This window comes from Carettochelys insculpta, chromosome 12 (genome assembly GCF_033958435.1).
Source record: "Carettochelys insculpta isolate YL-2023 chromosome 12, ASM3395843v1, whole genome shotgun sequence".
Lineage (NCBI taxonomy): Eukaryota > Metazoa > Chordata > Testudines > Carettochelyidae > Carettochelys > Carettochelys insculpta.
The window spans coordinates 22,440,517-22,553,297 of NC_134148.1; the positions used below are offsets into that span (position 1 = coordinate 22,440,517).

At 43.2% G+C, this 112,781-nt stretch overlaps 2 protein-coding genes across 5 annotated transcripts; both read right to left on the minus strand.

Annotated features, from left to right (window-relative positions):
* Positions 1–7,032: 7,032 nt before the first annotated feature.
* LEO1 (LEO1 homolog, Paf1/RNA polymerase II complex component) lies at positions 7,033–36,076 on the minus strand. 2 transcript variants are annotated; one of them, XM_075006518.1, is made up of 12 exons: positions 35,948–36,076; positions 28,495–29,235; positions 27,603–27,707; positions 26,706–26,800; positions 24,897–25,042; positions 22,606–22,690; positions 22,123–22,217; positions 21,703–21,837; positions 20,449–20,584; positions 14,108–14,294; positions 13,680–13,777; positions 7,033–9,374 (listed from the first exon to the last, which is right to left on the minus strand). In XM_075006518.1, exons 1-12 carry the CDS (start codon positions 36,003–36,005, stop codon positions 9,306–9,308), a joined length of 1,950 nt encoding a protein of 649 aa, XP_074862619.1. In that variant the 5' UTR covers positions 36,006–36,076; the 3' UTR covers positions 7,033–9,305. The 2 variants fall into 2 exon arrangements, with proteins under 2 accessions (XP_074862619.1, XP_074862618.1); XM_075006517.1 differs by having other exon boundaries at positions 7,034–9,378.
* A 7,421-nt stretch (positions 36,077–43,497) lies between these two features.
* Positions 43,498–110,428, minus strand: LOC142019588 (tropomodulin-3-like). 3 transcript variants are annotated; one of them, XR_012647112.1, is made up of 11 exons: positions 110,346–110,428; positions 88,200–88,396; positions 86,045–86,201; positions 65,312–65,434; positions 64,367–64,456; positions 62,316–62,446; positions 54,651–54,758; positions 53,015–53,158; positions 50,721–50,865; positions 48,500–48,638; positions 43,498–47,245 (listed from the first exon to the last, which is right to left on the minus strand). XR_012647112.1 is itself a non-coding variant. In XM_075006690.1 (11 exons), exons 2-10 carry the CDS (start codon positions 88,323–88,325, stop codon positions 48,583–48,585), a joined length of 1,080 nt encoding a protein of 359 aa, XP_074862791.1. In that variant the 5' UTR covers positions 88,326–88,396; positions 110,346–110,428; the 3' UTR covers positions 43,498–47,245; positions 48,569–48,582. The 3 variants fall into 3 exon arrangements, 2 of the variants coding, with proteins under 2 accessions (XP_074862791.1, XP_074862792.1); XM_075006690.1 differs by having other exon boundaries at positions 48,569–48,638; XM_075006691.1 differs by lacking the exon at positions 48,500–48,638.
* Between the last annotated feature and the right edge of the window lie 2,353 nt (positions 110,429–112,781).

A 112,781-nucleotide genomic window follows, 5' to 3' on the forward strand; every position in this document is an offset into this window, starting at 1 on the left:
GGCAAGGAATAAGGAAGGTCAAAGGGGGAAACACTCTTGTTGACCTTCCCCTGTTACGACAGACAAGTTAGCTGAGCGTAGGTACATGGATTTTAGCTATACAATTGGCATAGCTAAAATTGCGTATCTGTGGTTGACCTCCATATCTAGTACAGACATAACCTCATAAACCTAAGCCATTAAAATGCGTCCTTACTGTAAGATTTTCAGACAAATTTTAATATGTCGGGACTGGAAAAAAGCTAATGGTATTTTCTTAAACCTGTAATCTCAAAATCTAGATTTTCTATGCCCAATGAAACTGTAAATATAGTTTGCAGGATGCCCAAAGTTTGATCTAAGTTATTTTAAAAATAAAGACATATCCTCCCCACTAATATTTGCTTATTTAGGTACATGTATAAGAAAAAGTTTGAGTCTGTGTTTGTGCTAGAAACGCACTCAGTTTGTCAAACATTTAGGCCAAGATTTCTAGTTCCACACACAACTAGAATATCATATGTTCATAACATCAGTGTTCCACCAGCTATTCAGAGAAATGTTTAATTTCCAAGAAGAGTGAACCAATGCCAACTATAGCCAAATGTTTGTTCACAGAATCCCTAGGAAGAACGAGAGATGGAAATTCGCATACTGATTGAAACTATTCAACTGGTTTTATCATTGCTCATTCAGAATCTAATTTCACCTTCCACACTACTGAACATGTGCAAAAGCAGTATTTTAATATTATCCATAATAACCCCAAACAAAAAGCTGACATTATTCTGTACAAATTCTTCCTTCCATCCAAACAGAAAAAAATCCTGCCTGTTTCCCTACCCCATCCAAAAGAGTCACTATCGGCAAAGACTCAAGCATGGAAAATAACAGTCCAAGATGTATATTTCATAAATTTATAAGCACATGAAAATGGAGTATAATGGAAGGTTTATTTGGGCACTATGCTAATTATATATATAATCTAAAAAAAAAAAAAAAAAAAAGGCCTTCTTCAAGAAAACTGCACAGAATTGATCTTCCTTTAAACAACAGCAAGTGTGTGTGCGTCAGTGGGGTGGATGGGGGGAGTAAAATCATGTCCCTTAAGCTAATAAGGTTTGGCTTGTTTGTGAGAAAGCAAAGAATTTCTCGAGCATTACCAAATATGAATAATGGAATGTGCTACAAAGAACTGCCCAGGATCAGTTTTCAGTTACACAACTTCATTTTTGGCATTTGTATTTGTATTTTTTTTCCAGGCAATCTTGTGAAAAAATGTTGGAGCCCTGCCCTTTTGGCTTGGTCCCTCATTTTCTTTTCTGAAGGCACACCTCCCTTCACATAAAGCGTAACATGACCCACATAGCACGTCGTTATAACCTAAAAACAGGCAAGGGAGATGGCAAGTTCACACAACCTAAACGAGATCAACACCTCAGGCACCTTTTGTTTAAACAAAAAAACCCCCAAGCTGTTGGCCGTGTAAGTGATGAAAAACAGGTACTTGTGTTCAGAATGCACTAGCTACAGAAGGATTCTTGATATCAGACATGCAACTCCTTTGGAACCAACAACAGGGATTTCCATGCACTAACACATTAAACATTTACACGTCCAAGCTTTAGCGTTTGGGTGACAAAAGCTTTAATGCTAAATTCTTATACTTACTGAAAATAAAGGCATGCATTCCCCATCCACCAGCAATTTTCTCTGATGCTCCAAATAGGCTGAATCTGCAAACGAGCATTTCTGTTATAGAAGTGAGCCTTTGGTAGGACAGTATTTTCCTTGTCTCTTGAATATATGCACAAAAATATAAACGGACAAAAAATAAAAATAAACCCAAACACATAAGAACTAGTCCACTTTGTCAGGATGATGTTAATGGCTTGTTCCAACTACAATAGAACACAAATTCTAAAATGAAATATTGACAGAGGAACAGAAAAAGTGTGAAACTAAATATAATTTATATTTAATCTGATTTAGTGAACAAAACATAGAGTATTTTGCTAGCTAAAAAAACATGCACCCGTAGCCTTAAATAACAAGATCTGCTATATATTTTAGAAATGTGCATCTATAGGAACATAAGAACAGCCATACTGGGTCAGACCAAAGGTCCGTCAAGCCCAGTATCCTGTCTTCTGCCAGTGACCAATGCCAGCAGCCCCAGAGGGAATGAACAGAACAGGTAATCATCAAATGATCAATTCCCTGTTGCCCATTTCCAGCCTCTGGGAAACAGACAAGGAACACCCGCCATGCCCATCCTGGCTAATAGCAATTGATGGACCTAACCCCCATGGATTTATCTAGTTCTTTTTTAAACTCTACTACAGTCTTGGCCTTCACAACATTCTCCAGCAAGGAGTTCCACAGGTTAACTGTGCGCTGCGTGAAAAAATATTTCCTATTGTTTTTTAAAACCTGCTGCCTATTAATTTCATTTGGTGACCTCTAGTACTTGTGTTGTGAGAAGGAGTAAATAACATTTCCTTATTTACTTTCTCCACACCAGCCATGATTTTATATTCTTCTATCATACCCCCTCGTCTTTTTTTTCCCAAACAAAGTCACAGTCTTATTAATCTCGCCTCATATGGCAGATGTCCATGCTCTTAATCATTTTTGTTGCCCTGTTCTGAACCTTTTCCAATTCCAGTACATCTCTTTTGAGATGGGGCGACCACATTTGCACACAGTATTCCAGATATTGACGTAGCATGGATTTATTCTGAGGTAATATGACATTTTCTGGAGGTATAAGTTGTCCTCATATCGGACATAATTGTGGGTGAGAACAAAGTTACAGAGGTCAGACACCGGATTAGCTGTGGCAACCTCTGTAACTTTGTTCTCACCCACAGTTATTTCCAATCTGGGGACAACCTATACCTCCACATTATTCGCACTGCTATGGCCACCGACACGGCCCCACAATATGCTAATATATTTATGGCTGACTTAGTAAAACAATTCCTCCTTTACTTATGATACATCGATCACATCTTTGTCATTTGAACCCATGGTAAAGAGACTCTAGAAGAATTCCACAGAGACTTTAACAATCTGCACCCCACCATCAACTTATGCCTTGAACACTCCGCAGGAGAGATACATTTCCTGAATACTGCAGTACAAATCTCTGATGGCCTGACCAATACCACTCTCTACCGGAAACCCACTGAGCGCTACACTTACCCACATGCTTCTAGCTTCCACCCTGAACACACAACATGATCCATCGTTTACTGTCAAGCCCTTAGGCACAATTGCATTTGCTCTGATCATACTGACAGAGACCAAAAACTACAAGATCTTTACCAAATATTCATAAACCTGAATTACCCATTAGGAGAAATAAAAAAAAAACAAATCAACAGGGCCAGATGAATACCCAGAGACCAACTATTCCAAGATAGGCCCAAAAAAGCCAACAGAACAGAACACTACTGGTCATTACCTACAGTCCCCAACTCAAACCACTGCAATGCATTATTAAAGACCAATAACCTATCCTTAATCAGGATGCCACACTACAGAAGGCCCTAGGTGAAAGGCTTGTCTGTAGGAGAGAACAGCCTCCCAACCTTATGAGGATTCTCACTAGCAACCACAGTCTATACCACAGCAACACCAGTCCTGGAACTTTTCCTTGCAACAAAGCCCGTTGCCAACTTTGTCCACATATCTATTCTGGAGATACCATCACTGGACATAGCCAGGTTATTCACAGAATCACAGGCACATTCTCATGTTCCTCAGCTAACATCATATATGCCATCATGTGTCAACAATGCCCAGATGCTTTGGACATTGGACAGACTTCAAACTCTCTTAGACAAAGAATTAATGGGCATAAAACAGACACAAAAACACTCCTGATCCACAAACCAGTCAGCCACCACTTTAATGGAGTGGGCCACTCTGTTAATGACCTGAAAGTTTGTGTCTTACTGAAGAGGAATTTTCACAACACCTTGGAAGGAGAGGCTGCTGAACTCTTTTTTATATTCCAATTCGACACATTAACATGCGGTTTGAACCAGGAGGGGAATTTTTTAGGTCATTGTAGGGGCTCTTTTGCAAACTTGGCTTAATCTAATTCTTGACTCTCCCCACCTTCTGCCTTTCTACTCTCTGATTTGCTCACCTCGATAATATTTTTCTGATTTGTCCACCTTGATTACTGTTTTTGGTTCTCTGTGCCTTAAATATTGAGTCTGTTCTGGTATGGCTATGGTCTGAAGAACTGGGCCTGTCCCACAAACGCTCACCTAATAAATTATTTTGTTAGTCTACTGTTAGCTACTGGACTGCTTTTTTGTTTTCAAAGGAGAGTAATGTTACTAATAAAAATCAACATATTTTATTGATGTATCAAGTTAGTTTGATGTGATCTCCTCTTGGATGAGATTACAAATGTGGTTGATAAACTTAACAGTGTTTATGGAATATACTTAGGCAACTATACAGCTTTTGACTTGGTACCATAGAACATTTTGATTAAAAAAAACAAGAATGATATAAAATTAACATAACGCATTCAATGAACTAAAACAGATAACCCTCAAGAACGCATTGTAAACAAGACAAAAAGTGGATGTGTTTCAAGTGGGATGCCACAGGGCCCCCTGGAGCAGCCATGGGACAGGGCTGGTAGCACAGCAGCCCACCCCACCTACACCCCCACCCAGGCAGTACAGCCCTTGGGGAAGAGCCACCAGGGGGGTCAAACAGTACAGGCCCTGCTGCTGTAGCTCTCCCAGACTCCAGCCGGAAAGTGCTGCGCTGTCAGACTCAGGGCTGGCCTGAGCACCTCCCTCCCCAAACCTGCCTAAACCTCATGAATGGCCCTTTACTCCAGCACTCTCTACCCTCACAAGGACCCCAACAATCCAGGTACATATGCTAGTACTTTATACTCACCTTGCCAGTTATAAAATGAAGTAATCATGTATTCTAACAGCCCTAATAGCAACACTAATGCTCTCTCATCCTGGAATTTTGACCCATAGCCAGGAGACATGGAAAGAAGCTACCTTTATTGATAAAGTACCCCTCTAAATTTCCATCTCTACACTTAAACACTAATTTATAATGGAAGAAAAGCATAAGCATCTACTTTTCATGGCATTTTTGTCCCTGTATGAGCCTACTAGTTTGAAAGAGAGGTTTGCTGCAAAATATCAGTCCCATCAGTTTTTTTGTTTAAATTTTATTTCTGAAGGCAAGTTAAAACCTATAACTTTCTGATAGAGATTTCACTAATGAACTCATTTTGCATTGTTTGCTTAATTACTTGGCTTACATAATTGTCCACAATACCCAAGAATTTTAAAGCAATTAAGACTTAGGTTAATGACCAGAATTGGTCTGCAGCTTTTCTATAAGCCTTTCAAGTCTGAACAAGTATTAAAAAGTGTCTCAAGTCACGGGACATCACTGGGCAACATTAGGTATTAGAGTCACATGGTCCTAGCACACTCTTCTTAGCAAATATCGGAACATTTCCTTTATGAAGATGAGAATATTTTTCTCATGATTATTCCAATGTAGAATTCTAGCAACTGAACAACAAAGCTTGAAGACTAGAGTTTAGGCTGTGTGATGGTATGAAGCTAATGGGAGAAAGGAAGGTATGGGACTAAGACAGGACTCCTGTATCCTGTTTTCAGCTCTACCATGAAGTCACCTCTTCCTAACTCAGCATATCCCTCAGTAGAATGAGCACGACAAAGGAGACAGGCTTGAAAATTGACGTGAGTAACAAGGTTGTGTTGCCCAGCGTCAGTATGAATGGATGCAGAATAACTTTTAACATAAGAATGGCCATATTGGGTCAGCGTAAAGGGCCATCTAGCCTAGTCTCTTATCTTCTGACAGCAGCCAATGCCAGATACCCCAGAGGGAGTGAACAGAATAGGTAATCACTGAGTGATCCTTCTCCTGTCATCCATTCCCAGCCTGACAGAGGCTAAAGACACCATTTCTACCTATCTTGGCTAACAGCCACTCATCATCATCATCAACCATGGGCTCAGCGCCTGTTGGTGTCTGATGCCTCTCTCACTATTTCCTTCCATCTTTCCCTGTCCAGTGCGGAGTGGCTTAGTTTCTGTAGACTAGCTCCGCACCAATCTACTATACCATCTACCCATTCTCTGTGGGGTCTGCCTCTCCTATTCGAACCGTCCATTATGTCGAATACTGGGGTTTTGATTTTTCGTTCGACGTTCATTCTGCAAATACACCTGCATAGCTGTAACTTCCATTGTATAACCTTCTGCAGTTGGTTCTCTTTCAGCTGTATCTTCCAATATAATTCCTCGTTGGTGACCACCTGGATCCATCCTATTCTCAGGATCTTTCTGTAAGAACGCCTCTCTAAATGCCAATATCCTTCTCTTTGAATCTTTCGTTATCACCCTTGTCTCTCATTTGTACATCATGCTGCTGAATACACACATTTTCAAGAGACTCAGCTTCATTCCTAAGCTAATCACTTTGCTTTTCCAGATCTCATCCATCAACCTTCAAATTCGCTCTTGCTTTCGCTATTCTAGTCGCTATTTCCTTCTTGCAGTCTAGATCATACCTTATGTTGCTCCCTAGATATGTGAGCTTCTCTACATAGCACCAGGCAGTCAAGAGAAGTTATCAATCATCATTTTAAATGTTACACTCCATCCACACTGTCTGATGCTCACCAAAAAAAGCCTAATGTAGCTTAAAATATCCTTTTTAAGAACTAATCATAACGTCGACAAAATCTTAGTTTGAATACGTTGCTGTAAGCATACTGAATAGGTAGCACAGACTTGACATAGCTCAACTGAAACTCTCTCTCCTGGAAAACATCTCTAAGTTTGAGAGAGAAGCAGAATATTCATATACTTGAAAGTAGATGACAGGCATGGAAAAAGATTGTATCCTTGTAAGTGAAAGGAAGACTTAGAACTAATTGACACTCTGGACAAGACTAACAACACTGAAGTGCCTTAATTACACGAGGGTATTAAAACAAAATCTAAACAAAATAAAGACAATGAAGCTTTACTCAGTTGATAAAGGAGAAATTTATGAAAAATAGAGAATAGGGTTTTTGAGATTTATTTTAATAAATGTAGGGATTTTAATTACAATAAACCATAGGAAAGATCATTTTTGGAATCTGAAGTGGACCACATTACAACTAAAAGCCTTGCCAGCATTTAATCTAAGACCGTGATTAAATTTAAAAGTTTATACTTTTAAAGAGTAAAGATAAAAATATCCATCACAGATACACATTAAACAGGTATTAAGGCAAAACTACATCAGCAAAATTGCACTTAACTGAGAAATTGAGAAGTTTTTATGACAGAATAGGAGTACCATATGTTACATCTACATTATGTAATTACATTACTGCTTCTTTACAGCTGGCTTCCATTCTGAGAAAGGAACAAGTGAAAACAAGGTAACCTGGTAGAGAAACTCAATCTCTCTACTGAGGTCACACAGCTAAGAGGATTACCAAGTTAAAATTACAGTGGATGTAAAGAAGTGTTATTTTAAAAAATCCTAAAGGAAGATATCAAGTCTTAGATAGCACTACAATTATAAAAGAAAAGTCATCACAACAGTTTGTGTGTAAAGCAGCAGTTTGATCTTTTGTTTTTTCAGTCAGAAAGCAAAAGCAAAGAGTAGGGGAAGTCTTTCAGAGTAGTATCTTTAAGTTTGTATTTGGAAAATCCTGCACAACTTCAAGAAGCACAATGCTCCTTAGACATATCCTCTTCCTTCTATTACTTTACACTAAGACAGGATCTCAAGGAGTAGACTGATCACCAACTGAATCTTTTCGCTTGCTTTACTAGGTGGATTTATCTCACAAAAAGATTACCTGCTGCTGTAAGATATTTACTATTTAACAGATTTTGGTTACGAAAGGTTTTACACAAGTCCTTTGCCCCTGAGTTCTCTGTTCCAAAATCACATCCAACCTTTAACAGACTGCATGAAAAGTCAGTTAAGAAAGAGCAACACACACAGAAAACCACCACCATTTCACACACTAGGAAATCATGTACTGTACAAACAGCTACACTGGATATCAGGCAGATGTTCTGAAGTACCAACGATAAAACTCAAGTGAGAAAACTTCTAGATGGTCCTGATGTTTGTATTCGTTTGTGCCACCACAAGTGGTATTGTGTCATGAAAAAAGAAAAGATAAGGCATTTAGAGCTCATGATTAAAACCTATGGCCTTTAAGTACTTCATCCCAGGCATTCACTCTTTTGTTTCTTAGCTAAGTGTAGCTCTTGCTCTAAAAACCAGGCATGAGCAATAATCATTTGTTTTCCTGAAGATGAGCTAACAGAACAAATCTACTATTTTGTTCAATATAAATTCTTATACTTTCACTCTTGGACTGTCTAACCTTTAGTTGCATCTAAAATTTGGAAAACCTTAACCTCTAACTATCTACACATAAACATGTAAGAAGTCTTTAAAAATGGCATCTCTCCTCTGATATCTCTTCAATGTACAGAATGAATAGATTTTTTGTTCTCAAGCAGAAAATTTTTACTATCTCCATTAATTCACAAAATCTCAATCTTTCCGTTTATAGACTTAAGTTCATGGATAAATCCTGCTTATAATCACAGTATCTTAATAGGTTACTAAAATTGGCTTAAAATAAATTCATCAAAACATGCCCACATACTTATCTACTGTCCATAGTCCTGTAAACAATATTTAGAAAAGCCAGATTTCAACTTAATACTCACAAATTCTGCCAAATTTTAATTAAAAAATAAACCTTGAAAAGCTAAAACACCAGTATCAGAAACTTACCAAACAAACAGTTGCAACATATAAGCACCTTGAAGGCTATACCCAGACACTCCTCCCGATACCAATAATAAATGAAAATAGATCTATTACCAAAGTGTCTCCCTAGAAGCTCAAGACATAGACCACACTGTGCCAACATGAACAGTGTAACTGAGGAGTTGGTTACCATAATACTCTAAAAACTGAAATGTACTATACCAGATGAATAAAAGAATTTATCATGCACCCTAGTGTAATGAGCATAAGAGCAAATAAATATACCCATAAAATTGAAATATCTTTTTAAAAGTCAATTCAGAAAAATTTATTCACACTTGACTTACAGATCTCAGTGGAAGTTTCCTTTATCAAAATAACCTCATTATGTTTACTTACATCTTTGCTGTAAAAGAACTGTACAACATATAAATACAAAAAGTCATCAGCTTTCATCTTTCCCCAGTTTTAATCATCATCTTCCTCTTCATCGCTGATCACGTATTTTTTGTGCTTTTTACTTGCTTTGTCATCATCCTCTGCTTTCCTCTTTCCAGAAGGTTCACCTTCCTGAGGGCAAAATACAACATATTTAAAGCTAAAATGAAAAATTCACTGAGTTTATTTCTTGAAGAAAAACAAAACTGCTGCTAGTTTTTAGTCCTTTTTATCATATTGAGACTTAAGATTTATTTTTGTATGGTTAGGAGTACCCAGAGTACTATCACTCCCAACCCCCATCACACTCTCTGACCTTACAGGATAATACTGAAGATACAACTGCCCCATTTTTGAGTAATTACACTTCTTCCTGGTCCACGTCTGGGCCTGGCATGAAAGCAGTCAAGCATAACATGGACTTCTAGGCTACGTCTACACGTGCCCCAAACTTCGAAATGGCCATTTCGAAGTTTACTAATGAAGCGCTGACATGCATATTCAGCGCTTCATTAGCATGCGGGCGGCAGCGGCGCTTCGAAATTGACGAGCCTTGCCGCCGCGCGGCGCGTCCAGACGGGGCTCCTTTTCGAAAGCACGCCACCTACTTCGAAGTCCCCTTATTCCCATGAGCTCACGGGAATAAGGGGACTTCGAAGAAGGTGGCGTCCTTTCGAAAAGGAGCCCCGTCTGGACGCGCCGCGCGGCGGCAAGGCTCGTCAATTTCGAAGCGCCGCTGCCGCCCGCATGCTAATGAAGCGCTGAATATGCATGTCAGCGCTTCATTAGTAAACTTCGAAATGGCCATTTGCATGGCCATTTCGAAGTTTGGGGCACGTGTAGACACAGCCCTAGTGTGCTAAATTTCATTACCCACAGTTAAGAATTAAGCACACATGTTCCAAAGCAACATCTAGGGTAACAACATGTGGGTATTTTAAGATGCCCACCAAAAAGCAATTTTCCGCAGAAACTGCTAATGCCGCTAATGCTAAAACAAATGACTCTAGGCCTGCTATCCAAGAAGCAAGTCACAGAACCTTGTTACATGACTACAAAAGCGAATGATGATTCTTGGGAGGAAAGTCCTTTTCTTCTGTGGGTGTAGAATGAACTGCTTCTCATTAGCAGAGTCTGCCATTAACACACCACAATGCTTCAGACAGCAGCAGAAAACAGCAAAACATTTAAGTATGTCCAGTGAGTCGCTCCCACAACCATCTTGATATAGCAAAAGTATGTGTCATCCGTCTGCCTACCTCACACTCTAGGGCAGGGGCCGGCAACCTGCAGCTCTAAAATTGGCTTAAAATAATTTAATTCATCAAAACATGCCAGAATACTTACTGCCCATAGTCCTGTAAAAAAAGAATATTTAGAAAAGCCAGTTTTCAACTTGACAGTCACAAGTTCTGCCAAATTTTGATTATAAAATAAAGCTTGTGACATTTTAAGAAGTCAGTTGCGTCTCTGGGTGCTGCCACCGCTGACTCCTCTGCGGCTCCCTACTTTGCTGCTGCTGAAACAATGGAACTACATTTAATTGGTTTAATGGCCAGCAGGGCAGCGGGAGGGATTCTGCCGTTAAACCAATTGCATTTAATTCAATTACTTCAGTGGCAGCAGGGCAGGGAGCCACCTGCACAGCAGGTGGGGGAAGCGCCAAGCCTGCAGGAGAGCTGGGGGGAAGACAGCAAAGTCCGCCCCTGCTGGAGCCATGCAAGCTCTCTGAGGAGGTGGCAGCCACAGAGGAGCAGCGGCAGGGTGTGATGCTGGAGAGCCTGGTTAATCCTGGAGACGGGTGGGTGGGTTTGGGGTTGAGGGAGAGAGCGCCTGTGGATGGGAGGGGAAGGGGGCGTGCATGGAGGGCTGAGGCAAATATTGCTCATTGCTGCTTAAGAGCCTACCCCAAGTTCAGCATTTTCTTTGTCCTCATTTGCTCTCCAACACTGGGGTGAAAGCAACAAAATTTCTAACTGGTACAAATCATTGTATGCGCGCTGTTCTTAAAATAGGGGGTTACAAAAAGTATGGTTTGAGGTTATTTATTAAGGACTGTCTCGTAGTCACACACATTGTGGCTCTTGAAGTATTGATTTTGTAACTGAATTTGAAAAAAAAAGACACTTCTCTCTATTTTGGTTGCAGACACCTGGGATAGGGGAAACACTGAAAGGTATGATCTTCTCTAGGTGAAAGTTCTAGTCTTGCAATTAGATGGAAAGAGCCATTTCAGCTAGGCATTTGTAACTAGCAGCCTTAATATAGCTGGGGAAGTTATACACTAATAGCTGACAGGCTGTTTTCTCTCCAGCCAATTCGTCTGCCAATAAAGAGCAAGAACCATCATGTTTGAAATTATAACTTAACAATTATACAGACAGTGAAACTAACATCTTCCTACTGCTTTAATTCACTGGTCAAAGTTAACCTATTCATCAACAGCAAGAGTGTTTTTCAAGCTTTGGTGAAGTCAAAAGCCATGTTCACTAATGAAAAGACCTTTAGCAGTCTACAATGAAATACGGAAGAGTGGCTAATCAGAATAATACAAAGATTCACAATCTTGACCATTGATTGTATTGTTATGCAGTATGCTGACATAGTCTTTATCCTTTTTGCTTTTAACTACTGGGTTGCAATAGTTAAGTTGCTAAGCAATACAATTTTAAAAAATGATTTGTAGTGGAGTTGAGTCATAGCATACCAAAATTAGGGCTACTGTGTACTAATGCCTATACTTAAGATGCAATGCTTTTTTACAAATCAATGCCTAAAAAGTAGTGAAGAATAACACGGGATTTAAGAATTTTCTTAAGACTCATTTCTGCTCAATTTTAATTCAACATGATAAACTGATGTAATCATAACCTAGAAACTCAATGGCAGTTCCTGTCATCTCTGGGCATCTGAAAAGGCATCTATTTAGTACAGGTATTCTGAAAAAGCTCATTTCACTGTGTAACAGAATTTCTCTAAATTATACTAATTGGAAAACTACTTCCCCCTTAAAAATATGCAGAATTACTTCATAATGTGATGTTTTGAGGCCGGACAAAGCACTTCAGCATTAAAAATACTTTTTGTTTGTGTATTTGACTAGATAACCAACAGCACGGTGCAAATTAGTAAGCTATTACTATATTTGAGAACACAGTATAGTATATATGGAGATAAATCTCTCACATTGAACTGGAAGGGACCCCTAGAGGTCATCAAGTCCAGTTCCCTGACCCCTCAGAAGTACCAAGCAACATCCCTGGCAGATTTTTTTAAATCTATTTTTTTAAATCTTGAATGGCCTCCTTAAGGACTGAACTCACAACCCTGGGTTTACAATGCCACACTCAAATCACTGATCTGAGTGTAGCACTTTGTGTATAAATACATTTATCAGTAAACGTCTCCCAATCTGTTTACAAACATTCAGCATACACCCTGCTATTCACCACAGCCACATATTTTTTGGTGCTTGAGCACCCCTCTGTGGCAATGTTATGAAGTTCAATTTGAAAATCTAATTGTTCTGAAATGGAACAGCTCACCTCTGAGGAACCAGAATCAAAGCCTAACTCAGAGCCTAAATGAAAATGAGTTTGGGGTTCACATACCACAAAAGAACAGCTAACATTAGCTTAAGGGAAAAAAGGGGCTGGAATTTCAGTACAAGTGTAAAGGCATTAGCATAATTAAATGGGGTTATTTGCATATATGGGCCTACCCAGATGATGTTTGACTAAGGGCAATGCTTTTACAGTGCCTCGCTTTCCAGAACACTAAATTCACTCAAACTCAAAACCCACCACCACTGCTGGAATACTTTTAAAAGAACAAAGCTTTCAGTGCTTTGCTTTCACTTATTTCACAACACCCCAGTGCCTTTTAAGTTCCTTCATACAAACACCACTCTGCTAAGGCTGTTGTGGAAATCATCTCAGCCACATCAGCACACAATGGAATCCTACCCAACAGTCTAGTTTTAGCCGTTGGATTTGGCCAAGATCGGGAAACAAATATTCCTGACGTAGGTTTTACTGGTCAAGGCTATACACCAGCGATGGGCAACCTAAGCTAGTGAATGGTCCGCATGAGTGGACCTCCTTCATCTCAGTGAGCAACAAGACTGTTGTAAGTAAGATGGTCTCCTAGGATAGAGTGGTGTTGCTAACTGCACTTGCATACCTAGAATTTGTGGGGTGGGCCAACTGAACCTAGCCTTCATACATAACCTCATTATAATGGGAGGTGTGTCAAATTTAGCTGTTCCTCAATACTCAGGTCCATAAAATCTTGAAAAAATATCTTATCTTACAAGAACTTGGCTGGATATATATTCTGTATCCAGTCATTCAAGCACAGAGAGGAGTAGTCATTTTTCACAGTAACAGTCAAAATTATAAAATGTTCACCATAAAATAAAATGCTTCTCTCACCTCATCACTGGTTAGTTTCTTTGCCTTGAGTAGTCTCTGTGTTCTTTCTTCATCTGATCCTTCATCACTGTCTGAAGAATAGATTCTAGCACGTTCCTCTGAAAAGAGAAATTAATCCTGGTAAAGACTGGTCAGCAAATGCCTTTCCCTTTCAAAGCACCATGAACTGTACCATCACACACTATTCTGCCTTACATTTCTCTAAACAATGTGCCAAGCTCGTACCATCTTAGTGACACACTATAAACGAATAGACAAAATATAATTAAACAGGTGGAACTTTCCTCGTAGTTTCCTTGCTCATTAAGTGCTGCTGTGAGAAATCAGTGATTTCATGAGGACTATCCAGTGAAATGAGTCAGTTTGAGTGAGACCGACTGCAATCATCAGGTACTAACAAAAAAGTTACATTCAGATTTCACTAGTACCTCTTATACCACCTTTATAGCGGTTTTTAATCGCCGCCAGACTGATTGCTTCTTCTCCCTCATCCTCTTCATCGTAACGATCAGGTTCTAAATAATTTGCACTGAGGCCCCGCTGGTGCTGCTTCTCCCGCATTCGCCGCTGCTGGGATTCTCTACGAATAGAAGCTCTCAAACGCTCCTCTTCTTTCTGGCCAGGAAAAAGCAGCATCATGTAAGGACCCATGAGGAGTTACACCCAAAGGGCATCTTTCTCCAGCGCTGTGCACCTTGTGTAGTCACAGCTGTGCGAAGTAAAACATCAAGCACTACCGAATCAGAATAGTACAGCTTGGTGTTCACTTTGAACAGGTGTAAATGATTAATACACTACAGCTGTGCTGTGCAAGACACGGTCCGTTTGCCACATGTGGCAAACTGGACAACGCGATGTCGCTCAGTGGCTTGTTAGAACCACGCACATGGGAGCACCCTCCACCCCACCAAGTGGTGGGACAAGCATGGTGAAAGCGGCGGAGGCGGCTCCTCCCCTGGCTCACTTGGGCTACAGGACAGCTCACAGAGGGCACCTCAGGGTCTGGGCAGTGCAGGAGGCTCAGGAGGCTGACGCTGCATGAGCAGATCAGGCAGCTGGCGCAGAGCTGAGACGGCTTGCACGGCATGGGCAGCTCTCAGGAGGTAGAGCACAGCTTGGGGTCGGGTGGCTTCAGTGAGTCACCAGCAGTTTGCGAGGTGGGTGGGGGGAGTGGGGTGCCTGGCTGGGGCAGGGCACATGTGGCAATCCATTCAATTGCCTTTGGACACCACTGCACTACAGGGCTATGGAGGAGTCAGTCAGGAAAGTATTTTTCTGTTTGACATTTCTCTTGGTTGAAACATTTACAGCTTTTATGTTCCCTATTTAATTTCTAATTTAAGGCAGATCAGAGTCAAAGGTCTCGTTTCCAAGATTACAAAACCAGGTTCATGAATGTTATAAGAATTTAAACAGTTCAAAAATAGAAGCAACAAAAAGTGTACTCATGGTTAAGCAAATTCTTTACAATCACATAATACACAAGGCAAAATGGTAACAAAATTAACCATTACTTGTTTCTGGATTGCTGCGTGTGTTTCATCTTTGCTATAGAGAATATATGTGACAAACACAGATCTGTGCAACCCAGTGTCAGAAATGCCATTTTCAATTAGCACTACTTTGCCTTTTCACTATTTTTCCTAGCACATGTGCAATGACTAGTGCTGATGACGACTAGACCGATCACTACCTTATTTGATCCAGAATGGTGATTAGGACTGTCACCAGATGGAGAAGTCAGAGGAAACTGATCCGAAGAAAGACTGATGTACAAGACTTGAAGGACCCCATCAGATGAAGTGACTACCAGATAGTGCTCTAAAGGAAGCTGCTGACAGTACACCCTGAAGATGTGGAAGTACACTGGTGTCAACTGAACATTGCCATCACTGGAGCTTGTGGAGAAACTGTTGGCTACCAGTCCAGGAAGCGTCAGGACCGGTTTGATGGAGAACAATGGGGAAACTGAACGCCTGATTGAGGCAACAAGGAAAGCCTTTCGGGCCTGGCAGAGCAATAGCAACCACACAAAGAAGAGAGAAGCACGTGCCCAGATCAAGACAGAAGTCCAACATAAAACAAGGACTCTGAAAAACCAGTGGTAGACTGGAAAGGCACAAGAACTCCAACATCCTGAAGACATCAACCATACAAAAGGTTTCTTCAATGCTACCTGTAGTAAGATAAAGGTCTAAGCCCATACAGCACAGGCCTTGTATGAGACTTAAGGCATAGCAACAATGGACAAAACTTGGCTAAAAGCAAAGATAACTGCAAGAGGCAGGCCTTTGCTAACAGAACTTGGCTCAGACAGGGCTAAGAGTGCAAAACACTAATTAGTAATTGGGCCAGGTGTAGAACAGTAATTGGTACAGTTCATAAGCTGAAATCACAAGGTACCACCACCAATTTAAAAAAGACCTTGGTATCCACGCGGCATAGCTATAGACCCAGGTTCAGGAAAGGGTCTAAAATGACAGCATGATAGATAAGAGATGATCTAACTAAACCATGACATACAGGGTGATGGGTGGTATCTAAGCATCAGAGGGTGGCAATCTGATACATCAGCAGTGAGGTGTGCTTTCTTTGTACCTGTATGTAATGTGATGTCGGGGGGCGGGGGGAGAGACCACCTTTGTGTGACCTAGGGGGGCAGTGGACTTCCCATTGGCTTTGTCAGTCCACGGCAACCCCCCCCCCCCCACACACACACAGAGACAGAGACAGAGACAGAGACAGAGACAGAGACAGAGTGTATCAGTACAATATATTATACCTAACAACCGTTATTTGTACCTTGCTTGACTATAAATCCTGGCTGGGTGCCTTCAGTCCTTATCTGGTCTGTTGTCTTTGGGGAACCTTGTGGGGTCTGCTGTGGTTACTGGGCCCATATCATTGAACACACATACAAACAACCTTCTGATTATCATCAATGGAGCCAGACCCATGAGGATGCAATGGCAGTAAGTCCGCAGGACTACGCTACCAACGCTGTTTATGGACCGAGAAACCATGGAATCAATCCCCTAAGAACAAAGGATGGTGCCCAACTCCTGAAAGGCAACCGGATTAGATGGAATCCCTGCCGAAGCCTTCAAAGAAGATGGGTCAGAGTTCCACAAACAACTCCACCTCCTGATTCTCATGATCAGGGACAGGAAGCAGATGCCACGAGATTTCAGAGACACACTGATCATCAGTCTCTTCAAGAAGGGTGACAAGTCAGACTGTGGAAACTGTCACGGAATCTCCCTCCTGGAAGCGTCAGGGAAAAAATATAGCTTGAATCCTTGCAAACCGTCTCCTGCCGCCCTCAGAAGAAATTCTCCCAGAATCTCAGCGTGGCTTCTGACCATTCCGAGGAACAGCGGACATAAGCTTCACCAACCTTCCTTTGCAAGAAAAATGTTTCAAACACAACCAAGCCTTATACATGAGTTTCATTGACTGGACCAAAACTTTTGACTCAGTCAATCATAGCACCATGTGGACATCCTCTCAAAAACTGTCTGTCCCAAAAATGTCATTAGCATCTTGAGGCTGCTTCACATCATCATGACTGCCACAGTATGGAGCAACAACAGACCCCAAAGTGATCCCTTTAAGGTCAAAACGGGAGTCCATTAAGGCTGTGTCATTGTCCCACCGTTCTGCATCTTCATCATCATGATCCTTCACCTCATTGATAGCAAGGTTCCATATGGTGTGAAGATTATCTATAAAATGAATGGGAAGCTTTTCAATCTCAGGAGACTGAAGGCTAAATGCAAGACCTCCATGAACCCGATCATGGAGCTCCAGTACGCGGATGACAACACGGTTGCTGCTCTTTCTACTGCAGTCCTTCAGACGAGCTTGCATGCCTTCACTGGAGAATACAAAAATCTCAGCCTCACAGCGAACATCAGAGACCAATGTGCTCCACCAACCCTACATGACAAGACAATCTCATGTATCTTCTATTGAAGTCAATGGAGAACTGGTGGAAAATGTGAAACACTTCCCATACCTTGGAAGTCATCTTTGTGCTAAAAGTTGACATTGATTCAGAAATCCAGCATAGTCTGAGCTGTGTATGTTCTGCTTTTGTCTGCTTGAGATGAAGGGTCTTTGAGAACAGGGGCATCTATTCCAAGACATAGTTCCTTGTATACTGTGTAGTGGTTGTTCCAACGCTACTGTACATACGTGAAACCTGGACAACATACAAGCATTATTTGAAGGCACTTGAACAATATCAATGCTGCTTCAGGAGAATCCTAAATCTCTCTTGGAAGGATAGGTGCACGGATAGTAGCGTCCTGGAAGAGCTGAACATGACCAGCATTGAAGCCATTGTCATCCATCAACAACTTTGTTGGACTGGTCATGTGGTTCCAATGTCTGATCAGTGCCTCCCAAAACAGATCCCGTTTTCCGAGTTGGAGGAAGGTCAGAGGAGCACTGGGGGCCAGCAGAAGTGAAATAAGGACAGGCTGAAGACACTTGTGAAAAAGTGCAGCATCAGCGTCAACACTTGGGAGAACCTTCCCCAAGACTGTCCCCAGTGGAGAATGGTAATCCATGATGGAGTGGCGCAATTTGAGAGGTCCTGCCACAGTGCAGACGAGGAGAGGCAGAGAAGAAGAAGAGGGGAAAAAAAAAAAAAAAAAAAAAAAAAAGAAGTGTGTCAAAAACTGCCCTGTGCCCCTCCAACAGCTACGAACACCTGCCCCTTCTGTGATGATAAATGAAGCTCCAGAAGCAGGCTGATCAGCCATCAATGGACTCTCAAACAGCAGGGTGACATGAAGACGTCCTACTATTATCAAGTGACCACCATGAGAGAGAGACCTCTTCTGGAGCACTGTATTGTTATTTTCAGCAAATATAATATTTTGAAAAACTAATATGTACATCTGCTGCATCAAGCTTAAATTAATGTGTGAATAAATTTGTCCGATCTCTAGATTTCTGATTTCTTATTAAAATTCAGAATTATAACATTTACAGTGGTAACATCAAATCAGTATTACAAATGCCAGAAGCAACCAGGAGACCATGGTTTGTAGCAAATACCATCAATTTCTCTCCCTGCTACTGAAGAGCTGGAAAAACTTCTCTTTTTTTCTGGGGGGGGGAGCATCTTGGGGGGAGAGAAACGAGGTAACAGGGCCTAGAATCTCCTACAGGATGTCCTTGGGAGCACCTCAGAACTTCTGAGGGTTGTTTTTATAGGTAACGGAAAACACTCCATTCACCAGTTTATTTTATGACAGCTACACCTTGATACAATTGTAATCTTTGCTGGCACTAGTGACAAATAACCAATTGGTATACAATCAAGCTTTTAATACATGTTTGCTCTGGGATGAAATCTTTTGCAGTCTCCTTATATATTCGTCCGCCAGCACAAGAGAGGTCTAGCAGCAGTATAAAAAGATAACTTTTGAGTGTGTAAGTTACTTTTGTTAAAAGACAAAAATTTCTTAGAAAGAAGCTTGGCTTATTTGCATCCTAGGACCCCACAGCCATCTCTTAGCTCCCCTGCTTTAAGCATAGTAATTTTCAGGCTAAAAGATTATTTGGAATATTGAAAAGAACTGAAAGGTAAATAAAAGGGGCTAGACTAGAATGGCGCTAGTTTTTTTAATAATGAAATTGCAACTGGCTCTAGAATGCTGTGTAGGAAGTACAGCAGTTCACATGGAAGGTTGTCTGTGCCAGCCCTTTGCTGATCTGTTTTCTCTAAATAGAAAAATTACTCCCCTTGGTGAGCCAGTCCAAGAATGGCAGATTTAGGAATTAATTCTACCACAAAACAGAAGCATATATTACTGAGATAATTATACAACTGGCTGCTATGCTAGCATATACATTAAAAATGCCTTTGAGTCTCCGAGCATTTATCAGAAAAAGACAAAATCATCTTCTTGTAAGTGGCACTGTCTGTAGAGTGAGGCTCTTAGAAAATTGTTATAGCTTAAACACTTCTTGCAAGGGCATCTCTGTTTTCTAAATATTACTGTCAAGCTATAGAAATCTGTTGGCCTTCTCAGCAAAGGGGTGGAGAACAGCAACACTTCTGTTTACCAAGAAAGGAAAGCAACATAGAAAATTGACAAATTCTTCCTATTTATGTATATGGCAAATTCCCATAGAAGTCAACGGGTAAAAGCTTCCACTGGCAAATACACAATAACTTCCATAGTGCAGTAAAGGACCATCTAGGCATCACAGTCAGGATTGGGGCCCCACTGTGCTGGACCCTGTAAGATCTAGGGAATAGCTGCTGCTGCTGCCACTGATGAATTTGGGCTACAATTCTGAATGTGCAGATGAAGTGCGTGAAGGCCAGATAACTAAGAAGCAGAACAAATGGACTATTTAGCAACTGCTGGAAAAAAAACACATCATAAAATGAATGTTTATTTCACCTTTAAAACAAAGTCTTTCTAAATTTTTACTTCTCAGTGCTTCATATTTGTTTTTAAGTTTTGTTATTTCTCGTTAACAATTTCTCCTCTTAATTTATAAGGCAATCACTGTACCGGGGCCATAAACACCAATCATAAAAATGGGCTTTATAGTGATAGAATACCTCTGTAGAATACATTGCTGTGATTTATGTGCCACCACCAGAGGATACATCTTAATTTATTTTTCCAACAGCTAGTAAATACTTTGTCTGCATATTCTTGGGTATTTGCAATTTGAGATGAACAAAGTTAGTTCTAAATTTAGGCCAAAAGACCATAAAATTCCTTATCATAGTTACTACCTTAATCATTTCTGTGCGTTGAGACTCTGGATCACGACCAGCCATTGGCAGGATACGAATTTTTTGGGTCTTTGAACATCTATCTGCAAGAGATAAAGTCATCTTCCTGTGGGTGGCGCTGTCTGTAGAGTGAGGCCTATTAGAAAAATTATTATAGGTTAAACACATTTTATCACAACACCTCTGCTTTCCAGCAATAATCACAGACATGTCACAAACACAACTGGGAAAATGAAAGATTAATTATTTTGCTTTTGCACAAATGAAACAGAATAGGTAATAAGTACAATACACAAGAATTATCCAGTAGATTAAAAATATTTAGCAAAATCACCCTTCCCTTAAGATGATCTCCACATCCTCTTACACAACTACAATATTCCTCCTCCTTCTCCACAGGTATACTTCTGATCACTGTTGCCATTTCCACAGCAGTGAAGTACTGATATTCTTTGGAAAAAAAGATCTCCACAATATCCCTCCAAACGCACACCAAAATGTATCATTTACAATTTTAAATTAAATATTAAGTTTACAGATAAATATACAGGCAGTCTAGACAGTGCAATAAATAGCATATTGGCCTTTGGAAATTTGGTCTCAGACCCAGCTCCCTTTAAGTCTACTTTGAAAATATTGAAAAATGGCTTCTTCTTATTGGACAGCTCAGTTCTTTTCTTATTCAGTCGAAGTGAAACAGTATTTGCATTTATGCTATGGGAGAGGAGGGGGTGCTGGCCTGTATTCTGGCTCACATGTCAATGTATCAATTTTTAACCCAGTCTCAATTGCAGGACCAAATTCTGATCTCATTTATATTTGTACAAAGATAAAGACACATGGCTGTCACAAGATGCCACATTACAGTTACTCTTTAGAAAAATGTATTTTAGATTTCAAGTTTAGCTAGCATTCTAGTCTTGGTCTTCTCCGAGAGTACAAACAAACAAAATAGCAGTCACTGTAAAACTGATATTCAGATCCCAACATGACTGGTCAGTACTGAAGTCAAAGCGATGTCTATAAAACTCGTGACTGAGCCATCGTTAAGTATATGTAGTGATGCTAACTTTACTATTCAAGAGGTAAAAACTTTATTTTTTAAAAAAAGTCCTCTTCCATACAAAGCATAGTGCAGGAAAAACCTCATGATCCGTTATTTCACCAATTCATCTCCTCGTTTTAATACCTAAATATTTCATACCAAAATGCCATACTATGACTACAAGCTCTATTAACAAACTGTAATATTACCTGAAGGTTAACTTTGTCTTGAACACAGCTTGGCCCTGTAGACCAGTTCCTTGTCTGATAAACAGATGGTTGTGATCTCCTTGTAATGGTGCCTTGTATACATCAAATACTTCATTGCCCAAATGCAGTGACATGCTTTAAAAAAAAAACAACAAACTGTATATCAGTTATTTTCATTTTTAGCGATTCATTCTGCTTTTACTCCATATATAAATGGAGGAAGCCTTCTCATTCCCTTTTTCTTATGCATAATTTGGATTGAAATGTTCTTAGTTAAGTAGTACAGCATACACTTAAAGATGACAAAAAAAGAGTTATCAATTGTTCAAGAACATCAAACTTCACCCATCCCTTACTTTCACATGCAAAAACATCCGACAACTGTGTTTTCCTAGTCTAGAAAACAAAGCCTAAGCTAACCTTCCATCTGACCACTTGACTATCCGTGCATTGCTTTCTCGAATTTCATTTCCTTCTTCATCTCTTCGCATTCGCCAACGTATAGTGTTTTCCACCTGTTGGCACAGAAAACCTGTGACTATGTTTACAAAATAAAATGTGAACTAGTTTTAGGGAATATTGTAAAAGAGGGATTCTTGGGAAGTAAAGAATCAAGTGCCAGTAGTTCAATAATCAGGGCTGCTTGCACGGTAAAGGAAAACCTTTTGCAGAATAGTTACAAATCTTCACTGTATCTAAAGAAAAATGTAGATACAGAAAGCAACTGAGTAATTTGTGAGTGCTGAACTTGCTTATGTCTAGGCAAAACAAGAAGCAAGCGTTAGCTATGAAAAGTGTGACTCAAACCTTTCACCCACCCAGGTTTTTCATTTTATATACAGTAAGTCTGAAAGAACCTAATTGGACAGAGGTGAGAAGCAGAAAAAAAATTTACAGAAATACCTTTAATTTTAATCTTGTTCTACCTTCTTCATCAAGCATCTCCTCATCTTCAAATTCATCCTCATAATACTGAGGATCAAAAGGCCTGTAATAAATTAGACAATGTATTCTTTACTCACCCAAACATGTTATTCTAAGATTGCTAAAGTAAACTTGTGATTCGGTTAAATTATATTAACATATAACAGTAGACACCGCTCTGTGTGTGTGGTTTTTTACTTCTGCAGCCATGTAGTAAGCTAGCAAGATGTCAAACTGCACAATACCAAAAGTCTCCCAATAATATCAGCTGCAAATACGTCTAACATTTTAAATCTTTCAACAACATTTTGTAAACAAAAAGTCTCAAACGTGATGTCCTCTTCTGGTGTCCACTGTGGTAAAGAGGTCAGGCCTGATGCGAGAACAGGGATGGGGAACCTGCAGCCTGTCAGGGTTAGCCACTGGCAGGCTGCCAAATGGTTTGTTTACCTAAGTATCCACAAGTATGGAGCCCCATAGCTCCCAGTGGTGCTGGTTTGCCATTCCCAGCACACAGGAGATGGAGGAAGGTGGCCTGGCCCATGCCCCAGCTCCCATTGGCTGGGAATGGCAAACCATGGCCACAGGTGGTTCTGTGAACCTATCCACTGACTCTCAGGGCAGGGGATTATATAAACCAAGGGCCAAGCCCCCCCATCAGTGGACGAAGCGTCTACACTGAAGTGCTACAGTAATGCTGCTGTGCCCTCGTAGTGTTTCAAGTGTCAACAAACCATTAGTCTCCATTTATGGATACTGACCCTATAATAGGTCCAGTATCTGCTCCTGCTATTGATTATGGCTGCAAAGAGTTGGGAGGAGAAGCAGTGAAAGCGATCAGAGTCGTCAGTTGCATTTTTCTACTATTTGAAAAATCTATCAACTGCTTTAAAGCACTGCTGCAGCGTGCCTGCAGACTCTCAAAGTCTGTACATCCTAACTCACAACATTTCACATTTGGAACATTATTTTCTCTATCACAAAGGCATAAACTACACAATAGTGCTTTGGGATAGTGATGGTCCATATGAAGAGTTCTCATTCAAAGTGGTCTGCAGCAGGAGAATTGAAGAACCACCAAAGAAGAGGAACAACCCCAGGGAAATGGACACATTTTAAAAGGTCCAATAATATAAAGACTACATCAGTGTGAGGTTTAGAAAAGGCAAAATGCAAAACTGTTTGTATCCGGCTGATGTGCAGTTTCAAGCACTCAGGGCAGCAGTATTAGGGGCTACGCAATTTGTTTCAATAAATTTTCGATAAATTATATGATCTTTGATATACAAATAATGTGTGTTATACAACCTTAATGATCATAACACAGTTTCTTCTTGGTTTAATGGATAAAAAAAAATTGTCATTTAGCAAAAAGATGAGGTCAAGCTTACTTTAAAATCCAGTAGAGTACTTCCATTATTCCACAGTACATTTTTATTTCTTTTACATTTGTCTAGATTAAATGGCTTACAATACTGCCTATAGGTCAGCCCACTTAGACCTATTTCATTTTGTTTTGTATCTTGTTTTTGACAGTACATCACAACTAAGAGACTTGAAGTCTCTCTTGCTCACTTTTTATATAATGTTAAGTAAATGATTTTCAGATTTGCAGAACAAGATTGCGTACTGAGAAAAGCCACGTATATAAAATCAGTAACATCAAAAACATGTCTTGTATTGAGACAATATTCAGGTTCCCAGGAATTGCCTGTAAACTCTGAATTAAATCTCAGAGAAAGATCATTGGTTTTACAACATTCAGGATGAAAAGTATCAACATTTAGCAAAAACTAAAGCAGTGCTGAAGAAAGGCAAGAGAGCTATAAATTTAGGAGAATGGTGCAATGCAGCGCACAGATAACTAAAATTATTACAAAGGACAGAGTTACTCATTTGAGTTGTACGCCAAGACTACAAACAATAACTAGTTCTTTTACTGATTTAGACAAAGTTGAGATGAATTTTAGAAGGAAGACCATTTAAAAATGTCTAATGTCACAGAGTTAAATTAGTACAAAAGATAAGGAGCTATTAAAAACTATGAAATGCATTGTATGTATTTATCAGACTGAACCTACATAATTAGTTTACAAAAAGAGTAAAATGAAAAGTGAGTTGAGTGGCTGATTGACTATGCAGCCCAGTGCTAATAATATTTAATGTCCACAGAAATTTCATTGGACTGCTAGAATGAAAGCAATACAGGGAAACACCAAGTGCACGTATAAATTATTAACACCTTAATATAGAGTCAAATGTATTATTACCTGGGCTCCACACTGAGGAAGTTGGGCAGCTTCACGAAATATAAATCATTTCCTAAGTCAGTGTTTACTTTAGGTATTTCTACTTCTATTCGTGTTTCTGGAATAAGTTCTTCTTCCTGCTGTTCCTGATTCAGTCCATTCTCATCCTAATGAACAGAGTAGCAAAACCACAACATGATTTAGTTGAAAAAGAAGAGTGTTCAGGTTGTTCCACTGACCTCTTAATTTCTGCTCTGAAATATATGGAAAAGCTCCCAACTGCCTCACTCTGCTCCAGCCACCCATCCATGTACTTGTATTGTGCAAAGCACTGTACTCAAGAGTGCCATCCACAGTGATTCCAGTTGTGAATATTAGCTCAGGATACGAAGAGAGAGTAAAAACAAAAACACACAGGACTAATCCAAATAATTAGTCTCCGATAGGAGGCTAGAAGATGGTTATGACTTCACCTAGACAAAAAGCTGGCCTTTGGATGTAAATGGTTGAAACCCTTACTATCCATTGCTAAAAGAAAAACACTTGCAACAGGACTACTACCAGTATCAAGAACAGTTATAGTAATATATTGTACTCACTGACATAATCAGAAACTACTCAAAAATATGTACCCATAATTACAACAGCAGAAACACAAGTGACCCTATCTTGCATTGCTTATGTACAGTAAAACCCCAAGTTATGCTTAAAACCCCACGTAACTCAAATTTCATTTAAGTCAGGGGAGGGGACCCCTCCCTCCTTCTCTGGGCCCCTGGGAACCTGGAGCCAGGCACAGAAGCGCCTGGTCACTTTCTAGGCTCCCACTGAGCCCTGAGGAGCTGAGAGCCAGGCGCAGCAGTGCCTGGTCAGCTTCCCAGCTTCTCACTGCTTGCAGGAGCCAGGAAATTGACTAGGTACTCCTACCATGGCTCCCAGGGGGCTGAAGGGCTTGCCTGCCCTGCCTCCCTCCTTTCCACTCCCAGGAGACACATGCCGCTGCACCTGGCTCCCAGCTCTCCAAGGCTGATGGGCTTCCCCCCCCACACACACACCTCCTCTGAGCCCCCAGCAGCCAGGCACAGCAGTGCCTGGTCAGTTTCCCAGCTCTCTGCTTGGGAGCTGAGAAACTGATCAGGAGCTCCTGCACCTGGCTCCCAGCTCCCCAGGGGCTCAGAGGAGGAAGAGCAGGACTGGGAAGCCTGTCAGCCCCAGGGAGCCGGGAGCCAGAAACAGCAGCACCAGGTCAGTTTCTTGGTTCCCCACTGCTTGCAGGAGCCAGGAAACTGACCAGGCACTGCTGCAACTGGCTCCCAGCTCCCTGGGGCTGTGGAGCTTCCCCCTCCCCACACCAACAGCCATCCCAGTAGTAACATCCTCCTGGCTTCCCCCAGGGGGAAGCCACATGACTACTCCCTTCAGCGCTGCACAACTGGCTCCCAGCGCTGAAGCCAGCAGCAGAGTGGTAAGAGGAGCAGCCCTGCAGCTTCTCCCAGGCTTCCCCCTGCTGGGGGAAGCCATGCCCCTCCAGGCTCCAGCCACCCACTTCCCCCCAGCTGGGAGAAGCGGGCAGCTGAAGCCTGGGATTTGACATTTATGTTAATATGATGAATTCATAGGGCAACATCGCATAAAGCGGGGTTTACTGTATAAGAGATGAACTATACATAGTGATTCTTTCTGCTTGAGCAATACTATTTAAGAATTCTCATTAAACTGTCAGTCTTTCAGTAAAATGTGCTAAAATGAAGTCTAAGATTTAAACCTCTGAGCTAAACTGCAGAGACACGTGTAAGAAGCACAACAGGAAATTATTTTCAAAGGACTTACAATAGGTTGCCCCGGAGTTGGTGGTTTGTCTTCTCCATCACTCCCTGAAGAAATGTCATCTGCACCTCCAAACAGATCTATTGCATCCCTATGACCTTGAGTAGAAAAAATGTATGTATCTTATAAAAGTGGGGGTGGGGTGGGGGAGAGAGAAATTCTTACATTCTACAACCGGAAATAATCTACAAAATCATTAAAAGTGACCTGTAGAGGAAAGGAAAAAGTATTTCCTACAGGTTGCATTTCTCTAGGAGGTTCAAAAACGACTTGAAAAGTTGATTTGTCTCTTCTCGCACAAAAAAAAAAAAAAAAGTGTTTTAAACATTAACATTTGGTCTCATCTGCATTGGAAGGACTCCGTAACGACAGGAATATTACTGAATCAATGACATTACAAGGGCCAAGAGTGAAAACTGAGCTATTGAGAGGGACAGATTTTGAATGAAATTATTTAAATTTCTGTTAATCCTTGATGATTAATAGGTATTAACATATTGGACAAAGGAAGACCTGACACTCCATCCATTCAGATGAGGTATGGTGTCACAATATGTATCTTCAAAGTCTCCCAAACCAAACAACAGATTCTTGCTGAAAGACCCTGGAAATTAGCGAAATTATAATATACTGTCACCAGATTTTTTCATAAAATTCAAACTGGTGCCCAGGAAAGTGAAGACTGATAGGACTGGGTACACGGGGTTTAGAATTCCCCACATCATTTTATTGCTACACCTTAGTTATTATACTTTGCAGCTCACTGGATAGTTCAATACTAGTTTTCACCGCAGCTAATACTACCAATAATGTGGAATTGTAACATGGTTTTGTGACACATGCTTCACGTCAGATAAAATAGAAAGAATTTGAGAAAAAAGAAAAAAAACAGCTAGTTACCTTTTTGTCCTTCTGCATCACTGTCCATTTCTGAATCTGATGCAATTGTTTTTTTACGTTTCATTCGCAAAATTTCGTCTTCACTGTCACTGCCTCTTGCAGACTCTATCAAAGAGTATACCCTCACATTAACACTTTCATTCTGCATCTTTTTATACCTCACATTTTCCATAGCTTGTATTTATAAGTATACAAATACGAACAATGAAAAAATAATTCAAGTGATCTGAATCCATCTCTATTAAAAACACTAGAGATTGAACCCCTCTAGTCCAGCACTCTCAGGACCTGGCTGGCACTAAATGAATTCGCTGAACCACAAGAGGCCAATATTTTCTAGCAGCACTACCAACACAATTGTTTACTAGGCTCTTAGAAGACATTTAGGGATAAATTAGAGATATATAAGAGCACAGAACACAGAGCCAGGACTGGTGCCTGTAAAAAAAAAAAAAAACAAAAAACTTCATGGGACCATGGGAAACCATGCTACCCCCCAGTGACAAGTGGATACCCAGGTAACTACAATCATGCCAGATCACAGATGGTGCTGGACCTGTATTACCATTTAAAGTCAAGTGTAATTGATAAATAACTTTATAACCAAATCTGAATCATATCAAGCCAGGACAAGAGAAGTGATATCGGTCAACACATGACTTCAGATCTTCATTGAAATGGTAACGCTTCAACCTGTTCAGCATTAAAAGGTGAAATAAAGATTTAATTTGGTTTTGTTCATGAAAAGACACTACAATTTTTGAGGTCACCCAACATTAGGGCTAATTATCTCAATTGTGAGACCACTACAAGAACCAAGTGAAGGTTAACAATGATGATATTTTCATTTGTCTATTTATAGTTAAATCATTAACACTGTACTTAATCCTACCAGATTTATGCTCCTGTTCCTCTTCATCATCTGAGTGTCTGTGATCTTCATCAGAATGCTGAGCCCTTTCATCATCATCAGAGTTCTGCATCTTCTCCTCATCAGAATGTTGGGCCCTTTCATCATCCGAGTTCTGCATCTTTTCCTCATCGGAAACATGTGGCCTCTCTTCATCATCTGAGTTCTGCATTTTCTCCTCATCAGAGTTTTGTAATCTTTCCTCATCATCAGAAACCTGAGGTCTTTCATCATCAGAGTTCTGCACCTTATCTTCTTCATCAGAGTTTTGTGGCCTTTCCTCGTCATCAGAATTCTGAAGCTTCTCATCATCATCTGACTGATCACTTTTGTCCTCCTTACCCCATTTTTCATCCTCTGAATGTGCTTTTTCAGATCCATCAGCATCTGAGTGATGGCTACCTTCATCTGATCCCTGTCCTCTGTCGTCATCATCATCATCAGCAGCTTCTGAACCACTATGCTGATCTATATCTGACTGGTCATTATCTTCATGTTCAGAATGTCCTGAAGCTTCAGAGTGATTGTATGATCTTTCAGACTGGACGTCACTCCCAGTATGGTGGGATGCTCCCTCATCCTCACTATCATCTCCAAATAACTCTTTATTGCTGGGTTTTACTGCCTCTCTGTCATCATCTCTGTCACTCTCACTTCCAGAACCATTACTGCCAGAGCCAGCATTCTCTTGATCAGAGTCAGAGTCAGATCCAGAATCAGAATCTGCAAAATAAATATTATCCACTTAAAAGTAACAAAGGGGACAGACTGTCAGTGAGGAGATAATAGGGGACATGAGAGACACTCCTAAATAATGAAAGTGAACCAGCAGCTCGTCTTTAAGTAAGTATAAAAGAAGAGCTAACAAAGCTGTGGCATTAACAGGAAATTTTTTGTCTCTTCCTCTCTTTTTTTAAAAGAGCAGATAACTAATCTGTCATCCTGTCACAATGCATCATTTACACCAGGAGTTTATTTGGAGTTAAGGAAAAATGAGACATTTTTATGGGTAGCCAAGACAACAAAGATATATTTAAAGGAATAAAAAGTGTTTTTTAAACTAAAATTTTATTCTGTTTATAGCATCCTGGGAATTCAAAACTGAAATTGTTTTCAAATCCACATCCATGTACAGATTTGTTAAAGCAGAACCTCTCAGGAGTACTCAGTTTGTGGTACTAATTTTTATCGAAGAACAAACAGCATTTGTTTTGAAGAGTAAATTACACAAAATGACAGGGACTTTGCAAAAAGAACAAAGGCTCAAATTTTGGAAAAGCTAATCTGAACAATATCTATTAAAAATATTTTATCATTTTTCCTTGGATTGGTGACAACTGTGAGAGTTAAGGAACTGTGACCATTAAAATATATAAAAAGAGCAAGTTATTGAAATAGTAACACATTCATTTTCCAGATGAAAAGGAATGAAAGGACAACATGGAATACAAACATGACTAAACATGCAAATAGTCAAACAACAGGCTGACTTATAAAATTTATCATTAAAAACTAATTTTGCAGCTATTTCACAGAAGTAAACTAATACACCCTGATCTGCACACTCACTAAAACATGTACAGTACACTTTCATATCCAACAGCCCCGGGACTGGAAGGTTGCCAGATATTTAAATATTCTAAATAATAGAGAGTATTATCTAACAATGCATAATACGAAACAAAAGCAAGATTAGATATTAAGAAACAAAAATGTATGCAGAGTACTTTATCTACCAACAACAGTAGTATTGTACCCTTAAAACTTATACTGTATTCGCTGTATTTACTTTCACTATACGTATTTGTGGAAAATGTAACTAAAATTTACATATGGTTAAAATGCTGGTTATCTGAGGGTTCCAAATGATAGAACGCCGGATATGAAAGAGTTTACTATACTTTCCATTTTAGATGTATTTTATCTGGAACTGATATACTGAGAAAGAAATGGAAATGAAAATTTGTGTAACTAACAAAATAAGAAAAAGAGTTCTATACAGTAAACCCCAGAAATATGTGGCTTCAAGTTGTGCACAACTCGCTTTAACGCCCTAGTGGGCTGTTCAGTTTCCCAAGTCCTGCAAGCTGAAGGGAGCCAGGAACCAAGCAGCAGCCTAGCTCCCAGCCCTCCTCCGCTTGCAGAGTGGGAAAACAGACCAGGGCAGCAGCCCTGGACAGTTTCCTGGCTCCAAAGAGGGGAGGGGAACCAGGAGCTAGGCTGCCCCTGGTTCCCCTCTCCTCTCCACTCCTTGGAGACAGGAAACTGACCAAGGCTCCTGCCTGGTCAGTTTCCCAGCTCTGCAAGGGGAGGAGAGCCAGGAGCCAGGCTGCTGCCTGGTTTCCAGTTCTCCTCTGCTTGTGGGACCCAGGAAACTGAGCAACTCAAGGCTGGTCAGTTTCTCAGGTCCCCCAGGGAGTGAGGAGCTGGGAATCAAACAGAAGCCTGATTCCTAGCTGCCCTGCGCTGGCGGGAACTGGGAAACTGAGCAGCCAAGAGTCAACTTCCAGGGTCCCACAAGCAGCAGAGAGTTAGGAACTAGGTTGCCACTCAGTTCCCAGGTCCCGCAAGCCCAGGGTAGACAGGAACCAGGCTGCCCCCTGGTTCCTGTCTCCCTGCCTGTTTCGTAGGCTGGGCAGTCTCCCGGCTCCTGCAAGCCCAGGGGAGCTGGGAACCATTCTGCAGCCTGGTTCTCATCTCCCCACTGACTTGCGCAAAAAATCTGAGTTACGCAGGGATTGCAGGAATTCTACCCCCACGTAACTCGAGGGTTTACTGTATTAAATCAGAAAAAGAAAAGACTTCCAAAAGACAGGTGATGAAAAGCGTACCCTTCTCTCCTCTCCTTACCCAGAAAAAAAATGCACTGCCAAGGCAATCCAAAACAATACAAGATAATGAACTAAACCAGTCCCAGAATGAATCCCTGTGGAACTTTACCTGTTATGCCCTACCAGCATGATTGCAAATCATTGATAACCACTCTCTGGGAATGTTTATTCAACCAGTTATGCACCCATCTTGTAGTAGCTCTGTCTAGGTTGTATTTCTATCATTTATTTATAAGAAGGTCATGTGAGACTGTATCAAATGTTTTATTCTTGGCCATTTTGAAGATTTGTGCCAGTGTAGATGTAGCCTTAAAGCTTACTCTCTCATATTTGCATCAGACAGAGAAAACAAACCAATAATTAAGCAGTTGTGGAAGAACTACAATGTCAAGATGGTTATAGAAAATCTCACAAGTGCCTGGAATAAAATTACTCCAAGCATCCTGAACGGTGTTTGGAAAAATCCACTGTCAAAATATGTTCATGATTCCGTGGATTTGAGGGTGAAGTGAAATTGGCAACTGAAGCAGGATTCAGTGAGGTAAGCACAGCGGTTTGAGCACTGGCCTGCTAAACCCAGGGTTGTCAGTTCAATTCTCGCGGAGGCCATTTAGGAGTCTGGAGCAAACAGAATTAAAAAAACAACAAAACTGTCAAGGACAGTGCTTGGTCCTGCCAAGAGGCAGGGGACTAGACTTGATGACCTCCCAGGGTCCCTTCCAGCTCTGTAATGTGTGTGTATCTCTAAGACCTGAAATTGTCACATGGTGAAGAACTGATTAAAGAAGAATTAATTTGCCTGGATGCACAACAGTTGTCAGAAGAGGAGGAGGAAGAATTAGATGAACCACAAAAAAAGCTGGACACTAAAGTACTCTCAAAATTCTTCAGTGCACTGGAGGTAGTTACACAAATTTCTCAATGACAACAACCCAAACTAAGAACAGAGTTCAGCATGCAAGCAACAAATTCATGAAGCTGTTCAATGCTATCAGGAAAGAGAGGGCTGCAGTACAAACATCAGTTCCATCACTTTTTCAACCTCATCACCTCTGCCTGCCCTAAACCCTCAATACTGGCAGATGATTTTCAGCCCTCAACCTCAAAAGCTGAAGATAAAACCCCAATTAATGAGCCTGAAATCACTACAGAGCTGTCTTCTGAAAACAATGCAGAGGACCCCATGGAATTCTCATCACCACCACCTTCTTCGCTACTATCTAAGAAATGACTAGTGGTAATAAATGTCATAAAGTAATGTTGTTCTTATTTTTATGACTGTATAGTATTGTAAACACATGGGAAAAATATTGGGTGATTTTCCTGAGAGTCAGGAACCAGTCAGAATTTTTCACATTAAAATTGATGGGAACTTCATTTTTGATTTATGAATTTTCACCTTATAAAACAGTTTTCATAGAATGAATACAGTACATCCGTAAATCAAGGGATAGTTACATGTTGCTCATTTTAGAGCACATTCACAGCAGATTTGACAAAACACAAAGAAGTTATCAATAGGTATCTAAAAGGGTGTCATAAGGCAGAGGGAGGGAACTTGTTCTTCCTTGCCTCTGAGGATAGAACAAGAGGCAATGGACTGAAATTGCAGCAGGGGAGGTTTGGGTTGGACATTAGGAAAAAGTTTCTAACCATCAGGGTGATCAAACACTGGAACGAACTGCCAAGGGAGGTGGTAGAATCTCCATCACTGGAGATATTTAAGAAGAGGTTAGATAGATGGCTTTCAGCAATGGTCTAGAAAGTGCTTGGTCCTGCCATGAGGGCAGGGGGCTGGACTCGATGGCCTCTCGAGGTCCCTTCCAGTCCTACTCTTCTATGATTCTATGAATGTGAGATTTCTAAAAATAGCTACAGCTGTCGACCTAAGGTTTGAAAACCCAAAGAGCCTTCCAAAATCTGAGAGGGATAAGGTGTGGCACATGCTTTCAAAAGTCTTAAAAGAGCCACACTTGGCTATGAAAACTGCAGAATCTGAACTACCAGAAAAGATAATGAATTTTCCATCAATGGCATCTAAATCACATGATGAAAATGGACATGTATCTGTCTAAACTGCTTTAGATTGGGGTGGGGAATCCCTGGCCCATGGCTTGACTGGACCCACCCCCACAAAGTCTCAGGGCTCCCCTCCCCAGCATCTGTCCCGCAGTGGGATGTGGAACCTCAAGCCTCATACGCTAGCGTGAGGCAAGCTGGGGCTGGATACGGCCCATGGACCCTGCCTGTGGGAGGAGAAAGCAGCTCCACACGCCACTGCCCCAGGTGGGGGAACAGCCACACAGTGCTGGTTGGGGAGGCTTTTCCCCTACTCCTCTGCTTTGCTGCAATTCCAACCAATTAGAATGAGGGAGGGATGCCTGGGAGCAACAGGGGACTGTGCCAGGTAAGCACACCTCCATCACACAGACCTTCCCACCACCAGCCTACTCCTGCACCTGCCCTCCTGTCCAGACCCCCCCACCTCCAACCCACTCCCTCCAGCCCAGATTCCCCCCCACAAACCCCCATACCTGCTCTCTGGCAGCTACCTCTCACACATGGAACCTCAGCTCCTGCACTTTTAGTCCCACCCTGGGCCCCCAACAAAATTAATCTGACCCTGAACCTCAGCTCCCCACTTCCCCATCCTCTGCCCATGGGGCTGAAGCATGAGCGAAGTGAGGTGTCTCAGTCAAGAACCACATAAGGGAGGGTTTTGTGCCCCCCCCTTTTTTTTTTTGTTTCTCACTTTTGTGACTTCTGACTGACCTGTCTGTTGGTCAGTCACCCGTCTCCCCATCCCCACTCCAAAAAAAAAAAAAAAAAAAAAAAGGTTCCCCACCTGTTCTTTAAATTGCTATAAGCCAAGGGTCAGCAACCTCTTGGCTTGGGTGCCAAGAGCAGCACATGAGCTGAAATTCATCCACAAGAGAGGCAGGACCTCAGCCTCACCCTTCCCCAGCCAGGAGCTTGCTCAAAGCCTGTGAAGTAACAAAAGACCAGACAACGCTACCAATCACCACCTAAATAGTAAAGCTCTGCATCTTTATTTATTTATTAATGAAGCTGTTGTAAGTAGGACTATTAGTGACTTTAAAAAGTATCGTCTGCACTCAGATCAAGAGGTCAAAAGGTCAAATTTCAGCACACTGCCTCGGAAAGGTTGCTGACCTCTTATGAGCAGAACTAATCAGAACTGAAGCATGTCCTCAGGAATGGTGGTCCAAGGATGAAGTGGCACATAAATGTTTAGCATATCTGACATGTAAATACCTTGCAATGCCAGCTATAACAGTGCCATGTGAACGCCTGTTCTCATTTTCAGTTGACACTGTAAACAAGAAGCAGGCAGCATTATTTCCTGCAAACTGGGAAACAGTAGTAAGGGATATTGGTGCACAGGATGATAATTAACAACTTGAGGTTTGTGGATGATATAGTTATCATCAAGGAACATGAAGAGAAGCTACCAAGAATGGTGCAGGTGCTAAACGAGGAAGGGAAGCAGTATGGACGTATTATGAACACTGATAAAACGATAACAATGGTATTTGGATATAAGGAAATACGTTGCATGAAGAAGATCACCAATGAGGAATTCTATAGGAAGATATAGTGGAAAGAGAACCTACTGCAGAAGCTTATACAACACAAGTTACAGCTCTATGCTCATACCAGCACAATGAACGAAAAGTCAAGACCCTGGTATTCGGCATAATGGATGGTCCGAATAGGAGCCGCAGACCTCACAGAGAATGGGTAGATGATATAATAGATTGGTGCGGAGCTAGTCTACAGAAACTAAGCCACTCTACACTGGATAGGGAAAGATGTAAGGGAATAGTGAAGGAGGCACCGGACACCGAACAGGCACTGAGCCCATGGTTGTTGATGATGATGATGAATTGTAATCAAACGTTTCTGAGTGACTGGCCGAACAAAATGTACAACTGAGTGGACTTGTAAGTTCTGAAGATTTATATTGTTTTGTTTTTAACACACATTTTTTGAACAAATATAAGTTCTATTTCACAATAAAAGATTGCAATAACGTACTTGCATAGCAAGAACAGACAATACATTTTCCCTTACTGCGCTAATATTCATAATCAAAAGAAAATGACCATTGTACATTTTGTATTGTAACTGAAACCCACATGTCTAAAAACGTGGAAATCATCCAAAATATTTAAATAAGCGGTGCTCGATTACTGTTTAATCATACCATCAATCGCTTTCTTAAGTCACCCGACACCCTAATTACCGGTAATAAAACCAAGGACCTTCCGAGGGCTGCACTCACCACGGAAGGCAAAAAGCCAAACACGAAGCCCATCCGCTCGGCAAACACTGGGCACTAAGGGGGCAAGGCCCGGATGGAGCCCCCGCGCCGGGAACCAGCCGCCTGAAAGGACAGCGGGAAAGAAGCCTCGGGCGCTGGGGGGATGAGGGGCGGGGGGACGGACCAGCCATTCAGGGCAGAGACCCCCGCGGAAGACGGCGGGAGACGGCGAACGCGACGGAGAGGGCGGAATCCAGGAGGCGGGTGAGTGGGAGAATCGGCCCCGCCTCTTTCCCCTCCGGGGACCCCGCGTCGGTACCTTTCTGCTCGGGCTCGGAATCGGCGTCGCTCCCGAACAGGTCCTCCATGTCCGCCATGGCGCTGGCTGGGCGAGCACAGCGCTGCCGCAAAGCGCCCCGGCCTCGCCTGCTTTCCGGCGCTGCCTCACCACGAGACCCGGAAAACGGGCGCGCCGCCGGTGACGTGAGTGTGGAGCGACGGGTGCAGCCGGGAGGGGAGGGGCCGCCTGGCTGACCCGACCCAGGCGGCGGGAGAGGGTGAGCGGGAGCCGGAAAAGGGCAGCCAGCAACACCCGCCCAGGAGGCACGGAGCAGGGGGGCGGTGAGCCCCTCCCCGGCCCAGCTCTGGGGCCCGTGTGATGGCGCGATCCGGGGTAGACAATAAGCCGAAGGCGGATCCCCGGGGTTTCGCCATGGAGCGACCCGGTGCTTACCACCACTGGCGATCCCGGCCGGGGGGAACTGCAGCGGCCATGCCTGCAGGCACCGCAGTCCCTGGGGGGAGCCGGGGCACCCCGCGGCCGCAGTGCATCCGTCATCTCGCCCTATGCCCTCCCACACCATAGATCCCTCTCCGCACCCACGCCAGCCCCTGACCCTCTTCCGGCTAGGCTGGCTGGGGATTTCCTGGGACAGGGGCAGCAGCAGGGATTCACCTCCCCTTGGGTCCCTCCCTGCACTCACTACGCGGCGTGGCCCCTGGAAGCCCAGGGCCTGTGGCGGCTGCCCACCCTTGTCCTATGGACAAGACAGCTCTACCTGCAGATGAGCAGGTAAGTGAAGTGGTAGCTGGGTCCAAAAGGGCTTAAACAACTTCAAACAGGGATGAGGGGTGTTGTTAAGGTCCTGGTGGATTGGGAAGGTGTTTGTTTACCACAATCCTTAGGAATTCCCAAAAGCATAGTGATGTGGGGCAGTATCTTTGTCCTACACAGTAAGGTTTTGTGCTTTCTTCATACTGCATGTTCTGCAATCCATCTCTGCTATGGAGTTACTAAATACAAGTAGATCAGCTAAGTATTTTCAGGCAATTCTCACCAAACTCTGTCCCATATTTTTCATAATTGTCCTTAACTTGACAGAGGGTAGGACTGAGCATCCTAGCTCCAGCAAACCAGCTGATGGAGCATTCCTTGTTCTGAAGAACCAAACTGAAATGCGGCAGAATTGAATACTCCACCCCCTGAGGCCAAACAGTGGAGAATTGTGTATGTGGATTCAACTCACTTAAGCTATGCCTAGTCTGCAGGCTTCTGGTGACAAAACTTCTGTCTGAAGTTTTGTTGACAGAGCGCGTGTCTAGACTGTAGCTCTCTCAGAAGAGGTCTGCCAGTCGGGAACATTCTGTCAACATCCCTCTACTGCTTGTTCCATGAGGAAGAAGGGATGTTTCAACAGAAGGGACTTTTTCCAACATTTGGCCTGGTGTGGCTAGGCCAAACGTCTGAAAAGCCTCTCCCACCAGAACTGTCAGCAAAAGATATGCAAATGCATTGCACAATTTGCATATCTTTTGCTGACAGTTCTCAACAATGTAGACATAGTTTGGGTTAGGAGTCCTTAAAGCAGTTAAATCTCTGAAGATGCCTGCTATGGTAGGCCAGATAAGGAAACAGGATACGTTGCCTGCTGGAAAGAGGATAAATAATACCAAAATTAGAAGTTTGGAGGAAGAGAGGGTAATTTAAATTTGCCAGATAGTGCTGCAAATTGACTACCATGTGGCCAGAGTTTATACTACCATCAGAGAACAGGGTTGCAAACTCTTAACCAGACAGACCAGATGCCATTTGTGGCAATGGCATCCTGTTGGCAACCCTATCAGTAGGGTGTGGGGGCAGAAGAATTGTGGACTCCAAAATAAGAGAATTCTCTGCAACAATTATTTGTAATGCAAGGGCCACTTGAAAAGTTAAATAATTGGGGTTTTTAAATGCTTACAGTTAGACTGCAAATATGTACTTTTGAACTTCAAGGGGAACTGTGAGAGGTAATGTTAGATTTCCATTAAGATGGCTAACATTTCTGTTTTAGAATTACCTACGTTATCCAAGCCAGCTTTATAATTCTGTCATGCATACAAGAAAAACCTATAAGACAGGGCCTGTTATTTTCAGCAGCAATAACACAGTTGTGATTGAACTGAGTTGAGTTATGGCTAGAGCAGCATGTTAACTTTGAATAGCTTTCCGTAATTAGATTTAAAGAGCTTGCTCCACCCCTCTGACCTCTATACAATATTTTCCTCCCAATGCACCTTTTGTGGTAGGCCTTCCTTGAGCCTCCATTCTGCCCTAGAGGAAGTTTGAAACTGGGGCCCTGGCCCTGGAGTTAGTACCTTTTTCTCACAGAGGGCGGGTCTACACTACAGTGGAAGGTTGAATTAAGGTGCACAATTCCAACTATGTTAATCACATAGCTGGAATTGCCACACCTTAACTTAGGCTTCTGTGCCATCTCCACTAAGGGAGGTAGATAGCAGTGGGAGTAGACTTCCCTTACTCCTAATGAGGGGCAGGAGTACGGGCAGTGACACAGGCACCCTCAATCAAACTCTGGAATATCAACCACAGCAGGGTCAGTCTTCCCTGTAGTGAAGATGTACCAAGAGACTCCTTCTGCAAGTCCAAATGAGCTTGGGTACCCATAGGAAACATACCACCTTGGCAGCTCAGGAGCCAGCAGATGTTTGCAGTAATAGAAGATAGGCTATATAATAGGCAACGGGAATGCAATATTTAGGTACATTCGATTGAAAAGGTAAGGTAAAGCCTAACCACAACTCCAGCTGGTCTGTTTGACCTTGCTTAACTGGTGAGATCTCTGTCCTGGCCTGAAAGGCAGCTAGCACTTTTACAGCAAACCTTGCTCTGCTTCTCAATCAGTACCAGGTGGCCTCTCTCAACCCCTTTCTTTTCTAGGCCCTCAGACTTTTGATCTCTCTCTTCCCAACGCAGCTGCTTTCCTGTTTGGTTTTAACAGTCCCTTTTGATCTAACTCCATAGCAAGTTAACCCACTATAAGCATGAAGAGGTATGCACCATCTTCAGACCAGTATCAGTATAACCCAGTTCATCATAGTAAGTCATAATATTATAACAGCTTTTTGTGTTTTAATCCCCTGCTAAAAAGTCAAATCAGGAGCAACAGTAACTGCAAACAGCTATGCTGCAAGCTTCTTCCATTGTCCTCTAGGGTAAGAAAATGTCCTCATCATCAGATCACAAGCAAGGTTATGAGTTTAGGTACAATTTGGAAACCTGTTATTGGAGATACCGTACCCTGTGAGCTGTGATGAGATACACCTAAAATGTGCATTAGTGTAAGGGAGAGAAAAAAATAAAGATTTATTTGAGGATAATTTTTTTCCTGGTATCCCCCATAACCCATCCACCTTAAAAATTCATGCTCTGACACTTGCTGTTAAGACATTGCTTTTTGGTATTTCCAGTAACTTTTAAAAAGTTAGCATGAAATCTATGGCAAAGCTATGCTTTGGACCTGGAATAACTGGAAGCAGAAATAGAACATTTTCAATGTGCCTTGGTTTTGCCAGCACAGATTGGTGCTATGCACTGTGTAGCCCCCCTCAAGAGCTCCAGGCAGTGCCTCTAGAGACACACAGGGCTGGTATGTGCAGGTCCAGAGGCACCTCTTGTCAGTAGAGGGAACTGCAGGATGAGTCTACACGAGAGAGCTTCTGTCGACATAACTCAGGGAGCATCCACACACTTAAAGCATTCTATCGACAAAGTCTCAACAGAACTCTGCATTTTTTCGACAGTATTATCCCTCAAAAATTTGAGGCATAACAATCTCTGAATGTACTACTGTTGACAAAAGTGCAGTATGGACACTTCTGTCGACAGATAGGGCTTCCCATTGCAGGGCACCCCTTTTTGCAGAGCTGCCATTCTGCTTTCTGGCACCAGAGGGCAGTGCAGTTTGGCAGTTCTCTGTGGACAGAGCAAGCTGTGTGTAGATGCAATCTGTTCACAGAGGTTCTGTCGAGATTGTACGGTCGACAGATGCTTCCTGTGTAGACATAGCCGCAGTGTTTATTCATCAGGATGCTCCCCGGCACAGCTCCCTGACTCCTGTGCAGCCAGAGCACAGGGAGCTTGGGACTCTCAGGTGGCTGGTGAGTTTCCAATTCACCTTCCCCCAGGGAACCTAAAGGGGAATCTTGCTGAAAGTCCGCAGGTGGGAGGAAGAGAAATAGATCAGCTCTTTCCTGGCCTGGGGCCACACATGCCGTTTACAATTGCTGTAGTTACTGCAGTAGGTCATTGGCTACAGGCTGCTGTATAGCTTGGCAACTCCTGCTAGAGTGAAGGGCTTCCATGCCATAAAGCAGTAGGATTAAAGTCCGTATGTGTTTAGTGAGAAGTGCTAACTTTTACCATCTTCCCACTTGAACACATGTCCATATCAATCTGTTTTGTGTAAATATAATTAAGTATTTTAGGAAAAATTGTGAGAATAGCTACCAGCAATTGTCACGAGAACCCCTCCTTTAGATTCAGTTTAGAAACCAAAAACACCAACTGTTTCGTATCTCATTTTTCCTTCACCCTCTCCACCTCATATACTCCTAGCATAAAAATCTCCAGGAAATTGAAAATGGTGGTGAAAAACAATATGGATATTCCATGTGGGATTGTTTTCAGCCTGTTACACAACTGCCTCTGTACAATCACATTTCTACAAGGAAAATCAGAAGCCAGGGAGAAGACATGGCTTTAAGTTCACACAGGCATTTAAACGATTTATGTATGCATCTGTAATATGGGGACAGTGATCTATATCTCCTTCACTAAGTGCTTTTAGATCTACTGATAAAAAGTGCTGTCACAGCTATTAGAAATGTAACTTTTTAAAGTGAGGTATTATCCACTATATTAAAATATATGGGGAGCAAGAGGGACTTTCAATGACGCAACATTGAGACAGCAGATTTTCCCTATAGGCTTTATTCATTCCTTTTCTCTCACTGCAGCAATACAGCAGCTTGTGAGAATGGACTTATAAAAATACACCCTGCCCTTTCCCTTCCTTGATGCATTAACACTTAATATTGATTTTTATCCTGAAGAGACTTCCACATTGAGATGGTACGAGAATTTGTTTAGGAACGCAAGGAAACTGTTGCACAAGTTATATGTTACCTTAATTAAAATGTGTGTACAGTAAATTTTCATGTCCAACCTTCTATCACCCAGAACTGTCAAATAACCAGCATTTTAACCATAAGTACAGTATAGCGAAAGTAAATACAAATGAATACAAGTATAAGTTTACATTGTATAATACTACTGTTGTTGGTAAGGTACTCTGCACACATTTTTGTTTCTTAATATCTAATCTTGTTTTTCTTTAGTGTTATGCATTGCTAGGTATACCTCTCTATTATCTGGAATATCTGGCAACCTCCCAATGCCAGGGCTGTCAGAAATGAAAGCATTTACTATACAATGCTCTGATAACTTAAGGCACTGCCAGGCAAATACAGCCTGGATTATATGGATGCAATTTACATGAAAATCTAATTTAAATTCAGCCATGAAAGAGAGGATAAAGATTGCTAGATTACATATTATACATCTCATATTCCCCTTTTATAGTCACTGTCACCTAGTGCTTTCATGACTCGATTGACAAGAACGTTCTTTGCAGGCATTCTCCAAAACCCACACATCACTGTTCCAACACATGCAGTCTGTCCCATTTAACTGACTTTGATTTTTAGAAAAGAAATCTCTCAGTTGTCATCACAACATGGACTATTTAATACTGTACTGTAAAAGCTTAGAAACTGTTCATTCACTCCATATTTTTTCCTTTGCAAGTTGGGTGAGGGGTAAAGAGGCAAAACTAAGTACCTTGCTGAAGAATTGAAACTTAAAAGTTTTAACCCCCATTGTAATGAAGATAATTTTCCAAATAAGACCTGCTCCAGTGCTGTCTAGCCCCAGCCTGCGGACAGCCCAGTGCCTCTCTATAAGCTCATTTTTTTTCCCCAAGCAGAAGAGTGAAATTGATGATTCAGGCCATGTCTTTAGTATGGAGCTAAATTGGTGCTGCCTCTGTCAATTCAGTGACATCAGTATAGCGGATCTGGTGAAGACGTGCTAACTCGACTGAAGAGTGTTCTGCTGTAGACATTTGTACTCTCCCTCTCCAAGGTGGTCAAGTGAAGTTGGCCGGAGAGCATATCCCTATAACTGAAGTAGCATAAGCTAGGTCAGTTTACCCTGGTAGTAGAGTTGGCCCCAGTTTCTCTTCACTGTTGCTCTTCAGTACTCCCTGCATGCCAGTGAAACTGACACCAAACAATTGATTTCCATTGCTGCTTTGACATCAGAAAGTGGTAGCAACATAGAGCAAGGGTTGTTTAGAAGCAGAAGGATCCAAACAATGGGGAGGATGGGCAGACAGGGACCACCCACCTACTTCCACTCATCCCCAGGCAATACACAAGGGGTGCACAGTGGCCAGTGTACAAGAGGTATTTGGAGGAATGGGACAGAGAGGGGGTGCACAGCCCACATGCAGCCCACTGTGATGAAGGAAGGCCACTCATGCAACCCACTATTTATTCCTGGTTGCCTGGAATCCTTTCTGAATTCCACGACCAGGTGTCTGGAATTCAAAGCCTGAAGACTGGTGAAGTGGAAGTACTAAAAATGTAACTCAGGAGTAGGAGTAGTATTCCCACTACTGCATATGTAACATCTATTAATCTGACTCAAAAGTTCAAAGGAAATTTGGTTGGACAACAGACAGCTGTTATCCAAGTATTAATTTTAGAACTCAAATAGTTTCACTAGAGACTATACTTAATTACCCAATTTACTTTTATGAACTGACCCCCACCAGAGATTGCCTCAGCGTTCTCTTAAGTCCCCTTCAAGACCACAGGTTTATGGAACAGATTGCTTTTTAATTAGACTTTAATAGATCATATTTTAGCAAGTAACTCCTGAGTTAGAGTTGTAGGATTGTAAATTCTGATTCCACCCACCAAAGGGAGCAGCTGTCCTGGAGAGTTTTACCCCAGATGTAGATCCATAGAAGCCTGCCACTAATGTTTTCTAGGGAATGTATTGTAAATACTGCGTAACTTGGGTTTCTAGATCCTTATTGTCCCGGGGCAAGATCTATTCATCAGCTAGCACAGTTCACAGTGCTAATATCCCCCAGGAAGACTGCGAGGCTAACCGTTTATTCCTTGAGCAGCGGCTGCAGATTTTGTATTGCTAGGAACCTGCAGTCTATGTTATCAGCAAAAGCTTTAAAAATCTAGTCTATGGGCTTAAATGGCTGTGTGCGTGAACCTGGTCGACAACAACAGTTTGCCACTATTTGTTATTTTCTGCTATATGCTAACAGTTTCCCCCATATGAAAATCAAATTCTAGCTAATCATAGGTGCTAATTCCCAGAAGAGCCATTTGGGCACAAACATTCCCAGTGACAAAAGGTACAAGTGGGAGCCTGAAATATACACCAGCTTCACTTTTCTGCTAGTTTTCTGTTAAAAACAATCAAGGAATCAAGCAATATAGGTTTCAGAAATTTTAATGTAATACAACTTGACAGCATACAGTGCTGATATGCTAAAATACTCAACTCTTGTTTCCTCAACAGAAACTTAAATTTAACTGACTGCAATTCATAGCTTACAATCAGCATTATTCATACAAAAAAGCCGCGGAGATGACATTTCTCTAGATCGTGGTTTCCCAAACTAGGGGGTATGCCCCCCCAGGGGGGTGGGAAGAAGTTCTTGGGGAAGCATGAGGCAACCTCCCCCCCCCCCAGTCATTCCCATCACTCAAAGAAAAAGCCATCCCCTGCTTCTGGCTCTCAGCCCCTGCCATTTCACGTGGGTGACCCAGCGCAGCCACTATAAAAAGCAGGAAGCTGGCAAAGGCCCATGTGGAGCTAGCTGCCTGCTGCAAAGGTGAGTGAGTGTGGGCTGGGGGGAGGGGGAGGAGGAGGAGGAGGAGGATGGGGTTAGATAAGGGACTGACAGTGCCTGGCTTTGGGGAGAGGGCGGGGCTCAGGCAGGCAGCTGCCCCATAGTAAAAAAAAGTGGGGGGGAGGGCGTGAGGGTTTCTCAAAAATCAAAAGGGTGGCATGATGCCAAAAAGTTTGGGAACCACTGCTCTAGATAATTAAGCAGATAATTTACAGGATGTTTCTGCGCATTAAGAATAGAACCCAAAACCATCAACAAAATGTGTGGTTACTTGATTTCCAGATTTAGTGCATATTTTGAAAAAGCAAAGTGATTTAGCCATGAATCAATTACAGACTAAAATAAGCACAATCACCCCCCTCTTTTGGGAAAGCAGACTTGTTTTTATAGTAATTTATTGCTAAAGTAATACCACAGATTAAATACAAGCTCATCATATCCAAGACCTTGCTAAATATTTGAAGTCAGTAAAAAAAAAAAACGGAACAGCTTTACTTGCCGAGTTTACTTATAGTACTTGACAGCTCTGGACACTGGATTCCTTTGTTTACCCATCCACAAGTCAAGGTAAATCACAGACAACAAGTACTAACGTATCTTCATACTACACTGCCAAATATGCCCAAACCCTGTTTGGAGAGACAGGCCTCTATGGTTCATCTTCCATGTCCAATCCACTTGATTTCTCTGCTAAGGTTGCCACCATATACCCCTCCCCCCCTCAGCCATTGATAACAGAGCTACCAATTGACTTCACTGGGACTATTCAATTAAGGATCTGGCACAAAGATGCCCACTATTTCTACCACGACAAGACTCCTGACCACTGTGTCTGCAGTTAAACATGCTTTCCAATTATGCCACTGATGAGTCAGACAGAATTCAAAGAAGTAACTTAAAGAAGAAGAAATACTTTTTACTACCAATTCTCCTCCTGTATTATTGCCTTTCGCTTTCCTCTTCTATCTCCAATTACAAACAAACTGGCTAATTTGCCTAGATGCCAATCAAACAGATATTACAAAAATTAGATGTTATAAATACGCAGGCTTTGACAACAGAAGAGAAGGTTTTTCTGCTTATTTGACACAAAGTGATTACTTGGTGTTTTAAACATTAGGCACCATAAAATAGTTTCAGACAACTCAATACATGTATACCATGCTTTGGCCACACCTCTATAGCACCTTCTCTTGAAAAGACACTTAGTTTTTAATGTATATTTGCATGCAAATGTACAAGAACTTAAACATTAGGACAGCACTCACAACAATTACTTAAATTATGTAAAAAATTTAAATGTTGTAAACTAAATGCAAAAGGACTCTTATGACAAACAATTTATGTGTCTGTCCATTTAGATGTGCAGTGCAGGAAATCTTTGGTTTTTTCAATAATTCATTCCAATTTTCTTTCATTTTTACATGGTTAAATCCAGGTCTTTTTAGGCCAGGACACACTGATGTTTATTCGGATTTAACCATAATGTTCCCTATTTTGAAATAATTCATCTTTCCAGCCTTACAAAACCTAATTATTTTTATCTTCATTGAAGGCATTATAGTTTAAAAGATGCTGTGTGCTTCCCATAAAATCTTAATTCATTTTCAGAGTGAAGTCTATTTTTTTAAGACCTGAAACATGATTTGTGGTAGCATAGAAGTGTGGGCACAATAGTAGGGGACTATTCCAAAGAAAAAAATTTACATTCTAGGACTCTATGTACAGCATGAGTCAAAAATCTCATTTTTCTTCACATCATCTGTATATGAAACTTTTACAAAAACTTATATTTCTGCTTATTTTATTAATACTGGACAGCTACACAAGTTGAATTATATAAGTCATTGTAAATAGACTGTATTCTGTATCCAATTCAAGACTGTATCCAGTTCTTTAGAACATCCTGTTACTTCTATTATGGTCTAATGCTCAACACTGTGCAATCAAGTATAGTGCAATTCAAAAGTAGTGAAATGAAACTAAAACCTAAGTTTCACAATGTTGCAAAAGGGTCCATGCTGTTATGTGCAGAAACTGAAGTGACTTTTGTTCACTAATTTGTTTTCTCAATAGAGAGCTCTACGTATTTCTCTTTAAAATAAATACCTTGGACTAACATCATGAATTTACTGTCCCATGACAATTAGACACTATAATTGCTCAGTTTCTGCATAACTTGTTTTGATGATGGGACAAGAAGACCCTTTGTGAAGGTAAAGAGCTGTCTAATACAGTGGTCACTATTTCAGAGGAAGTATGGTTGATAGACTTAACACTTTAAAACCAGCATTTCTAAGTTGCACCCTGCCACAGGAGCCCACATGATTTTACAACTTCATGAGACCGTTGTTCCTGTACACCCTACCAGCATTTCTTAAAGAATGCATGTCCACTACTGCTAGAAAACACCTATGTCACTTAAGATATTTAGATACACATTTTTATACAAGAATATAATCTAAAACAATGCTGATGAATGCACTAAATCAAAGACCAGTTTAGACACATAAGAACAAAATGCAGTCTTTTAGAATATTCAGAAATGTAAGCTACTTTGGAAGCTTTTTTGGGTTTAGTATAGATGTTGATTTTTCAAGACACCCGCCCTCATATTTTAAATTAGTACTCCTCCAAATGTATTGAAGGGTAGAAACAGCCCTTATTCAGTTCCTGTTTTCAGCAAAAAGGGGTGACTTTTGAGCTTTATTGAAGGATCCAAAACAAATGTTAGCCAATTAAGCAACTGTAAAGATAAAAAGGAAGAACTGCCAATGATAGCTGTTAAAGATTTATGTTCAGTGTACCTGAACAAGAAAGCTGAAGTAACAGCTAGAAACAAGAGTTCAATTGTTGTGTGAAGAATCCCTTTTCTCTACAACATTGTTCTCAAAAAATATACAGACCCCTCTATTTAAATAACTATCCCCAGCTTTCCTATCAGAAATATAAGCCATTGTTTGCCCATTGATCCCTTCATGTGCCAGTCTTCAAATACAGACGAGTACTCCACTGATTACAGAACTTCTATTGTTTCAGTGGAAAGCATAGCTAAAGTCTTGGAATACAAAAAAGTTCTCAAAAAACTGATCTTGCAAAGTTTGGTGCAATTACCATGTCTCAAGCTGAAAAGTGTGATACATTTCATACAGATCTAAATATAACTTTTCTAAAAGTGAATGGGGTTTCCAGTCTTTTCCCTTCTATCCAAGTTAATGAAGTCTGAGATTGCCAACGCTCATGACGAGCCTGAAGGACTTTTGAAATCTTCACACAACACAATTCTAGCAGCAGCAAGGTTTACTGGTAGTCTCCTTCAACCCTTCTCTTGCGAACTGTCCGTAAAAAAAGAGAAAATACAATTATAAAAACTGTAATGACTATCTTAAGGATCTCCACAATATCTTAACAGCTAAATGAGACAATCAGTAGTAAAGCCACAACTTTTTCAGCTATGCAAAATTTCACTCCAAGCAGTTAAGATTTAGCACTGTTCATCATTTTCAACTTGCTCATTAGCAACTTTGAGAACCTTATTCTGACACTCAAGAACAATTCAAGATTTACGTAAGATTTAAAAGAATATAATATCTGTTGAATTTGGTGAGCAGATTTAAACAATCATTTTTGATTTCATATGTACCTTCTCTAGCACTGTGTTTCATTATCGTTCTAATTATGAATATACAAAAGCTTCAGAACACTAAGATGTAGTACAACATTTTATAATATTAACACATTCAGTAATCTGATAATCTTCAGTCCATTATGAGAGTGAATAAATTTGCAGATCTCTTCAAAGAATAAATTATAGAGGGGATGAACCACAGATTAGTGACTAAGGTTACTGAAACTCATGCTGTTCACAGTTAAAGAATATGCAGTAGTGACTGCATGATTGGAGTACATTTATTTCACTTATAAATTAAGCAACCAGGTTTGTCTTGAATTTGTTCTTTTCTGATCAAATTAACTTACTTTCTGATCAGAGATAATAGATTTGAAATTGGATTAAGAGTATTAAAAGCCTTGGGTTAGATAGGATGTTTCGACCTTATTTTGTAAATTAGAAATGACTATATATTTGCAGAAAACAAACCAAATATTAAGTGTTTAAACCAATGTTTATCACATTTTCAGTAATACAAATTATAAATGTATCTGAGTTTTATATAAACTAAGCTGAATTCTGCTTAGGTTCAAATGACAATACTGAAAACTTTAATGCTATATTGTAAAATCAGAATGGGATAATCATTTCTAACTGCTAGGAATGATACTCCACTTACACTCTGATCTGGAGTTTTAGTCCTTACAAAGATCCACCATTAAAACCTAAAATGTACTGTTTATTTTAAAAGTAACCTACAGATCTTTCCACTGTTACATGGCCAGTGTCTCTCTCTCACACTCACACTACTTTTTTTTTTTTTAAATATTTGATTACAAAAGTAGATGAAGTGGTTCATATTACTGGGTCTTCTCACTGTAATCCAATCATGCAGTAAAAAATAAACTGTCACAGGATCTTGGGCATATAAGTACAGGGGTGCAGGATAACATAAGACAATTTGTCAGGAAAAACGTACAGAGACAGTGATGTGAGACTAAACATTTCCATTTCAGTGCTCAATACCCAGCTGGGTATTCACAATAACCTGTCTCTGTAGCTTCAGGGCTGGAGAGATGAAAAGGCATTTGCAGAAAATTTTACTCGTATATTCCAGACTAAGAAAGCAAGAAAAAAAAGGCAAGATATCAATAGAAAACATAGAAATAGATATTCAGCAATTAAGTGCAAAAATCAGAACTGGTGAAAAGTAAGAAAAGGTCATGACTAACAAAGAAGGGCTTGAAATATGATGATACAAGAGACGGGCTCGAGTCAATTGTTCTGAAATGGCCTACATTTGAGAGGTAGCTATGGAGTATATCAGGTACACAACTGCTCCCTTCAAACCATAGCTTCCCCCCTGTTCCTCCCTCCCTGGCCTTTCACAGCTGCTCATCTTCCCCATATGGAGCTTTCCTGAATAGGAGCCCATTGACCTATCAAGCTTCTGCTCTGAACAGGTCACCCTACAAAGCTTCTTGGCCCCTTAGAAATTATTCTGGCAAGCACCCACTCCACTGCTTGTCCTAAAGAGATGCCCCTCATGCATCATGGGATGAGTGTGTAAAAGGAAAAGGAACTACTCTGCAGGGCAAAAAAAACCCCTAATGTGCTGAATTTAGTTATTGTTATTTAGCTGGGGGCTTTAGTGTAGGTATATATAATGAATTACCTGAGTTTTCATATTATGTTCACAACTAAGCTTCAAGCTGTTTCATTCAGTTAATTGCCAGATCTTGGGTGACATGTCCTGGTACTGGGGATTAATTTAGTCTCCCCACTGGTGTAATAAACAGTAGGTGAGGTGGCTGGCCTCCCAGCGGCTGCAAGATACAGGATATGCCCTTCACTTGAAATTAAGCAACTATCCATTATCTCAAGTCAAAGAGTTGGGATAATAAAGTAACAGGATTTTTTTTTCTATTTTGCACCTCAGAACAAAGCCACCAAGTATTCTTCATCCTTTTGGAATCCAGAAACTAACTCCTACCAGGAAAGACAAGATAATTGGATTTTTTTCAAAGTAATGATTTCAACATATCTTTTTAAAGAGTAATCTTATCCAGACCGAAGTCAACTATTAGGCATGTTTTGTGTATTATTTCCTCTCTGGGATTATAATTCTCTTCCTAGTTTTGCAGCAGGAGTGGGGAAGCTTTTCTCTATCAAGACCACTGACTCACAGGAAGAAGAAAAAAAAAGTCACATGGCCACACGCAGCCCTGCGAGGGAAGGGGAGTACAGAGGCTCAGAGCCTCTCCTATGCCCTAGGCTGGGGGAAAGAAATGAGAGCTGAAGATACGGAAGGGGTTCTGGCGAGAAGTAGGGCACTGAGATGCAGGAGTGTGAGTGTGAGTGGACAAGGGCACTGGGGAAGGGGTTGGGGTGGGGTCCAACAGCAGGCTCAGGACTGGGGCAGGGTGTGGCGGTGCAGGCCCAGGGATGCAGGAGGTGGTTTAGGATGCAGACTCTGGGTTGGGGTGAGGGTACAGACTGTAGATGAGAGTTCTGACCTGGGGCGGGGGATTAAGATGAAGGAGGGGGTCCAGGGTCCAGGCTTTGACTAGTTGACATTTACTTGAGGTGGCTTCCAGTTAGCAGCACATCAGGGGTAAGACAGGTTCCCTGCCTCTGTTCTGTTCTTGGAAGAAGCTGCCATATTGGACCCCTAGGCATGCTGCCCATGCCAACACACACTGACCCTGAAGCTCCTTGTGGCCGTGGTTCCCAGCCAATGAAGGCTGCAGAGCCAGCTCTTGGGTTGTGGGCAGTACATGACACTTCTCTGATCACCCCTCTGCCGAGGGCCACAAGGACATGGGGAGGAGTCAGCACTCACTGCTCTAGTGCAGAGGCAGGAGATGAGGTGGAGCAGGGAGGAGAAGAAGGGTTGGGACTTCTGACACACTCAGGGAGATTTGCTGCCGTCCAGACAAAATGAAGCAGTGCATCACAGGTTCCCCAACCCTGTTTTAGAGAAAACTGAAGAATTCTAGACTCTACTTTGGCAGCCTGGAAAGTCCGTGAAAACTAAATAAAAGAAGGAAATTAAAAAGAGGAAAAAAGTAGGAGAGTAGCAATCAAGTAAAGGACAAAACTGAAACAGCACTGATTGTGTTTCACGTCAATTAAAATACAGAGCCAACAACCACTAGCTGTCCCATTAGTTAACTGACCAGTCTACCGAGAGGTCTTACCGAAATCATTGTTTTTTGTGATAGCTGCAGCTGCCCTGGTACGTGGTCCCTGTTGTGTGAAATGGTATCCAAATTTAAGGATATTAGTGTTCTCCTCAAGCATTTTGGCAATTTCCATTTCTACAGGTGTTCCCAGCTGCTGTCTCTGTTAACAAATATTACAATTTCAACTGATTTAAAAGATGTGACATGTTCAGAGTACTGGACTATTTTAAACCACCAATCACCAAATTAACTTGGCACCAATTTCAAGTGGATGCCCACTTGAACTTTAAATGAAACCTATGAAGCACCCTATCCTGACATCCCTTAGACAGTGATATGCCTTTCTCCTCCTTTCCATTGCTGGCTCCCTGAATATTTTATTGGGTGTGCCCTATCTGATGGCTCTAATGATGGCACTCTTGCAATTTTCCCCACGCTCTTGGGTTTCTTGAAAGGTACAGTGCATCCTGGAGCGTATCAGACAGGACAGCCCCAAAATACTACCACGTCTACTTGATAGTAATGGCCAGACAGACCGTTCTGGATCTACTGGGCTAACATTATAAGGGAAGATGGGGTGTTTGTGTGTGGGGAGGGAGGGTGGGGGTGATGTGAGACTTACTTATATCAGCCTGAGAATCCAATTAGAGGGATTTATGTAGGCTCACCAATTACAAAACAAGCATTCCCTGTTTGCCACCATCAAGGGCAATCAATCAATTATTTAACAAACTCTGTAATAACCAGAATCTCTCCGTTTAGCTAGAACACTAAGTGAATCTGGCAAGAAAGGATTTTTGTTCCAAGCAATGGAATCTACAGGGTAGTTAATCTCAATTTTCCATGCTCCTCACTAGACAGTGTCAAGCCCAGCAGTTGACCAAAAGGAAGGTTAATTTTTAGAATGGAAAGAACTATAGCAATATAAAAATCATAGAAGTGTAAGGCCAGAAGAGACCTCAACAGGTCATATAGTCGAAATCCCCCACCATACCTAGACCGTCTCTGTCTAACCTGTTTTTTTAAAAACCTCCCATGATTGTTACCTAAGGAGGTTCTGGAATTCCTGTTTTTGGAGAAGTTTAAGCATTTCTAGGGAATTCTGCCTCAGAACAGGAATAACCCCCATCTCTTGCTCTGGCATCTGAAGATTTCTCTAGAGGAGGATAAAAATATAAGGTTTTAATACACATTAAAGTCTTAGCTGCTCAGAGTAAACCACAGATTCACCCTGACTTGGGTGACCATCCATCCCATATTGGGCGGGACAGTTTCCCGTATTTGGGATGCCAAAAAGGCGTCCCGATTTATTTTTTAAAGGGGACAAACTGTTCCATGAGGCCATCAGAGGCTGGGGGTAGGGGTGGGAATGCAGGCACCCACAGTTGTCACTGATTCCCTGGGGCTGGCGGGGGAAGGGAAATCGCCATCTCCCCAGGGCTTGGTGCAGATGGGAGGAGCTGCCCCTTCCACCCCACATATTTGGGACAGGGAGATATGGTCACCCTGACCATTTAACACATGTTAAAAATGGGTTTTGACCCATGTGCTCTACATCCTGAGATTGGCAGGATGGCCCTACCGTCTATATTCCATTCAGTGGGGTGGCTCTCTGAAGTACCCTGACTGATTGCATGGGAGGGTAGAGAGGGAAGCTGTGGGGACATAAGGCTTGTCCAGCCCAAGCTTCTTCCACTCATCCTGTATTTCAAAGGCATAGCTCAGCTACTTTAAGTATTGCTGATCTTTTCCCTCTGTTTAATCTTTTTATTTTGCGTGGTCAGGGAACATTTACATCTAGGCAGCTCCTGAACTCACCAGACAGTAAAGGTTTTTTTAAAAAAAAAAAAACAAAAAACAAAAAACTGTACATACATTAATGTATACCTACTATTTTTCCTCTTCCCCCATCCTTAATCACATACATTATATAGAAACATCATTTATTTTTCACAGGTTTCTCTCTTCCTGCTCTGTTTTAGATCCTAATTCTTGATTTTCCATATCCCCATTGCTTGCTAGGCAAACATATGAATGACAAAAATTAACGAATACATGACAAAAAAGGTGACAAAAAACAGCCCATCGTTTCCAAAGAGGCATTTTGTCTGTTTCTTCTACTGATGTAAGGGTCCAGCATAGAAAAGGATGGGAAGAGATTAATTTTTATGTACAAAACTGTTCTGTTTTTATTAAAATATTTTTGGAATTGTCAATCACCAACTGTTTTCTCAATGGTGGTTCAGTCTGTTAGAATACATCTGAGGGCCCCTGTGATTCACATATAATTCAATTATAGCCTCACTTACCTGGTTATCGATTTTGACCTCTGTCAGGGTTTCATTCTCTTTTAGTGCATCAACCAGTGCCAGAATGCCAGCTCCAGTGATGAAGTTTGATTCTATGTTTAGACTCTTCAATGTTTTGTTCACTCTCAGCATATCTGCAAAAGCCTTGAAAAGCAGGAAAAAGTAATTAAAATTAAATAGTAAATTGTACTACTGTAAACTTAACATACAGGATCAACCAAAGCTATACCAATTTCTACTATCTATGGATGTGGCCCAAAATTGGTAACACTTTATAGAAGCTTAATGTAATTTCACAGTCTTATCATTCAAGACTGGAAAGAGTTTTCATTTGTATAGTACACAGTTAGGAAACAGCTTGCATCTTACACTTGCTGCAAACTAAAAACCTTCACAGAATATAAATTGTCTCTACTTAAGCACATTGGCCCAAAGCCACTCTATAAGCCTTTGCAGAAAACTCTTCATGACACACAATGAAATACAAATGACTCGATAGTAAAGATTAAAAAAAACTGATTTCTTGTTGGCCTAACGGGGGAAATTAGATTTTAGTGATGTATAGTCAGGAGACTTGACTTCCAAAATGCTAGTTAACTCTGTCCATTTGATCAGACAGTAAAATACAAGAGACTTGTTTTTAGTCACCAATAGCCAAGAAAGTGCATGTAATTACAGCTGCTTGAACAATGCCATTTGGTCAAAATTAAGCTTTCCATGGGAATGCATCCATAAGACTGTATGCTTGTTGTGAGTTGAAGCTGTGATGAACTTTGAAATCACAAGGAGATCCCTGTGGGAGAATTTCTGAAGGACTGCTCCTACAATAGCCTATGTTGCAGGGGACGACCTTGGTAAGCTTACATGCAGACTATTTATTTTAAAGAGTTTTGTCTGCAGTGCTTTTACCTTAAGGACAAAATAGGCTTATGCTGGAAGGGCTGTGTGGTACCTTATAACTGTGGGCGGGGAGGGGAAGGACCATTTACTATTTTAAGTCCGTGAAAGGAAAGTAAATAGGCCTGGTTAGCCAGAGGAGTATCTCAGTAGAGTCAGATGTACAGGCAGTGTGGAAATACTTCAGTTAAAAGGGAGTACAATGTGTGTCTTCTCAAGAGAGATAACAGCGAGTGGAGCTCAACACTTGGAATGGGGGTCTTGCTGGACCAGAGTGCAGCTGCCTTGAACTACGACATCTCAGTACAATGGTTCTTCAAAGTGAGTCCTGCTTATACCACAGGTTCATGAAATGAAACCGAAAACTAAGCAGTGGTAGACTTGTTTTTGGGAGGTGGTTCATGAGGCTCACTCAAAAAGTGACCTAGAATGGAAGAGTTGAAGAATCACTACCCATTCACTCATTAGTTTTAACTCAATGTTGCTGTAGCCATATCAGTCTCAGGACATTAGACTCAAGGTGAGCGGGACACTATCTTTAAAAGGAGAACTTGGTTCAATAAAAGATATTGTCTCACCCACCTTGTGCTTTCAAAGCATGCTTTCAAAACACTTCTTTAATTTCAAGGTGTAAGGGGGAAAAGAAATGTTTTCATCCTGTGGATTACCAGGATGTTTAAAAAGCTTTCAGTTCAAATTAACCCCATTTCCCAACTCACAACAACAGGAGCTTACTTACAACAGCAACAGGGTCATTGCTTCGAGTGGCTGCAAGGCTGAAATTCTGCACGTGGGTGTTGGTTTCCAAAGCCTTAGCAAATTCTTTCAGTGTTGGAATTGGGATGTTCTTGAATTAAAAATAAAAATAAAAAATATACTTTTTGTATGTTACACTATATTAATTACAATTTTTTTTCTGCTCATTTCCTCCCTATTATCTTCTATAAAGTAATATACTAGGATACCAGTTCTCTCCTGTCCCACAGCACAGGCTTGGATGTGAAGGGCAAAACTGGATGCTCGTCTCTTTACCTGTTCAAATCACCTAGACACTATCTTTATTGTACTCAAGCTGGTGCCATATTAGAATTAGACTAGAATACCTATCTATAAATGCTACCAGAACAAGAAAATGTATACAAATTGAATGTTACTAAACATGTGCCTGCATATTAATCAGTATCTAAGTCCTTCATTCGTCACAATCTGAGAAACATTAATGAAGAAATGGAATTAATAAAACAGAAATTACTTCTAAAACACTAAGATCAAATTTACTGAAATATAGGTATTTGTTCATTATATTAGTTCAGGAACAACTGCTAATTTAGTTAGAAGCGTGGTTTGGTGTACTGAAACTGAAAGGAAAGATTTTGGTATGACATTGCTAAGAAATTTGCAACTCATTTTGGGTACAAAATATCAACACATTTTATAGGTGTGCATAATGCTGGTGGTTAGGTCTGATATAGTGTATACAATTCCCAATCCAATTGTTTTCTCCTCTTAATGAAAGCTATAAAGAGATCTGGGCTATTTATCGCTTGCCAAACATGTTGATTCTGTTCTGATGTATCTGAACAAGTAAAAAAAAAATCTGTTCTATTTTAAAGCCCCTTAAAAATTTGATAGCCACATTTAAGTTTAGAAACAACCATGGCTACCACCAGCAACTTTTATATGCCAATACATTGATACTACAGTACGAGCTTGATTATCTGGCATCCTCGGGGAATGGGCATTTCTAGATAATCAATTTTTCCAGTTAGTTGAGTACCACCTCAGGGCTGCTAGCCCCTGCAGGGAAGCCAGTCCCATTGCAGCCAGTAGACCAGCCACCAGCCAAGCGGCCCCATGGGCTGCCACGCCAGATAACAGAACTTGTCAGTTATCCAAGTGCCATATAACAAGGCTTTTACTGTATATACAAACATCACTGTTTCCAATAACTATAATTAATAACATCTCTGAACAGAATTAAAATTTTAGTTCTAAAAGTTTCTGATGTGAGATCACGCATCACAAATTTATTGGAAAAATTGTTGCATTTGCAAATTAGCCTATTGGAGAGAGTTTTAGAAGCATGTAACAAGACAAAGATTGGATTATTTATTTTTAAAGATATGTTCTGAATCAAAAGGATTATTCAGAGGAAGCTATATGGCTTGTGTTAGACAGAAAAATCAGTCAAGTTGATAACAATGGCTTTGGAACTTATGTACCTACAAAAGACACTTTGAAAAGTTATTTTTAGGCAAGAACAAAGAGAAGTTACTCACCGTAGTAACGGTGGTTCTTCGAGATGTGTCCCCGTGGGTGCTCCACAATAGATGACGGGTTTGCCCGGCGCCGCAGATCGGATCTTCCAAGCAGTTTCTGCCGGACCGCACATGCGCCGGCGTGCGCCGCTCCCTTGCGCGCTCCTGGCCATGTGCGCGATCCGGTCCCCGCCAGTTCCTCGACCAACCGCCTCGGGTGCCCCTGCAAAACACTGACAGAGATCCGAAGCGGGGAGGATGGGCGGGTAGTGGAGCACCCACGGGGACACATCTCGAAGAACCACCGTTACTACGGTGAGTAACTTCTCTTTCTTCTTCGAGTGTCCCCGTGGGTGCTCCACAATAGGTGACTACCCAGCAGTAACCCAAGATAGGAGGTGGGTAATCGGATTATGTGCAGCTCGTCCCCGAGAGGACCGCTGCAGAGAGACGGGTATGCTCTTGGAATACCCTGTAAAGGGCGTAATGTTTGGCGAAGGTGTCGTAGGACGACCAGGTCGCCGCTCTGCAAATGTCTTTCAACGCAACGCCCTTGAAGAAGGCTGTTGATGCCGCCACCGCCCTGGTGGAATGAGCCCTGGGAGTGGCCGATAAAGGAGTCTTTTTGAGCTCGTAACACATTTTTATGCAGGATACGATGTGTTTTGAGATTCTCTGCGAGGAGAGACCCTCTCCTTTCGATTTGGGAGCGAGGGAGACTAGGAGTCTATCCGTTTCCGGAAGGACTTGGTCCTGTCTACGTAGAAGGCTAGCGCCCTTCTCACGTCCAGGAGGTGTAGGCGCGCCTCCTCGGTGGAGTTATGAGGCTTTGGATAAAACGAGGGTAGAACAATAGGTTCGTTAATGTGAAACTCAGAAGAAACTTTGGGAACAAAGGCTGGATGCAGCCGTATGGTTACCGCCTCCTTGGAAAAAACAGTGCAGGGTGGCGTTGCCATGACTGCCGCGAGCTCGCTCACCCTACGAGCTGACGTAATTGCAAGAAGAAAGGTCGTCTTTATTGTAAGGAGGCGGAGGGGAACCGTGGCCAAGGGCTCGAACGGTGGTCCCATCAGTGTGGTAAGCACCAGGTCCAAGTTCCACGAAGGTGGAATCGGTTTTCGAGGGGGGCAGAGGTTTACCAACCCTTTGAGGAACCTGGTAACCATAGGGTGGGCGAACACCGTGTGCCCTCCCTCCTCATGCCTGAACGCCGAGATGGCGGCAAGGTGGACCTTTAACGAGGATAGCGAGAGTCCTCCTCTCTTGAGGTCCAGTAAATACTCTAGAATTGTGGGTATAGGCACCGAAAGGGGGGCCAGCTGTTTGGTAGAACACCAAGCCGTGAAGCGAGTCCATTTTTGTTTGTAGGTCTTCCTAGTGGAAGTCCTCCTGCTACTCTCTAGGACTTGCTGTACTCCCACTGTGCATGTGCTCTCTAGGGAGCTGAGCCATGGATTAACCACGCTTGCAGTCGCAGGCTTTGGGGGTGCGGATGCACTATGGACCCCTGGGCTTGCGTGAGCAGATCCGGCGCCACCGGAAGAGGCCTCGGTGGACGGTCCGACATGCGCAGGAGTAGGGGGAACCATTGTTGGCGATCCCACGTTGGGACTATCAGGATCATCTGTGCCCTTTCCCTCCTGGCTTTTTGCAAAACTTTGTGGATCAGCACTGTGGGAGGAAACGCATAAAGTAGGGGGCCCCCCCACGGGATCGCGAACGCGTCCCCCAGGGACCCCCATCCCAGTCCTGCCCTGGAGCAGAATCGTGGGCACTGCTTGTTGTGCTGAGTGGCAAACAGATCTATTTGGGGAAACCCCCATGCGTGGAAAATCGGCCGTAGCAGATCGAGACGGATCTGCCACTCGTGTGTGAGCGCAAAACGCCTGCTCAGCTGGTCTGCCTTCACGTTGTGCGCACCCGGTAAATATGAGGCTTTCAAGATTATATCGTGGGCGATGCACCAGTTCCATAAGCGGATTGCTTCCGCGCATAAGGCACGGGATCGGGCTCCTCCTTGCCTGTTTATATAAAACATGGTGGAGGTATTGTCTGTACTGATCCCGACGACTTTGCCTTGTATATGGTCTCGAAAGTGTTTGCAGGCGTTGAACACTGCTCTGAGCTCTAGTACATTGATGTGTAGTGACTGCTCCGTGGGAGACCACAGTCCTTGAGTCACCTCTTCGCCCATGTGCGCTCCCCACCCTATGAGGGAGGCATCTGTAGTAAGGAAAACCGAGATTTGCGGCTGATGGAAGGGTACCCCTGTTAGCAAGTTCCTGGGGTTTACCCACCATTGCAGGGATTTGCGCACCCCGGGTGTGGGCAACACCACCCTGTGAACGGCGTGTACTGCCGGTTTGTATACACTCGCTAGCCAGTGCTGCATGCTGCGCATGTGCAACCTGGCGTTCTGTACCACAAACGTCGCCGCTGCCATGTGGCCCAGCAGCTGTAAGCACGTCAAGACCGGTACCATAGGGCTGAAGGTGATGACTTGCACTAGGGAACCGATGGCTCGAAAGCGAGCCTCTGGTAGGTATACTCTGGCCGTGACCGGAGTTTATGCGAGCCCCTATGAACTCTATGTCCTGTGTGGGGTCTATTTTTGATTTTGCCAGATTGATAACCAGGCCAAGTGAGGAGAACGTGTTTGCTGTGACGCGTATCATGCGGAGAACCTCCCCCTTCGAGGCCCCTTTGAGCAGGCAGTCGTCCAGATATGGGAAAATAAATACCCCCTGTCTGTGCAGGTAGGCTGACACCACTGCCAAGGTCTTGGTGAAGACTCTGGGGGCCGAGGAGAGGCCAAACGGTAGGGCTTTGTATTGGAAGTGTTCGTTGCCTACCACGAACCGGAGAAATCGCCGGTGAGCCGGATGGATGGTTGTATGGAAGTACGCGTCTTGTAAATCGAGGGCTGCGAACCAGTCTCCATCGTCCAATGCCATAAGGATGGAGGCAATCGTGATCATCCGAAAACGTTGCTTGCGCAGATACCTGCTGAGGCCTCGAAGGTCTAAGATGGGCCTCCAGCCTCCGGTCTTTTTCTCCGTCAGGAAATACCGGGAGTAGAACCCTTTTCCTTGCAGTTGCTCCGGCACCCTTTCCACTGCCCCTATGAGCACGAGATGGGCCACCTCCTGCCTGAGCCTGGCTACATGGGAGGCCTCCTGGAGGTGGGGCTTGGGTGGAGGTCGCGACGGTGGGAGCGACTGGAAGGGGATGGCGTACCCCGTGGCTATGATCTCCAGCACCCATTTGTCTGTGGTGATCCTTTGCCACTGGTCGTAGAATGGTCGGAGGCGATGGTGAAATAGCCATTTCGGATGACCTTGTGCAATGGTAGTGATGGCGCAGCCCTGGATCTGTATGTCAAACTTGTGGCCTTTGGGCCCGCCCCGAGGACGCGCGGCCCTGTTGTGAGCGTCGCCTGGGAGTTCTGTACTGCTGGTGCTGTTGATGCCGCCCTTGCTCATAACCCCTGTGATACTGGGGGCGCTGTTGCTGGTATTGGTACCGCCTTTGCTGAGGGTAGTACCTTTTCTTTGTGTATGGAGGGGTGTAAATCCCCAGGGTCTTGAGTGTGGCTCTTGAATCTTTACTGGAATGAAGGACCGAGTCAGTTGATTCAGCAAACAGCTTTTGCGAGTCGAAGGGAAGGTCAACTATCCTTGCCTGCAGATCTCTCGGTATACCCGAGGTCTGGAGCCAGGACTCCCGGTGCATAACCACTGCAGTTGCTGTGGAACGTGCTGCTGTGTCCGCAACGTCCAAAGCAATCTGAACTCCCATCCTCGCAGCCGCGTAGCCTTCTTGCACTATGGCCTTGAGGACCGGCTTTTTGTCCTCTGGAATCGAGTCCATGAGGGAGGTTAACCTGGAATAGTTGTCAAAATTATGGTTCGCCAAGTGCGCTGCGTAATTTGCCATTCGCAACGTTAAAGTGGAGGAGGAGTAGACCTTTCTGCCGAACAGCTCTAGCTTCTTGGCATCTTTGTCTGTTCCCCCTGTTTTAAATTGAGATGTTTTTGACCTTTGTTGCGAGGACTCCACCACCAGGGAGTTTGGCTGTAGGTGGCTAAACAAGAACTCCATGCCCTTCGCCGGCACGAAGTATTTCTTATCCGCTCTCTTTTGGACAGGCGGAATAGTTGCAGGGGTCTGCCATATGGTAGTGGCGGACTCCAAGATTGCTTCATCAAGCGGTATTGCTACTCTGGAGGAGGCCGGAGGTCTCAAATTTTTGAGGAGCTTATGGTGTTTCTCTTGCACCTCTGCTGTCTGGATGCCTTGCGTGAAGGCCACCCTCTTAAACAGCTCCTGAAACTGTTTGAGATCGTCCGTAGGATGGACGTCCCCCAGGGCCGTGGCCTCATCTGGGGAGGAGAGCGAGGAACCGCTGGGGTACGTCTCTCTGGACCCTTCCGGTTCCTGCTGGTGGTGGTACACCCTCTCGCTGGAGGTTTGCGAGGGAAAATCTCGGGGTTCCATGACCAGTCCCCCCTGAGACGCTTGAGCCCCCGTCCCCGATCGCAATTGCCCTCGGGGGTACGAGGTAGTGTGTGGGGATCTTTCCCTAGTAGATTGCCTATGGTGTCCATGCCCCACGTGGTAGGGGCGACCATGGCAGTATAGGCACTGTTCCTGGGAAGGTGACCTTGACCATTCCCTTGGTGCATACCCTCTGCGTCTGGGGGAAGGAGATCGTCTAGACACTGGAGAGAGCGATTTCGCATAATAGTCCAGCAGTTCAAACCCCAGGAAGGGTGAAGGTGGTGCCAGCCATGGTGAGGCTGGTTGCAAAAATGGAGAAGAGGGCTCCGGGTAGGCTAGGGGGGACCCCTGCCTTCTGGTTGGAGTCTGCAACATAAGCGGAGGGCTGTGAGAAAGCAGCTCCACAGCTCTGTCCGGAGAGGGGCTGCAATGCCTCCTCTTGTGTGCAGCCTTCCCCCTCCCTGGAGGAGGTAACTCCGCCCCCTGACGGGCGGGGGATCCCGGCCCCGTCGGCACCGTGCTAGGCACGCTCGAAGGCGGTGCCGCACGCGCGGTGTCCTTCGGCGCCTGCAGGCTACGTGCCTGCGCGCTCTGCACCGCCGGTTCCCCGGGGGTCGGTGCCGCTGTCTGCGGTGCCGCCGGTACTGGCGCTTGCTTAGCCGCCGCCCTGCCTGCGGTGCGGGGCGGCTGGCTGATTATCGGAGGCTGAGCTGCTTCCACGTGGCTCTCCGTGCCGCCGCCGATCAGCTGTTGCTGCGGCTGGGGGCTGCTTGCTCCTCCCGTCCCGCTCACTGTTGCTGCCGGCAGGGATCGGGCTGGAGAAACTTTCCTCCGTTTTTGCGCTGATGGAGTGAGGGAGGCAGCTTTCCTTCTAAGGGCCCCGGAGGGTCCCTCCTGCTGCGGCCGCTCCGGCACGTCTGGCTGGAAGGCCTTGTCAAGAAGCAGCATTTTGATCCGCATCTCCCTGTCCCTCTGTGCTCTGGTCGTTAATTTAGCACAGAAGGCGCATTTCTGTGCCACATGGGACTCCCCCAGGCACCTTATGCATAGACTGTGCCCATCGGGCACTGGCATCGCCTCTTGGCAGGACTCACATTTTTTAAAGCCTGAAGAGGACATTGTTGGTGAGTCTTTGAGTTTTTAAGTGGGTACTTAGCACCTTCTTTGTGCTGTTGTCCCCCGTCCGATGGCCTGCCTCAGCAGGAGGGCTGATGGCCCTAGCTCCTGGCCTCCGGCGCTTGTTACTGGGACTGAGCTGTCCCTCTCGTAGCTTGATTGTTGTTGTTTTTTTTTTTTGTTTGTTTTTTTTTTTTACAAAATAACAACCGGCTAACTTGTAGTAGCCTAAGTAACTGAAAACTTTAAAGAAAAAACAGATAAAGTCGTTGAATACGCTATTTGGCCTTAGCCTAGTCGGATTCCGTCTGCAGCCGACGGCGGTTAAGAGGAACTGGCGGGGACCGGATTGCGCACATGGCCAGGAGCGCGCAAGGGAGCGGCGCGCGCCGGCGCATGCGCGGTCCGGCAGAAACTGCTTGGAAGATCCGATCTGCGGCGCCGGGCAAACCCGTCACCTATTGTGGAGCACCCACGGGGACACTCAAAGAAGAACAACAGTTATTGTAGTCGCCCAACAAAATTACCTTTATGTTGTTAAGATTAACTTCAACAAGACGAGAATCATTATCTTTGATCCTTTGCAAACTCTCCTCCACATTTGTGGGATTTGGTGGTTCATCTAAAACTGGTATAATCCTTTCACCTCTTACTATATCTGAAATGTAAGACAAGGAACATGAATCAAAAGAGCCCATCAAAACAGCCTGAGGCTACATCTACACTAGCACACTACGTCGAAGTAGCCTATTTCGAAGTAAGGACATCGAAATAGGCTACTTCGATGTGTATCGTTGACACGTCCCCCAGGGTTGGTGCCGTCGACATTCCACGTCGAAGTAGCGACGGGGAACATTGAAAGGAGCCGCCCTGGAAGGAAATGTGGAGCATTCACACATACACAAGCGCTCCCCATCGAAATAAGGGGCCAGCAAAGCCCCTAGCCGCTCCCTTAAAGGGCCCCTCCCAGACACACTTGCCCCACACAGCCCAAGATCCACAGAGCCGACAACCAGTTGCAGACCCTGTGCACGCAGCATGGACCCCCAGCTGCAGCAGCAGCAGCCAGAAGCCCTGGGCTAAGGGCTGCTGCACGCAGTGACCACAGAGACCTGCCGGGGCTGGACAGAGCATCCCTCAACCCCTCAGCTGATGGCCGCCATGGAGGACCCCGCTATTTCGAAGTAGCGGGACGTGGATTGTCTACATAAACCCTACTTCGACGTCAAACGTCGAAGTAGTGTGCTATTCCCATCTTCAGATGGAAATAGCCATTTTGACGTCTCACCACCTAACGTCCGTTTCAATGTCGAAATAGTACACGATGCGTGTAGACGCAATGCGTGCTATTTCAACATTGTGCTGGCTACTTCAAAGTAGCTGGCTAGTGCAGACACACCCTGGCTATGTTTACACGTGAACGCTACATCGAAATAGCTTATTTCGATGTAGTGACATCAGAATAACGTCTACACGTCCTCCAGGGCTGGCAACGTCGACGTTCAACAATCGATGTTGCGCAGCACCACATCGAAATAGGCACTGCGAGGGAACATCTACACGCCACAGTAGCACACATCGAAATAAGGGTGCCAGGCACAGCTGCAGACAGGGTCACAGGGCGGACTCAACAGCAAGTCGCTCCCTTAAAGGGCCCCTCCCAGACACAGTTGCACTAAACACCACAAGATCCACAGAGCCGACAACTAGTTGCAGACCCTGTGCATGCAGCATGGATCCCCAGCTGCAGCAGCAGCAGCCAGAAGCCCTGGGCTAAGGTCTGCTGCACACAGTGACCATAGAGCCCCACAGGGGCTGGAGAGAGAGCGTCTCTCAACCCCTCAGCTGATGGCCGCCATGGAGGACCCTGCAATTTCTATGTTGCGGGACGCACAACGACTACACAGTCCCTACTTAGACGTTGAACGTCGAAGTAGGGCGCTATTCCTATCCCCTCATGGGGTTAGCGGCTTCGACGTCTCGCCGCTTAACGTCGATGTGAACATCGAAATAGCGCCCAACACGTGTAGCCGTGACGGGCACTATTTCGAAGTTAGTGCCGCTACTTCGAAGTAGCGTGCACGTGTAGACACGGCTCCTAAGTGTAATAAGTGGCACACGTATGAGTTAACATATAAACCAAGAAACATCCTCTCATATTGGTCTCTTTTGGCCACGCTTTCACTCAACCACTTAAAAAAAACACTCCTTCTGTCACATCCACAACAGTTTTGTTTTTTTTTTTGAAGAATAAGAACAAAAACTAAACACAGAAGGGAATTGGATTACTAAGAGAGTATTAAAACCCAGACTCAATCACAAACATGCATGTTCATTCATTCTACTTAGATAAAATAAGTATATTTATCTCTTTTTTATTAATTCCACCCTTTCAAAAGCTCATTTAACAATTTAATATTTTATGTACAACCTTAAGCATTTAGTTTCCAAGTCAAAATTTTTATGTGCCAAGAATGTAAGCGTAACATATTACATTGTTCACTCTGCAGTAGCAAAATGACTGGATACTTGGTATTGTACACAGGTTTTCATTTAGATCTTGACTATAAATACTCACCTGAGAAGTTTTCATTGCTGACACCATTACTACTTTCTACTATGTCACAGAACTGAGCGTTTGGTATCAAGTTGTGAATTCCCAGGATAGCTGTAAAAGAAGAATTTTAACGTTAAAGCCATTAAGAACTTTCTTCCTTCTATTTGGTCTGCCCTTTTTCAAAACAGTCATCATAATCCCACCAATAGGCAACATCCCCCACCCCCCCCCCACAGCCAAGTGTGCAGTTCAATCCACACTGAAACTCCCTGGTCCAGCACCCTTGGAATCTGACCAGTTTCACACCAGGAAATTTGCCAAACCAGGGAAGGTCTATGCTAGCTGCTGTGCTCCCAGCCACTGGCTGGTTCTGCTCCTGACCCCTGGGACATTGGGGCACTACTGCTCTGGCACCAGAGCTCTGTTGTTCCCTAATCTGGCAGTACTCCTGGCCCCAGCCACTGTCTTTTTTGCCCATGAGCTGTCCACCCTCAGATCATTCATGGAGTTATTGACAATGCCAGACAAGGGGTGTTGCTGAACTAGGGAGTTCAGATTACAGAGGTTCAACCTGTGTAACCATATTGTTTGCTGCTTTGTCAGTCTAAAGCTACTTTTACAAGGCATACAGCACCACATTCCACATTTAAGGAAGGTATGTGGCACATGTTTATTCACAAAAAAAACCGACTACAACAACAAAACATTTCTTTCTTCAGACCCAAGGAAAATAAAATGCTGAATAATTTTGTACAGGGGAGATAATTTGTGCAATGCTTTTTCTGCAAACTTGCAACAATTTGTAATGGGGCTCCTCAGTTTCTAAGACAACTAGACTTCATGATGAAGCAGTAAAGACCTTCAGGCTTTGCCAGGTTTCAGGTAAGGAAGATACAGTAGTAGTTACTATTGAAGATGAGGCTTTTATGAATTTGCACAAACACACCCATGCTTTAAAAAACTAACCTGCAAGGTCACAGAGTTCTGTATCTGTGGCACTTGTTAAAGCTTCCTCCAGTTCTGGATCAAGAGAGACTTTGTCTTCTATGTAAGACTGTACAGGCTTCTGCTTCGGGATAAATATTTTCCCTGTGTATAAGAGGGAAATAAAAAAAATTTGAAATTTCTTTGTATTATATACTCAGAATTAATTGACATTGAAATCAAGAGAAGAAAGTGGGGATGGCTAGGCCACAATCTCAGAGAACCATCATCCAGTATAGTCTCTCAAGCTCTCACATGGAACCTGCAAGGAAAACGCAAAAGAGAAAGACCTCGGACAACATGAAGAAGGTCTACTGAGACTGAAGGACAACAACTGGACTACTCCTGGAGTCAGCTAGAAGTTTTGTCCCAAGACAGAGTGAAGTGGAGAGGACTTGTAGATGACCTATGCTCCACGCAGAGTACAACAGTTAAGTAGTAATAGTAGTAGTATATTCACTTTGTCGTCTTTCCATATGACACATATACAAACCCAGGTTTAGTTCTCCTGCCTGAACAACTGCTGAGCATGAACTACCGCTAGCTAGAAGCCAGGAATCAGCACATGAAACCCAAGAATGCTAACAGCAAAGGGGCTGATTTTATTAAGCATGCTGGAATTAATTTCTTCCTAATTTATGTATGGAGAAACAGGGTGCATTGCTGAGAATGACAGTAACTTATCTATAAGTAAGGTGGTATCCCAACACTCAATATTCACCTTTTAAAGCAAGAGAAATATTTGTTAAATATTTGGTTTTCTGCTTATATTACGTTTTCTCTTCATGCACTTTTCTAGTAGTGCTTTAGGATTAACAGTGACTTATATCACGAACTACACCAGAGGAGATCCTGGAAGAGTGCTAACTTGGACTTATCAGGTCAGAGACATTCCAAATCACTGTCCGAAGACTGATTAAAATGTATTCATTTGCAAAATACAAGACAATATTAACTGAGAAACATCTGCAGAGCATCCAGATAGAGCCAGGCTTTCACTCTCCATGGCAGCAGAGCCATGTGCATCAGCTCACTGATGGGGTTCCACATCCTGCCAAGGATTATGACTTGAACTCACACCCTTCAATGGTGCAATGTTGTAAGAGAATGTTTACACACTTGACCTTAGCCAAAATACTACAGTCCCAAGCAGTCCATACCAAGGGCAATATATGTGAAAAGCATCCAATGAAAGAAAAACAAAATTTGTTGGATAATTGCACACACAAGGATGCTCTTTTCTAAACTGAGGTAGGCATGGTAGAAGGGTTAATGAAATACACGAGTTAAAATAAGCAATTACAGGTTGAACGTCTCTAACCACTATACCACCTTGTCACCTGCCCCACAGCTTCAGCCAGAGCCAGCTTGCACATCCCCACCCTATGGCTTCACATGACACAGGGCCTTTTGTTCCCCACTCCTTTACACCACCACCCTGCCGCCACCCCAGTGGAGGACTAAGGTTCTCAGTGAGGCGTGGGACTTGGTGTTATTCCTGCCTTTGTACAGCCCTCTCCCAACCCCAACTGTTTTACTAAAAGTCAGGGACATGCCTCGTCTCTGAAAATTTGTTTATTGACCATGATCTGTCTCCGACAGTTAACTAAAAATAACAGTGACAAAATCTTAACCTTAGTCATTGCTAACTACAAGGTGGAACAGATTGTTTAGTATAAGTAAATCACACATAGTTCAAGGAACCATTCAAGGTGAAATGGCCCAAACACCTCCGGCCACAGGCAGAAAAGAAAGTGGGGGGGGAGCTGTTAGTTGTTACAGACAGTTGTAACATGCCATAACTCTAGTGTCTCGCTATTCAGTACGGGATTTTTAAATGTACAAAGTTCTGAATTTAAGCTTGAGCTTCTGTGCTACGTGAACTGCAACAGTGTTTCCGAAACAAAAATAAGCATTCTGCAAGAAAATTCCATTGTGGCTCCGGATCTGCCACTGACTCCTCTGCAGTTCCCTGACTTGCTGCCGCTGAAACAGAAGAACTAAACTGAATTGGTTTAACAGCCAAATAGGTGGCGGGAGGGATCCAGCCATTAAACCAACTGAATTTAGTTCCATTATTTCAGCGGTGGCAGAGCAGGGAGCCACGGAGCCCCTCACTCACTTCACTCAGTTCCATGTGCTCCATTGTTTACCATCTTCCTTGTTGCTGCGGAGAGGGGCTAAATTGAGGGGATGGAGGAGGGGCCCAGGCTCCTGTGCACCCCTGGGTGTACCCTGTGGAGGCAGAAGGCCCTGGGCCCATCACAGAGGAACAGGCAGCTGGAGAGGAGAAGCCGGAGAAGGCCGGGGCAACAGTCCTTGTGAGAAGCCAGCAGTAGAGATGGCCATGGCAGCAGAGGCAGAGCCTCCTTCCCCGGCCACTGAGAGAACATGTCCTGAGGCAAAGGCAGGGGCTGTCCAAGAGGCACCCACCAGCACTAGCTTCAAGGAGGGCAAGGCTGAGGAGCTGCCCACAGTGCCAGTGGGGAAAGTGCTAAGCCCACAGAAAAGCTGAGGGAGAGGGGTGGGCAAGTCCCTGCTGAAGAGGAAAAAGGTGGAGGCATGGAGGAGGCAGCAGCCAAGGAGGAGCAGGGGTAGCATGCACCACGGACCAAGTGGTAATGCCTCCTGCTGGCTGAGCAGGAGTGCACAATGACCACCTGCAGTTCAAGCTGCATGAGATCTTCTGCAAGAAGGGTGAAGAACCACCCTGTGCACAGCTGGAGGAGCTCGTTGGCTTAGGTGGATTAATCCTGGGGATGCGGTGGCAGGTTTGGGGCTGAGAGGAATTAAGCCTGGGGACGGGGAAGCAGGTATGCAGGATGGAGGTTAAAGCTTGGTGATGGGGGGCAGGTAAAGTTTGGGAGATGCGGGATGGGTTTGGGGGCCAAGGGGAGGCAGAGCCTGGGAATGGGATTCCACAAAAATTCTTTCAAGCTTAAAAGGGTTCCATGGCCAAATAAAATTTGGAAGCACTGAACTAGGTGTCAAGTATCAGAGGGGTAGCCGTGTTAGTCTGCATCAATTGATCTGATGAAGTGAGTCTGTGCTCATGAAAGCTCATGCTCAAAACTTTTCTGTTAGTCTATAAGGTGCCACAGGACCCTTCATTGCTGAACGAGGCGTGTAGCTAATACTGGAGCTTAAGTAAGTGAGCAGGTGGCACTCATCTGTCACTACTGAATTAGTGTCTAAACAAAATGAATGGGGACAGTATGCTGCTGATACTGTAGTTTTTCCAGAAAAGACATAAACCAGAAATCATGATTATGCATTTTCCTCAGACAGAAAGAGGAGCGAGAAAGCTCCAATGTCCTGGCCACTCTCCTGTTTAGGTTAATAAGGCTATACCTACATTACACAGCTTTTAGCAACAAGGCTGCATCAACTCAGCCATCACTGAAAGCTGATGCATGCGAATGCTGTTTGTGAGCAGCTGTGCCAACAAGATGCTTCTAAGCCTCCTCCTCACCTCTGCCATGGAACAGCTTTCAATTTGTTAGCGGCCTCCACTTTGTCCACAGGAGAGCGTTCCTGTCAACAAAGCAGTGATCACACTTGCTGTGGTAAAATGTTTGTTTTTGGGGAGGGAGCGAGGAGGGGATGCCTTTAAGCACCCATGAATGACAAAAGTTTTGATCAATCGCAAGCAAAGACAAAGCCTAAATTCTGCCTATTACACCTAAATGTCACGTGTTTACAGTATCAACTATTATGATTATTCACCAGTCCTAAATAACTCTTGCATGGGGTTGCTATGCTGCATTTAACTGTTGCCACCTTCCAGCCTAGAAGGTACATCTACATTGCTTTAGGATGAAAAATGGAAAAGCAAGGTATTTTATGGTGCTGCACATTCTCAATTCCTTTCTGCAGAGTGATTATGCAGCTCTGTGGCACTAAAACTGTAGTCCCTCCATTAAATAAAAACTAACAGTTTCTAGTCACTCTTACTTCCCAGACTACAGGTCCTTTGTAACGATTACAATACCATTCACATTAACATCTAAATCGAGAACATAGTTATGATCATTTCAATACATTAAAAAAAAAAAAAAAGGGAGGCCACCATAAAAATCTAAATACTTCATCAGCAATACAAGCTTTATTCAATCTAAAACATTTTTTTCAGATTCTTCAGTCATGCTAGCAAGCCCCAGATCCACTCTGACAGGCCATCATGCACCACAGCAGTAGGTTAACAAGTCACACATTCACGATATTTTCCTCAAATACTTGTAACTTGCTGTTTGGAATGAAACTAAGTTTAGAATTTTTAAATACCTCAAAAGGACATCGGATTTTATTAGGATGTTTTTTTATTCTGAAATTTGGAATGTTTAAACAACTTAGGTTTTAAAACTCGGAATCTAATGCAAGATAACTGAATCCACATGCTACCATGAACACAGGCAGCAATAAAATTCCCACAAACTATTATGACTGTTTGCTGTGCTCTCTATAATGAGCTCATGCCCCACCACAGCAACACATGAAAGAGCAGTCTATTGATTTTTGGTTTTCCTCCAATGACCTGTAGTTGGTGTAACAAGACACCCTAAGCCACACTGGCATCATGAAGCATTTTCAGTCCTAAGTTTCTCACTTTTGGGAGTCATAGAACAGGCTACAACTCGTGAGATATTTTATGCGTATCTGAAAGTAGAAAACTTTTTTTTTTTTACATTATTGTAGCGAATATAGTCATCATATAGCAGTTGATCATGCACCTCCTAATCACAGATGTTGTGTGATCCTCGATGCTCACAGAGCAATCAAGAAAAAGTGTTGTTCTATTCCTGATTTATGTTGAATGGAATCTTTGAACGAATGAAAGAACTGGGGGATTAAATGACATCTGACATTGTAAAAACACTGATTTCATATATCAGCATCATATGCTAAGAACCAAAATGACACGCTCTTAATACCCAGTCTACTAATAAATGTTATTAAAATGGGAAAAAGTGTCATTTACTTGGTGACGTTTTAAGTAACCTCTGGATCATCCCGAGCAGAATATGCAGGATTTTGTGGAGTATCAGATAGGTGCTGTTGCAGTTATTTTGCATAAATATTTTTAATATGACAAATGATTCAACAACATTTACTGATTATTCACCAGAATAAAATTCTGAAAGGCCCTTCAGAACACAGAAGAGAAAAAAAAATGAAAACTGAAAGGTGGTAAGATTTTGTTTTATAACAGCTTGTTAAATAAGTCCACATGTGTAAGCATGTCACATTTGATCTGCAGAGCCAGTGGGTTTTCTGTTCATTCCTCCATTTCCATTAACAGTTTTTTTCCCTGTGAACTCTGACTTCCTGCTAAAAATCTACAATCCCAAGAGTGTGTCAGGACATAAAGCAATTTTTGCACAAGTTTTATCAGCACAAACATACATATCTGTTTAGATGAAAGGTGATACAAAGCAAGCATATAAAACCATTCAGGTTTTCATTCTGCATATTCTGAATCCTGCCAGTACAGACTTTTCCTCTGATGATCTTCCTATTGGGCTCTATCACAAGACTCTGGAAGTCAGCACTCTCATCAACTTTTTAAGATAAGGAGGCAGAAGTTTGACCTAAATGGATGAAAAAACCGACAAAGGTTTTGAGATGGTACAGCTTTTGCAGGAGATAAGTGCACTTTCTTGTCCAGTAAACTCGGAAAATGCATAACTGTTTTACACGAAGGTGCAAACACTGGCTTCTCCCAAAAGGCTTTAAGGGCAAAGCTAGAAATTGTACCTGTGTGCAGGAACAAGTTAAGTGCCCTAAAAGATGCACCCAGCCCAACAGGAGCCCGAACCACAGCCCTTGCCACAGTTACATTCCTTCCTCTCCTCCATGGCCCCAGTCCAGGGCTGTTCTTCTGCCAAGACCCCTCCCTGACACACCATCCCGCTCCACCCTTATGTACAGTAAAAAGTGGACATGGGCATGGCCTCCAAATCCCTCATTATAGCACCATTGCCTTTAGGCAAATCGTGTCTTTGGTTCATTTAAACCACATTTGATTCATTTAAGCCACAGTTCCTCAAACTCCCATAGTTTAGACCACTTCTTAACAGACCTGGTTTTATGGTGCATTCATGAATGCATAACATTCCTGTGGCAATTATAGCAAATACTGACATGGAGAGTAAAAGAAGGAACGGATGTTTAGCTGCCGTTAAAGCAGGGATTCCCAACCTATGGTTCGCAACCCAAACACGGGTCGTGATTAGATTTGTTAAGGGTCGCTAGCAGCTCGGAGCTGTATGTGACTCTTAAGACATTTGCAGCTCGTTGACACTTCCACAGCCAGCAGCTCTCTCTATCAATAGAGAAGCAATTACACATTACAAAGACGGTTTGATATTCATAGCCATCCCAAGCAAGCAACTTAATAGACTCTCACAGTAAGTAAATTTCTTTTTCCCCTTCCCCTCTTTTGCCCCCCTTATGTTCTATGTAGCCGATTTCTCCATTTTCATTTTTATTTGTATCTCCCCACAGCCCCGAGCGTGACTCACCCAGCCCCTCCAGCCTCTGAGTGTGACCCTCCCAGCTCGAGTGTGATTTCCCCCCCAGCCCCAGGGCTCATCCACACTAGCCCCCTCTTTGGAAGGGGGCACGTAAAGGAGCCTGACTGGAGAATAACAATGAGGTGTCGCGCTGCACATGCAACGCCTCATTAGTATAATTCCTGCTGCGCGAATTCTGAAGTTACTAATTTCAAAGCACTGACAAGCATTGTAGCCACAGACACTTCAAAGTGCCCACACAACTCCAAAATTCCCTTACTTTGGCACTTCATTGCTATTCTCTGACCGGTCTCGTTTACATGCTCCCTAGAGCCCCCTAAATGTGACTCCCTTCAGCCTTCGAGTGTGAAGTTTAAGCTGGGGCAGCAGTTTGGGGATGAGGATCTTTCCAACACCACAATTCAGATCAACTAAAATTAGCTATAATAAATGTAGTGTTGTTATTAATGTATTTCCCTTTTTCTATGAAATAACTACTATGAATAGTATAAACATGAGGGGGCACAGTGTTACGTTCTTGCCTCAGGTACAAAATTAGCTAGTTACAGCACAGTTCCCTACCCCACCCCCACCCGTTTTTGAATTGCCTTGGGTCACCAAGTCTTCCTGAATTACCAAAAATGGGTCCTCATCTGGAAAAGGTTAGGATCTGCTGCTTTAATGCATCAAGTGTTGTAGTTCTCTGCTTTGACACTACTTCATCTCCCCTTCTGCTTCTCATAGCTGGGGGCTAGGGGGTGTCCAGCACCTGGTGATCAGCCATGTCTCTAGAAGACCCCTGGAAGTGCTTTGTGGGCCAGTCTAGAAAACCCTGGTTTAAGAGGAGGGGAAGGTTAGAGAGGAAGGAATTAAGATGGTTTTGTCTCTCCTAGGATGACATTTGCTCTAGCAGAGGGCCTGCTGAAGGCCCTCAATGCCTCTTGTACCTCAACTGAGCCATTTAGGGTAACCCGCAACAATAGTGGGGGAGGAATAGGAAAGCAGAGCAATTTTTGTGAAAAACAAAACCTGTTTTTATAAAATTAAATTCTATCCGGTTGGGCAGATACGGAAAAAAAATGTAGGAGAGGGAGGACTACTGCATGCACCCTTTCCTCAAAGGCCTCAGTCTCCTTCCTTCCCTTCAGCATTGGTTAATTAAAGGAACAGTTTTTTAAAGCTGTTCTAACATTGTTAGACCAAGTCCACGCCATCTGGCTTAACTGCGCTAGAAGCAGTTTTGGGTGTAAATCAGGTAAATGCTCATGTAGATGGTGCCTTTGCGAGAATGTTTCCACCAAGCCCCATCTTGCCAACACCAGTAATCAAGTCAGTTCACAGGTACACTGAACCTGTGAAAACAGTGTAATATTTTTTCAGGTACTGAGCAAATACTTTAAAATGATTTAGTGTATCATTCAGTTACTTCAAGGATAAGATCTCTGTGTCTCAGGAAGCAATGATCTCACTAGATGACTGTTGCCAAGAGAACTTTGGGGGGTTTTTTTTCTTTATACACATACCAACACAAGCACTTTTAAAAGAACACACTTGCACAGTGTAACAGGGTCATGAAAACTATTTTCTTATTATTTGGGAACATTCTGTTTTTCAATTTATTGATCATATGATATGTGACAAATGGCTTATTTGGAAATCATGGGGATACTTCAGTATTTACTAAATAATGATATCAAATAGGCAGATTATAGAAATTGTTAGTATTTGAACACAACTGAAATAATTAGCTATACATCTTGTTTAATCTATTTTGTTTGCTTCCTGCTATTGCATCTAGGAATAGTTGTGACTCAGGCTCCGCTAAGCCTTTTAATCATATCTTATGACTGTGATTCTGTGCACAATGACAACTACTCGTTTTCAACAGACATGCTATATCGGTTCTGGATTTTAAAAAGATATACAGTGTATTGATCAGAACTCACATGCATGCTCCATATTAAAGCAACTTATGCCGTTGCCATTCATGCACTCATTAAAGGCCAAACCTTCAAGGTACAAAACATCAACTCACTGTAGTTAGTGTTAACTGAAACTGCATATCAAGAAAACTGGCCTCCAAATCAATTTATCTGTATACTAATCTGGGGACCAAAGCATATATGTTGGGAACAGAAAAACTGAATAATATATTTACTCTCTGCTCTAAAGATTTCTTGCAGAACAAAGAAAAATAAGTTCAGTTTTGTTGCCCTATCTTCATGCCCTTCAAGATGAAATATTTCAAATCAACATTCAAGACTGTAGCCACCGTTTTTATTAACTTCCATAATGGGAAAAAAAGCTTTAACTTCTCAGCCCTCTCTTGTACACATCTTTCGAGTATAAATAAATGCCAGCTTTGTACGATACAGGTGACAAGTCTTCCTCCCAGAGCCATGCACATTCAGAAGCAATACTTACTATACTGACTGTTCAGCAGACTAAAATTCTGAAAGGCATTTATGTAGTTTTTCAACACACAGCTACATAAACCCATTTTCTCATGCTAGCTTTCATGTGAAGGTACAGTATCTTATTATACTAAACCACTTAACCAAATATCAATTTGTTAAACTTTATGAAATTCAACATATCTTTAGGAATATAACATCTTCCAACAAGTGTGTCTGTCATCCCTCCCCTTCAGTCCATCATTTCATGTAATAGCTCCCTAAATTTTCTGTCACAGATCAGCCATTTGTCTGAATGGCAAAACTGGGTACAACTGCAATTGTGGAATTTCCTGCGGAGTAATTATTGATGCTAAAAAGGCCAACAGTAATTTTAAATCAACTTAAGCCAAATGACCTGGATCAATCCAGCTAAATAATATATACAATTAGAATCATTAATCTATTTATTGTTACATTAAGACAGAAACAATGTTTTATGATCAGCCAAACCATGGAGTTGAAGACACCACAGTACAGATGCAGGAGGTGGGGAGGAACACGGACGCTGATGGGGCAGAAGGACTAAAAAAAAAAAAAAAAAAAATGCAAAGTCTAATTTACTTAATATATAGCTAATATTTTTAAGACTATAGCACCTTCCACATTAGGATTTCAGAGGGGTTACAAGCATTAATAATTTAATCTTCACAACACCCCATGACGGTAAGCAAGTACCTCATTTCATAGTTAGGGAAGCAGGCAATGAAAGATTAAATGATTGCTCAAAAACACTCTGGTTTCACAGCCAGGAACAAACTACAGATCCCTTCACTATGTCTACATCTACACTACAGCAATCATTTCAAAGAAGTCCTTTCAGAAGATCTCTTCTAAAAGAACTTCTTTCAAAAGAGTGCATCCACACACACAAAAGAGTGATCTGCTCTTCTGACAGAGCATCCACACAGTCCCCACTCTTTCAAAAGAACAGGCCAGGGATGAAAATATCCAGTGCCATGAGAACTGCTCTTTTGAAAGAAAGGGCCCCCAGGGTGTCTACATGTGTTCTCTTTTGAAAGAAGACACTCTTCCTGAAACAGGAGTGGTAGAGCGCTTTCAAAATGAGAGCCACTTTCTTTCAATTTAATTTTGAAAGAACATTTTTTGTGCACAGATGCCCTGCTGGATATTTTGAAAGAGCCCCATCTTTCAAAAAATATTTCAAAAGAACTTGCAAGTGTAGACGCAGTCTACCACTGTTCTGCTTTTGCCAAAAAACCCTTTTTGTAGGGAGAGACAGACCCAAGACACACAGCTACTTGTTCTGAAATTTCTGCACATTTTTAAAGTGATACTTAATGAAAGAAGAATGTATTACACCAATTTTTTGCCTGAATAATTTCTTCAGGCAACAATGGCTTACTGTATGTTCAAAACGTAATAAGAACAGCATGTAACTTTCAAGTTCTTAAACAGTCAAAGTTTTTGTTTTGCTTTTCTTTTTTAAATGAGAAAGGTTATGTGTTTGATAGTATAATTTTAGAAACAAGGTCATGCACTGGAAAAAGCATACTGCAGTTATGCTTCACAGTTCTATAGTCCTGTTTCTCTTATTATCGCCAAGTGTTTTACAATCGGACTTCAAACTACCCAAGTTTCACAAGACAGTGAGGTAGCAAAATGTACCACGATGCTGAGGAATCACGACATTATAGTAACATGTAGCAAGCCTTGGGTTAATCACGCAATCATTTAACTGTGTACAACCCTAAATTATGTCAGACAGAAGAGAAGGAGATCACCATGTCCAATTCAAACAAGAGGGACATTTAAGCAAGCAGAAACATTTTATTTAACATCTCCTGCTGCACACTACTTGATTAATCTCAAGTGTTCAGATCACCACAGAGGCCTCTAACACCATGTTGAACATCAGTTCAGAACTGACTCAAGATTGCTTCACCAATATCATTTCATTGACTGGCCAATTGTTCCCTGCCCAGTCCTGCTTAGGCTACAAGCGCCACCAGAATTAAGCACAAGGTAGGATAATCAAAACAAGCATCCCACAGAAAATAAGCTTTTTGAAAAGCTTCCTATCATCAAGACAGCTTTTCAGCAAATGTAAAGGAGAGTTAAATAAAAATATGATAGATGTGGTTTGTACTTTTGGGAGGAGAAATAACGATAGATTTCCCACCGAGTTAAGGAAAAATGTAACAAATGTAAAGAGTTAGACATAAGGCTCAGACCTGTTACTGTACTGTACTTGGTATAAAGTCTGTCACATTTTTCTTGGTTATCACTTGATGATAAGTAGGATGTCTTCATATCACTCTCCTATTTGCGAGTCCACTGAGGGCCAATCAGCCCAATTTTAGAGCCACTGATTTTATCACAAAAAGGGCAGGTGTTAGAGAGGCATGGGACAGTTTTTGATGCTCTTTTCTTCTTCTCCACTCCTCATCTGCACTGAGGTGGGACATCTCAAATTGCATCACCCCATCATGGATTACCATTCTGCCCTAGGGACAGTCTTGGGAAAGACTCTGCCAAGTGTTTACACCAATGCTGCACTTTTTCCATGTGTGTCTTCCACTAACCCCCAACAGTCCTGTTATTTTTCCAACTCAGAAAACAAAATCTGTTTTAGAGGCACTGATCAGACATCTGAACAACATAACCAGTCCAACAAAGTTGTTGGTGAATGATGATAACTTCAGTGTTGATCATGTTTGACTCTTCCAGAAAGCTAGTATTCATGTGCCCATCCTCCCAAGAGATATTTAGGATTCTCCTGGGGCAGCATTGATATTCTATAAGTACCTTCAAATGATGCTTGTATGTTGTTCAGGTTCCACATGCATATGGTAGCATTGGAACAAACACCGCATGGTATACAAGGAGCTGTGTCTTGGCATAGATGTCCCAGTTCTCAAAGACCTTTGGCTCAGGTGGGCAAAAGCAGCACTTACATGGCTCAGATGATGCTGGATTTCTGGATCAATGTCAACTTTAGAGGAAAGAGGACTTCCAAGATATGGGAAGTTCTCCACATTTTCCAGCAGATCTCCATGGACTTCAGTAGAAGGTACATGAGATTGTCCTGTTGGCAAGGGTTGGTGGAGCACTTTGATCTTTTTGATGTTTAGTGGGATGCTGAGAATTCTGTATGCTTCAGTGATGGCACTTGAGAGTACCTATCTGATAGTGACCTCTGAAGGTCTCTTTCAGTACTGAGTCCAGTCCCCTGCATTCACAGCAGGGCCTATCACCATCCTTCACAGATTTTTTTTAAATGTATTTGCCCCAGATTCCTAAATGGCCCCCTCAGAGACTGAACTCACAACTTTAGGTTTAGCAGGCCAATGCTCAAACTACTGAGCTATCCCTGCTCCCACAGTGAATCATTTCACTAGTCACAGTGAATCAGTTCACTAGGTTTGTCAAATACTACCTTATCACCTAAAGGTCAGGAAGGTCTGAAGAACTACAGGAGAAAGAGCAGCAACCATGCTGTCATCCACATACTAGAGCTCCATGATCAAGGTCATTGGGGTCTTGCTTTTAGCCTTTAGTCTTTGGAGATTGAAAAGCTTCCCATTCATTCAATAGACAATCTTCACACTATCTGGAAGCTTGCCATCAATGAAGGGTCATGGCTACAAAGATGCCAAACAATGGTGGGGCAAGGACCAAGCCTTGTTTAACTCCTGTTTTGACCTTAAAGAAGTCACTTTGGGATCTGTTTTCCTCAATACTGTGGCACTCATGTTGCCATGAAACAGCCTCAAGATGCCAATGAATTTTTTGGGAAAACCAATCTTTGAGAGGCTGGTCCACAGGATACTACAAACTGATTGAGTCAAATGCTTTGTCCAGGGCGATGAAACTCATATATAAAGTTTGGTTTTGCTCATAAACATATTTCTTGCAGTTGCTGGGCAATGCAGATTACGTCCGCTGTTCCTCAGAATGGTCAGATGCCACACAGACTATGGGAAAATTTCTTCTGAGTGTGGCAGGAGTCGGTTTGCAAGGATTCGAGCTAAGATTTTCCCTGACATTGCCAGGAGGGAGATGTCACGATAGTTTCCACAGTCCAACTTGTTGTCCTTCTTGAAGAGGCTGATTATCAGTGTGTCTGAAATATCATGGCATTTGCTCCCTGTCCCAGATCTTGAGAATCAGGATGTGGAGATGTTTGTGGAGCTCTGTCCCACCTTCTTTGGGGAATGTGGCAGGGATTCTATCTAGTCTGGTTACCTTGTTGCACTTCATTGCTTTGAGGGCAGCTTGGACCTCACCCAGGATAGGAAGTGTTGCAAGCTTGTCTCTAGGCAGTTGCTAAGCAATTTGGTCAAGAGATTCTACGACCATGGTGGAGGAGAAGTTCAAGAGCTCATTATAGTGCTCCGTCCAGTGAGACACTATGGGTTCCCTGTCTTTCAGGAGTTGGACACCATCCTTTGATCTCAGGGGATTGATTCCATGATTTCTCAGTCCATGAACAGCTTTGGTAGCACTGAAGAAGCCTTTTGTATAATTGATGTTGGAGAGCCTGGCATTCTCGCACCTTCTCAGTTCACTGCTGTTTTTTCAGAGTCCTTGTTTTATGTTGAACTTCTGCCTTGGCCTTGGCATGTACTTCTCTCTTCATTGTGCAGCTGTTGTTGCTTTCAGGCAAAAAGAAAAGCCTTTAGGGACTGGCAATCAACCGTTCATTTTTCCACATTGTTCTTATCAAATCAGTCCTGATGCTTCTTGGACTCGTAGCCAACGGTTTCTGCACAAGCTCCAATGATGGTATTTTGTAGCTGACACCAGTATTCTTCCACTTCTTCAGGGAGTACCATCAACAGTGCTTCCTTTGGAGCGCTCTCTAGAAGTCGTCACTTCATCTGACGTGGTCCTTCAAGTCTTGTACATTGAGCTTTTGTCAGATCTGTTTCTTCTCACTTCATTTGGTGACAATCCTAATCACCATTGTGGACTGAATAAGGTGGTGATCGGTTCAGAAATCATCAGTACTAGGCACTGGACACGTGAGGAGGACATCACGCCGATCCTGAGCATGGATAATGACATAGTCTATGAAGTGCCAGTGCTTCGACCAAGGATGTTGCCACGATTTCTTACATTTGTTTTTCTGGCAGAAGAGGGTGTTCATGATGATGAGCTTGTGTTCCGCACTTTTCATAAGGAGGAGCACTCCATTGGAATTGCTGTTGCCAACTCCTTTCCCAGTGGTAGTCTGCCAGAGTTCCCCATCTCTTCCAACCCTGGCATTGAAATCCCCCAAGAGAATGGTCTTGTCTTCAATGTGGATGTCTTTCAGGACTGTGTCCAACTGGATGCAAAACTTCTCCTCCACATCCTTTGGCGACTAGAGTTGGTGCGTAAGCACTGATACCAGTCACCTGTTGGTTTTTGGCAAGCTTCAAGCGGAGAGTCATGAGACACTCATTGATGCTGATGAGGTTTTCAGATAGGATCTTTGTCAGTTTGTTTTTGATGGCTAATCCTACTCTATGAATTTGTTTTTCTTCCCTTGGAGGTTCCTTTCCAGAAAAATGTGTACCCTCTGCCTTCTTCTCTTAGCTGTCCTCCTTCTGGTCTATGCTTTTCTGCCAGGACAGCTATATCAGTGCTGAATCGTCACAGCTCACGGGCAATAATTGCCATATATCTTTCGAGTCACTCATTGTCTGGGTTGTCCATTAGAGTCCAAACATTCCATGTTCCAAAGCTTACTGTTTGATTTTGACTACATAGAGGTAAACCAACTGGGCACAATTATCCAGTCAGGGGAGGTGAGGTGGACAATGGTTCGGGCACCTTTTCTAGCCCCCTCCCCATGTGGAGTAAGCACAGCGGCTCCTATACAGGGCTGCTCAGTCATAGATGCTGCAGCTGAACCATTCTATCGCCTCAGTCCTCAAAGTGGAGCTACTGATACATATATCTACTGCTTACATGCTGGCTCATGACTAAAAGCTTCCATATTTCACAATCCATGCTAGTTGCTGCAGTGCTTAAGTTTACAAGAGTAGCACGCAGAGGGAGAGACCTGTGCATGACTTCTTTTAACATAGGGAGACTGCTGTGCTGCAGCCACCACATGGTTCTTGACGGATAGAGGGCTCAGGTCCAATGGCATGGGATCCACGACAACTGGAAGTCTTCTGTCCGCTGCAGCCTTCATCCACTTTCACAGCTGCTGTAGCATTACCTTTGCTATCCTCTACCTGCTGTTTTGTCATTGAGGACTTTTAGGATCGTTCCCCTTTATCTTGCTGCCATGAATATGAGACTCCCTATGGCATCACTCTCAGGTTCACTGGAACACACAAACCCACTCGCAGAAGCAAACTAGATCAGAATTTCTTCTAGCAGGTTTAGATGTCTAGTAAAAAATATTCACATTAAACAAGACTGATTTTGTCAAAATATTAGTGGGAAATATTGTCAATCTTGTTTAACTGAACAGCAAAGCAAGACTTACATTCCTTACTACCCACATCTTATTTCATCTATTCAGACTCACATCACTGAAATTGTAAGTTTTTCTGAGGGCTTGTTTACATTTGTGGTGCACATAGTGAAGACACTACCTATGCCAACAGGAAACCTGCCTACATCAGAAATTAGGCTACTACAATTATGTGGGCTCAGAGGTGTGAATTTTCTGCATCCCAAACAATGTAGTTATACTGACATAGGTTGATAGACCAAGCCTGTAGCTACGTTTTCACTACAGCCAGATTGTTGCTCTGGCAATCAATGCACGAGGGGTCAATACAGTGCCCAATCAACCTGCAAATAACTCTCCAGTTGACCCTGGTACTCCACCTCAAATGAGGAGAGAAAGGTAAGTCAATGGAATTGTCTCCCATTAACCCAGTGCAGTGTAGACACCACAGTGAGTCAACCTACGCTATATCAAATCCAGCTACATTATTCACATAGCTGGAGTTGCATAACTTATGTTACTTATTGCAGTAGTTTAGACATAGCCTTAGATATTTAAGGATGAAAAGTGCCAAGAGCAATTGCGAAGTACAATCCTGTTTACATGTCTACTATATGTAGCTAGGTCAACGACTTGTTAATTCAGACATGTAGTCACTATTTCCCATTTATGGCCCTTTTGGTATCTATGCTAAACCTTGTCTACACTATGCGGCTCTGATGATCTACTTCAGCTATGCAAATAGCATAGCTGAAGTCAACATACTCACCATAGCATCCTTTTGGTAAATTTGGCAGGGGCTGCTCTCCCATCAACGATGGGTACTCTCCTGATTTCGGTGTTATACCGGCGTCGATAGGAGAACACTCAGATTGATTTTTTGCATCTAAGCAGATGCAATAAATTAATGGCCAATGCCACGAACACTGCAGCATCAATACCTGGTGTAGTGTAGACAAACTTATGGAAGCGATAGTACTAAAAACAATATAAATCATGACATGACACAATCAAATCATTTCCCTGGCTAAAAGGTAAGAGGATGAACTGGACTGAATTGTATTGGTGGAGCTTAGAACAAAAAGCTAAGAATGGCAAGGGACAAGATGTTATTTGATTTACAATACTATTCTACTTTTTAGCAAGGTGAGCCCAGACAAGCTATAATGGAAACTCTTAAGAATGATGAATAATGTGTGCAGAAGTTCTGGTCAGGTTTTATTGTTACAGTGAGGAATTTTAGAAATTGAAGTTTATATTCCACCTACCAATACAGTAAACCCTTTAAAAACCCACTTTGCTGTCATTAGTAACACAAGTCAAACCTTTCTAATCAGGAACTCACTTCTCCAGCAAGATTTTAGTTAGCCAGACAAACACTTATTACGGGTGTGGCCAAGTTTACTGTGGTTCTATAAAATCTGTTTTCAGCCACCAGTCCTGGCTCTCAGTGTTCTGTGGTGTTATCTACCCCAAATGTCTTCAAAGAGCCCAGTAAGCAGTGAAAGTGTTAGTAATATGCTAGATAATATTGACCTCCCATCGTCTGGCAAATTCTTTTGTCTGGCACCAATCAGAAACCAAGATTAATGGACAACGGAGGTTCAATTTGTATTTCAGTCCACAAAGGAAGTGACACTTGATCTTTGCTCACCATGAGTTCTACTGCAACTGGATCCTAATTTCCCAGTTTAGTTGCTTGGCTTTGGTCTACAAAGCCAAAAACAAAAAAGCCAGGGGAATTTTAGATGACGTTCCCCTAGCTGAGTGAAACCATATTAAAAACATCATCTCCTTCTCCAGGCCAGCAGGGCTGGGACATCTGGGCAAGCAGTCATCAGGGTAGGTAAAGAGAACAGAACATTATTTTTATTACTCTAGGAAATCCTTCCATCCAATGTAAGGATGCTTCTGTGAGGTCCAAAAGGACCCTTGTGACAGTCTAACGTTTCTTGAGTGAAACAAACCCAAAGGATTCCTCTCATTCACCTTTTATCCTTAAACTGTTTGCACTATATGCTGGTTTTTTAAGTCCTGGCTTGACATAGTCACGGCTGGGATGACCTAGTTGAGGTTGATCCTGCTTGAAGCAGGGGGCTGGACTTGATGACCTCTTGAGGTCCCTTCTAGCCCTATGATTCTATGAAGTCTGATCAAGATTGGAAGCAGAAAAAGATAGGTTGAGTACCAGGATGGTGAAGAGCCAAATATAAGCCAGTAGAAGCAGAAGAGATTGTGGTTGTTGTAGTTGCAGGCATATATAAAAATATTCACCAACTTCTGCAACTAATTACTATGTAAAATCAATAACTGCATATGCAAATTAAGCAGGCTAACATACACAAAAATATCTGAAAATCCAGAATAATGTGTCCATTCACCAACAGACATACTAGAATCTAGTGTTCTGAACCAACGAGTACACTGTACAATTGAAAAGCTGAGCCTGAAGACACCAAATAGAAAGATGACGGGAACTTCTTTCTCCTCAAAAAAAAAATTGCATTCATTCAAGACCATTGATTCTTTCCAACAGAACCATAATTGATAACAGCATGAATGAGGACAGACTCTCAGGCTCAATTTTAAATCTGGGACAGGGGAGAAATTGTTCCATAAGGACAGAACCAGAGAGCTGTTAAATCTTAATTTATTACTATTTCAGGTTTCAGAACTTTGAGTACCTAGCATTTCTGAACATACTTTCACATTAACCATTGTTTTTTCTACACTTACATTTGTCTGACAACAGCGATGTGCAGCCAAGCTTTAGAAACATCAGAAACATTGTGATTCTAAATTATACTACAGAACAAAGACATTTGGACATAGTCTTAAACTTTTGGAAAGCAGAGTTGATTTATAGTGAAATTTTCTTCACTATCTCCACGTGTTATATCCTTTTTGAACTACACACACAGAATTATGCCAAACAGGAATGTTTAGGCACCACAATCAATTCTGAGCATGTGCATCCATTTATATATACACACATAATCACTACCCTTTTTATATACGCTCCAGATAAGCGTTCTCATCAACAACATTTTTTATGTCTTATGCTGTGACTTTTTTTTAAAGCATTCCCAATTAACAGCAAGTACTAAAAATATTCTTAAACCAGAAAGCTGAAGAGTGCAAATGAGGCATGAAGCTTCTCATAATACAATTTCATGAGTAACAAATTTAAATTTAACTTTAACTTTGAGACCATTTTTCTGCTAGGAATCCTGCCATCTCTGAGGTAATAATGCTTTTGGCTGTACTGGGCTCCAAGTGGGAAAAGGCAAATGTAGTGCCCCCTGTTTAAAAACGGGAAGAAAGATGAGCCAGGGAACTATAGGCTGGTCAGTCTTACATCAGTCCCGAGAAAAATCATGGAGGGGCTCCTCAAGGAAGTCATTTTGAGGTACTTGGAGGAGGGGAAAGTGATCAGGAATAGTCAGCATGGATTCATGAAGGGCAAGCCATGCCTGACCAATCTGATTAGTTTCTACGATGAGATAACTGGCTTTGTGGATAGGGGGAAAAAAAAATCAATGGATGTGATTTATCTTGACTTTAGCGAAGCTTCTGATATGGTCTCCCACAATATTCTTGTCAGCAAGTTAAAGGAATGTGGATTGGATAAATGGACGGTAAGATGGATAGAAAGCTGGCTAGAAGGTCAGGCCCAGCGGGTAGTGACCAACAGCTCAATATCGGGACGGCAGTCAGTTTCTAGTGGAGTGCCCCAAGGTTCGGTTCTGGGTCCTGTTCTGTTCAACATATTTATCAATGACCCGGATGAGGGGTTGGATTGCACCCTCAGCAAGTTTGTGGATGACACTAAGCTAGGGGTAGAGGTAGATACACTGGAGGGTAGGGACAGGGTCCAGAGTGACTTAGACAAATTGGAAGACTGGGCTGCAAGAAATCCGATGAGGTTCAATAAGGACAAGTGCAGAGCCCTGCACTTGGGCCGGAAGAATCCCAAACATTGTTACAGGCTGGGGTCCAAATGGCTCAGAAGTAGTTCTGCAGAAAAGGACCTGGGAATTGTAATGGATGAGAAGCTGGACATGAGTCAACAGTGTGCCATTGTAGCCAAGAAAGCTAATGGCATATTAGGTTGCATCAAGAGGAGCGTTGCCAGTAGATCCAAACAAGTGATTGTTCCTCTTTATTTGGCTTTGGTGAGGCCGCATCTGGAGTACTGTGTCCAGTTCTGGGCCCCCAATTATAGGAAGGATGTGGATACACTGGAGAGGGTCCAACGGAGGGCGACCAAAATAATTTGGGGCTGGAGCATATGCCTTACAAAGAAAAGTTGAGGGAATTGGGACTGTTTAGTCTGCAGAAGAGAAGACTGAGGGGGGACTTGATAACAGCCTTCAGCTTACTGAAGGGAGGTTGCAAAATGGCTGGAGAGAGGCTGTTCACAGTGGTCACGGATGGCAGAACATGGAAGAATGATCTCAAGTTGTGGTTGGGAAGGTCCAGGTTGAACATTAGGAAAAACTTTTTCACTAGGAGGGTGGTGAAGCATTGGAATGGTCTATGCAGGGAAGTAGCGGAGTCTCCATCCCTGGAGGTGTTTAAGTCTTGCCTCGACAAAGCCCTGGCTGGGCTGATCTGATGGGTTTGGTCCTGCTTAGAGCAGGGGGCTCGACTCTGGCTTTTTTAGGTCTCTTCCAGTTCTATTGTTCTATGATTCTATGAAGTGGTAGAAAAGCTTTGTCTTTTAAATCAGTCACGGCCATCCCTCACTTTTTATTATCCAATTTCTTCAAGATCAGGTCGCTATTAATAAGGCCATTAATGACCCTCCTATTTAGAGTCCCAAACCCCAGGTTAGACCATTTGTTCTTCAGTTTTATAAGGGTGGCTTTATTTATAACACACAATTGTTTTATTATTCTACAATACATATACATTTTCAAACCACTATATAAATAATAATGATGACGACACCATTCTGAAGTTGGTAAGCATTTCTGTTTTAGAGACAGGAGAGGTAGAGAGCAGCCCCCAGCAGATCACTGGGGGGACCTGGTACCCGAATTCCGAACTTCCTGACTCATGCTACTATGCTGATGTTGTTTCAACAGAATTTTTGTCTTATTCTAATGCAAATCAAATTATTAATTGAATTGTCCACAAGCAATTCTCTGGAACAATGGCTGTATAAGTGATAGCAGCATTTCCTACTGACCTGGAGAATGACACTTCAAATAAACTAGCTGAAGGGAGTTTCTAGTTATTCTGTCCAAAGAATATCGAAATGGCTCACAGTTCACAAAAGTAAACTGCATTCCTGAAAGAGGGACATCATGCTGTTTCAAGACACACTTACCTTTCTTTTCCCCTGTAAAAGGAACAAAATCCTCCCTGTCTTTATGTTCCAGGGCCTGCTTCTCCAAATAAGCAAGGAGTTGCTCTCTGTCAAAAGGGCCTGAGGCCTTTTTAGTAGTCTGGTCCTTCTGTCGGAAGCCGGCTGGTAAAAGTGCATTCTACAAAAGGAAGAATTACAACAGAGCTTGAAAAGTTCTGGTACATATAGCTTCAATTCAGTCTCTGAAAATCAAATTCATTCTACTCGTCAAAAATCTTGATCCTCCCTCCAATGTATTTTTGGAGGCCAGGCCTACATACAAAGATTGCATATTGTACATTATTAATGTTTTAAAATCACTGAAACAGTTAAACTTGACAAGTACCAGAACTTCCAGTATTAGACCCACAGAGTAATTATTTAACATTTTCTTTTAAATATGAATGCTCTATTCCGTTACATGAGGAGGTGTGAATAAGAAAATTACCCCATTTACACAGTGGATGCTAAGTAAGGATGCTATCTGCACCTTTTCAAATTCACAAGACAATGGTCTATTCCAGCCAACTGAGTCACAACCCACAACACTGGGATGCACTTTTGTGAAGAAGACTTGATCTTACTCAAAGCCTTCTGCAACTGCTGTTATAATGTGAATTAAAATAGAAAGTCAGAAAAAAGGAGAAAGGAACGTGGCTAGAAAGGAGGAAGTAGTAGATAAGACAAAGGGAATGTGACAGGGTGTATCTACCCCATACCAGGCCAGAAGTGGTTAATACAATGTGGGCAAAGGAAGTCCTCCCCACCACAACCATAAGAGGCATGACCCACATGCAGGGGTAGTATAACAGGAGCAGCTCAGCTCAGTCTCAGCTGGATGCTAAAGGGGAAGAACCTGCTGCAAGAGCTCCAGAGGTGGACCAGCTCTGAACTCTGATGGAGGCAGCCAGTGGGGAGTGGTTTATGCCTAAGAGACTGGCACAAGCCTCAAGAGCCAGCAGAGCCCTGGGGAGTGTCTTACGTAACAGAGCATGAGGACGCTAATGCCTCCCAGATTGCCCTACTAGCAGGATGGTATGAATTGACCTAGGGAGGGTGCAAGGGTGGTATCTCCCACCCAAGTAGCTTTGCGTGTTTTGGTGGGATTCCTTGCCAAGCTTGTGGTAGACCCATCCACCACTGACAGGGCCCTGAGTTGGGGCCTAGTGAAGAAAACTGGGTCTGGATCCCCCTGCTGGGCCTGTTGCCCCACTTTTGCCATCTATTAACAACCTCAGACTCTGGCCATTAGGCTACAACAACAAGCAGCTTACGGGTGTCTCAGACTCTGGCCATTAGGCTATGCTGCTCTGTAACCAGGAGCTGTTCTACAGACTCTGGCCACTAGACCATATAGCCCTACAGATAAGAGCTGCTCTGCATGTGCTCTGACCATTAGGCTGTACTGTTCGAGGGTAACAGACTGTGAGAGGTTCCCAACAGACCAGCAGCAGTAATAATGGTGCCAACACCCCAAAGAAACCCCATCTCAAGCGGGGGGGCATCTCTACCCCACCACAGAGAGATTTCCGATGAACATATTTAAAATTTGACAGTTTTCCCACCATTAAAAGTTAAGCATGTCACAAACAGGAGAGGTATCCCACAAGAACATTCTGCTACAAATCAAATAATTCAGCACTGAATAGTATACGACAATGCCACAAGTCTACAGAGATTATCTGATGCTTTAACCCAAACTGACAACTGGGACTATAATCCAGTTCTAAGTAAAGAACAGAACTGGAACGCAGAAGTTGTTTTGCCTCCACACTCTACTTCCTTCATCATATTACATCAGAACAAGCCCCAAAGGAGGGCTGATCAGTACCTGTTGGAAACAGGACAATAAAACTAGAAACATATATTTTAAAAAACTCCTTCAGAAAAAATACCAACTGCCATTTTTCTTCTATACTTGGAGCTCATTCCCAAAAACGTCTTCATGGTCATTCTGCTTGACATTGATTGTTTTTATGCTGCAAAGAAGACATGATTATTTTTATTGCTACTACTGCTGCTTTAGCAAATTACAAAACCTGTTCTGTACATAGAAATTCAATTAAAAGGCACTAGACTGTCAGCATACTTTCTAAAACAGTGCCACCAAAAAGAGTTGTTAGCTACCCATACCCACCTCAGGATCAAGGTCATCCAGAACAGTTTCTAATTGTTTCAGCTCTTCTTCTGTTAGTTTACCAAGAATTTCATCCTCATCTAGGTCTTTGTACTTGTCCAAATCTTTTCGGAACGGAAGGGTCATGGCTTGTGTAGCAGAAAGTCACTAAGCTTTTCAAATTTCTAATGAAGGCTAACTTGTATTCTTAGACAGATCTACAGAAAGAATTAAAATAAGAGCATGATTAAGGACACTGTCTCAAAATCGCTGTACATTTTCAAAGTTTCCAAGTATGTGTGTACATTTCCTCAGAAGGTTTTCACTGTCATGTGCACACATCAATTTTTGCAGTTCTACAGCAATGCACACCATAAGTTGCTCTTGAGTTTTTATAGAATGTCAATCACCATGCTATCTAAAAACAGCTAAGCTATTGGCAGCAATTTAAAATCTCTAAACCACCTCCCCACAGACCAAAGCACTCTGCATCATAGAAAGTCAAGTTTTGGCTTATAAAGTTGATTATGTCAATAGAGTAAGTAAAACTAGCACTAATAGGATAGTCGAAGTTAGAATACTAAAGAATTGGAAAAAAGCAAATCTATCAACAGAATTTTTCTAGGCTAAGCCTTCCCTATGGCCATTAGTTTTTGTAGATAATTGAAGTTAAAAATGTTCCATAGGTCATTAAGAATGATCTTTCATATTTTTCTTATTCAAGGCCCTATTTCCTTTACTGAGCCTCTTCAAATCAAGTTGTAAACAAATGACAAACTAATTAGGTAATAAATAAGGAGATGAGTCAGTAATAGCTGAAGCAGATGACTGATTTCCTTGTTCAGTGAGTTACATAATAAGTAACATTTAAAACAGTCAGATTAAAAAATCAAAATGCTGAGTAACTTTTAAAGTGCCTAAATAGCAGCAGCCAGATGCTCAAGAGACGCCTCTTCACATTATACTTCCTGGACGCCTACTGGAGGCCCGAGATACAGAGAACAAGGAGTTAATTCCCGGGGTCAGCTTTTTTTACTCCTACAGTTTGAAAGAGGTCAGTTTAGGTCGTGACTAACATTGCAATCTCTCATTTCATTTTGACTCATGTGTTAGTTGCAATTTTTAAAAAAAAATCCCATGGACTGACTTATTACAAGTCCCAGCTCAAAATTAATGTAAAAGGTTTAAACAGAGAAGGTTAAAAATTAAAAACATCTGCCCAACAGAATAGTTAAGATGTTCAGGAATATGATACATAATCTGAACGCATTACATAGCACAGACAGAATTTATTCTTCATTTCACACTTTGAAAACAAGTGATTTTTTGAGCAAGCAACAGAACTTTCCATTCTAACTTGTGAAAGTAACTGATTACTTCATACAAATAAGGAGCTAACCGTTCTTATGAAAGATGAACAACATCTGTGTACGAGACAAGCCTGGTCTACATGACAAAGCTAAGTCATCTTAGCTACATCCCTCGGGGCTATGAAAATTTCACATCTTGTGTAATATAAAACCAAGCTAATCCCCAATGTAGATACTGCTAGGCAAGGGGAAGCTACTGCCCTTGGCAGAGGTGAATTTACTACAGTGACAGAAGAAACCCTTCCACCAGTGTAGTAAATGGCCACATCAGGAGTCTTAAGCTCATGGCCCATGGGCAACAGCTCTGTCAGGGGATGGCCCAATCTGTTCCAAGAGTACCCGCAGGCCAGGAAGCAGAGGGATCCCCCAACTGCTGCTGCCGCCCTGAACCAGGCACCCCGTAATTACCAAGGTCATGTCCCTGGGGGACAGGGGAGAAGGAGAGTCAGTGGCTGGAAGGGGCAGGGCTTGCCCTCTCCCTGGTAATCCACAGCCAAATTGCACAACTGGTCCAGCTGGACATGGCCTACAGGCCGTGAGCTTGGGACCCCAGGTCTGTATGACAAAATACAGCAACAATATCCTTGTAGCATTCTAAAGTAGACATATCTACTAATTCTAGTGTCCACAAATTTTAGTGCATTAAGAATATAAAAGGGGACAAGCTCATTTATGAGGGGGGGGGGAAAAAAAAAAAAAAAAAAAAAAAAAAGATGGCCTGGGTTGTTGCTGCCTTTTGGGCAAATTCTTGGCTCAGGCTGCACACAGACACACATGCAAAAAAAGCTCGAAGATGAAGGTGGAAGGGGGCTCATTTCTACTTGATTTTTCCCCCAAGCGTACCGTTAGGAATATATATCCCATAGTACGAGGGTTCTCCACTTTTCTTTCTCCATAACGTGCTATAAAAACTCTGGCCTATCTGTGGTACAACTACTTTTCTGCATATAAAAGCCAGGACAGGCATCAGAGGTTGGAAAGCAGGCCAAGCGTCCATGGCCCCATGCCACAGGTAACTCGGTGGAGTTAAGCTACTGCGTGTTCGGCTTCAGCTCTTAGTGATGCAACTCAGGACCTCAGGCTTCAGCCCCACACAGTGGTGCTTTAGGTTTCTGCCAAGGGCCCCAGGGAGTCGACAGCTGGTCCACTTTGCTGGACCCCTGAAACCTGCTTGCAGCACCCAAGTGGGCCTGGGACTTCTGGATGAGAATCCCTCCCATAGCAGATTTTGAGAACAGGGCCAAGACCAGCTGGCCCAATATGAATCCTACTGCTGCTTCTGGCAGAAATGATCCAAAGAGAGAAGGTGTGTGCAGACAGAGTCAAATTACCAATGCTGGTTTTATTTGTCCAATGCAAACACAAAGGGCTGTTGCAGGTGCTTGCACAGCAGTGCAGTCATTATTTCATTTTTGCAATTAGTTATTTCCAGGCCATGTGATCCTTGGCAGCCAGTATGTCATTGTCTTCCCACACACATACCAACCCAATTAAAAAAACAAACAAACCTATCTCTTGGCAAGTCTACAGCTCTGTTTTCTGAATTCCTTCATCTAATTTGTGTATGGTAAGGGAAGTCTCCTGATAAATATTTGATCACTGCATGTGTTGCTGTTTTGTACTCGCATACTAAACAATCAGTGGGAATACAGGTTAACATTTCTAGGGTGCACACTTCACGTATTTAAAGAGAGCAGGCCACAACAGTACTACAGTCAAGTTCTGCTAAGCCTTATTTTCTTCTGTGACTGCATGTTTGATATTACCAGGACATTCAGATACTGATTTATTATGACCAAACAAGCTAAATTCTCAAAAGATTGCAAAAATGTCTCAGAACCAGTGTCATTAAAAGTAAATTAAGTGGTTTCTGCCAGGTCTCCAACTGGCTCACAGCCAACTATGTTGGACAGCCTTGGTCTGACAGTTGGCCAGAGGGACAAGGGCCAATATTCTGTTAGACACTAGGAAAAGGATGGACTAGACAGGGAAATAGGGTCCAGTACTCTTCAATATAGGCATTAATGAGTTAGATAATGGAGTGAAAAGTATGCTTATAAAATCGGCAGATTATGCCAAGCTGGGAGGTGTTGCAAGTACTCGGAAGATTTGGATTAGAATTCAAAAACCTATCACAAATCAGTGAATTGACCTAAGTACAACAACTTTAAATTTAAAGTGGAAAATTAACTGGACACCAACTCAAATTCTATACAAGCAAAACAAAAAAGCAGTTCAGTAGCACTTAAACACTAACAAAATAATTTATTAGGTGGTGAGCTTTCATGGGACGGACCCACTTCTTCAGACCATAGCCATATCAGAACAGACTAAATATTTAAGGCAGAGAACCAAAAATTGTTACCAAGGTTGACAAATCAGAAAAACTGAAATCAAGGTGGGCAAATCAGAAAGAAGAGGGGCAGTAGGATGGGGGAAAGTCAAGAGTCAGAAAAAACAAAGTATGTAAAAGAGTCCATATAATGACCCAGGTAATTGGCGCCTCCTACTACCCCTCTTCTTTCTGATTTGCCCACCTTGACCACAATTTTTCTGATTTGTCGACCTTGATTACTATTTTTGGTTCTCTGTGCATTAAATATTGAGTCTGTTCTGGTATAGCTATGGTCTGAAGAAGTGGGTCCGTCCCATGAAAGCTCACCACCTAATAAATTATTTTGTTAGTGTTTAAGTGCTACTGAACTGCTTTTTTGTTTTGATAGTACATAGACGAACACAGCTATCTCTCTGTTAAATTTTGTACCTTATATTCTAGCACAACCTGCTTCCATTGTCATAGATTTATAGTATTTATGAAATGTTTGTTAAGGAGTCACAGTATTTGCAGAGTAACTGTAACAACAGTGGAATCAACACAATATGCAAACAAACTTCTGACTCCAGAACAGGAAAGTTCTTCCCCTTCCTTTCAATTTAAGTCATTATGTATTTGTAGCCAGACAAAGTCTCCCCCTTACAAGCCAGCTTGCTCGTTGCCCCCCCCACTGAGGAGCACACAGGGCACGGAAATGGCTGCTGACAGCACAGTCTTTGATGCCCTCATTGAGGCCCAGATATGCTAGCTTATCGTGACCCTGAGAAGCAGAAAGTACAGCTAGAAGGCTAACAGGCCAGACTGTCAACATGAGAGTGGGGGGGACCCTCAGAAATCACCCCAGCTGGCATTGATCAATATGATGCACACACACAATCACCCAGAAGGGGACGTGCCCCGCCCGGACAAAAGAATGTCCTGTACTCCTAAATTGTTTATCTCTTGTCTTACAAGTGCAAACTAAGTAAGAAATGCCCTTGTAACAAACTGGCGTCACAAAGACAGACCAGTATGATCTGGCACCATAGATAAGAAAGAGAATACATAACCCAAAAGGGGTATAAAAGGTGGGTCCAGCAGAACTCTAACTTTGAGTGCATTTCAACCAACTTCCTGCTGGTCGGGTCAGGTGATTGCCTCCCGAGGTCCACAACTGGGGATGCCCAACCTCGTATTCTTCTTTCCGCGGAATTGAGTGACCGATCCGGCTTGGCTACGCTGGTATCGAGAGACGCAGAGAGGGTAAGATACACCCATGCTAGGTCTCTGACTTTTTTTTTGTGCACAGCTAAAGAATTAGAGCTCTGTAACTAGATGTCATTGTGCCAAGATATCATTGTGTTAGATGATCACATATCTTTGTATTGGATTGTAACGTAACTTGTTAACACCTGTACTTTGCTAGCATATAAGAAGTAAACAATAGCCTTTTGTAACCGTATGCTTATAACTGTAGCTTAATAAACTTGTAACTAGTTAAGATCCAAGCCTAACTGTTTTGTTAACCCTTTTGTTACTGCAACACAGCCGGCACAACAAACGAACTTTAACCGTTTGGTTACTACAGCCTGGCTGTGGGTGAGAGTGCTAGGAGCTGCCTGCTCTAACAGTAAAAAACTGGGTTGCTTAGGACCCAGGGGAGTACCTCACTGCACATTACCTGGCCACCGGCTAACAGAATTGGCGCAGAAAGCAGGGTTGTGACACAGGCTGTACCACAGTGACAAAATGAAACCAGTCATGATAAACAACATGGATTTCCCCAACATAGAGAAAGAATTCACCCGGGAAGGATGGGGTGACTCTAAGCAGGACAAGGGAATGTTGGAAAAGAACTGGGGACAATCAGAGGAATCATGGTTGCAGCTCTGTAAGCAGAGAACTGCTTGTAAACTGAAAGGGAAAAAGGAATATTGGAGTAGTTTTGTATCTGGCTGTGAGATACAGCTCCTTGGACAAAAACCCAGATTATAAGACCTTGAAGAAACTGCCCAACTCTGAAAGCTTTAGTTCAAGTTCTTAACTCTTTGTGTTACAAAGTGTAGTTATGTAAACATTTATGTTGTGGTGTATGTGTCATGGAGTTTTGTTCACATTAATTGTTTTGCTAACACGTGTTTGTGTCATGTCATGGAGTTTTGTTCAATGTTGTCTGTCTGTCTGTCTGTCCTGCTGGTGCATCCATAAGGAGGGGACGCCTTCCGATATGGACACCTTTCAATATAGGTATAAAAGATCTAAATCCCTTTAGTAATACTTAAAATGGTAATATCCAATAACATGTCACTTTGGAAAATAAGAGTGTGATTTGAGGTTAAGAGTAAGTGAGTAAGTCCTTAACTCTGAAGGGTCTGGAGAAAATTCAGAGTCAGTAACTTGCAGAGTTTAGAAAGAACTGAGCATATTTGTAAATGGAATATTCCAATATGTAACCTGCCACCCCAAAGGGGGTAGAAAAGTATTCTTTTGTCTTTCAGAAACACAGAGAAAAGCTGGTAGTTACTGAAGAACAACCTAAACATCATGAATCTCCTTTTAAAATGAAGAATGTGGTTTTGTATTTTATGTTTGTACTTATCTTGTTAATAGCATTATCAAATTGTCTATGGTGGTAAGTTAGAATATACATGGGCTCATGAAAACAAAAGTGATCTGTATATTGCTGCCTTATTAAATGCCTTGGCTGACACAGCAGCTAAAGCTGCAGACCTTTTCCCCTCTTGGACCACTTCCCTGTTTCCCATTTTTACAGATTCCCAGTCTCCTATTGCAACCCTTATTGATACTGCACTATTCCAAGATCAGGCCCTAAATTCAGAAGAAACTATCTGGAGACTGGAGGAATGCCTTTTGCACCCTGAACACGTTTGGCGCTCCCCGGACGGCCGCCTGGTTGCACCCAAGGTCCTTCTCCCTTATCTTGCTTGCATGCACCACAGCCTGACTCATGTAAGCGAAGCAGGGGAATGATTACTGCTGTTCAAACAAATTGGTTTGCTTCCAAATTCTCCTAAGTGGCCCAAACTACTGTCTGGCTTGCCCTGTCTGCCAAGCCCATGACGTGGGCAAACCTGTAAAGACAGTTCTGGCAACCAGATCTCTGCCTTTAGGACTGTTCCTGAAGTTACAAATGAGCTTCATTCAGCTACCCAAATGTAAATCTTTTAAAATGTGCTGGTTATTGTTTGTTTGTTCTTGGGATGGGTAGAGGAATGTCCATGCTGGAAAGTTAATACCGCACAGAACTCCACCTTAATTAAGGAATCCCTATGGAAGGTGGGAATGCCTAGTGAGTACCACCATGCCACCCAGCAACCCTTAAGTATAGGACATGCATCAGACCAGCAAAAGAATAACACCCCGGCTGCACAGCTAAGTAACCTGGCAGATGCAGCAGCCCAGATCTCTGCCACCCAAGTAGATTGGGAACGTTTGTATCTGTGGCTGCATGAGACTCTGGGGCACAGAGGGAGTGATGAGCTGGTGCGGCAAGCACATATCAGGGGGTGGCCTATCACCCACCAACAGGCCAGAGACCTGTTGCAAGCCTGTACTATCTGTGCTAAAACCTGAAAACACATAGCTGAAGGACAGCGATTTGCCAGACTAAGAGATGGGAAAACACTATGGGCAACCTGGCAGGTTGATTACATTGGCCCACTTCCTACTACCAGGCAAAGGTGTAAGTACCTCTTGACTGGAATGGAAGTTGTTTCAGGAATTGGTTTTGCATACCCTGCCCCATTGGCAACAGGACTGTTCACAATTATGGGACTAAACCGCTTAACAGCAATTGTCCCTGTACCCCAAGAAATCCAGTCTGACAACAGCTCACACTTTAAAAACAAAGTAGTACAAGAGTGGGCTGTTAAGCATGGAATTCAGTGGACTTACCACCTCCCTTATCGACCCCAGTCCAATGGCATAGTCGAGCGCTGGAATGGGCTGTTAAAAAAGCCACTTGAAGCCCACGGATGGCACTTGGAAAAACAGGCTGAATAAGGTGGTGCAGCAACTAAACAATGAGCAAACCCCTACGGGCACTCCAATCAGCAGAGGATTCTTCCCTACAGGGAAAAATTCCTCAACTTTGGTTGCGCCACTCAAGGACTCCAAATCTAATCCTGGAGATACTGTTGTAATTAAACACCCTAGTCTGGGAACACAGACTCATGTACTGCACTCATACAAAGGTGGGGGTGTAGACTGCTTTAGACTCTAAAAGGGAACCAATAACCATTACCAAGGCTTGGATCACATCCAAGACCGGCTGACCCTGTGTTTTCTCTCCAGAAAAGAAGGAACCACCTGGAATACACATCTCCCTGGGAGGAAGCAAGGCAATGGCCACCTGTAACATCAGTACACACCAAAGAACTTTAATGTACATAATATATGCATGCTGCTAGATGCCATATTAATACTAATAGACTCTTAGTAATTGCTATAGGCCTAGTTGTGTTGTAGCTACCTTCAACCCAGATGACAGCATGGCACCTCAACTCCTCGTCATCTTCCTGACAACCTTGCTGACCTCTGCTACACCTAAGCATCCCCTCAGGAATGCCATCCAGCCCATCGTCTCCACCGCTGGTGCCACAGATTGCTGGATGTGTACCCTGCTGAACTCCTCTACCACATTGGGAATTGAGTTTGTCCCTCTGAACCTGAATGATTGGTGGGACAAGAGCAAGATCTTCTGGTGGGGACCAGTCTGTTTTGATGACAGCGACATCCACTCCTACCTTCGCCACAGCCCCTGGGGTTCATGCTGTGATAGGGTGAACTCCCACTTGGATAAGGAATCTGGAAGTTCTGGTTCTGGTTTTGTTATTGTACCCCATAACGGGATGAGGCTTGCTGGGATTTGAGTCCCTGACAACCTTGTCGTTCTGGGTGCTGGGAGGGTGGAACTGATTGTCTTGCTTGTAATTCCTTGGAGTGGAAGCCATCGCGTGCGAGGAAGCTCCAAGGTTAAGCTGGGCCCTTCTGTCCCGTCCTCCTAGCCAAGTTGGTGTGGGTAGAGGTAACCGGTTTAAACTTTCGTGGAACTGAGTGTCTTGCTTGTAATTCCTCGGAGTGGAAGCCATCGCGTGCGAGGAAGCTCCATGGTTAAGCTGGGCCCTTCTGTCCCGTCCTCCCACCCACGCTGGTGTGGGTAGAGGTAACTGGTTTGAACTTTCTGGATTATACCATAATTCCCATCTCCCTTCCTGTCTAATTGTTCTCTGTCTGAGTGTCAGCAAGCGATGGGTGGGTCTCAAAGTATGTAGTCCTGGCCCAACAAGGAAGAGTTTGTGCTGTAATTAACCAATCTTGCTGCCTTTAGGTAAACACTCAGAACAGATTAAACAGGATGTATCTGCCATCAAAGATGCAGTTAAAATCTTACATGCTGTAACTAAGAATGGAAAGATCTCATGGTTAAAATGGTTAGCTCAACAATTAGAATTTTCTCTTACTCCATTCCTGCATTCTATTGTAACCACTATTTTGATTGTTCTTATCATAGTGAGAGACGCAGAGAGGGTAAGATACACCCATGCTAGGTCTCTGACTTTTTTTTGTGCACAGCTAAAGAATTAGAGCTCTGTAACTAGATGTCATTGTGCCAAGATATCATTGTGTTAGATGATCACAGATATCTTTGTATTGGATTGTAACGTAACTTGTTAACACCTGTACTTTGCTAGCATATAAGAAGTAAACAATAGCCTTTTGTAACCGTACGCTTATAACTGTAGCTTAATAAACTTGTAACTAGTTAAGATCCAAGCCTAACTATTTTGTTAACCCTTTTGTTACTGCAACACAGCCGGCACAACAAAAGAACTTTAACCGTTTAGTTACTACAGCCTGGCCGTGGGTGAGAGTGCTAGGAGCTGCCTGCTCTAACAGTAAAAAACTGGGTTGCTTAGGACCCAGGGGAGTACCTCACTGCACATTACCTGGCCACCGGCTAACAGAATTCTATCTTAAAAAAAAACAACAAAACACATTTCCTGCACTAATTACTCTGCATTTTCCACCACCAAAGCTGTATGCTCTCAGTGCCAAGTTAATATGCTATTTTTCAACTTTGGGACTGTTTGCATTCAAATATCACAAGAAAAATCATCATTTGAAACATTTTGCAATGCTGTCAGTGACTCAAATCTATTTTAAAAATGCTCTGATGTGCTCACTATGCAGTAACTAACCCCCTCCACCAGAATAATATAATATGATCAGCTTCCATATGCCTTCTTCTAGCAGGCTTTGTGATACTTGTTAAAGCATCCCACAAGTCCCACCACTTACGGTCTAACTTTTTCACATTGCTGGACACTATACAAGACAAATATTGGTAATATATTAAGGTTTCACTTGCAGTGGACCTCGTTTGTCATATATGATGCCATATACTCACTGTACTGATCTCAGAACCAGTTCCTGCTGGCCTATGTTTCTATTGCTAGTATATCATAGGACCAATCAAGGCTCCCAATTGATTAGGTCATCTGAGATACCCAAAGGTTTCCAGCATAGGGAATGTATTTCACACTTCCCATCCATTTGCAGAACACTATAGAGATGTCTGTTAGAGAACACAGTAGGAGACCACAGTTGCAATTGCTGGTGTACAGGATTTTTTTTTTTTTAAAAGCATACTAATATAAAATGGGGAAGTAGAACAGAACACTTTCTTGCTTAAAACAAGTGAGTGTCTCCTTTCAAGATCGGGAATGAACCCAGCATTTAAAACTATTTTCACAGAATATAAATACTATGGATCCATAGTAGTAGTAGCATCCTTCAGTCTACATAGACTATGGAATGCGCCCTTCGTAGTTCCATTTGGCATCCTCATTTGCAGCGTTGGCTGTGCCTGTGAAGACCCACACAAGAGTGACAGTCCTTGCCGCATCTGTTGCATATGTAATGGGTGTCTAGCAGGCCCTTGCTGTGCTTTCTGTGGGCTCGCTTCTCCTTTGCTAGCTGTCTGATCTTCAAGTCACCCTTCTGAAGGCCCTTGTATAGTTGCTGCCTCTATCTGCTGCGATCGTCTGCCAGCTCCTCCCAGCTGTCTGGCTTGATGTCTACTGCCCTGAGGTCTCTCTTGCAAACATCTTTGTAGTGCAGCTGGAGGCGTCCAGGAGGTCTTTTGCCAGAGGCTAGCTCGCCATACAGGATGTCTTTTGGAATCCTTCCATCATTCACCCTGTGGACGTGGCCAAGCCAGCGGAGCCGACGCTGCCTGAGGAGAACATAAGAACATAAGAATGGCCATACTGGGTGTGCATAGTTGGGATTCCAGCTTGCTCAAGGACGGTAGTGTTGGACACTCTGTCCTTCCATGATATTCCAAGGATTTGCCTGAGGCAGTGCAAGTGGAAGACGTTCAGCCTCTTTTCCTGGCGGGCGTACAGGGTCCAAGTCTTGCTGCTGTATAGGAGGGTGCTGAGGATGCAGACTCTGTAGACTTGCATTTTGGTGTGAGTGTACAGCTTGTTGTTATTCCACACTCTCTCGCTGACTCTGGACAGAGTTGTGGCTACTTTACCGATCCTCCTATTTAGCTCAGTCTCCAAGGACAGGGTGTCAGTGATGGTGGACCCGAGGTAAACAAACTCGTGGATGACCTCTAATGTATAGTTGTCAGTGCTGATTGATGGAGAAACAGCAACGTCCTGAGCAAGTACATTTGTCTTCTTTAGGCTGATGGAGAGCCCAAAGTCCTTGCATGCTTTGGAGAACCGATCCAGCAGCTTCTGAAGCTGGTCTTCTGTGTGTGACACAACAGCAGCATCATCTGCCAACAGCATATCTCTGATGAGGACTTCCCACACCTTAGATTTAGCTTTCAGCCTTGCAAAATTAAACAGTTTCCCGTCAGATCTTGTGTGCAAAAAGATGCCCTCTGTCGAAGATCCAAAGGCATGTTTAAGGAGGAATGCGAAGAAGATCCCGAACAATGTCAGAGCAAGGACACATCCTTGTTTGATGCCGCTCCTGATGCTGAAAGCATCTGATAATGTGCCATCGTATTGGATGGCTCCTCATGTCTTCGTGGAAAGGCTGGATCATCTTGAGTGACCATGGCGGACATCCTATCTTGTGGAGCAGTTTGAACAGTCCATCCCTGGTGACCAAGTTGAAGGCCTTGGTTAGGTCGATGAAGGCAATATAGAGTGGCTTCCTCTGCTCCCTGCATTTCTCCTGCAGCTGCCTCAGAGAGAAGACCATGTCGATGGTAGATCTCTCTGCGCGGAATCCGCACTGTGATTCAGGATACACCCTCTCAGCAATCTTCTGGAGTCTGTCGAGGATGACGCAAGCGAACAGTTTACCAGTGATGCTTAGGAGGGAGATTCCACGGTAATTGTTGCAGTCGCTTTTCTCTCCTTTGTTCTTATACAAGGTTATATGTTAGCGTCGCGCATGTCCTGTGGAACCTCTCCCTCTCTCCAGCACAGGCACAGTAGCTCATGTAGGGGTTCCAGGAGAGTGTCTGTGGCACACCTGATTACCTCTGGGGGTATATGGATCCATATTAGACAAATTTTTATAGTTGTTTTAATAAAACACATCTTCAATAAAAGACCATAACTATAACACTGACTTTTATGACCATTTGTTGTTTGTACTACAGGCTGAACTTTTCTTCTGTACGGCAACATCCATAATCTGGCATGATTTTAGTTATCTGGATGACCACTTATCATGGGTGAGGCCAAGTTTCCCGCAGTCCCATAAAGTTTGTTTCAAGCCAACAGTGTTCTCTGCTGTTATTTAGCTGTAATTTACTTGTAATTTAGCTGTCTTGTAAGAGCCCAGTAAGCAATGGAAGTGTTGGTAATGTGCTGTACATCATCAAACACTCATGGTCTGGCAAACTCTCTCGTTCAGCACCAGTCAGGTCCCAAGGGTGCCGGATGAGAGAGGTTCAACCTGTACTGTAGTGTCTAGGAGCCCTCGTCATGGACCAGGATTCTAATGTCTGAGGCACTGTACAAACAGCACCTTTACATATTTACACCATCAGAATGATCTGTAGAATGTGATCTGCAAACAAAGATTAAGATCTATACAAAACATATACTCAGCTCCAAAACTGTTAGAGTTTCTGGTACTTATTATATGGGCCAAATAGCAGCTCTACTCAGCTATTTCTTTTAAGACAGCACTCTTCACCTCCCATTAACTGTACTAAGGAGGAATAATTGACTATTTAATTGAGTACTCATTTGCTTTCCATTGTTCATTACAAACTAACTAGTTTTTGAAAAGCCATTTGCATGCTATTTGGTTCACTGCTAAACAATGTGAGCAGGTATTACAGATCCAAAGGTCCAGTGCTCTTGAACAATCTCTGGGTGAAGCCTCTCAGTGTGCTAGATCCTCCCTCCCTTTCTTTCACTAGAATAAGCCACTAGGCTTCAATGTCGTCTTAGACAAAACCTTGGAACCTTTGACATCCCTACTTCACGCAAGGAGCTCCCTTCAGCTAATCCACCTGATTTGGACATGAGACAACTAAACACCCAAAGAGAGCAATGCACTCCAAACTTCAGCAGCTGCCAGACAGCATTATAAAAAACAGTACGGTTTGTTAGCTGTCTGGAACACAGAGTAGAAAGTCCTTGGTTGGAATAGAGAACAGAAGATTAAAGCATGGTCCATATTTGGTCAGCCCAGAGCCTCTTTTCCATGCTAATTTAGGAGTGTCCCACTTCCAGCAGCCCACACATAAACAAGTCTCCACCTTGGACATCCCCAGTCCTTTGTTCTTGTTCCTGGGGAACCAATGTCTCATGTGGCCCATTCCCCAAACAAAAGTCATCTATCATAAATGTATCTGCGGGTCTCTGAAAAAAGTCAACATCTTTTTCCACCATTTAGTTAGCAATATAGCATATAGGGGAAACAGAGGTACATCCAATATTCATATAAAATATTACAGAAAATTCCCTCTCCATCACAGTGGGAAGGATGTAGTATACAGATAAGAGCTTAAGGGCACATAGTTCGTTTTTTGTAAAGCAGCATCCAAACTTACTAAACAACTTCATTTTCACCAGAGCTTTGAAACACATCCATGTTAATACCTTTGTTATTTGAATTAATCATTCCAGAACACATTTCAAGGTCTCTTGTTAACCTAGTATCTAGCGTTTTCCACTGATCTAACTTTATAATTTACAGCTTAAACTTGGCACACACAAGTATGAAAAGCCACTATCCCAGGAGTATAAGACTAAAATACTAGACAGAACAACACAGCTGGACTTCAGGAATTTATTCTCCCATTTGCCAGTCAAATAGGAAACTTAAGTAGGGGGTGATGGGCGGGGTGTAGAAAAAGAGGAGAGTGGATATAAAGCCATGATTTTTGATAAAATTTAACCTTTCAATTTGAAAACTGTTTTAACGTTCATCACTAAAGTGTTACATTTCAAATGTGAACTAATATAGTGCTGCCCCGGTCTGAATTTAGACAACTCCATGTATCTTCTGGTGCTCACAGAAGCATTAGGAGCATTAAAAAGTGAGACTGGTTAGAACACTGTGGACAGGAGCAAAAGAGACAAGAATCAGGTCACTCTGCTGCTACAGTGGAAAAACACGAGCAAAAACAGAAACGAGCACTGAAGAGAAATAGTCTTGTTATATTGCTTTTATTAGTAGATCATCAACCTCTGAAGGACTGTTCAGCCACTTTCATACATCTCACCTCAACACCTGAATTATTCAAGTGTTCTGATAAAGTACAGATAGGGTGACCATCCATCCCATTTTCAGTGGGACAGCCTGCTACTTCAGGCACCATTCTGGCATCCCAATTTGTTTTGCAAAAGGGGCTAATTGCCCCATATTTCACAGTGGTTCACTGGCTTCCCCCAGCTGGGGGGAAGTGGAACTGGACCTGCGCCACTGTCAGCCAGCTAACCACACTAGACTGCACAATGGCACAGCTGCCGCCTGGCTTCCCCCCGCAGGGCTGGAACTAAGCCAGAGCCACAGGCATTGGAATGGGAGCTGGCAGGGGGGCGGTGAACCAGGGCTTCAGTGGGGTAGGATCCCAAGCCTGGGTGGTAGGGGTTGGAGCAGGGGCCAGGGCTGCTGGGCTTGAAGTAGGAGGCAGGACTGAAGACAGAGTCGCAGGGGGTTGAGCTGGGTCACAGAGGTTGGACCGGGGCCACCAGAGCTGGGGCCGGGGGGCTGGAGCCACAGGGGGGCTGAGCTGGGCAACAGAGGTTGGAACGAGAGCTGCAGGGGGTTGAGCCAGGTTGCAGAGGTTGGAGTGGAGTCACTGAAGCACCGGGGGGAGGTGTTGTAAGAGTGGAGCCTGCAGCTGCAGCCAGGACACAGCTGGAGCTGAAGCTGCAGGGGGTTTGAGCCGGGGTGTAGGGGGGAGGGTGAACCATGGCCACAGTGGGGTTGGAGCCAGGGCAGCCGGGAGGTGGACCCGTGCGATGGCATGGGCTGCCACCCACAGCTCAGGGAAGCCAGGAGCTTTGTTGGCAGAGTGGCAACCCGGTGCCCCAGATAGGGTGACTATCGGTCCCATTTTGGCCATTCCCCATGTCCCATATTTGGCCAGGGCAAGATACGGTCACCCTAAATATGGACTGGAATGAAATACTTCACACATCCTAATTTCTTATTTTTCCTTAAAAGATATCCCTTAGAAACTGCCTTCCAGAACCCTGAAGGACAATTTCTCAGGTCCCTAATATTTTTCTAATCATACTTTTGTGGGGGTGAGTTGAAACGGAAATGTTAAGCTTTACTGAAGTCCACTAAGCTTTCTTTGGTAAGCACAGATTTTAAAATAGAAGTGACATCATAAAAACAAACAGAGCTGGTTTTGGCCAGGAAGCTTATAGAGTTCACTTTACCCTCATTTCTTACTGCAGAGTCTTCTTCCAAATCAACCCCTGGATGAATTCAAATTGGCAGGAAAAGGAGGGGGAGGGGGAGCCGGGTCTATAGGCAGAGTATATCAGCATTCCACCATCTAAGACTGAACAGTTCCAGCTGCTTAATGGAGCCTAATCAAAAGTTTTCTTCCAAGGAAGTCTTACAATCCCAGCAACTTTTAACTCTCAACACACAAAAATACCCAGCCATTCATGAACAGCATATTAACTCTTTAAACAAAACTCATTAACTACTCTTCTCAGAGGGGTAGCAGTGTTTGTAGTGTCACAAAACCCAAGAAGCCCTGTAGAACCTTAAAGAGAAACAAATTTATTAGGTAAAGAGGTTTTGTGGATAATTCTCTAGTTTGGCACCAATCAAATCCTGAGGGTGTTGGACTAGAGACGTTCAACCTCTTTATGTGGATGCTCATTCTTTAAAAATGAAATCCCCTCTCACCCCACCCCATTCTATAGTATCAAATAGGACTGAACAGCAAAATAACAAAACAGATAACAGTAGGAAATTGTCCACAGAAGACTAACTCAAGAACACAGGGTTTTTCACTTATTGGGCTGAAAACACCGTAGCACTGACATACAGCTTCTGGAAAAAGTGGCTGAACGGGCTGTGCTCTTCACCATAGCCAGTTACAACATTTCCAGATTTGTAAACCATACTAGCCTAAGGGCAGATATGATCATAGATCAAGCTCAGGTATTTAACTGAATAGAAAAATAAGTATTCTAGAGAAATAAAAAAAAAGCCGTTAACACACAAGTTCAAACTAGCTAAAATCCTGCAGTTAATAAATAAATGTATATAAATATAATTGGAGATACACTTCTACAACTGGAAGGGACCTCAAGAGGTCATTTAGTTCAGTCCCCTGCCCTCTTGGCAGGAGCCAGCACCATCCCTGGCATCTATCTGCCCCAATCCCTAAAAGGCCTCCTCAAGGACTGAGCTCACAACCCTGGGTTTAGCAGGCCAATGCTCAAACCACTGAGCTATCCCCCCACCTGAACTACTCTGAAGTGGTAAAAAGCACTTGTGACATAGATCCGTGTGATGGAGCAAAGGAGACGTGTGACAGGCAGAGCAGCTCACAGCAGCTAAGGATGACCCCCTGGGGCTGTAACCTAAGCTGGCAGGTAACACCTCTTACCTGAACAAAGAGCAGGGAAGAGCCAAGCTGTGGTTTGAATCCAAGGAGGCAGTTAGAAGCTGGGGTGGGAGGCAGCCAGCCTGGGTGACGGAAGGCTAGACCCCAGAGGGGTGCACCCCTTGCGCTCCTCACCCCACGATGGATTAAAATGACCGTCTCTGCCTGCTGTACTGACACCTCTGTACTGAGCTGTGCCTCTGCCAACTAATAAACTTCCTGATCTACCTGCTGAGTGAGGATCACTTCTGCCTGTGGACGGCGTGCAGTGCTAAGGAACCCCACCCTCCCTGACCATCCTTTACTAAGGTTACCGTGTATTCATTTAAGACTTCCTGCAGTGCTCACATACTTGCACACAGCAGCATTTTCAAAAGCAATGTGTTATCCTGTAACAAAAACAGAAAAGACAAAGTGGGTGTGTCTACAATAGCCAGCTACTTCGAAGTAGCCAACACAACGTCGAAATAGCACGTGTCACGTCTACACGTGCCGTGCGCTATTTCTACATTGAAATCAACGTTAGGTGGCCAGACATCGAAATTGCTATTCCTATCCGAAGATGAGAATAGTGCCCTACTTCGACGTTCAACGTCAAAGTAGGGCGTGTATATACGATCCGCATCCCGCTATGTCAAAATAGCGGGTCCTCCATGGCGGCCATCAGCTGAGGCGTTGAGAGATGCTCCATCCAGCCCCTGCAGGGCTCTATGGTTGCCGTGTGCAGCAGCCCTTACCTCAGGGCTTCTGGTTGCTGCTGCTGCTGCAGCTGGGGGTACATGCTGCATGCACGGGGTCTGCAACCAGTTGTCAGCTCTGCAGACCTCATGCTGTGCAGGCCGAGTGTGCCTGGGAGGGGCCCTTTAAGAGAGCGGCTTGCTGTTGCCCCAGAAGGGCTAGTCTGCCCTGTGACCCTGTCCACAGGCTTTCCTAGCCCCCTTATTCCGATTGGGGCTGCTTTTGTGCATAGACGCTCTCCTGCAAGGCCCATTTCGATGTAGTGCCTTCCTATATCAACGTTGAACATTGATGGCACCAGCCCTGGAGGATGTGTGGACGCTACACATCAAAATAGCTTATTTCGATTTCACTATGTTGAAATAAGCTATTTCGATGTAGCATCCCAGTGTAGATGTAGCCTGTATGTTGTAATTTTAATTGTCCATATACAATTATCCCTTTTCTCTTACTTAGTGGTGACAATCCAGTCACAGCCACAAACAGAAAGGGGGAAAGGAAACTCACTTTAAACTACTCTCCTATCTTTTCAACCAGAAAATCAAGACAAATTTTAGCAGTTACAAAGCTATTTTAAATTCATCCTACACACTTAGTAGTGCAACAACAGAAAGAAAAGCAAAAGACCTCCCTCTCCAAGTTCTGAAGGCCACTAACCCATGCCAAAGCATCCATCACATTAGGGCTTCTTTGTATCAAAAATATATATACACCAGTGTTTCCCAAACTAATTTGGCTACGGAACACTTTTGGGCTTGGAACATGCTGGCAGGGAAGTGTGTGTGTGTGGCAGCAGAGGATTTCATACCATAAAATTGCTGCATGTAATACTCAAAAGTTCATTTAAAAGAGAGTTTTTCTGATGTCTTATTTTACAAAGAACAAAAGGATAACAAGAGAAAATCATCTGAATGAACAACTAATGCCCTTCTGTCAGAAGGGCGGTTAGCAATCCTATAGTTAAATTTAAAAATTACAAATTAAGTATAAACCCAAAACAAAACAAGCTAAAAGAAGAATGGCTAGTATCACTCTTCTGTACAAAAATAAAAAGGACAATATTGTTCAAAAAGTCTGTCCTTCCTTAAAGCTTTAAACCATTTACGTGGAAAAAAAATGCAAAACAAATTAGGTGTGGAAAGTTTTTTCAATTTTGTGTTTTTATAAAATTTGTTATTTTCACAGAAAACTACTGGAAAATAAAAATAAGTAATGTTTGATTTTTTTTTTAAATGTGAAGAGTGTTTTTGTATCTTCTGACCACAAATTCACTTTATATTGGGAACGATGATGGGGAGTTGGATCCTCATAGCAGGTGCAGCATCTCTCAGAACGTAACTCACTCCAAAATAATCCAAACCAACTGGTTGTTTCAGCACGAATCTCATAACTATATTATGAATGTGTTAATATACCTGCAATCTAAATACTATTCACATAACTTAGTGTATTTGATACACACAATTTTATATGTAGTCAGACGTCTCTATCGGAACGGTGCTCAGATGTCCAATCTGCTTCCTTTGATGTTAATCACTTTGGCCGCATGCATGTGCTCTCTTTGGACAGCAGTGCAGACTCTGCGGTTAGCCAACACTGCAGACCTCGGAGAGCCCCCCCAAAGAACCAAAAATCAAGCGAGGTACGAAGGCACTGGAGCCAGGTTTATTGTCGTTGACGTGGTCTCCAACACCCTCCTGAGTCTTCAGTGTGACTCAACAGTTTACATTGGTACATATTTACCCTGTGACAATGGATGCAACTCAGTTGTCGGCAAGGGGGCTCCATCATCCCCTAGGTCTTTCAACACAGTCCCCGTTACACACACTTTTATACACAGGTATGAACAAGTTATGTATCCAGGTACAACCCCCTCATTGTAATACATTGACACCCCCTGATGTAACTAGATCTACCCATTAACTTGGGGGATAAGGATGGTACCATCAAAACAACGCTGTCCATCATGCTGTCATTACAACCTGTTCCTGAACTTGGGTTGGAATGTACCTAGTGCTAAGCTGTTATCTATGGGGAGGGGATGGGGAGTGTATGGTACCAAGCAGGATGTGTTTGCGTCTATCCCTAAGTGCCTAGCTCTGAGAGTTTTTAGGTGTTTTTGTGTTTTCAGACTCTGACTTATCAGCTGTGTTTCTTGCTGCATTCCTGTGGGCAGAATCTACCTACCAGAATTTTTGTTTTAACCTACTGTTGTTCAGGTTTGAGGCCTTTAGCTTTGCTGTACGTTAACAAAGCATTGACAGTTGTTTTAGGCCTTTAGCCTTATGCCAAACCTCCCATTACATTATATTTACTATTTTAGAAGGAAAAATATTGCTAGCATGAAAATTTTTGCATGGAACATCCATTCACGTCATGTGGAACACCAGTGTTCCATGGAACACTGATTGTATATATCATCATTTCCCAAACTGTTAGCAAAATAATTGTATAGGAATCATTATTTGTATTAAAGTAAATTTCCTTTAAGACATATTAACATGCAATGAACTTCCTTAGAATAATTTTTGTTTCACCCAGATACTATTTTTCTTGTATCTAATGCAACATGGTTACAGTATTATAAATACAGTTGTTTCAGTATGTATTATCTGATTTTTTTTTTTTTTTTTTTTTTTTTTTTTTAAACTAAAAATAACCTGCTCTCTATTCTCCTGTTTTAAATTACGTTCTGGGAGTGCTCAAATATCCTCTAACTTTGCACACAGCAATTATTTAAATCTTTACAATATTTGTTTCTCCCTTCCTCTAGTGTGCTTTTTTTTTTTTGTTTGTTTGTTTTAACTTAAAGATGTTAACACCACATTTTAGAATATTAGGTCTTATTTCATCTTTCAGAAGCAAGTGTTTGTTCACGACAATCTCAGTGCATACAGAAACAGAAAAGCATTTACACAAAAAGGCCCAACTGAGCCTTGTCATTCAAGTTTGTCTTGATGTAAACCTGTCTTTACAATGGGCCTATTTCCTGTTGGAACACAGTCTCATGAGACATGCAGTTTTCATAACCGGAAGACTTTTACATTAACACTCCATCTAGTACATATCCTTCTGTTAACTACAGGTATACCAGAAAAGCATTTCTTGGTAAGTAGCCTTCTAAAAACCGTGCTTATAAATAATTTTTAAGTTGTAGGGCACATAAAGCAAATGTAGAGAGATGCGTCCTTTCCATGGTTTTGGTAGAGAAGTGGCTAGGGCTCTCAGAAGATGTACATTGTTATCTTACATGCTTCAGTTGAAGGGAAGGAGGAAGCCTGCATTTTTAACAAAGGCTTCCTTTCTCCAAAATGCTACTAAGCTAAACAGGTGTTATTTTACAACACCAAGAATTTTAGAGAATTGTGAAAAAAGTTGTCAAGCTAAACAGGGCTTGAATTTCTAAAGATAAAAGCCATTACAAAAAAAGGAACGCACAGATGCTTCTAAAAAAAAAGCCAGTTCAAGGCCTCTATATCTCAGAAAAACGCCAAACAGAGTACTAACCAAATTTTTTCACCCTAATTTCTTTCACCCAAGTGACCTGTGAAGATTATCTATTACATTTATAAGTAAAGCTGTTTTACACCCATATGCTTCCAAGGTTTATAGAGAAAAACATTACACTTCCAAAAACAGGTGTGGGTGACATATGAACCCCATAATTCCTATGCAACCACAGGTGTGGGTGACATATGAACCCCATAATTCCTATGCAACCAAACCCTGTTTTGTACATATCATGGTTTATTATTAAATACTGAACCAACATCACCATGGATGAAGACCATTTTCAGACAGGGCATTTCTTTCTAGTCCGTACCAAAACACAACTGCAGGTCTCAAAGCAACAGACCACAGGGACCTGCCAGAACACATGAAGGGCCAGGAGATGGCCAGAATGGCTTAAGCCAGAGGTGCACAAAGCAGGGAGGGAGCTCCATGGGGGGGGGGGGGGGGAAGAGGGTGTGAAATTTTCTAAGTGGCGGGGGGGGATGCAGCACGATTGACTGCTGGGTCTCAGGCTCATCCGCCTCATTACAAATGTTTACCTGTTATTATTGCGTGTCTATGGAGTCACATTTATACAGCAATGAAAGAAAAGGTTTTACGTTCCACATAGCTATTGTCTTACACTTGCCAAAAGGGGTGGGCTGCTTTCTCACATGAACCTATCCGAAATCGCCCTCGGTTCGGATTGCATTAGACAGGTGGGTGAAGGGACGGACGAGATAGGCGCCCGATGTAAGAAGTTCGCTCAGCCCTGCCTTAAGCCACCAACCAGCACAGCCCCAGGGCAGGCGGGCTGCGTGTGGGAACAGCGCCGGTGCTGGGGCGGGAGGAGAGTGGGGACGCTGCTCCCCGCGCCAGAGGAACGCGACCTGCGGCGGCGGGAGCGCCCTGTGCACACTGAGGGAGCGGCCGAGCCGGGGGCCGGACAGGCAGCGAGGCAGGGACTCCCCGCGGCCGAGCGCGCTGGCAAAGGAAGGAGGAAGTGGTCCGGGGCGCGGAGCTGTGAGGCCGCCAGAGCCCCGCCGAGGGGGAGCTCCCTCGTCAGCCCGCGCCGGCCCGACGCCCCCAAGCTACTTCTCCAGCCGGCCCCGCCTTCCCGCGGGCTGCATCAGGGCCGGGCCCTACTCACCCCCCGGACTCACCTAGGCGGCGGCAGGCACCCAGCGTCCTCCGCTGCTCCCCTGTGAAGCAGCTCACTCAGGCGCCCACACCCGGTCAGTGCGCCTGCGCACCCTCACTCTGAGACTGGGGTAGCCCGGGGCGTCATGGGAGTTGTAGTCCAAGGGAGCGAATAGGCGCGCGGAGCAGCCGGAACTTGTCCCGTTCTCATTCGGCAGGTGGAGTGAAAGCGAGGCAGCGGGCTCCGGGCACCCTAGTCTGGCGGCCCCCAGGGACAGCAGCAGGAGGATCCTCTAGGGGTCTGTGAGCACCGGCGTGTACCTGGCACGGTCCACTGCCCTCCCAGACACCTGTTCCTTCTGTGGTGTGAGGGAGACCCTGGTGCACATCTATATGGAGTGCGCCAGGTTGCAGCCCCTTTTCCGGCTCCTCCAGAGCCTCCTGGTGGGGTTCTGGCTGCACTTCTCACTGCACTTCCTGATCCTCGCACGCCCCCATCTGTGGCCCCACTAAGTCACAGCACCTCCTTGTCAGCCTCCTCCTGGCTATGGCTAAAGTAGCCATCTACAACACCAGGGAGAGGAGGCTGGCCAAGGGAGGCGCTTATGACTATGGGGCCTATTTCCGTTCTGCCCTCTGCCCACGAATCCAAGCAGAGTTCCTCTGGGTGGCATCCGCTGGCTCCCTCGATGCTTTCGAGGAGCAGTGGGCACTGTCTGGGGTTCTCTGCTCGGTATCCCCCTCTGGCTCCCTCATTTTGAACCTTTGACCTCCACTCCCGTCCCTGTTTTTCTTTTTAGTTATCCCCCAAATTATTTGGGGCGCATGTCTTTTTAGTGGTTCCCCCCTCTTGAGAGGGACCTTTTAGTCAAGAGCAGGCTGCACCCGCCCACTCTCTTGTCCCCAGTAGGAATGCACTCCGGGCGGAGAGGCTCAGGCCTTGTCTGCACTGGAAAGGCTTTCCTGGGAGAGCCAAAGCAGGACACTTTCACTGTGGTAGTAGTGCACAGCGCTGCACAAACTGGGACTGCCTGCCAGTGGCCGTCTAGTGTTGGTACCCATGTGCAGAATGAATTTTGTGATGTGCACCAATGTGGAGGGGACATGCAACACCACACTGTCTTACTGGGGCATAAAATTCATGTGGTGAGGGGTGGCACGGCGGGGCTCAGACAGTGGGAGGGGGCTCAGACATGAAGAAGAAGGTTGCCGAGCAGCCTCCGGGCTGGGAGCAAGTATGTGTGGTTTTGGATACTGGGGAGTGCTCCTGGGCTATGTTGTGGAGTCAGGACTCTCCCAGTCTCTCTTTCCCCAGAGTGGCACCTGTGGGTTGCAGGCCCAGGCTGCAGTGGCAGAGTTGGGGCCACGAGAGTGATGCCTCAGCCACGGCTGCATTCAGGCCAGGGGAGGGGTAACCTGGCTGTAACTGGGTTTGAGTCCCCTGTATATGGCAGGTCTGAGCCATGGCTAGTTTCATGCCTAAGGTGATCATATCTCCCTGTCGGAAATATGGGACAGGGAAATATGCGGGGGAGAGGGCCAGTCCTCCTGGCTCCACCAAGTCCTGAGGATCTGGGAAGGAGGTGGCAGCCACCCATGCTTCCCTGAAGCTTGGGGAAGTGACCTAGTGCTCTCCCACCAGCAGCTGTACCTGGGAAACGGTCAGTGGGCGGAAGGCCCAAATGCGGGACAATTAGTCCCTTTTAAAAAAAAAAGAAGAGATGCCTTTTTGGTGCCCCAATACAGGAGTGTCCTGCCTAATATGGGACGGATGGTCACCTTCCTCATGCCACCTCTCCCCTGGACAGGTCCCTCAGGCACCTGTGCAGCGCTAAATCGGCTGCCACACAGCTATGTGGCTTATAGGGAACGTAGACGCCAAAGCTCCAGGATTGTCCTGGAGGTTTGAGGAATTGAAGGTGATGTCATGTGGTGAGATCTCCAGGAATATGTCCAACCAAAATTGGCGAACGGGTCTTCTTGCCAGCACAGCATGTGACAGGTGACAGGTGAGGGGACACAAGAAGCCATGTGCCCCCCTCCTGTGGGGATAAGGAGCAAGGGACCAGCAGCCAGAGCCATTCCAGGCCCTTCATTTTGGGGGCTTCGTGCTAGCAGCATAGATTAGCCCCACCCTGCGCTCATCAGTGGCAGCGGGAAGTGGAGCGAGTTGGCTCCTGCCCCCTCTGCATTCCCTGCTGTCAGCCACATGGCCTGGGGGAAGAACAAACCCTTGCCCCTTCCCCCCGCACCCCCAGCTCCCACCTCCATCCCCTGCTGCCCTTTCAAAAGAATGGGCCAGGAAACATCAGGGACGGGGTTGAACGGCTGGTGAGCCCTTCCAGGAGAGCTGGCCGCATGCTTCCTTAAAGGGCCCCTCCAAAATACCCTGTCCCTGCACACACTAGCTACGTCTACACGTGAAGCCGACATCGAAGTAGCTTATTTCGATGTAGCGA

What these genes read in the sequence shown, in the direction of transcription:
- LEO1 (XM_075006517.1), bottom strand. Translation starts at nt 36,005, where the DNA reads ATGGCGGACATGGAGGACCTGTTCGGGAGCGACGCCGATTCCGAGCCC. An exon ending in GGAACAGGAGCATAAATCTG is followed by an intron (nt 27,708 to 28,494) that starts GTAGGATTAAGT and finishes ACTCTTTGATAG; the next exon opens with AGTCTGCAAGAGGCAGTGAC. An exon ending in GAACAAGATTAAAATTAAAG is followed by an intron (nt 22,218 to 22,605) that starts GTATTTCTGTAA and finishes CTGTGCCAACAG; the next exon opens with GTGGAAAACACTATACGTTG.
- LOC142019588 (XM_075006690.1), bottom strand. Translation starts at nt 88,325, where the DNA reads ATGACCCTTCCGTTCCGAAAAGATTTGGACAAGTACAAAGACCTAGAT. An exon ending in CAGCAATGAAAACTTCTCAG is followed by an intron (nt 62,447 to 64,366) that starts GTGAGTATTTAT and finishes CTTACATTTCAG; the next exon opens with ATATAGTAAGAGGTGAAAGG. An exon ending in AGGTCAAAATCGATAACCAG is followed by an intron (nt 50,866 to 53,014) that starts GTAAGTGAGGCT and finishes ATTTGTTAACAG; the next exon opens with AGACAGCAGCTGGGAACACC.